Below are 144,179 nucleotides of genomic sequence, written 5' to 3' on the forward strand. Positions count from 1 at the left end.
TTTCTTTCATCTATGGCAAATCATCATACATCGATTTGTAGCTTTAAAAGATGTACTAAGGTAATATACCTTATTGGAAAAGAGGTGGCCCACGATACCACCACTCAGCTATAACCACAGTAATGCTTGTTTCTAAGGTGGGGTGAAGAGCTCTTAGTCCTTCCTTGTCCCTTTGTGGAACATACCACAAAAGTACAATAATGCTTGAAAAAAGAAGGGGAAACCCTGGGGAATACAAGGGAGAAAGAAATGGATTAAGCTTCCCCCATCGGCACCTACCCGGGACTTGGCACATAGTGAATGCTCAGTAAACACTCAGACCCTCTTGGAACCCTGTAATGGTAGGATAAGAAATAGGGAAGGGGAGAAGTAGAGAGCTAATGACAAGAGAAGGAAGAAACGTCTAAAGAATCCTTGCAACTTGCCTATAAATCTAAAATTATTCCAAACTGGGTTAAAATGTTTAGAGACGCTGGTGGTTATTTCAATAAATATTCCAATTGACCCATTATTTCACCATTCCTCTGGAATTCTCTGATTTCCACCTGTGTGACATTGTGCTGAAACTTCTTGGTTTTTTCCTTAGGCCTATTTCACTGACTCAGACTCCCGGATTCAACTTCAAATTTTATCACACTTCTAAAAACATCTGGTAACTTCATGACTTAGTCACTTATTCGCTGAACACAAGCATCCTAATTGCTTGTGTTATTCACTTGAAGAATGGCATTCATGGTAACAGAAAATCACCCAAATCTGGTCAAGATTTTGATAATTTACTGCTTATGTACGCATTTATAATTTTGAACTAGGGGCGCCTGGGTGGCTTGGTCGGTTAAGTGTCCGACTTCAGCTCAGGTCATGATCTCAAAGTTTGTGAGTTCAAGCCCTGCGTCGGGCTCTGTGCTGACAGCTCAGAGCCTGGAGCCTGCTTTGGATTCTGTGTCTCCCTCTCTCTCTGCCCCTCCCCTGCTTGCACTCTGTCTCTCTCTCAAAAATAAATAAACATTAAAAAAATTAAAAAAATATAATTTAGACTTGAACTGTGCAAACGGAGTTTAGGATAAGAACTTGTAATCAGGGAGGTCTTGCTTCTAACAGAGGGGGTTTCACTTTTTTGGACCTGGGTCAGGTTAGCTTGTAGTACTGGTAGCAAAACAGAAATGGGGCTTTGAACCTAAGGAGCCCGCCCTCTGCTGCCACGGAGGAGGGAGCATTCAGGACGGTGGCGACTGTGGAAAGCAGAGAATTTTGCTGTCATTCTTTTTCCAAATAGGTTTTAGTTTTTAGAGCACTTTTGGGCTTGCAGGCTTTTATTCTTTATCCCCCCAACTTCCTCTTTTCTTTCCCTCTCAACCGAGCATTAGGAAGGAATTTTTATTATGTCCTCTTTTCTGAACGCAGCTTCATGTTCCTGTTCTAGTTTTGACTTCTTCAAGTTACTATAAACCGTGGTTGTTGGTTACTGAGTGTTCTAACCCTGTAGCTTACTTTTAAGAGATGGACGTTGCAGTTGTAAGTTCTTTTTTGCTCCCACAAAACACGTGACTGATTCCACACACCCCCCCCTTCCCCATAACCTGCAGTTAGTGGCTTTCAAAATTTCAAGTTGTCTTTGGTTTTGTTTTGTTTTGTTGTTTTAACTTCTCAGACCATCAAACTAAGTCATTTAAAATTGCAAGCCAGTGCACCTATGTGTAGGTGAAATACAAGTTCCACAGCTCGGTGCTTCCCTTCACTGTTCATTCTTACAACGAGCATTCTTTTCTGGTTTCTATTTCACATGCTCCCAAATGGGTTTTGACTCGCAGTTGGAGTGGAGCCCCCCAGTGACCATTCATACACATTTGCACTGGAAGCTGCTGCAGGAAATAGGCTATTTTAGACCTCTTATTTTTTTGCCGAAAGCTAGTAATGTTACAAAGATCAATTGAAAGGGCAAAGGAAAAAAATGTGTCTGGAAAAACCAGAACTTTATAAATGACAAATTACAGTAAATGCCACCCTTCTGGTGGAATCTCAGGTACGTTCTTCATTGCTCGGCACCTTGAGGTCTGAACTGGTCTGTCTGGACTCTTAAGATTTTTGTAAAATATGGTGACTATGCCTGAATACATCAAATTAACCAACTGCGCTGTCATTTTTGATGTCTGGAACAAAAAATTCCTACGTTTATAGAATGTCTTACGGTTGAATACTTGTGATTATGAGTTTGCACATCTTGAGAACTCAACACGTTTTGGCAATGGAATTTTTCTCAGAAAGGCAAGATGATACAGGCTGGCTGTCTCCACAGGGTGCACAACCCAACGCCTGAGTCCGTGGGCATGGTGCCCTGAAACTGTTCAGCACAGGTCAGCTTGAGTCATGGGCGTGATGGGGACAGTGGCTGTAATACACTCTTGGGAGATGCTTGGAGGATAAAACCCGACCTCATCCTGCGGACAAAACCGAGGCCTAGATTGGAGCAGTTGGCCTGAGAAAATGAGCACAAACCTGGATGTTGGCTTGGGACTTGGGCCCAGGCCTTTTCCCTTCCTGTGTGATGTGGGCTGGCGCTCACCTCTCTGAACGCTGCGGCCACAGTGGACGCTGAAAACAGCCCCTGGGACCCACCATCTTGTGGCAAGTCCACTATTGTCCGTACATCTGAAGACAGGCCTTTCCAGAACGCTTTTGAAAGGGAAACCGGGAGACCTTTTGCCTTCTAGTCAGCACTTTGGGCAGACCTGTGAAATCAGAAATCAGAGGAAGGGACCTGCTAGCATTCTCAGTCCAAAGGAGGGGGTTGAGGCCTGACTCAATGCAGTTGACAAAAACCGGGACTAGGACCCATGGCTCCGTCTCCCGTGCCAAGCTCTTTCTGCAAAGCCAGGATGCCCGAGAGGTAGAACTGGAGTTCCATTTTCCCGTAACAGTGCCTTTCAATACAGTAACCAATTATTCATCTCTGACTAGGTTTCACGTTCTCACACTCCTGAATTGTGGGGACACTATGCAACAGCCTCTCTGACATCCGCTGAAATATTCCCACTTGAGATAAGGAAAGGACGAGAAAATTCATTTGGTGAATAAAAGGTCATCCTCTGCACTCTTGAAGGGTACGTTCCAAAGTGTCCCCCAACATGGAGTTGGCCTTGAGGATGGGATTTGAGATCAGAGACCTGGGTTCCCATGCCAACTCCACCTTCCAGTTAACTCCTTCGTGGCCAGTGTTCTTCAACCTCATTTTCCCCATCGGTTAAAAAAAAATTCCACCGGCATGGAATTGTTGATGTGACATGTTTGTAAAGGCACCTATCTGGTGCACAGAGGACTCAAATGTCACTTATCTTTTCCTTTAAATTAGCTAAAAAGTGAAATTGTTAACTGAATTCTATCTTTGGTCTGTTCTTGCATAATATATATTCCCACGAAGACCCACATATTCTGCTGAAGGAAAACTAGAGATCAGAGATCTATCATTTCACAGCTGGTACAGGTGTGTGTGGGGGGGGGCATGGGAGGGGGCTTGGAACAGTCTGTGGTACCAACAGCGGCTTCCATTCCCATTTCATTGCTCAATCACCCCAACTCTGGGATGTGATTTCGGCGAATCCTCCACACTTCTTCCTATTAACCTCAAATAAAAGAACAAAGTTAGGTAACTGAAGTTTCTGAAGCCTTGTTAGAGATGTCTCATAGCAAAATCATTTGGCTCTAAGGGGGGAGTCTCCATTGGAAATGTTCATCGACTCCAAGTGTTAGGTGATAATGATCACTATCCCTTAAGGACCCAAGGGCCAGGCACTATGTGTGCATTCCTACAGAGTCCTCACCTCCTCTTCGGGAGGTGGCAACCCATTATCCCTAGTTAGGAAAACTGAAGCTCAGGCAGGTGACATAAGGGAGAGGCTGGATCTAAAGCCAGTCTGAGCCAAGTGTTGGTCTACATGGCCTGGTGCTCCACACGATTTGTGTGTCCTTCCCGATACATTGTCTCTCCTCCCAGACTCCTTCAGCACTTGGTGCTTGCCACAGCATGTAAGAGTTCCATGCCCTCTTGTCCCGTTTTGGGGGGTTAGATTTATCTGTAAGCACCATTGTGTCCCCATCCTCGGGCACCTTAGATAAGATAACCTACAAGTCACAACCGGGCAAAGAAATGTAGATTAGGAATGGCTTTCTGCTGGGAAAGAAATTTTAATCGGCATTATCACTTATATTTCAGTGAACTTTCAGTCAAATGTGAAAACAACTTCTTTTGCCAACCAGCCGTGGAAACTTTGCACAGTTCACTTTGAACTCTGCAGAGGCAGGAAGTATTTATTTGGTAAATACTTATTTGGTAAATGCATGCAGAAAAGAGGCATTTTGTTTGGTCCTCATATACCTATAAACTTAGAAAATGCCTACATTATCCAAACATGAGAGGTCTTGTTTTTAAAGAGCTTGAAAAGGACGAAGTGACAATTTTGTTGCCCATTTTGAGTGCTGCACAATCTTGGCCACATTTCTCCCCAGGCCTGTTTCTATAAATGCAAAAGGACTTAAGTCAGTAGACTGTTTTTTCATACTTTGACCACCAGCCATAGCAAGAAATTAGTTTTTTGTCATGACCTAGTACACACACACTTCTGAAACAGATTTCATGAAACACTACTTACCCTGGTGCGATTCCTTACTTCCTGTCGTGGATTCTCTTACGAAAATATGGATTGTCACTCACTAAAATGATCCCATGATCCCCCTATTTGCAAAAGTGTGAAAACAACTTTTGGTCTGATGTTACCTAAGAATAAAATTCTGTAAGAGCAGAAAGGTAATTTTCATCTTATTCTTCCCAAGAATTCTTAGAAAATGAGATTTCTACTGTCACCAGCACTTAGCGAAAGCCAGTGCCGCCTCCTGCCGGTTCAGGAGCACACTAGTGGGAAACCTTCCTTTTAGGAAGGAACTTCATAGGCTGTGATGTGTTACATGCGGCCAACGGTAAGAAAGTGACAGTGTTCTGACCCTTTGCAGTGGTTCCCCACCAGGTTGTGAAGTGCAGCCATAAGCAGCCTTTTCATTGATCTTCTCCGGCAATCAAACTCATGAAATGTCCTGCCCAGTCCCCCTACCCCTGTAAGCAGAGAGCGGCCTGGCCAGTACTGAAAAAGTTTTTCCTGGTGTTAACCTAGAAGAAACCTAAAACGTCCACTATTTCCTGTGGGCTCTCCTGCAACGTTTGCGCAGTTCTGGCTTTGTCCTGTGTTCTCCGAGGAGTCAGAGAGCTGAGTTGACTTTGGTACACAGGACTTGAAAAATGCCAGGGCAGGCAGGCAGTCTCTAAGCAAAACCAAGCAGCACTCAATTAAAAACTCTGTTTGCACAGATGCGAAGGCATGGAAATTTATACGGCAAGGTCTGAATTCCAAAGTTTGTTTGTTTTAATTACACACCCCACCAAATGCATAAAATTTCACGAAATGAGTGTAGTGAAAATGTCATCTTGTCTATTTTTAGACTGAAATATGGAGCTCTTAAAAAAGCAAGGCTGTCAGAAATGTTCACGCTCGGGGAGAAAATGACTTATAACCAGGGGAAAAACATTCACACACCCAGCTCTAACAGTGGTAAACAGTTTTTATTCAGGCAATGAAACATGGAAAAAATATATTAGTAATCATTATAATCATTTCATTTGTGTGAGTATAACTTTTACAAATATTTACCTGACATATAAAAGGGGAAGTACTGTGCATATAAAATTTATGTAGATGATTATTCCACACGACACGATCCTGACAGCAGTAGTCAGTGCAGCGTTCACGCCTCCCGACGAGAGGTTCCTCACACACTTCCCAGCACCCGAGGGGGCATAGCGGAAGCAGATGGGCAGCTGACATGTACTTGTTGGCACGTGAGTACAAACGGGCATCTACTGGCAAACACACGCTTGCTAATGGCGACACCGACAAGCTTACTGCTACCTGGGAGGTTTATAAAGGAAGGCCTGGATCCTGTCCCCGGGCGTGAGAAGGGGCTGGGAAGAAGCTGCGGGGTGGGTGGGAACGCAGGATGCCCTGTATCTGGACAGGGGGTGGAGTCAGGAGTTCAAATGTTCGTATGTCCACGTGGAAGTTCTTCACAGAGCATCGGTTTAACAATGTGACTGGGGCAGACCTTGTGTATTTCAGATACCACTAAAAGGCAGAGGGGGACAAAGTGACACCTTCACGGCCCTAGAGTGAAGAGTGGATACCGGGAAGGTTCAAGCCACACCTCAGCTGTGCCTGGCCTCCTCCAGATGGGTTAAAGCATTATTCAGACTGCCACAGGCTGGCATCACGTGGGCCATCTCCATATTAGAACTATAACCAGGATCTATATACCTATATATCTATATGTAATAGCTGTAACCATATTATAGTTAATAAAGTCATTCCTTAGGAATCTTGTTTGTCCAAATCTAACTGCATGCTAAGAGGCACAGAAATGGGATCGCATTTGGACGAAGAACTACGGAAAGTGCAATCTTTAGTCTCCAGAATGCTAGCTCTGGGCACAAGGGAGTGGGTCTTCACTGGAAATGCTGCCGTTACAGTACCTTCCAGAGGAGACCCTCAGAGAGAAGTTGTCTAGTGTATCAGTTCTTTTTACCTTTACTGTGTGGGAGACCAAGGTTTCAGTGATACACTGCTCTTCATAAAACCACTGGAATCTGGAGGCCAGTCAAACCTTTTTGGACAGAAGTCTCCTCAAAATACTACGTTATTAAAATCTTTACAGAAGATGACTTCTTAGACCTTTGGCTTGGCATTCTGGGATTCCCAGACTATATTTACTCTTTAATAAGCAAAGAATAATCTGCTATCTTTTAAATTCTTCAGAATATATACATCTTTACTTTAAAATCCTTTGCCTGAAACATTTAATCTTTCAACACCCAGTTTCTCTCTTCCCAACAAGAGGCTAAAGTAAGAACCCCAAGTCCAAGAGCAAGCTCGCACGGTCACAGTAAGACTACAGGGGCAGCAGTCACGTGTAATTCAGGCCATGGCTGCCAGTCATAGTGAAGAACCAAAGGAAATTAAAGGGAGCGTTAGAGCTTTTACTCCACTAACAAAGGATGTGCTGAATCACCTCCAACCACAGCACACAAGACTTACTGATGCTTGCTCTTCAAAACTCCATTCTGAGCTCATAGAGCCACCAATGGGCCTCCTGTTACCTTTACTTAAAATGAGCGCTTTACTCTGGCTGCTCAATCAGCCCAGGAACATTTGGGGCACTTTATGCTCCCCATTTATAAACAGGGCTAATTCGGGGCTGTCTCATAAATAGCTAAGTATCTGTGTGAGGATCGTACAAAGTGTGGGACAGGTAGAAAGGTAACTGGCTGGAAATCAAATTCAAATTGAGCTAGGCTCCAGGACGAAACACGAATCTCCCCTTGGATTCCATATCACTCTGGAAGGCTGCCAGATCCTCAGAGGTTTTCACTATCATGTGCTTCTGCACTTCCTAATTTGGGCTGGGTCTGAAGAAACTAGAAACCATGTGAGAAAACTGGGCTTCTCAATATTTCCAGAACAAAAGGTGTGGGCAGGTCACTGGCTTCCAGGAGGTTCTCCAAATAAAGTAAATCTCAGGAGGTCTGACTGTAACTGACTAGCCAACCAAGTGACAAACTGGTCTGTCTTACACTAAATCTTCCCGTTAAAATGCTTCTAGATAAAGACTATCTATCCACATTTTGGCAAAGTCAAAAACAAGAAATGGCTCTGGGTCGAGTCTCAACAAGGTTGATCACCTAGTACTCCCAAAGCTATCTGGGACAGCAGCTTCCCTTCACCTCTGCTTCCCACTCTTGTGACAGGATTTACTACCTCCTACCCAACAAGTAATGGCCCTCACATGCTTTGAAGCAAAGCTCTAGGCTAAACTCTTACTCTCCAAAATTTTGAAAGGTTTTTTTTTTTTTTTTTTTTTTGCTTTTGCTTATTTTTAAAGAGAAACAAACATAACTTCTTTCAGCCCAGGATATTCTCTTGATTTGCCAGCTCCATTTTTATTCTTGTTGGAGAATATCCATCTATTAAATGAGAAGGAAGAACATTCCCTTGTACTGGCTGTGGCCGAGAGGCCAGTGGCAAAAGTTACTTGACCAGGGCCTTTCGTAATCCTTGTGCAGCAACTTCACCCACCGGGGTTTCTTTACGGGGTCTCTTCCACCAGCATGCTAGGGAAGGATTGTCGTCACCTTGGTTTTAACACACAGCTACTTTTTAAATATGCACATGAAGCCTAAATGGAGGACCATGGATTTAGAATGGAGACCACTATAAGCCTTTCGTGCTTAAAACAGATCAATACAAAACAAATAAACATGGCTGTCTCACCAAAACACAGCAGTAAAAAGGTTTAGCAACGTTCCTTTCTGCAAAATGCACAGTTAATTTCCCTAGGAGCAGAGGACTGGCAGCAGAAACCAGTTCCAGCAACTGGAGACACGAGCAGTCCATGGGCACTATGACCGTGTGCAGAGACCACATGGAACTGCTTTCAAAGCCCACGTGATTGTCAAGTCACTTCTCCAACCACAGATCATTTCTGCTGTTCTTGTTTTGTACAAAATATTAAGACAATAGGCTTTAGAATACAGCCTAAGCACCAATTACGATAAATGCATATCGGTAAGACGTGACTTCTAGCTTTAAAGGACACTACTGACCTCCCTGGGGCTGAAGATTGCACCCATGTGAACAGTACATGGCTAAAGAAAAAATGCATGTTCGAAGATCTATAGAGGTTCTCCACGAGGCACAATTTGTTGCGGAAGTTGGATCATGCAAGAGTTTTACAAGAAAGGTACGAAAACTTACTTGTACGGAATAGAGTGCATATCACCGTGAAGAGAGTGTAAGATTAAGACAACAAGAGTGCTTTAAAACACTGCATGGATTTGGTTTTGCCTACCACATGGAGGGGAGTTCACCGGCATCACGGGGAAAATTTCCATCTTGGGTTTAAAGGCCCCCACTCCGTGACCCAAGCGCAGGAAGAGCTTGAGGAGTTTGGTTTTGAGTGCAGCTCTGCTCCCGCACTCCTCTGCTCTGGGACTCAATGCTCTTTGTTCAACAATATCCCCAACGTGATTTTTGGAGTGGTTCACATGATTTTTATAGACTGTTTTGTTAAAAATTCTACCATCTAAGTTTGAAAGGATTTTTTTGCCTTAAAATTTTTTTTGAAGAACAACACAACACACTTGTGAAAAACTGCTTCTTCACCTTCTAACTGCTACCACGGCTACAGTTACCTTTTCACTAAAGAAGATCACCTAAGCCTTTTTTTTTTTTTTTTTTTACAAGTAGATTTTCTTTGTATATCTCAAATAGCAAGATGATAAATAAAGAGTAAATGTTGATTTTGAAGCAACAAACAGAAGCAGAGGAGACTGAACTGCTTTGGGACCAACTCGCCAAACCCCAGCTTTGAGGGATTCCTGCCTGCCAGGGCCACTTGCCGTGTGGTCTGAGGACTGACCCCAAAGGGGCCGCACCTGTCAAGGCCAAGGAGGGTCCCAACACCAGGACAATGAAACACTGGCAAAAAGTCTCCCCTAGATGTAAAACCTGAGTCTGGGGTCTTTATACCTACCATTCCCTAAATTCTGAGGTTGGCACTCTAGGCCACAATTCTATTTCAAGATAGGGTTATACATTTATGGAAATACGGTCTTCTGTGGAGAAGCTCTTATTTGACTATGCTTCAGAGAAAAAAGAGCAGCATATGTAAACGTGTGTGTGCGTGTGCATGTATAAACGGGTACTCAGAGTCCCTTCTTGCTTATAAACCAGAAATAACAATAGGCCAAATTATTTCCCCAAATAAAACCACTAATGTTGAACATTAAATTTCAAAGATGAAATAAATAGGTCACCAAAAAACTTAGACAGGTGGTGGACAGAGATGAGCCCAAGTAGTAGGCACAAAATCCCAAATTTAACGAGCTTGGAAAAGAAAAGACTTTTAAATGGACTAAAGATGATCGAGAAATCATGACCCTAAACTTAGCAGCCCATCTGACTGAACCTGTCAGCAGACCGTGGTCAGACGCCCCTCCTTCCGGGCCTGTGCGATACTCCAGGGATCCTTCCAGGGCTGTTGTGTCGGCAGCAAAGCGGGACAGGCAGCAGTAGGCATGTGCTTTTTTTTAAAGTTTTTTTTTTTTTTTTCTCTGCAAAGGGGCAATTTTTCCTGGATAAGGCAAGATAACTGTGGTTAAGAGAGAAGCAGCCAAATGCAGACCTGCTGAGCTAACGAGGGGGAGACTCAGTCAGTCTTTCCCAACTTCGCAATCAGCTCATCGCAGATTTTCGTTAGTTCTTCTATTTCTTGGTTCTGAAAGACAAATGACATGGTGATGTAGGCCACTTTGCATCCTGAGATCAAGGCAATTACACCCAAATAGTCCCAAGACTGGCCACACTTTGCCTAGACATCCTGACTCAGTGGTTGGTAACTTTCCTATGTCAGAGACCCTTTAAAGAAAGGGAACCTTGTCCCCTGAAAAATGTTCGTGTCGTGTTCATAAAGTCATGCTTCAGTTGAGTAGGGATGAGGGTGACCACCGGCCCTCTGCAGCTTGCCCATAATCGTCTCAGTTCCCCAATTCTCTTGTTATCATGGGAATTACCTGTGATACTTGGTAAAAACACAAGTATTCTGGAGTCTGAGTAATCCCAGGGAACACTGTCTAGGGGTTAGCAGACCTCAAGATCGAAACCCTCGCCCTAGCTGAAGGGATGCCATACACGTGAGCACATAACTGGAGACACAGGAAGAAAAACACTAGAGGCACACACAAAAAAAATGAAGTCTAAGAATCACAGAGTAGTGAGAAATAGGGACCTGATTTTTATTTACCTACAGCAGAATTTCTCAACTGCGGCACCACCGGCATTTTGGGCCGGGTCAGTCTTTGTTGTAGGGACTGTCCTGTGCACTGTTAGATGTTTAGTAGCACTTCTGGCCTCTACCCATGAGACGCCAGTAGCATCTCCCAGTCGTGACAACTAAATCCACCTCCAGATGTTGCCAATGTCCCCAGGAGGATAAAGCTGCAATCAAGGGGGAAGATGGCTTCATATATTACATAAAAAACAAAAAGAAAAAAGGTAACCTCGGAACCTAAGAAGTGTCTTGTCCCCTTTAGTTAATGCAACTTCCTCTCTGCATCCTGCCTGGGGATGGCTCCTACTCAGAGGCTTGGGAGTTCATGGTCTGCCTTGTTCGTGTCCACCTGAATCAGTTCCCAGAGCAGCTGGATCAAAGTTTGACTCTGGGCAAAAACACGAGGCTTCTGTTTCATCCAAATCCACCACAAGCCAGCCACGGCCACAGAGGAAAACCACGTGTCTCACAGGTCGTCACCCCACACCCCTCTGTGTACCTTCTGCTGAAGGGCTCTTTCCAGGGACTCCACCTTCATCTGCTCCTTCCGGAGTCCAGCGTGGAGAGCCGCGCTCTCGGCCTTCGCTTTTGTTCGAACCTGAGCAATCTCCTCATTGGCTCTGTTTGTGGTGTTTTGTTTGTGGAGTAAAGGGACAAAAAGCTCATGGTTAGTTACAAGTCACAGCTAAGGAGTCAAGATTGCTGACATCTGTGAGACACAGAGTAACAGGGCTTCATGATAAGAGAAAAACTGGTGACCCAAATCATTCCATTTAAATTTATAAAACTTCAGTGGATACACAACTGCTAAGGAAATTTCCAAGGTGCAAACCAGTGGTAGAATTAATCTCATAGGCCACAGTGACTTCAAAATTCACATGTCACTAGAAAATGGAATCATGTGACACTTTGTACAGCAATCTTAGATTTGTTTTTTAACCCAATAGCAGGCAGGGTCATCTGTGGGATTATCACAGCCAAAGAGTCAGGATGCTAACCACTGACATCTAGGACACTAGAACTAAAAGTGACTTTATTAATGAGATACAAAAGAAAATTCTAAAACTACAAATGTCAATTGATAAATGGCCAATTAATTGATGAAAGGATGCTAAAAACTCATTAGTAGAGGCATGCAAATTTAAATGATAAACTTTAAAAATTTATCAGATTGGCAAATATTAACTAGGATGATCTTATCCCATTATGGTCGAGATGCAAGAAACAGACTCAAACTGACGGGGGAAGTGAAAACTGGCACCGTCTTCTCGGAGAGTGAGATGGCTGTAACTATTAGGATTTAAAATGCATACACCTGGGGTGCCTGGGTGGCTCAGTCAGTTGAGCATCCAACTCCTAATTTTGGCTCAAGTCATGATCTCACAGTTTGTGAGTTTGAGATCCCACAATGGGGTCTGCACTGATAGTGTAGAGCCTGTTTGCAATTCTCTCTCCCTCTCTCTCAAAATGAATAAACATTTTAAAAATAAATAAATAAAATAAAATGCATACACCTTCTGACCCAGCAACTCCCTTACGTTACGTATCCACAGCAATACTTAAGTATCCACAGCAATACTTCCATGTTGCACAATGATTGTGGATAAGGACGTTCACTGCAGCAGTGTTTACGACTGAAAAACTGTGCAACTATCTAAATGCCCATCAGTAAGGAATGGAATAGTCCTACAACCTAACACAAATAATTAGACTGAGCTAGATGTTCTGACATGGAGAAGGGCCATATATACTATTAAGTGAAAAAGGAAATTTGTATCCTATGACTCCGATGTTATTTTTAAAAAAGTCCAAAGCCATGTTGGGTAGTATTTATAAAGGTGTCAAGAAAAAACTGGAAGGATACACAATAAAGCTTTTTCTTTTTTTTTGAGAGAGCATCCCCACATGCACCAGCCGGGGAGGGGGACAGAAGGAGAGAGAATCTTTTTTTAATTTATTTGAGAGAGACAGAAACAGCCAACAGGGAAAGGGGCAGAAAAAGGGAGACAGGGAATCCTAAGCAGGCTCAATGCTGCCAGCGCAGAGCCTGTCATGGGGCTTGAACCCAAGAACCGTGAGATAATGACCTGAGCCACAAACCGAGTCAGACACCTAACCACTGAGTCACCTAACGCCCCGAGGGAGTGAGAATCTTAAGCAGGCTCCACGCTTAGCATGGAGCCTGATGCGGGGCTCAATTCCACGACTGTGAGATCATGACCCAAGCCAAAATCAAGAGTCAGATGCTCAACCAACTGAGCCATCCAGGTGCTTCTGTTAATAAACCTTTAATAGTAGTATCTCTGGGGGTGGGAATGAGAGAGGGGAACTTAAAACGTTTTACAAATATGAAGATAGACAGCAAAATGTACAAGTATTACTTTTTAGTTAAAAAATAAAGTTGGATGCATTCTTCAGACTGTTCCTCAGGATAAATTCCAAACATGTTGGATTTAAGGATTAAAAAAATGAAGCCATAAAAGTACTAGAATGAAAACATGGGAGAATATTTTATATTCAGAGCAGAGAAGATCTTTGTTACCATGACAGAAAATCCTGAAGCCATAAAAGGACTGATAAATTTCACTACATAAAAACAAACAGATTTCTGCATATCAAAAAACACCAGAAGCCAAAAGACAAACTAGAAAAAATATTCAAGACTCATATCACAAAAGGCCGGCATCCCTATTTACAGATGAATAATATATAAACTGACAATAGAAAACCAGGCAAAGAATAGTCATTCACGGTACAGAAAGCATGCGTACAGATAGCTGCTCAAATAGGTTCAATTCCATGAGGTAAACAACAATCAAAACTACATTGAATAAATGCTCCATTTGCTTGTCAAAAAAAGAAATCCCCAACTAAACTGAAATACTATCTTGTATCTACTGGGTTTACAGAAAACCAAAAATTTGATCTGTGGGCAAAGCCATAAGGACAAGAGATGCTCGCACACCTAGCCTAGGGATAAATGGATGAAAATCAGGTGAGGGCAATTTGACACTTTTTATCATAATGATAAGCCTGTATATTCTTTGGCCCAGCAATCCTTTTTCTAGCATATAGATAACTCACATGCACGCCAAATGAGAACCATACCAGGTCACCTACTGCAGCACTGTTCACAGTGGATGGCAAGTACCCTGAGTGTCCAGAAGGAGGGGGCTGGTTAAGTAAATGACACATTGCAACACTGGAACACCATATGGAGGCTAAGAAAAATACAGAAGCTCTTCATGGATTGACATGGAAAGGTTTCCAAAATATAGCACTAAATGAACAATGCAAAGTATGCTGTTATCTGTATAAAAAAGGAGATTCTCATCACATAAAAAAAAAAAAGTGATCATGTGGTGTGATGGAGCTGTTAGCTAGGACAGGGGAGAAGAAGGGAAAAAGTTTATCTGAGGGGATGGAAGGAACCAAAAACTGATCACCTGGGTGAGGAAAGCGGGGGAGCCAGGGACAAGGGAAAGGGTGGGAGAGAGATCCTATAGATCTCTATTCTATTCTTTTTAATGTTTAATGTGAAGATACTATTCAAAAAATTAAATAATAAAACATACACACACACAGCAATGCAACCTAGGGTTGCAAAACAACATTGGGTGGTTTTTTTTGGCCTTTCTCAATCTCCCCACAACATCACAAAACATGAAACAGATCTCATTGCGAGCTCTCACTTGTCTAGTTTTTCCTCCGCGTGGATTTTCAGGGCCTGATACCGCTGTTCCTCTTGTTTAACTCTGGCTAAATAATCCTGAGCACACTTTTTCAAGGCTTCTTCATTCTGTTCCAAAGTGACAATTTAAAATAAAAAAAACTGGTCATTTCATCTTTCTTCAACTAGTGACATCCCATGTATCAGAGTTTTCATTTTTGTTTTTAAAATGAGAAAACCTCACTACTTCAAATGCCTTTAAATTCTACTCTGATAATTCACAACAGGCACATGTAATTCTTACTGAAGAAATTCTGGATACTTTCTTTGCGTATACATTTTGAAAACACAGTAAGGTTCAGTGACACCGATAAACCTAGTTTAGGGAGGCATTCTGAGTCTCATTGTAGGGAAACTAGGCAGTCTCATTTTTATTTTCCTACGGAAACAATAAAGAATGTTCACTGCTATAAATGTATCTTATTGATGATATGCAACTAAGTTGAATATGCCCACTTACAAGCTAAATCTGAAACATTATACTTATTTTCTTCTAGAATATGTAGCCTGAATTTTTCAGGGCTAAATTTTCCTTCTACTAATATTAAATTGGGGAATTATCAAAAACAATTTCTGGAAGTCTCCTAAGGTCTGAAGGTTCCACACTTCTTCTACTCCATGCCACACTCTGGCTGTGGCCTGACCCAGGAGAGGAAATGACCAAAACATGCCAGCCGGTGGGCCAGATGCCTGAACCACCACAGAAAGAAAAAAGGGAAAAGAAAATCTCCAGCTTCACTGGAACAGAAGGTACAAGACCAATGATACATGGGCCCCGAACCCCCGTTTAGAAGGCTACCCACACCTCTGGCATACATGTTTAAAGATCCATTACCAAGGAAATACACTACTACAGAGACAAAAGGAAAAGGACATGCTACCTTCTTGAACCCTTCCAGAACGCCTTTCAGGTTCTCGTATCTCCTGAAGAGATCAGAAAGGGACCTTTCCACAGAATTAAGGTCAGCCAGGGCCTGCTCCTTCTCCATGGTCAGTTGCTGGAAGCTCTTCTGAGAGGTCATATTTGTCCTCTGTTCATCTTCTGTGAACCACAATCAAAAGTAAAGGCATATTCATTCAACAGATTGTTAGCGGCTGCCCTCTGTCAGCTAAGCAGTATTTTTGGTGGGGGGGCCCCGGCAGCAGACATAGCGAAGTTCCTCTCAAGGACTTAGGTTAGTGGGGGAGACAGCTGCTGACAAGTGAGGGGGGAAAAACAAAGCAGAACAAGAAGGGTGGGGGTTCCGTTTTCATATAGAGTGACCTCTCTCAGAAGAAAGATTTGACAGGGACCCAAAATTGCTGAGGGAGGGCAGGAGCTGTGCAGCTACCCAGGAGAATATTCCAGCAGAGGAACAACAATGGCAAAGGTCCCATGCTGGGAAGGTATGAGGTGATATGGACTGTAAAAAGTATGATTTTAGTGCTTAAGAAGTGCTTTAAAGTAGAGAAAGACTTAGGCAGTCAGTCCTGCTGATATTGGCTACTGAGTTATTCCAACTTGAGAACCAACCACTGTTGTTTTGTAAAAGGTACCAGTGGGTCTAAATGAGGGAAATATGATTTGTGGCAGAGTTAAGGACACTGAGCCAAAACGAAGACCCCACTGGGGGGTGGGGGCGGCGCACTAATGATGTGGCTAGGCCATCAACACTCTAGGGGCCAGGTGGAGGGCTTTTCACACAATTCAAGCATTTGCTGGCCTCTGAAATGAACGTAACTACAGCTTATCTTCATTATTTGTAGACTGTGTATTTGTGAATTCATCCACTTGCTAAAATTTATTTGTAAACCCAAAATCAATACTTGTGGTGCATTCCCGGTCATGCGCAGAGTGGCAAAACATTTAAGTCACTTGACAGGCACATTCCAAGCCAAGGCTGATCAGGGTGACACTGCCTTCTTGTTTCCTACTGTAAACAAGTGTCCTTTTCAGTCTACTTAGTACACCATGATATTTTCTGCATTTCTGTGCTTTCTGTTGGTGATTTTTGCTGTTTAAAATGGCCCCCAAGTGGAGGGCCAAAGTGCTGTTTAGTGCTCCTAAGGTTGTAATGTGCCTTATGGAGAAAACACCTTCATCCGATAATCTTCATTCAGGCATGAATGATAGCACTGTGGGCCAAGAGTTCAATGGTAACGAGTCAACATTAAATGAGATGTCTTTAAACAGGTATACATAAGACAAGGTTATGTACTGACAAAAATGTTGTGACCAGAGGCCCGCAGCAACCTCACCCTGTACTTTCCCTAAAGCGATGGTTCAGTATTCAGCATTCGCTGTTTGTGGCAACTCTGTAGAACACAACCACTGCAAACAGTGAGAATCAACCGGATCTAGGTGATGTTCGAGCTTGTGTTCTGATTTGAAAACCATCCACGGAACCTATGGCTCACACCACACACACACAAAAAAAAAGTCCTTACCAATCATTTGAGCAATGGTCTTTTCATATTCAGCCACAATTTTCCTTAAAAAAAAAAAAAAAATTATCAGAAGAGATTTTTCAATAGACGTTCCTGAAATGCTGCCCCAAACAATTAAACACATTAACAAATGAACATTTCAACAAATAAGTACTTGAACGATGTTCAAATGAACAAATCTACCCTTTTGGGCAGCCTGCCCCATCTAATTCAGTCACAAGTTTTATTTTACGGTCTTAGTTCCAAAAGCATTTCAGTTATTCAAAGACTTTAAAGATCACCCTGTCGTGTTAACCTTTCTTTTCAGTGAAGTGCCATAAAGTTTCCCTGACCCTGCCGACCCTGTCCAGGGACTGGCGCTCTTCCCTGTGTGCCTCCCTACTGTCACTGGTGGTGCCCATCACTGTGACCCTGCATCCAAGTCCTTTATGATGGCTACCGTAAGCTCTCTAAGGGCAGGGGCTGTCCCTTCCTCTCCGCCACACCTGGCATGGGACCTCACACCCAGGAAATGCTCAAAACACAAGTAATACAAGAGCTACAAGTTAGAGCAGGCATATTTAAAATATGTCTTAATCATTCAAGTGCTGACTACACAAATGTAGAAATTATGCTTTTTTCTTCTTCTTTGATCCTATCTTCAGTTATTTCACAGCCTCTAACTCTCCATTCTAGGGAATGAGCAGCAAAAATAAAAAAGATTTCAATTTAAGGTCAATCAATTTTGTTTCTGGTTAACATGCTTTTTATAATCTATTTGATGGTGATGAAAGTTGAAGCCATCATGCATAATTAATTTGAGAAAAGTATTATAGATTATAATGCCTCCAGAATCGAGTATGTCGATAAATCTTATTCTTCAGTTCAAATGGGTATCTTTGCACAAATTGATGTCTTTTCAAAAGACAAGAATCATGTGGGTTCTGCTTACATGTAATGTTCTCAACATCCCACAAGAAGCTACCGTATGTGAATAATTGGTCAGCAATCCTCATAAAAAGATGCTGTCACAGTCACAAATTAAAGTGCAAATATCAATGCCCTCAAGTTCTCAACACCAGGTTCTGTGGAAAGCAAATGCTTTCATCACTTCATTTATATGAAATCTAATAATGCATAAAGGTATCCAATCCCTCCCCCAAACCTCCAGTCTAACCTCATCTCCAATACTTCTTGTCGGGTTTCTTCGTATTTTTTCTTCCATTCATTTGCTTCGATTTCCTTAGTGATTATCTAAATTATAACAGAGATAGAGCTTGGTTTTACTGAATCTATTACAGTTTGAATTTAAGATTGGAAACTGAAAACGACACGCAACCAGGTGCATCCCAAGACATTTGAGCTCCATGAGGAATGTAAAGCCTCAACGTCTGTGTATAATGCTCACAAGCATCTGGAAAAATGTTCTCTCTGCCACACAGGATGGCAGAAATGTAGCCACCAAGGTAGGGGTGAACAGAACATCCCCCAAGGAAGATTCCAAGTGATAATCACAATCTCTGTGAATTCTGCCAGGGTCCAGGGTCTGCTCTCAGCTCTGCAGGCCCAGAACCGTGACTGGGGCAGGACACCAAAAGAAGAGCTATCTGCCTGGCAGAGATGCGCCTTAACCAAAATACTGATTTTACTTAGGATAAGAAAAATCAGAGCATTAGCATGACCAGCACATTCTCTTCCTATAGAGATCTCTGCTTGATAAGAATGAAGTCACAACTAGGGGCTCAGAAGTTCAAATCCTTTAGCCAGATGCACCCATCTCACCATAGGCAGGATCTTGCTTGTCAGACCAGAACCCATATTCCTATTTGGGGTGCCCCTGCTAACTGGGAAGAAATACTCTAAACTCATTACCTCAAACTCTGTGTGCCTAGGCACAGCTTAGAAGGGCATCACTGCCCTCCTTTTATTCTACGTCTCTATGCTTCTCTCTTTCTATTTGGTACATTCTTTATTTTGTGCCTTTAGTCAGGGTCTCAAGAAGCTAGCAGCCAGCCCATCTGCCTGAGGTGACGAGGCACATGCCTGTTCTGCTCCATTAGGGCATCACCTCACAGTTTCGCTCTCAGGAGGAAGATAGGGTCATTTTTCTCATTGACAAGATTTTGGTAGGCCTCCTCACCACTGCTCCCGAGTTCTGACAACAGGGCCAGCTGACATCCCTCATTATCAACTTAATGCTATTTTTTGAAGCTTTAAAAGGCCTTGATATCAGAGGCTCTTAACTATTCCTATTATATTACAAAAATAAAATTGCTACAGCAAGGGAATTCCCTTCTTTAAAAAAAAAAAAAAAAAGGTGGAATCAACAAGAGATGCACAAACCAAACATACAAAATACAGCCTAGAAATATAATGGGAGAGAGTGGTAACTGGGCAACAGCGTCTTTTATATTTTTTCAGATCATCCAGGAAAGACCTAGCAGTAATCTATTTTCAACACAGAACTGAAGTTGTTTAGTTAAAGAATTGAACTGTTTAAAGAATGGATGAAAGTAAGAGACATCTTATATTATTGCAAATTTAAGAAATTTTTAAGCATGAACATATCATATCTGTCAAAGGAAGGCACTGATTTAGTTATATATGTGGGTAGAGTCGGCAGAATTTGATATTTAAAAAACTTCAAGGCTGAAAGATAAAGAAGTGTTGTCGGCTTTGTCCCCAGGACACCAGAATGTCAGGACTCTAGCACCAATGCAGAGTTTACAGGGAGCCCTTTATATGAGCTCAACAAGCTGCAGGAAATAGGAACTTCCAGAAGGGGATAACTCAAGCCGAACAGAGATGGAATCTACCTGCTGGCACATGGGCTTGACAAAGACATGGGAGTGATAAGTGGACAGAACATGAGGGCCTTTACCTCTTCTCTTATGAGGGTGAGCACAGCTGTCTTATCGGATTCGCTGAGGCAGATACCATCCAAGGGGCTCTCCCCTCCACAGGCCACAGACACGGGGGCCTTCTCCACAGATGACTCCAACAGTCCCTGAGGGGGGGAAGAAGTTACATTTAATATGTTCGGGCTTCAGCTTCTTAACCCCAAATAGCGTCCTTCAATAGCGTCCTCATTACTACATTGATTACAATCTTTAAAAACACGTTTGAAGAAAAAAAAAAAAAAAGACACAGCAGGGAAACAAAAAAAAAAAATCAAATCTAGTTAAAGTAGTTATTATTTTTTTTTTATTAAAAAAAAAATTTTTTTTTTGTTTATTTATTTTTGGGACAGAGAGAGACAGAGCATGAACAGGGGAGGGGCAGACAGAGAGGGAGACACAGAATCGGAAACAGGCTCCAGGCTCTGAGCCATCAGCCCAGAGCCTGACGCGGGGCTCGAACTCACGGACCGCGAGATCGTGACCTGGCTGAAGTCAGATGCTTAACCGACTGCGCCACCCAGGTGCCCCTAAAGTAGTTATTTAAAGGAAAAACTGGGGCGTTTGGGTGGCTCAGTTGGTTAAGTGTGCGACTTCAGCTCAGGTCATGATCTCACAGTTCATGGGTTCGAGCCCCATGTCAGGCTCTGTGCTGACAGCTCAGAGCCAGGAGCCTGCTTTGGATTCTGTGTTTCTCTCTCTCTCTCAAAAATAAATAAATGTTTTAAAAAATAAAAAAACAGAAAAAACTGAATATGGGGTGGGGAGGTTGGCTTCCATTTAACAGAGAGCCTAGTGAAGTTTTCTTCTTATCCAAAAAGGATAAATCTGATTATCACAGTGACCAGTCACCAAAGATCACATGCACCAAAGAGAAACCTGTCTATATAAAGTGGAAAATGTCTCTTTTTCAGGGGGTTTCTGGTTTCCAGGGAAAATGTGTTCCATGTAACTTTTCCCAAAAAAGGTGTCAACTTTTTAACACAGTGATACTTTGTGTACAACTTTAGCCACTTTGGGTGGAAATGTTTCCAAAATGGACTACTAACTTTCAAGCTTAAGGAAGCAGAAATGGCAAACACATGGCTGACTCCCCCCCCCCCCCCCCCCCCCCCCGCCCCAGAATGAGTCAGGGTCATCAGGAACTTCAGCTGCTCTGTTGTGGCATGTCCCTGCCCTGGCAGTGTGTCAGGTTACAGCACTAATGGGCCCTCCCTCTACAAAGTGGCCACGTGTAAAGTCAAGGTCTGTGCCTGTACTCTCATTTTTTTGCTTCCTTGTTGCTGCTAAGTTTTCAGTTCCCTTCTGATGTGACAGAACTTAAGCTTTTATCATAAACTCAGGTTCCAGAAAGCCACGGTGGTTAGTATTTTTTCACAAGAACATGGACTTCATCCTATTCTCCTTCCTAAAAGGCATTTTGGGGGCTATTTCCTCCCACGGTATGTAAGTAAACTTTTTTACGTAAATAGGGAAAAAGTCAGTCTAATAACATCCAAAATGCCAGCCCAAGTGATCTGGCAATAATCTTAACAATCTTAAGTATCTGTATAACCAATCCATCAGTTAGTGATCATAATCAATCAGTTCTCTGGTATCTTGTTTGAACCAAGACTGAACAGAAAAGTCCCAAGTCAGAGATCAGTGGTTTTTAAACTTTTCATGGTTATTACAACTCGCTCTTTCCCTAAAAAATGCCCCCCTTCCCCCCCCCCCCCAATTTTTGCATTTAGCTTCACATAGAAGGGCCCTGATACAGAAAGCCCTGGTTTAGGCCACAGAAAAGGGAAATGCAAAAGCCACAAGCTGGCAGTGCCCATTTCAAGCAGCATTTGGGGGAAGGTACCCACCATGCTGACAGGAGTCTGAGGTCCCCCCAGAAACACTATCTTGGGGTAGATCTATCACTAGAGCCAGAAGCCACTTGTGGTGAGCAGTCTCAAACATGGCCTGCAATGACCCCCACCCTGCTGGTACTAATCGTCTCGTGTAATCTCCTCCCCTCGGGAGCAGGCTGGTCCTGGTGACTTACTTCTAAAGAGACTATGGTAAAAGTCATGGGATGTCACTTTTGATACTAGTTTCCAAAAAGACTGGCTTCTGCATTGTGAGAAACTCTCTATGGAGAGGCCCATGTGGCAAGGAATCAACGTCTCTGCCAACAGCTAGTAAGGACCTGAGACGTGCCAACAGCCACGTGAATGAGCTTGGAAATGCATCTACCTCTGATTGAGCCTAGAGGTGACCACAGCTCTGGTTAATACCTTGATCGCAGCCTGTGAGAGGTCAGAGGCACCCAGCAAAGCCGCCCCATGATTCCAGAGCCAGAAATGATAAGTGCTTCTTGTGGATAATGAATAAACCTCTGGACATCTGAGTCATCACATTGACTTCCTGTGCCATACTTCTCAAGAAACTTTCTCATAATCTTGCTTCCCATGTAACTTGCCTACAGGGAGATAACACCCTAGGGTCAAGTTGACACATTTAGTTCACTTTGTTGTTAGATTTCTGATTCTAAATTAATGTACTTTAAAATCAGTCTTTTGTGTTTTTATTATTTGAAGCCAGAATCCCCAAGCTAATTCTAAAAAACAGCTCCCCTGTGCTTCCAATGACCCTCAAGTTAGCAAGAATTTGGGAAATAAGCCAAAAGAATTTTCCTAGTAAGGAAAATATCAATGTCTATTCTCGAGTTCAGCATCTCAATCATTTGTGAGGGGATGAATGAGTTGTCTGCCTACTTGCTCAACAACTTAATGTGTCTGGAAGAGGCAGCACTCTGTTGGAGGCGGGAGACAGAACTCAGATGGTGGCAGAAATATCCAGGTGACTGGGCTCTGCAGCCTGCAGCCCTGCCTCCCCTGGCCACTCCCCTCCGCCAGGCCACATGCCTCTCGCCTCACGGCTCAAACTGCAACAGCTCTTAGGAATTTATGGCCGTGGCCTATTTTAGCCGCCTTTTCAAGAACCCTAGGATTCAGTTTTTCACACTGTTCAGTCCTTTATATTGCTTATCAAACAGCACAGGAAGCCTACAGAATCTACCATCTCAAAAAACTGCGCCGGATCTCTTCCTAGCCTGGGCAATCTAACACGTTTAACAAAGATGCCAACCCAATTGATCAATCGTGGCCTTCGAAAAGGGTCCTTTTTTCATGTCCCCTAATCCTCTTCCCTGTCCCCAAAAAACATTTACAGTTGAGGGCCAAAAAACGCTTGTCTGTAGACAGTGGAGCCCAACACAGTCCTGGTTGCAGGATTTCCAGTGAGCAGGATGCCACAATGGAAACCTCTTTGCCCAGCTCCTTGCAGTGGGAGAATTAGCATCATTAATCTCTCACAGCATGCTGAGTTCATCCCATCTTTTGCCCTTGAACTCACTGGACTAGTACCACCCCAGGTACTTCGCTCTAACAGAGACATGCCTGAAAAACCAAATGAACTTAACTTTTAAGAAGTTTAAGATGTCCTAAAAAATAAAAATAAAAAAATCAATAAAATAAATTGACTCCTACTTGAAAAATGCTGCAGACCAATAGCTGATAAACAAGATGAGACTGGCTACCCATCACTGACTGTCCTCTGGCCTTAGGTATTTTACCCTGGCCGCCACCAACCACTGGCAATGAGACTGCAAAGGAATTCACTTCCAAGCAGCCCAGAGAGGTGTAAAACAGTGAATGCTAGGCTAACCAGACTCTTTCACTGAGCGTCCTGAATACGGTAATTGCTTCATGCAATACCTATCCCACATTCTAGGAAGTAGAAATTCACCAATTTCAGGAAGTTCAACTGGGGTTACTTTTTAAAAGATGGCAACATAGGATATGTTCAGCAGCTGGCTCCAAAGGCAAGCAGTCCCCATTTTTCTTTCTCGCTCACCTTCCCACCCTTTTCCTATCAGCACTGCCCCATCTCATAGAGGTCTAGCTCTTTGCAGCTTCCATCTTTTACGCTACCAATTCCCTCATCCTCTCAACTACTCAGACCAGTCAGACAGGTGCTCTTGTTCTATGGATGAAGAAGTTGGGAATCCGGAAGTGGAACCAGTCTGTAGTTGAACCAGTCTGTTTCAAAAACCGGGTAAGCCACAGAGATCTGCAGCTGTGCAGAGCAATGCTTGGTCCCCTTGACACAACCTTCTTCAATCATCTCCTTGTTATTATCACACACTGAAAGTACAAGGAAGCGCTCCCGCAGTACTTGGAAAACTTCAAAAGGAACTGGCTTCCCCAAGTGCACTCGCAGGCTGCTCTGCTGGAGCGTGTAGTTTCGCCCTCTTGTGGGTGGGGACGGCAGGCACCCCTCCCTCTCAGAGATGAGGAAAGACAGGCCGAAGCCCAAGAGTGGCTGTGCTGCAATCAGGTGGCCCGGCTCCCAAAACAGTGATTTTACCCAGAAACATATGTCACTAATGCGTGAAGCCCTTGTGAGAGGACAACGCTCCTGAGACCCTATGTGCACATCCTCCTTCTGCTCACGCTTCCACAGGCTCCTCCTCCACCCATGTCCCTTCACGTCTACTGCTCACTGTGTCCTGTTGGGAACACCGTGGGTCATGGCCTAATAGTGAGTCCTGAAAACAATTTACTGGGACACACAGTCTGCATTAAAAAATGAAATAGAATATCAGAGTAAATCACACAAAGAAAGGTAGATACTGGTTTGTCTGTTTGTTTTAATTTGAGAGAGAGCACGTACAAGCAGGGGAGAGGGGAAGAGGGAGACAGAATCCCAAGCAGGCTCCACGCTCAGCACGGAGCCCAATACCAGGGCTTGAGCCCACGACCCTGGGATCATGACCTGAGCTAAAATCAAGAGTCAGATGTGAACCAACTGAGCCACCCAGGTGCCCCTGACAGATACAATTTTGTGCAACTTTTTTTTTCTAAATTTCCTTTTTTATTTTTTTTTAAGGTTTACTTATTTTTGAGAGAGAGAGAGAGAGAGCGAGCACGAGAACACGAGCTGGAGAGGGACAGAAGTGGGGGTGGGGTGGGGAGGCAGAGGATCCAAAGCAGGCTCTGTGCTGACAGCAGACAGCCTGATGTGGGGCTCAAACTCACAAACTGTGAGATCAAGATCTGAGCCGAAGTCCGATGCTTAACCAACTGAGCCATCCAGGTGCCTTTTGTACAATTTTTTTTTATAAATATACAAATGCATATGTTGTGATGTGTTATCTCTATATATATATGTTAGTCAAGATGCAAAAAAAATTTTTTTTTCAATTATCCTGTGTCCCAAAGGCCTTCAAATCTATTAAATCCAACCCAGGCTTTTCTTGAACTCATGCTATGTACTTATTAGAACTGTCTCCTGGAAATAATGGACTTAGAAACTGGTCCTACAGATGTCTCAGAGCCACAGATCTAAAAATTAATTCCTACAATTCTGCTTTTCTTTCTGTATTCTTTTTTTTTTTAAAGACTTATTTTTTAAGTAATCTCTACACCCAACGTGGGACTTAAACTTACAACCCCAAGAACACAAGTCGCGTGCTCCACCAACTGAGCCAGGCAGATGCCAACTGTATTCTTAATTTACTGCTTCCTGTGTTCACAGTATTTATTGTGGTAGGTGCTAATGTAGCAGCAAACAGTCATCTACCTGCACCAAGCTTAAAGTGTTAGAAGGAAAGAAGGGAAATCAAGAAGTGACTCCAAGGAGTAGCTTCACAGAACTAAAAGAAATTCCATAAATTAAGGCAAGAGTCAGATGTGCGAGGGAGAGAGGAGACAGCAGATGCTGGAGACAAAGGCAGAGTCCCACTGCAGAAAGCCACACTGGCCATAGGAAGCGTCTGAACTTACTCTAAAGACAGGGGAAGCCAACCAGGAGGTTTAAGCAGAAAGTAACAAGATCAGTTTTGTGTTTAAAACATCACCTTGGCTTACGTAAAAGGATAAGAGAATAAGCCTGGGAACAGGGGGATTAGTTAGGAAACTACTCCTTCCTTCCTTCCCTCCCTCCCTTCATTTATATTTCATTATCTTTTTTTAACTTTTATTTTAGACAAAGAGAGCACGTGAGCAGGGGAGAGAGGCGGGGGTGGGTGGGGGGTGGGGAGAGAGAGAATCTTAAGCAGGCTCTATGTTCAGTATGTAACCCAACATGGTGCTCGATCTCGCAACCATGGGATCATGACCTGAGCCAAAAACAAGAGTCAGACACTCAGTTGACTAAACCACCCAGGTGCCCCTTACCACCATATTTAAAAAGACTGGTGGTGGCCATGTGAAGAAAAGTAGATGAATTTGCAATATATGGTTTCTGGACATAGAAACCACAGATCTTGCTTCTGGAAATAAGAGGGAAGGAGGAGTCCAAGGTTATCTTAGGTTTGTGGGGTGGGTTATCAGTAACACTGACCACTAGGATGTTAAAGGAAGAAACCCTGGGTGGCTTTTGCCAACCTTCCCTTGCCACCACCTCCACCCCAGCTGCAATGCACATCTCCCAAGTTGTCTCACCAAGCAGTCATGGTTCTACCTGATAAATCTCTCAGCCTCCAGCCCATCCTTTGAACTATTACTGATTATGATACTCCTTACTTAAAACCCCACAATAGTCCCCAACTGCTTCTACCATGAATTCTAAGACTCCTGGCACCATGTCTATGGCCCCTGATGATCTGGCCCTCACCTACCTATGTAGAGTACCCTGTGATCACGTGAGATTACTAACAGTTCCACTTGCTTATAAAGGCCATGCTTCTCACTTCCTGCCTTTGTGCAGGGCAACTCTGCTGCCCAGAAAGCCCTTCACTACCTTATCAGTCTTGCAAACCCTATTCTTTCTTTACAACTAAGTTTTCAAATGGAGGAACCTCAGACACCACCACCTTAACCATGTGATCAAAGTTAATTCCACCAATAATGGGACACACTGAGATCCACAACGTCACTTCTGATGGATTCATACCCAAAATGCATAAACTGCATTTAATCACAAAGAAACACTGGACAAACCCAAATTGAAAGATATCCTACAAAACTGACCTGTATTCTTCAAAAGTGTCAAGGTCAGGAAAGATAGAGAGACTAAAGAACTATCACAGATTTTACAAATGAAACAATGAAGGAGGGTTCAATGAGGAGGTGGGGGAAAACTGAGTTAATACCAATAAAAATGAAAAGTTATTAAAAAAAAAAAAAACCTATCACAGATGATAGGAGACTAAGAACCTGAGAACTAAATGCAACATGCAATCCTGAGTTGGACTCTGCACCAGAAAGAGGACATTACTGAGACAAATGACAAAATTTGAATATGGTTTATAGGTTAGAAAATAATACTGTACCAGTGTTAATTGATTTTGTTAACTGTACTGTGATTATATAAAATGTTAACATTCAGGGGCATCTGGGTGGCTCAGTTGGTTAATCTGACTCTTGATTTTGGCTTAGGTCATGCTGAGCCCCATGTATGCTTACAGTGCGGAGCCTGCTTGGGATATTCTCTCTCTCTCTCTGCTCTCAAAATATTTTTTTTTAAATAAAATATTAAAATTCAAAGAGTATGACTGAAAGAAAGATTTACAGGAATTCTTTGTACTGTTTTTGTAAGTCTATAAAGTTTTAAATAATTTTCTTTTAATGAGCTCAAATTCAGCCTCCCAGATACCTGCTACACAGGCAGTCAGCTCTGGCTCCCACAGGCCCTGGAACACATTCTATTACAACATTCATATAGCATTAGTTTCCATTTTGTATCTACTACCAGTACTGCTTAAAAACAAAACAAAACACAATGCAAGGCATACATAATTTAAAAATTTTCACTAGCCATTTAAAAAGTAAAAAGATAAGTGAAATTAATTTTAATAATATAGTTAACTATATTTAGATATATATCTAACAATACATCTATATCTAATACATATTGAGATGATCATATCTTAGATATATGATATATATCTAACTATAGATATATATCTAACTATATATCTATATCTATCTCTATATATAGTTAGATATCTAACTATATCTATAGATACAGATATAGTTATCTATCTATAGATATATAGATATCTATATATCTATATATATAGATATCTAACTATAGTTAGATATATATCATATATCTAAGATATGATCATCTCAATATGTAATCAATATAAAAGTTTGAAACATTTTTTTTTCTTTTCTTTTTTTTTTGTACTAAGTCTTCAAAGACTAGTTGTATTTTATACTTAACAAGACATCTCAATTCAGACTGGCTACAGGTCAGGCGCTCAGTGGCCACTGGATAGGAGATCTCAGGATAGGCTATGAGCTCAAGTGAAGAAACTTGTATTTACATTTCATCCCCAGCACCAAACAATGACTATGGTTTATTTAATGAATTAACGCGGGCTTTAAAATAAATACTAAGGCATGCCTGGGTAGCTCAGTTTAGCGTCTGACTTCAGTTCAGGTCATGATCTCACAGCTCATGAGTCCGAGCCTCTTGTCAGGCTCTGTGCTGACAGTTCAGAGCCTGGAGCCTGCTTCGGATTCTGTGTTTGCCTCCCTTTCTGCCCCTCCTCCCACTTGTGCTCTCTCTCAATAAATAAATAAATAAATAAATAAATAAATAAATAATAAATGAAAAATACTGAAGGAAAAAAAAAAAAAGATTAGCTGCACCTCCCCTACACCCCCTACCCCCCACAAATGTAGGAACTTACAGTCATGGTAGATCCATCTTTCTCCATCTTCTGGCACGTCTCTTTCTCTATGCCTAAAACACAGAGAGTCATTTTTATAGTTATCCCAAGAAGTCCGTTCCTTTCTTTCCTAGTGAAAGACTCTGAAAACCTCAGTGCAGGCCCAGACTGACGTCTATGAACACATGAACAGCATTTCAAGATTTTCAAGGGAGCACTGGCATTTGGTTGACGGCTGTGTTGTCTGTGTTAAATGTCTAAAATATTCAGAAGGGAAGTGTGGGGTTAGCCAGCCATACACAGGATCGCCATCTTCAGGTGGAAAGAATAGCAAGGCTGCCACCTTGTGTCCATGAAAAGTTCTGTAAGTTGTACCAACGAAGGGACTATTTCAGAAAGAGGAAGCGACAAGAATGCTATTTTCTTACCAAGTCTGAGTCAATTTAAATTCCAGCCCAGGAGGGTATCCTCAGACTAATTAATGTAGCAGACAAAACAATAAACTCTAAATTTCAATGCCTGAAAATATAAATTCATTCTCCTCCCCACACCCTTCAAACTTGTCTCCAGTCTACCTTCCACTCTACCACCACCAAAGGCAACATTAAAATAAAAAATACTATGCCTTTTCTAATGAAAGGAATGTGTACTCATTGAAGAAAAAATGTTAAATATGAAAGGGCACACAATTTTCAAGCTACCATCTTCCACGTAGCCACAACAAATTACTATCTAAGTGTACTGTCTATTAATAGTGGATTGTTGAACACACAAATGTGACCATCACTATTCTGCTTACAAACCTTCAATGGCTCCCCTATACCTGTAGGATCAGGTCCAGATTCCCCAGTACAACCTCGTTTTCCCACTTGTCCTAGAGTCACAGAGAACTACTGGGCACTCAACAACATGACAGGTTCCTTCCCATCCCTGGGAGAGATTCTTGTTCCCTGGCGCACATCTGTGTACGTCTCTATCAAGACCTAGCGCAAAGGTGACTCTCCCCAGGAAACAGACTCTGCCTGAGTCACCTGACAGCCCGTATTCCTTTCCCACCTCCACATATCTACCACCCCCCTGCATGACCACAGTCTCTGCCTGCTCCCAGGACATGGCTGATCAGTTACATACACGGTAGCACGAGCTATTCACTATCTCTGAGGATAGCACTATAGTTAACAGAACCCCTGCTCTAGAAATTTCTGTTGGAAGGAATTTCCTTCTAGTGAGGAAGAATATAATTCAAATATCTACATGCTCCTCTACTGAAGGAAGTTCAAAGAGAAATCACTCATAGTCCTTAACCTCAGCAAGTTCATCAAAGACAACTTTTATAATAAATATATGGGGAATAGAAACGGTAAGAAGAAATGTGGTGGGAACGTAAAGCATGGTGGAAGCCAAGAAACAGTTTGGAGAGAAACCAGAAAGAATGGGCAGAATGTTTATAGGAGATGGCAAAGAAAGGTATTTCAAATGTAAGAAATAAACATAGGTACAAGAGTACTCAAGGTTATCCTGCATAACTGGGGTAGAGGGGTACAGATGGGAAAGCGGCCTGGGAAGAAAGCTGCAATGTATACTTTGCAGATGGGAAGCTGCGACCTGGGCAGCAGGGAGAGGCCGAGGGAGTAACTCTCCCAAAGTCATCTACTTCCCTGGTTTGACTGTGATTTTTAAAGTTCTAAGTATAAAAGTCCCCACATCAAATTACATTGCTGAAAATCTGAGATGTTAATAATAATGTTTAAGGTAGTCAGGGACATGGCTCTTAACATTTCACAAGTCAGGTTGAAGGCCACAGATGTAACTTGGGGCCTGGAAAGGGACCTCAGCTCTAGAATGTTCTAATGAGTTCAACAGTAAGAAGCTTCAGCATAGGTTAGTCTAGTTAGTTCTTATCAGAACATTAAAGATTTTTTAGGATATTGGTCAATTTCAATCTACCACATCCCTGAACAGGAAAATGTGTAATATTCTAGTAATGAAAGCAATCTCTTCCCACATCAGCACTGTGGCCAAAAGACCATGAAACCAGATGGCCGAGGTTCGAATCCTACTTCTCGTAACAAACTATAGAAATGATCCCTGAAAGTATAGTCTTCGAATCCTACTTCTCTACCATTTGCTACTCAAGTGACCTTGGCTGACCTACTTAACTTCTATGTCTCACCTCCCTTCTCTGAAAAATGGGGTAAAAAAATAACACCTACCAAGGACTAATCAGCTAATACATGTAAAGCATGTAGAACTATTCCTGCACATGGTAAGCCATTATACGTGTTAAATATTATTATTTCTGTAAGTTGAACAATCACAACATGGTTACAGGCCACTGTATTTTGAGATGTGACCACATTAAAAGAAATTATTACAAAATTCAAGTTGTCTCATATGTCGGTGTTACCTGTGCCTTGTGCCACACTCATCCCTATGTCTCTGGTTCTTTGATAAGACTCCCTTCTGTGCCCCTCATCCAGGTAAAGAAGCAAAGCATAGACCAGCATCCTACATCTATCCTCCAAGTGACCCAATTCTCTAATCTCTTTAAAGCGCCTCCTGCATTGGCTTTCAGGCATTTCTAGGCTTAAGTACGTTATAAAGATGAACATATGCTTCCATACCTGCTTCTGAGGATGAAAACGCATGATTTATGGCAGACACGGGAACATTGGAACATTCAAAGTACTCCAGGTCTTCCTCTGGCTCACCTTTCACCTCGGCCCCAGTTGATTTCTGACCAGATGAAGTGGACGCCAGTTTCTCCTCGTCAGTAGCATGGCCATCCCTATTAGAAATGTCTGAAATCTGGGAGATCACTGCTCCTTCATCCTGGGAAATGCAACACACCAGATGCTACTGTTTAGGAAGACCAACAGTGGGGATGGCGATGTCTCAGGAATAGGGCAGGACAGCCACCATTCCACATGGATGTCTGACAAGACTCAACCACAGATTTGGTACCAATCAAAGAGGAAGCTGGGGTCTCTCAATCATGGAATGCTATGTTTCCTAGAAGCTACCTTCACATCTGAGGTTTGAAAAATTAACCTTTAGCCCACCCAGACTTACAAGCAAGAAGCTAAAGTGGTCCAAGGCAATGGTTTTCAAATATTTTACTCATATATACCTTGAATTGTTTTGGAAAACCTAGGTACCCCACTGTATTTTCAGATGACATCCAAAAACATCTCAGCATAAATATAAAAAACTGCAAAGGATACAATTATCTGGTACAATTTAAACACTGGCCTTGCCTAATTCAATCTAGTTACCAGAGTGATTTGATGATACTCTATCGTCTATTTAAAATCAAGCACGAACACGCTCCTCAATAGCTTTAATAGTCAGAATTTGCATCATACCCTTTCCCCTCTGAATTTGTACTTCCACTCTACTCCCTCCAAGAAATCATCCTTTAAAAAAGCATTTATATGCTTGAAAGTCTTTTAAAGTTCTCCCTACCATCTTTCTCAGTTAAAAAAGATAAAAATTAAAAAAAAAATTCTATGACTATAAGTCTTTAAGTATTAACATTTTTGCTTCTGAAGAGCTAATCATTATAATTAACTAATGCACAATTTATCCTAAAAATATCACAACTTTTGATAAGTACTATCAAATACAAAAGTTTCTACTTTTGTACGATTACATTTTGTTGAATCAATTATTTAAAACTTTTGCAGTGTGATACGTGCAATTTTTCTGAATCAAATCAAAGGTAAATTTCTCACGGTTCTTGTTGCCACTTTAGCAGCATTTGAAAGTGGATAATTACACACTTGTAATAGATGAAAAAATAAATCAGAGGACAAATCATTTTTTGTTTGTTTTTAATCTTAAGCCATGTACCCAAGTTTTTGGTCCAAACTGTGTAAAGTAAGTTAAACTTAAAATGCATTCTGTTAACCAGTGAATGCGTTTCTGTAATCACGGTTATGCTAAAATAGTTTAAAAAGGATCTTATCCCAATCAGATGGGTCTGCGTGCTTGATTTTCTGTGTTTCTCAATTCATATGGTCATGGACAAATATTTATTGCTAGAAGGAAATAAGGGTCTGCATGAATTTTATTCCTGTTTTTCATTTTTTAAATTATGAATCAGTAAAGAGTCTTATATATTTAAGCCTATTTATATAAATAAGTGAAACAGAAAAAAGTTTTGTAATAGAAATGTCTTTCAATTCTTTGAAACTCTTTCCAAGTTACATACCCAAACAAATCTATAATCAAAAATTATTTTTTAAATTGAGATATAAGTGACATATAACATTGTGTCAAAGGTAATTTTCAATAATCAGGTGACATCTCAGGTTCTCCTACCTCATTGGAAGCAATGAATTAGAAAACCATTTGACTTTTAAAAGAAGTTATTAAAGTCCTTCACTTTCTTAAAATATACACCAATATTTCAAATCTGCCCTTTGTTTGATGTCCCAGACATCAAATGCACCTTAGTAAGATTTAGAATGAAAGAAAACTTTACTCAAAAGAAGTGGGAAAAGGATAGTATGAAGGGTTCCTATGTTCTCAAGAGCCTTCTCAGGTCACTGTGGGAAGTTAAGGATCTGGAAATTGGTTTCCTCAAAACTAGATACTCAGACACCCACCGCAAACTCTTCATTAATCTACCCCTCGCTCCCCCAGGAGGATACAAACACCACTTTGGGGCCACTGATCTAAGAGCCATCCTGACGATAGGCATGGACTCACCTGAGAACACCCGTCCAAAGCAAGAGACTGTGTTTCATATTTCTTCACCTTGCAGCCACTCCTGGAAAGGAAAAACAAAAACAAAAAACAAAAACAGGCCATTTTGGAATCACATTGGCAATTTCCAAGCTATGAGATGGCGCAGAGACAGCAATGTGTGCAGAGAGAAGCGAAAGCATACAGCACCACACAAGTTCTACATCTACACATTTGAGAGGGGGACACCTTTTATGTCTCTGAATCTTCTCCCAAGAGACAAGGCAAGCAATGAAGTGTAGCTCAGCTCACTCTCTGAAAAGACCTCCTCATATGCTTCTGTGGGATGTTACACACCAGTACTCTGACCCCTACGGGTTCTGATTACATGCCACCAAGCCTTTCAGAGGTAGCCTTAGCACCTAGAGACATTCGGTTCATCTGATCCCAACTCACTTGGCTTTGACATTCATTAGAAAAATTACCACGCTGGACCAGATTCTTTAAAAAAGTTCTTTATTGCACTAGAAGCCACATAAGTCTGATAGGACAGTTCCAGACCTGTGTGCTGACAGAGAAGAACTGTGGTCAACAGAAAGTACAAAAATAAAACTATTTGCGTAAATTGTTACCATTCCTATGAAGCAGTAATATGGAAAGCAAATGTCAAGTATTTGTGCCAAGACTGGAACTGGGGAAAACTCAAACCACCTGTTATTTTTTAACTAGCACATAATTTATGATCCGAGGATTGGTTCAGATGCTGTTCTGTTTTAATGCACTTAAAATTTCCAGTAAAAACGCCACTCTGACAAAATAAATACATTTACAGCTTTTTCTTCTTCTGCAGGGGGGATGGGGCTGGGTGTGGGGGGCAAGATGAGCATATAAAGTTCCCAGAATGTGCACGACTACTGTCTAGTTTCTGGTTTTCTTTCCTAATACTCTTACTAAACGCCACCCCCTGCCACCAAACCACCAAATTTGAGTTGCTTCTGAAATGTATCCCCTGCTCCAAGCCAGCAACCTTATCCTATCAAAGAAGTCCGTTATTTCCAACAACCGCAGAGCAGTCAGTCCCTCCAATCACTGTCGGGATGATGTGGGGGCCAAGCCAGCACGCATTATCAAAGCGCCACGTGAGGCGTGCCGAGCTGGGGAGCGCAAGCTCTCGCACCTAAGGTGGAAGGTTGGTCTCCACTCCGTTAGGTACAGACGATTGCAAGGCTAAGCTGACTCATGAAGTGGCAGATGAAATGCAAAAAAAAAAAAAAAAAAAAAAAAATCATCAGAAGGTCAAACTCAGATACAGAAGCCAACATGCTATGGAGAGATGGTCTGGGGAGAGGACGTGCCAAAGGTCCCAGGGACGAACAGAAACGGCCGGGGTACTTACAACAGAAAACAGAGAAATTTCACTTGTTCAGTAGTCCTGATGCACCAACAAAATTAGAGACAGGAAAGAGACAGACAGATGGAGAAAAAAATCATGTAAAGCCTGGAATATTTATCTGTAGTCTGGTAGATGTAAAGGCTGCAAAATTCTTTCTATGAGGTGAGACACAAATAAAGATGTCATATTCATGAATGTTACCATTGGTGAGCGAATGATTATCAGGAACCTCTCTCTAATGCAGTAAGAGTGGTAGAAACACTCAGAAATGCCTCATATCCAAATTTATAGAGGAAGAGTAAACTTCCAAATATTTGTGAATATAAAAAACCAACATTATTTCACTACTGAGAACATTTAAATGTCTCCTCACCCAGATTAAAGGCAATGCATGAATACAACAATAGTGGACAACATATCTGCTCATAACTACTATAGGTGTGTATCACCAAGAAGCTTAAAATGGTTTTACATTAACTTATCTTATTTGATCCACAAAATACCAATCATGGAGAGTATGATGTCTCTACTTCACAGGCAGAGAATCTGAGAGGCCAATTACATGCATCTTTTAAAAAGTCATACAAGTGACCTGTTAACAGAACCTCTAACTCCCCACTCGCTTCTACTTCCACATGCATACTTCCAGTCTTTCTTACCAACGAAGGGATTTTCTAAACAAAGCCCAAGTTACATAAGAGGTCACACACCGTCTCTTATAGAAGGAACAAGGAGATAAGAGGTTTGATTATATAACACATACAAAAAAAATCTACAAGGTACATTAAACCAAGAAGTTCACTCACCAAGAACAGAACAGGAAGAAAATGCTACCGGGTGAGGGTGGAAGGACTGAGAGGGTACTTCCTGCTACTGAAAATTTGGTGTACGATAAACTTCCCTCCCTCTGGTCCAGATTTAGTCTCATCTAACATGAATGTACTGGCTATACAACTGAACTATGCAACTGAAAGGGAGGCTCCCGAGGACTCCTTACTAATTTTGCTAGCCAGAAGCACCGCACAGGAAGCACCAAGGCAATGATGTGGCCAACACATACCCCAAGCACTGTCTAGACAGGTAACTAACCTCAGCCACAGAAGGGCACCTGGCGGACCCCAGATCAATATTTTTCAGCAACCATTTAACTGCTCATATATGACCAAAGAACAAATCAAGAGCTACTAATGACATTTCAATCACCTTAGGCATTCTGGGGTTGCTAAAGAAAGGATTTCTCATGGTTCAAGCTTCTTGGTCCTGATGCTTTCTGCTCTTTAACTTTTCTCTCTAGTATACTTCATCACACCACACTAGCATACTCCTTTAGGTCACAATAATGCTGAACATTATTTCCCTGACTCATCTACAGTGACAGCTGGAAATAACAGTACTTTCTCTCATTCTCCCTTTTTACTTTTCATCCTTTGTGTCATTGGTCTGACTTTATTTTTAGTAAAATGTCACAGGGTCACAAAAGGATATATGGTCATCAACTCAAGTTCTGTGAAAAGGTAACCCTGTAACAAATTTAAATTGAAACTTTACGTGGAATAAATATGCCTTGATCACTCTGGGAACTTCAAGGACCCTGCAAAAGTGGTTATGGCGTTCCCAGAAAAGAGGGGAGGGGGAGGGAGACAACACACAACAAAAGACTAATTTAGTCAGATTTACAAGAATGTTTAAAATAAGAATACTGCAAATTGACCTCCGTACTGATGGAGCCATAAGCTAAACATGGAGACATAAGAATTCTTAGCAACTTTTCGTGGTAGATTTGTTTGTAACAAAAGTCACAGCTTTCTGTTTTAAGTGAAAGACTTCTATAAGACCTTTTGGGACCATTTTGCCCGTTACTGATATTAGACCGGTAATCAATCCGGAGAGATGGAATTTTCCTTTTATCCAGAGAATCTGAAGATGGTGGCCAGCACTGACACTTGAATTCTGTATATAAAGCAATTCCTGACAGCCTGGATAGGATTTCTGAAAACCATCAAATCTATGCCTGCTGTACACTCCTCTTTTTTTTTTTTAATAGGAAAAATGTACCCAAGGTGTGGAGGTGGGAGAAGTCAGCCGAATAAGCTGAGGATTCAGAAACAAAGCAGACACCCACCAAGGACAACTCTGGCACTTCTAACTGTACCCCAGAGTTAAGCAAAACAGTGAGGGCTATAGCATAAAGCTCTAAGCTGCATGTCTGCCCCGATGCACCTCAAAGATCACTTCGGTTCACCGAAACCAAAAGCAGCTGGCTGCCAAACTCAAGAAAGTACACAGAACACAACACCCACACCCGTCGCCACTCACGTTATTAAACGCGACTTTGCCTTCTTGGGTGATTCTAAGATTTCATTAATATGATTACCGGCGGGAGAACAAAAGTCACTGCTTGCTAAAGTTGTAGTTGGTTTAAAGGGATCCATGGATTCGTCAAGGTGGTAGGAGCCCTTAGAGGAGAGAGGGGGGGTGTTCTGCAGAGCGGAGAGGCCCCCAAAGGGACTGAAGTTGGGGTTATCCCACTGGCTGGGAGCCAGCTTAGCAGATGCCTGGGAGGGAGGAGCGCTGTCTGCAGCTGGGTCTGCAGGCTGGTCCCCACCTTTGGCGCCTACTGGCTTACTGATGCTATCTTTCTGTACCTTGGGAGGCAGTTTGCTACCCAGTTTCCTGCCAAGTTTCTTCTGAAGGCCTTTCCTGGACTCTACATTTTCTACATCTTCTGTGAAATCAAACTCGAGTTTCAGAGGTGAGTTCCTGGACTCCTCCAGCAGCTCAACTCCAGAGTCGTTGGTGTCACTGCCAGGGGCGCTCGAGGTCTCCTTAGTGTCAGGAGGAGGTTTCTGGATCCTGGCGCCGCCTAGCAAAGGATTTGCTTTCCCATCCATCTCATCAGCACAGAACTGATAGGATGCCTGGGGGAGAGGTGAGCCCTCTAGGGCAACATCAGCCTCTAAAAATTCACCAATCGTCTTCTTCCTCAGAGAGACGGGTTTGGGCTTTCTTAGCTTGCTTCTGCTGGGAACAGGCTCTGGACAGGAGCTGGCAGCCTTCAGGTCAGCTTCTGGGGAGGCCTCCAGCGTCACCCCCATGGTGCCTTCTGTCATTGCCTTGTCGGGGATGGCTTCTGGTGTGCTGGAGGGCAAAGCCTCGCCTGAGACCACAGTTAGACAGCCATAAGCTACCTTTGTTCCTAGAGCTGCCGGGGCGTCCGTGGAATTCTTGGTTTCTATCGAAAATGGCCTCACGACTGAAATTTTGCTACTATCATGTTCAGGTTCTTCTTTGAAATCCTTGACTGGGTAAGAAGCAATAGCCTGCTGTGACACCTCATTTTCTGAGGGTCTAGAACAAGTCTCAGATGAGCATTTTTCAACCACTTCTGCTACCAGCTGTTCATCAACTTCTTGTGATTCTAAAAACAAAACACAAAAGCCATCTATTAAAGACTTATCTTTTTGGCGTTGGTAAATACTCTCTACTAGCTGAATCCACCCAGACAAGCAGCAAATTCCTCCCTCTTTAAGAGCTTCTATTAAGCATCTCTAAGGTTCAGCAAGGTTGGCAGAGCAGCCTGGAAAGGAACAGTTGGTATTACACTCTAAAGTCAATCTTCCTATCCAAAATGTATACATGTTTTATCCAAGCTATACACGTAATAATTAGATCAAATAGAGCCCCTGAGGAAAAGACGAAATAGATTGTGAGACTATTGCAAGGCATATTAATATGATGTTATCACTCCACAGGTTAAAGTAACCAGTCTGGAAAAAGCTTGAGACACTGCCAGCTCAGATAGAGGGTTCAGATCTGGAACCGACACAGTTCCCAGGGCCTGCCTGACAGCTTCAGGGTCCAAATGCTACACGGTACACAGATTTTAATCTCTGGATTTTAAAAACAAGTATTCTCTCTTCCCTAGACTATAGTTTAAATAATCGAACTGTTTCAAAATTAAATGAAAAACCCACCATGGCCTGCTCAAAGTAACTTCTCTATAGACTTAAAAAACTGAAAGAAACCAAATAAAAAACCTAATTTGAAAAAGCAGATACGGGGCACCTGGGTGGCTCAGTTGGTTAAGTGTCTGACTTCAGCTCAGGTCATGATCTCTCGGTTTGTGAGTCTGAGCCCCACATTGGGCTCTGTGCTGACAGCTCAGAACCTGCTTCTGATCCTCTGTCTCCCTCTCTCTGTACCTCCCAGCTCATGCTCTCAATCTCTCTCTCAAAAAACAAAACCAAAAACATTAGAAAGAAAGAAAGAAGAAAGCAGATATGGAAATGGCTTTAAAACAAACAGCCTTGGGGTGATGGCTGGTTCAACTGGTAGGGAATGCGACTCCTGATCTCAGGTCATCTCGGGTCATGAGTTCAAGCCCTACGTTGGGCATAGAGCTTACTTAAGAAAGAAAAATCGACTGGATTTAATAAAACTTAAAAAGAGAATCAACGTTACTTAAAAGCAACCACCACCACCACTACCAACAGTTCTTATTTTACTAAGACATAAATCATACAATAATAAAGTTTTTTTTTTAGAAGTTCTGTCTCAAACTGGGCCAGGTATTCTCTCAAAACACTTGTGAAAAATAAGGATCCTTTCTAATCTGGGTCTTATTAGAAGGAATGCTGCAATTAGGAAGATGAAAGTGAGGGTAGTTCCTTAAAGCACAAACTAAGATAGTACTTTCCTGACTAGTTACCTGAAATAACGATCGAATAGCAGCAACAAAAACCAAATAAATTGGTATTATCATGGTATCTTGTGATTTTAAAGGAAACTCAGAGGGGCACCTGGGTGGCTCAGCTGGTTAAGCTAGGCTCAGTTCATGATCTCATGGGTTCATGAGTTCAAGCCCCACAGCGGGCTCCCTGTTGACAGTGTGGAACTTCCTTGGGATTCTCTTTCTCCCTCTCTCTCTGACCCTTCCCTGCTTGAGCCCTCTCTTCTCTCTCTCAAAACAAACAAACAAACAAACAAACAAACAAACAATTAAAGAAACTCAGAGATGACCCTCTAATCCTACTTTCTAGCCCTACTTCTAATCCAGGAACAAAAAAGTGAGAACCACAGGAAGAGTTTTTTAAACCACCCACACATATTTTCACAAAACTCCTTTAGGACTACAATTAGGTAGGCAGTGGCTTACAAACTGTATTCTGCACAGATGCTTCAGGTATTCTATCAATGTCCAATGTAAGTTTTGTTTTCAAATACACATTTAACTATTATCAATACTGTAATCTTAAGAAAGCTCTCAACACATGGTATCTGGGATTTGCTTTAACATACATCAAAAGAATTTCTTTCTAAAAATAGTAAATGTGGCAAAATCTTGATAACTGTTGAATCTGGGGATGGGTATACAGGAGTTTTCACTGTGCTACCTTCTCTGTTGCACAACTGCGAAAAGTTTCAAAATAAAAATATTTTCAACTCAACTGCATTACACACAAAATTTTAACAAGAATGTTTTAAAGTGTACCAAAAATTTAACATGTCTGTGGATATATACATAGGAAAATCTGCACACACACACATCTGAACTGTTATGAATTCTGTGCTGATGGGGAAGGGTAGACAAGCGACAATGAAAACACATCACCAGAAACCCAGCGCTGCAAAGATTTACATGTATCCAGATGCTGTAGGCTCAGGGAGAAGCCAGGCCAGGTCTAAGCACCCCTGCTCATAACCTAGCATCCAGTCAGTTACAGAAAATGGAATCTCGATTATATCGAAATATAGACAGTTACCACTTTACGTTTTGGTGCTTACCATGAGCTTTTTAGATTCAACATGTATGGTACAATAAAAATATACATTTGTTCTTTGTCCTGGGTTCCCAACACAGGTCTAAAACTCTTGGGACTCTCAGGAGTGATAAGTGTCTTTTGTATGCTCCTGAGGTGACTGGTGGCCCCTCTAGCTTCAGGATGGGGGCTGGTCACCAGAAACATCAAGCAGTAGACAAGGTTGGAACTTTCAGCTCCACCCCCCCCTCACCTTAGGGGAGGAGGGAAGCAGGAAGTGAAGTCTAATCACCAATAGCCAGTGATGTAATCAACGATGCCAAAGTATGGGTAAAAACCCCTAAACTATGGGGTTTGGGGACCTTACAGGTTGATGACCTTCTCAAAGTGCTGGAAATATGTATACCCATAATAACAACAACAAAATCTTGAAACTATGTGTGGTGACAGATATTAATTAACTGGATTTACTGTGGTGATCATTTTGCAAAATATACAAATACTGACTCTTTACAGTATACACCTGAAGCTAATGTATCAGTTATACCTCAATTAAAAGAAATTTGAATTTTAACCAACTTTGTAAATGAGATATTATTAATAATTACATCATAGTTATGTGTCCAAATATTTTAGGGATGCATATTGACACAGATGACCCGATACCTGGAATTTGCTTTATTTAACAAAACAAAAGGAAAAGGAAGAAAAAGCGAATGTTGGAAGCAAGTCTTGAGAAAATCTTGATAATTATTTAATCTCAGCAGTGGGAATATGGAGGTTCTACTTTCCTGTGTAATGTTGGGAGCTGATCACAATAAAAATTTGTTATGTAATTTCTCCAATGTCTTCTCCTTGCCACTGACTTACTAACATTCACCGTCACCGTCAGTCTCCCTCGTGGGATCCCTGAGCCCCACACCCCACTCCTCTGTCCTTTCCTACAAACCTGAGAGAATGTGAGGGGAGGGCGAGGCTACAGACAGGAGAGTACAGTGTGACTCCCACCCACCCACTTCTTGGAACCTCTTCTCGCTATTTCGCAGACGCCTTCACCATCAACCTGACGCCTTCCAAAGGCCAAGGGGAGACCTTTCACTGACCTCTCTCCTAGCTTTTGGTTTCTGCCCTAATCTTCTCTGTTAAAAACTCCTTTTAGGTCCTTCCTTCTTGTCCCCATCTCCATCAACTGCTTTTCCCAAGCTAAGAACTGGAGAGAGGGAGAGCACCTCACAGCGTGAAGGACAGGGCAGGCAGCCTGAAACCGGACCAAGAGGAACAAAGGAGCAGGATCTCAGCATTCACACAGAAGTTCTAACGCTGCCCAGCCCAGCCCCATAGCTCTAAGGATTAAGGAGTTTTATCGGCTGCATTCTGAAGTGAGACACCCACCGGTGGAATGGGGAAGGAAAACCATCGCCCCTCACTGACTTCAGCCTGAGCAGACAGCTGAAGGAGCCCCGCCTGGAAGACACCACCCCAGTGCAGGCAAATTAACATGCCCAGTCTGCACCTAGTCCCTGAGGACCCCACCTTGGTCCAGTATCTTCAGTCACCACTAGAAAGTACTGCGGGGTGGGACAGAGTGGGTGGGAGAGGACTGCTCACCAGTTTTGGGAGTTGTGAGAATGTAAAACAAGAAAACAAACCAGGAAACTCAAAAAGGTAGGTTTGGGTAAGATCTGATTTACATTTGCACTCTGAATCAGCCAAGTCTCCCAGGGCCCGCTGAGCCTGCATACCCAGTGCTGCCCTAAAAGAGAATGTACACCTCAGCTACCACAGAGCAAAAAGTTCGCCACCCTTCCCGGCAGGCTCCGCTTCTCAATCTTCTCCCAGTTAAGGGTTCTAGCCACAGCAGTCAGGGCTGGCTTTTCATCTGCAAACACTGTTATGTAACTGCCCTACCTCTATTCATCCTTCTATTTTTACAAAATTCCTGTATTCCTTAAAAATCTTCCTCCAGGGTGTGCTGAGATGCTCTCTTCCTGAAAGGAGTTTGATGAGTTTGGATGATTCTGACAAGCACCGCACACCCTGGCAGCTTCGTGAACACAGACACTGAAGAGATTAGATCAGTAGATGAGTTCAAAGCAAACACAGAGGAAATCCAAAAATAGAGCGACATTTCCACTTCTGCCACATTTGTTGCTGTTAACAAAACTCTTCCTTTCAATTATCAGCCTCTCTTAAATCTAGACAGAAGGTTGTGTGAATCGCCCAGGGGTGCTTTAAAACATAGATGCTTTTTATGCTTACTCAGGACATACGCTATTCTCATGTAAAAAGGTTTTCCCCCCATTTTATCCTATTTTCAAAAGAAAAGGCACAGAATATCAACATTCTGAAGACTGGGGTAGCAGCCTAACATTGTGTATGTGTAATATACCTTCAACATACTGGAGTTGAACATAACTGGAGTATGTTGAAGGTATATTAAGTTGGAAGACAGGCTTACAAAACAGTTTAAAAGCCTCAGACGGTGACATGCTATTAACAACAGTATTTTTGAGGATGAGAAACATACTCCGCTAACATACACGGAGAACCTATTGGCTAGCTGCTTTCGTATGTACAATCTCATTTAAGAGAAGACAAGACAGAACCACTTGGAAAACAACATGTATTAACACTTCAGATTTGGCATTACTCTCAAACATGCTTGTCTGTTCCCCCTCAGATTCTAATTTTTTGGTAAAACACTGTCTAGAAGCTCCTTTTAGATCTGTCCATCGGCCCCTGTCCTTTAGCTACAGAAGGTCCCTTTTATGAATTCCTGAATACCTGACATATAAAGTGAGAAAGCTGCCAAAATTTGAACAGGCCTCCTGTATCATACAGACATACACCTGGCCTCTTCCTAACCTCAAATCCAGTCTTTCGCATCCAAGTTGAAGACACAGGTCTGACTCTAAGGCCTTAAAACAGAATCTGAGAACCAATACATGAAAATGAGTGACTTTTATAGTAAGTAATTTAAGAAGTGTTCACAGATAAATTTTGAGAGGGTCCACAAAGCCCCCGAAACTCAAAGAAAATGTTTCCCCAACAGAGAAAATCCAACAGCCTTCTTTATTGGCTGGCATTTAGGAATCACTGTTCTTGAAGACTGTATTTCTGGACCACTTTTTAGGGTCCTCAAAAGGGCTCCTCTCACTACTTTATAGTTATAACCTCAATCCCCCTTTGATCACTACACTCACTGAAGTTTAAAAACTCTTCAGCTACGGCGGAAAAAAATCTTAACATCTAAGAATAAAGCTTGTCACCTTTGAGAATGCTCAAAAAAAATGTGTTGCAAGTGCAGTTTTAAGCACTTTTTAAAGTGTGGACTAAAGCTCTGAGAGGGAGCATTCATTAAAACATAAATTTAAGCAGGTTTCATTCAAACACAGTTCAGCCCCCTTACGTCATTCCTGTTGACATCAAGACTGGACTGAAGGGACGCTAAATACCCAGTGGGAGTGGGTGGGGGAACCGATCTCGCCAGCACCCGGGTGTGGCAGGACGGGACATTAGGCAGACCACCCTGGGGAGAGAATCAAACCCCAGGAACAAACTGGAGTAAATATTTTCCTTCTCTGGACAGTGGTTTCAGATTTTGTCGTGCAGAGCGCAGCAGAAGGTCAAGGGACAACCAAACTTTGGCGTAAGTCTGCAGATCTTTCTTCACAGGCTCCTTACATGGAGCTTTTCTCTAATAACTGCTGGATATTTAAAGAACATTGATTTGAAGGGGGATGCAAACTGCTGGCCTGAGTGGTGACCTTGGCCTTAGGCTGGCCCCATTCTGGGCCAGACAAGCAGCCACCCACAAGGCCTGGGGTAAAGTCAGAGAACAATGAGAGGGAAGAAAAGAGAGGAAGTAGCACTGACTACAGTGTCAGGCACGGTGACTGAGCATTTTACAAACAAAAACTCATACAATCAAAAGGAGGATTAAAGAGAACACACAGACAGAAACTCCATTTTAAGGAACCTATGAATTGGAGGCAGCAAGCAATTTTAGTGAGCAATCAGATGGTAAGTCCTCCTCCCCACCTCCCATTAAAACAAAACAAAACAAAACACAACAAAACATCCCTGGTGCTTTCCACCGAACAAATGAAATAAAGAATAAATTCTGTATGATAAACGGTACAAACAAACAAGAATTTTGTTGTTTTTTTTTTAATGGCCAGGGCTGCCTGGGTGGCTCAGTCGATTAAGCATCAACTCTTGATTGTGTCTCAGGTCATGATCTCACCCTTTGTGGGTTCAAGCCTGGTTGGGAGTCTCTCTCCCTCTCTCTCTCTGCCCCTCCCTCATTCACACGTGTATGCACTCACTCTCTCTCAAAATAAATAAACTTAAAAAAAAAAAAAGAATAGATTCTTTCACTCATCAATGCCACTGCTAGGAATTTATTTTAATTATGCTCACAAAGAGGACCATACACATATGTACGAGAATGAGGATGTTCACTGAAGTGCTGGTTCCTACACACTGATCTGTGGCAATTATAAGGTATCACAGGGCACTGAAAGATCACTGCATGCGCAACATCACAATGGAATACTATAGGGAGGTTAAACCATAACGTAGATCTGTATGTGCTAACAGGGTAGGATCTCCTAAGACATGTTACATGGAAAAAGCAAAGTTGTTCAATTGAAACATATAAAGACATAAAACATATTCTGAGGTCCAGAATCCTTCTTATTAAGTACAAAAATCTCTTCTTACCTAAACTTACTTTCCTTTTACCGATTTCTCTTTTTCTCCATTTCACTGCAAGATTCCTATTTCCATCCCCAACCCAGCTCGCCCTCTCCTCCTCCCAAGACAGAGGGGTGGGATTCATTGTCAAAGGGGATTTTTTAAGTGTCTCCTGAAAATTTTTTCCTCATTATAATATTATTGTTAAGTGCTTGACACTCTAGATACTTATTCAGTCCTCACAACAACCCTGTGAGGTATTTTTTAACTCCATCTCACAGATGAAGAAACCATGGCTCAGAATGGTTAACACACACACACACACACACACACACACACACACGGGGAAGAGGAGGGGGAGAGACAGGAAGACAGTTGGGAGTCTACGTTGGGGCACAGGCAGGCCATGGCTCAACCATGTTAGACCGTCCCCGAATTAACTCCAGAGTTATCTTCATTCATCTAATTTCTCTTCATTCATGGGAAAGTCCAAGTGTGAACACAAGCCAAGGAAGAAGGGGTCTGGAGTACGGGTTCAATGCTATGGTATGACACAAATATACTGATCTATGCTGTCATATCCACTGAGGGGGGTGGGGGGGGGGAGCATCTGAAAGACAGGAAGCAGAGGGACAGTCTCTAGGAACAAAGCTCCAGTGCCATACTTCTGAATGCTCAGAAGTAAGATGATGAACCCATGTGACCATGCTGGGCTACATATCTCAAACAGATGGAGTTATTCCTATCTACTTTATTCTATCCTCACTGGGAGAGATAATCCTACAGTTGTACAATCCTCATATTGTAATATATCTCATAATCAGGCAACTTCAATCTATGCAACTATAGAATAGGACCCCTAGTTACCAAGACACTGGCCTGCACCTCTGAACTCAAGCCCAAAATGTGGGTCTTTGTTATTCAGGGCCACATAAAAGATATGCAGACACAATAACACAAACTTGGAAGGCCCAGCAACCACAGTGAAGTTTTATTTAATTTTAATTTTATTTTATTTTCGAGAGAGAGAGAGCATGCACGTGCAAGGGGAGGAGAGGGGGAGAGAGAGAGAGAGATAGAGAAAGAGAGAGATCTCAAGCATGGAGCCCGACATGAGGCTCAATTCTATGATCTTGGGATCATGACCAGAGCTGAAATCCAGTTGGAAGCTCAACCGAGTCACCCAGGCGCCCTGACAGTGAAGTTTTATAAATGTATAACAGCAACTGACTACAAACCACAGTACTAAGATATTCTACATAAGGATCCAAATCAGATGTTCAATAGTCAACACTTCCTAATTAATTTAACCATCAGCTTCATCAGGACTTGAAGTCCTAAAATCAAATCACAAAATAATTTCTAAAATAATCATCTAACCAACCAGGCACAGGCTCTTATAACCTGCAGCATATACTGTACTAGGCATGAAGAGACCACAAAATAAGTGCATGGGGCTTATAATGCAGTTAAGGAAACAAGAGCCACACTCAAAATCCCTTCAGAGAACAACCAAATACAACAGTGAGGGGGAAAAAACTACCACCTTCTTATATGAGTGCCACCTCACATGTCTTTATAGAAACATGTTTACAGAAAACACCAGCACTTGCTGGACTTCTGATCTTAAGGAGTCAGTTTTTATGTCACCAACTTCTCTTCCCTTTCTAAAGGAGAGATTCCTTCTTTGAATTTGCCTTCATATTCAGCAAATGAAGAGAACTTTCTAGAGCATTATATGAAATAATTCTTTTTTTAATGTTTATTTATTTTGAGAGAAAGAGAGCACAAGCTAGGGAGGAGCAGAGACAGAGAAGGGGTGAGAGAATGCCAAGCAAGCTGAATTGTCAGCACAGAGCCCAACGTGAGGCCCGATCTCATGAGCCATGAGTTCATGACCTGAGCTGAAATCAAGAGTTGGGCACTTAACTAACTGAGCCACCCAGGTGCACCAGCTAAGCTGTATTTTAAGAGAACCTTTATTACTGACTTTGACGCAAGCTGGGCAGAAGTGGGATGAATGAATATCTAAGGTATGGATTACAGGAAAGCTTAGGGAATCAGTGACTGGATAAGCTCGGCATTTGTTCAGAGAGGAAAGGAAACAGGTTTTCTCAGTGCTAGCTGAGAGCAGAATGAATCAGAGCCCACAACTGATTTCCTTAATGGGGCACTGATGTCCTCTGACCCTGACATAGGATCCCCAGCATAGGATCTAGAAGTTCTGCTACTCTTCAGGAAATAGGCAGAAATAGGCCCCCAAATGACTTTAATTCCCCTTTGAACCCAATCTTAGTTCATATTCTTTTGGGAACAAGAGCAACAACCTCTCCCCTGAAATGTAATTAACAAAGGAGGAACACAGTAGAAATGGTAAACTGCATAAATTGCAGACAGTGGTAAAATATGGTTATGTTTTCCTACAACTAAGAATTCAGAACAAGTAAAACATTTCACTTATTTGATCCTCAAAGCATTACCTAACTTGATCCTCAAATCAACCCTGTGAAAAAGGCAGAGCAGGGCTTATTAATTCCATTTAAAAATGAGATATTGCATGTTAAGAAATTAGATAACTTAGATAAAGTAGAAAAATTCCTAGAAAGACACAAACTACTTAATCTGACTCAAGAGGAAATAGAAAATCTGAATAGATCTAAAACAAGGAGAGAAACTGAATTGGTAAATTAAAAACTCCTCCCGCCCCCCAAAAACATGGACCAGCCTGGTGAATTCTGCCAAATATTTAAAGAACTAATATCAATTGTTGACAAACTCTTACAAAAAATATAAGAGGAAAATAGTTCCCAACTCATTCTATCAGGCCAATATTACTCTGATAACAAATCCAAAGTTATCACAAGAAAGAAAAAAACTACAGACCAATATCTCCTATTGAAAATAGAAGCAGAGGCCCCTGGGTGGTTCAGTCAGTTGAACGTTCAACTTCAGCTCAGGTCATGATCTCACAGCTCATGGGTTCAAGCCCCACGTCGGGCTCTATGCTGATAGCTTGGAGCCTGGAGCCTGCTTCAGATTCTGTGTCTCCCTCTCTCTCTGCCCCTAACCCACTTGCATTCTGTCTCTGTCTCTTTCAAAAATAAATAAACATTAAAAAAAAATTAAAAAAAGAAAACAGAAGTAAAAATCCTCAACCAAATACTATCAAACCGAATCCACCAACACATAAAAAGCCAATTTATGCATCATGAACAGTGGGATTTATGCGAGGAATGCAAGGTTGGTTTAACACCTGAAAATCAATTAGTGTATGTCAACAGAATGGAATACAAAACCCACATAATTATTACTGTATATGCAGAAAAAGAATTTGACAAAATCCAACATCCTTTCACGACAAAAAACATCTAACAAACTAGGCACAGAAGGGAACCTCCTCAACTTGATGAAGGACAGCTATGAAAACCTTAATGCTAATGTCATACTTAATGCTAAAAGATTGATGCTTTTACCCTAAAATCAAGAACAACAATATCAGCTTTTGCTACATCTATTCAGAATTGTACTAGAAGTCTTAGCCAGGTCAATTAGGCTAGGAAAAATAAAATAAAAGATACCTAAATTGGAAAGGAAAAAGTAAAAACTATCTCTATTTACAGATGAAACGATCCTGTATATAGAAAGTCCTAGAATATAAAATCAATGTGCAAAAAATTGTATTTCTATACACATGCAATGAAAAATCCAAAAAAGAAATTAAAAAAAAATAATTTCATTTACCATTATATCAAAAAGAGTAAGATACTTGAAAATAAACTTCACAAAAGAAAGGCAAGATACTCTAAAACTGTTTAAAAAATTAAAAATCTAAATAAATGGAAAGACATCCTATATTCATGGATTGGAAGATTTAATATTGTTAACATGACCACACTCCCCAATTTATCTACAGATTGAACACAACATGTATCAAAATCCCAGCAGGCTTCTTTGCAAAAACTAATAAGCTGATCCTAAAATTCATAAGGACATGCAAAGAACCCAGAATAGCTAAACCAATCAAAAGAACAAAGTTGGAGGACTCCTATGTCCTGATTTCAAAACTCACTACAAAGTTACCATAATCAAGGCAGTGTAGGACCAACATAAGGAAAGGCATATGTATCAATAAAACAAAATTAAAAGTTTAGGGACACCTGGGTGGCTCAGTCGGCTAAATGTCCAGCTTCGGCTCAGGTCATGATCTCATGGTTTGTGAGTTCAACCCCTCATCAGGCTCTGTGCTGACAGTGTGGATGGAGCCTGCTTGGGATTCTCGCTCCCTCTGTGCCTCCCCATTCACGCTTTCTGTCTCTCTCAAAATAAATAAACTTAAAAAAAAAAAATTAAAAGTTCAGAAATGAACCCTTACATCTATGATTAATTGATTTTGACAAGGGTACAAAATTAATTCAATAGAGAAAAGGGCAATCTTTCAACAAATGGTGCTGAGACAACTGCACAGCTACATGCAAAAGACAGAAGTTGCACCACTTCCTCACAAACTATACAAAAATTAACTCAAAATGAATCACAGACCTAAATGTAAGAGCTCAAACTATAAAACTCTTAGAAGAAAACCTAGGAGTAAATCTTTGGAACTGTGGGTTGGGCAAAGCCTTCTTAGATACGACATAAGGGACAAAAGAAAAAGTAGAAAACTGAAGTTCATCAAAATTAAAAACTTTTACACATCAAATGATACCATCAAAAAAGTAAAAAGATAACTAACTGCCAGAATGGGAAGAACTATTTACAATCACATCTATAGTAAGGGACTCGTATGTAGAATACATACTCTTATAACTCAATATGAAAAGATAAATAACCCAGTTAAAAAGTAGACAAAGAATCTGAATAAACATTTTGCTAACGAAGATATACCAACGGCCAACAAGTACATGAAAAGATGCTCGATATCATTAGATCTAAGGGAAACGCAAATCAGAACCAGGAGATGCCACTTCACACCTACTAAGATGGCTACAAAGAGATGGATAGCAAGTGCTGGCAAGGAGGTGGAGAAACTGAAACCCTCACATGCTTGGTAAGAATGTAAAATGGTGTAGCCTCTTCGGAAAACACTTTGACAGTTCCTCAAAACGTCAGAGATAGAGTTACCTCATGACCCGGCAATTCTACTACTAGGCATCTACATAAAAACCTATGCACAGGAAGTGTTCATAGCAGCATTAACCATAATAATCCCAAAGTGGAAATAACCCATACGTCTATCAACTGAACAAAATACAGCATATCCATGTAGTGTAGTGCTAATCAACAATAAAACAGGACTGAAGTACGGATACATGCTACAACATGGATGTAAACAGAGGTAATCACAAAAGACTATAGACTGTATAGCTCCATTTATATAAAATGTTTACAATAAGCAAATCTACTGAGACACAATTTAGATTCTCAGTTGCCCAGGGGTGGAATGGGAAAGGAATAGGAGGTGACTCCTAATGGGTACGGATTCTTTTGGGGGTGATAAAATGTTCTAAAAATTGGATACAGGCAATAGTTGCACAACTCTGTTAATATACTAAAAATCACTGTATCGCAGGCCCTTAAAATAGGTGAACTGTATGGCATGTGAATTATATCTAATAAAACTTTTTAAAAATATTTTTAAATGTTTATTTATTTTCGGGGTGGGGGGCAGCAGAGAAAGAGGGAGAGAGAGAATTCCAAGCAGGCTCCCTGCTGTCAGCGCAGAGCCTGATGTGGGGTTTGAACTCACAAACTGCGAGACCATGACCTGAGCAGAAAGCAAAGCACTTAACCGACCGAGCTACTGAGGTGCCCCTCAATAAAACTGTTAACAAAGAAAAAAAGGACACAGCTTAAAGGCTGAGCAGGAGGAGTTTCCTGCAATTCTTAATAAAATGTTCTAGTACACCACAGAGTTACATTTCAGAAAATGCTGTAAATAGCTCTTATGTGTATCACCTGTAGGGACACTGCAGCGAGGTGGTAGGTCTCACTAGCACATCAATTTGGGATTTTAAATTTCTCTTGAGGAAGCCTACAGTGTGCTAGATAAATTCTATTTACAGAAAAAGGTGAAAAGATGACATCACTCCTCTCTCCTACAGCAGATATAGCCAAGCATAGGAACCATCCTAGAGACAGAACAATTGTTAAGCTCAAAATGCTTTTCGCTTTTTTTTTTTTGGGGGGGGGGGCGGGGAGGAAGGAGCTGTTTCTTTTCAATTCTGATTTTTAACATTTGACTTCTCCCAAGACCTCCCTCATACATTCCCTTGTAAGAACACTGGTAATAGAAGCCGGCAGGCTTCCTCCAGACTGAGTTCTGTGGGGGCCTTACACCTGGTCCCTTTTGTATCACCAAAACTGGAGCGAGCACCCAAACCAGAGGTGATCCTCAACCAGTGCCCACTGCTGGGCGAACGTCTGACACATAAAGGACTTCTTTTTCAAGAGATTATCATTTATAGACAGAAAAAGTACACTAAAGTAGTGGGGAAGCTATTCAGCTCTACACCAACAGCTGTAAAGGATTAACATTTGTTCTTCATTCGACCCGTTCCCTTTGAAGAGCTGTCCTCTCTTAAATGTACGGCTTGGTCTTGTCTCCCACCCCCTGCTCTACTGTGCTGGAATCAAGGGCTTCAGGAGGGAAGTGTGATTCCGGCACTTGTGCCACCCCTTCCTGCTAAAGTGGTCTGACCCGAGGAGACTGTTAATAAGGTACAGATTAGCATTTAGGCAAGTGTCCAAAATTCGAGGGTTTTGTTTTGTTTTTTTCAGTTTCATGTCTCTGAATTCCCAGTCCCTCTGATTACCCCAAAGTTGAAATATACTTTATATATGTACATTCTAGGCCATTTAGTCAAGGACACAGGCCTTAAAATGCAGTAGAAGTGGACACGATGTGGTACCCAGGGGCAGGATAACAGCACACACAGGTCTCTTCCAGGAATGCTGGGTAGAACCTCAGGGTATAGGCTGCAGAGCTCACCCTCACGACCAGTGGGGCCCCAAGGTCATCCAGAGCATGAGAGTAAGGAGAGGATTCCAAGTGGGTGAGTCAAGGCAGGAAAATGCAGAACATCCTCTTAGGTAGCCAGAATTTTAAGATATCACTACTTAAAGCAGAAAAACATCAACATCCAACACCACCCCTCACGTACCCACCCCTGACCAAACCTAGGCAACAACAAACAAACTGGCCAGACCTCCGCCTCTGGGCCCTACACAAGAAAAACAAAACAAAACAAAACAAAAACAAAAACAAAAAAACACCAAATAAAACACTATTCAGGAGCTGGTAGGGGCGGGGGCAAGTTTAATTGCTTTTTGTAAGAGACAGGACGCCAGATGCCGTGTTCTCCAGAGATAAGCTTCTAACTCCTGACAGAGGCTCATCCTAAAATATAAGACTCCACAGGTAAAGAGTAATCTGGAAAGCCACTGGACAGGCTTTAAAAGCTTGAACTAAGGGTGAAGAAAATATTTCAAATCTCCAAACCAGCATGTTATGCTATTTTATTTAAAAAGGAGACCCAAACCCTATCCTCTGAAGGCCAACATCACAATACAGTTAGATGGAGGGGCCCACTAATCAAGACTGTCTGCCCACCAGGCAGCCAAACCTTGTCCACAGAAACCCATCCAACAACAAGTCTTCTCACTGATGAGATGTCCTGGAGTTTCGGAACCATCTGGATTTGTTTGAGGATACATTTCAAATACATTAGAAATCCTCCACCATAGACAGAAACTGTAGAAGGCTCTCCCTGTAGGACTTTTCCTCCATCCCCAACAACTGCAGCAGGAGGAGCAGAGAGAAAGGGCACGTGCTAACAGATGGGACTCCTCTGCAGAGATGTGAAATTGTGTAACTTCACTCCGTTGCTGCCAAACAACCATAATGTGCATCTCTTCAGAAATAATTACTGGAGAATTCGAAATACCAACTGCCTCTCTCACAAAGTAGCAACCGCCCACACAGGAGCTGGGGGCTGATGCAGGATAAAGGAAAAGACAGAGGAGCCTCCAGCCAAAGCAACAGCAACCGATTCACCAGGCACATGAGACACTTCCACAATAGGAGAGGGACCCTGGTTGAAGACTTTATTTCTCCTGTCGCTTCTGCTCCTGTACTCTAAGAAAAGGAGCCAAAGGAAGGGGTGGATAAAGCAGTGAAGAGGCCCCAGAGGAAGAAAGTAATAAAAAAAAGGCTGAAGTCTTTGAAATTATACCCTTTGGTATAAGTTTTTTTTAAAAAGTAGAAAATGGTCTTGTGCTAGTCAGCCTCCAAGATGGCACCCAATGAGGGAGCCATTTATCAGGTGAGATGAATCCCACCTCCCAGCATTCATGTCCCTGGACTGACCCGTTTAACCGAAAAGATATTATGGAAATAACAACGTGACTTCTGAAGCTAAGTCACAAAACACATTACAATTCCCATCTTGTTCTTGGATCACTCACTCTGGTCACTCAGCTGCCATGCTGGAAGAACACTCAAGCCACCCAATAGAGAGAGAGGTCCATCCACATAGTAAAGAACTGAGGCCTCCCACAAACAGCCAGCACTTGCCAGGCACTAGTGAATTACTTGAGGAGAAGGTCCTCCAGCCCCAGTCAAGCTTTCAGGTGACTACAGTCCCAACCAACACTGTGACTGCATTCTCACAAGTAACCCTAAACCAGATCACCCCGCTAAAATGCTTCCAAATTCTAGGCCTATGAAAGCTATGTGAAATAATGTTTATTGTTCTAAGCTGCTAATAACTTTTGGAGAAATTTGTTACGCAGCAATAGATAACTAATACAGGCCTCTTAGAAACTCTTCTTTCTAACCCAAAATAGGTACAGAGTCCCAGGAGGCTGCATACATCTCCAGGTACCTACCTCTCCTCCCCCGCACGACTCACATGTGGAGAGAGAAAGCAAAAGTTACTACTCAATATGTCCCTTCCCTCTTTATTTCTCACTGATAAGCTGAAGCTAAGCATTAAGGAAGCAAAATGTTTTCAATAAAGTGGAATACCCAGTAATGCTTTTTTTCTTTCCTGCTTCTGGCTCTATATCTAAATTGTGCTGCAAACTTCTAATATTCAAAATTCCTGAACTACACTTTATACTTCATATATGTGCAAAGTTAATAAATATGGAATATATATCCCCTACTGAACTTTTTCTTAAAATCACTGTCACTTAACAGGATACCTTAAAGGATGCTTTCCCCCATCACACACTCTATCCTGGAAACATTTTAAGAACCTTCAGTTCCTCTGAAAAGTTTTCAATCAGTGAAGAGAATCACAGAAAATCACAGATTCCCTGGGGGAGAGAAGCTGTATAATATGTTCCAAGAAGCTCTGGATGTGCAATCTTAAAAGCTAAATTTAAGACCCCACTCTACCACTAGCAGTAAAGACTCTGGCCCCAATCTGTGGAATGGAGATTATATGTGTCCCATCTCACAGCATCACTGTTCTAAAATCAAGTAAGATGCTGAAAAGAAGGGGGGAAAAAAAGCCTACTTGCTCCCATCAAATTCAATAAACTCAGCTGAGGGGCACCAGAGTGGTTCAGTCGGGTAAGTGTCTGAATCTTGGTTTCAGATCAGGTCACGATTTCACGGTTCATGGGTTCAAGTTCCACGTTGGGCTCTGTGCTGGCAAAGCATAGCCTGCTTGGGATTCTCCCTCTCTCTGCCCCTCCCCCACTCTAACTCACTGTCTCTAATAAATAAATAAAATAAATAAATAAACAAACAAACAGACAAACTCAGCTGAAACAGAAAGACAATGGTCTGCTAGGTGGCAGTCTTCTAGTGGGAAAGCTGGAGATGAGTAATTTGTTGTTATATTTCCAGCAAGGACATGGGAAAGAGGGCACCTGGACTGGCTAGGAATATATCTGTATCTGTCAAACAGAACTGTCAAATTACACTTTTTCATTTGTGAAATAATGAAATATCCATTCAGCCATTATCAATCTAACTCCTGGAGATACAATCATGTTTGTGGAGACTCATGAAATCAGGTTCATGTACAAGCAAAGGAGAGAGTGAGATCTTGAACTTAGAAACAGCAATCCCTTTCTAGGCCCAATGCTAACAGTTTTCAGGCAATTCAGCAACCCTCATTTATCACAGCCCCACCAAGCTGTTTTGTTTTGGATAGATAAACAAGTAGCTTTTACATCACTAACCTGAGTTAGGAGATAGTGACAAAATGGCTTATGCTGCCAGGACTTCCTATGAACATTGCTACTGCTCACTTGAAAAAGACACTATGAGTACTCTTTAACATAAATGTTTAAACGGCTTTAGACCACATACATTTTTTTAAGTGGAGCATTAAATGGCAGCAACATAATTTTTGAAGGGTTGCCCCTCCCACACACACATGCACCACCAGAAACTATCACAGTAAGCTATATCACTTGATTTGCTGCTCAGGTAAGCCCCAAACTGGCAAGTACGAGTCTAAAGTGAGTTTAACCATTATAACATTTATTGCTTTACAGTTATTAAAATGTTTACTTCCTTTTTTTAATGTTTATTTATTTTGAGAGAGAGAGAAAGAATGAGCAGGGGAGGGGCAGACAGAGAGAGAGGGAGAGACAGAATCCCAATCAGGCTTTGTACCATCAGCGCAGAGCCCAATGTGGAGCTCGAACTCATCAACTGCGAGATCATGACTTGAGCCAAAATCAAGATCGGATGTTTAACCGACTGAGCCACCCAGATGCCCCTAAAATGTTTACTTTCAGCAGGGAGGCTTTACCCCTGCTCCTAAGTTTTTTATTCAAATATTGTGGTTCTGCACTTCCTGAGAAGTCTGCTGGAAAAACTATACTTTTTCCCTGAGAAGACTTTCTTTTTTGGGTGGAACACCACATAGAAGCTCTCTGTGTGGCTCATTTACACTGCTATAAATTAACCAACAAAGAAACATGGCTCTGATCCCATTTACTAACTAGTAGGAATCTCCCAAGTTGAGAGCTAAAAATGTTATCTGGGGGGAAAAAAAAAAAAAAAAAACACCACAGAATTGTATCATGCTGCTGAGGTTTCCAAGCCTTAAAGATCTTATAATAATAGAATATACAAATTTAAACTATGAAAGAACTAATTACATCAAAAATTAAAAAATAAAAGTAAAAGTACTGGTTTGGGATATTGTCAAAGGAGCCACATGGGTTAAGCTTTTGGGCTAGGTAACATTAAGGGTCCTTATTAGTCCCATCATTTCTAGGAAATTCTAATAAAGCAATCCTTGTGGTAGGGGCAGGGAGAGGATGTTAAACTAAATCCTTAGGAGAACCATACTCATGAATTTTACTGGAACACTTCAATAAATACCTAATGAAAAATGTCTGTATAGTATTTTTTTTTAATTTATTTATTTTGAGAGACAGTGTGCACACATGAGCAGGGGAAGGGCAGAGCAAGAATCCCAAGCAGGCTCTGCACAGCTAACACACAGCACAATATGGGGCTCAAACTCACGAACTGTTGAGATCATGACCTGAGCCCAAGTCAAGAGCTAGACACTTAACCCACTGAGCCACCCGGGTGCCCCTGCATATTTTCTTGTACATGTAACCCAAAGCCTTAGAATTGAAAACCTAAGTCTTACATTTTAACAAGATCTGCATTCTAGGTCTTATATATGCACAGTCTAAAACAATCCAATAAATATACCATTTTAACCATATAGCATATACCAACAATATACCATATCAACTGTCAAATAAATTCTAAAACACCCAATTAAAACTATTAAATTAAATTAAAACTATTAAAAAACAATGGGCAAAAGTCAAAAGTTATGTATTTGTATTTATATTATTAAATGATTCCCAAGTTCTCTTCATTCTTCTCTAATTTCCATTTTTCATAACTCCTTGGATCTCACAGTCAATTAAAAAGCAAGTACACTGACAGACTAATGACATTTGTGTTTTGTAAGGGAGACAAACAGCCAGCCCAAACCAGCCTTTCCCTAGAGTCTTACCTAAGCATACAGGCCTGCACTAATGGCACCAGGTGCCACAGTTCATGTTAATTAATCATGTATATAGCCTTGCTGCTTTCTTGAAAGTTAGCCCAAATTACTTAAGCTTCATATTTTTATCAAAATTGTCCTAGGTGTGGATCTAGGTCAGCAAACTTTTCTGTAAAGAGCCAAACAGTAAACATTTTAGGCTTTTGCCAGCTACACAGTCTCTGTTCCAAGTAATCAACCTTGTTGTTTTAGTGTGAAAGCAGCCACAGACAGCACCTAAGCGAACAAGTGTGGCTGCATTCCCACAAAACTTTACTTACGGGCCCTAAAATTTGAATTTCATATAATTTTTACACGTCACAATTTTTTTCAAGCACTTAAGAATGTAAAAACAATTCTTAGCTCCCAGACAAAACAATAATCGGTCAGAGCAAGAGACAGGGCCACATTTGGTCTGTGAGCCACAGTCTGCTGATTCCTGATCGAGACTACCAAAACTGTGTCAATAAACAACTCTGCATTCCCCACCAGGCCTCCAGCAGTAAACATCTGTGGACTGATCCTGTTTATCTCTCTCCTTCTATTCTGGAGGACTACAGTGAGTCTTTGAAAAGGCACCTAATTAACATATCAAACAGGGTAGATTTAACTAGCTGTTCCAAGGGCACACACAAGAGCTTCAGCATGAATTAAGATTTTCTTTCTCAAAGAAAGGTATATACATATATACATATATGTATATATATATACATATAAAGGTATACGTGTGGCAGGGAGACTTCTAGTAGCTTCTAGTAGCACAGGACATCCACTCACTGCAGCTTTTATAGTCTAAGACAATGGACAAAACCATAGTCCATAAGCACACACACACAAAAAAGTGGGGAGGGGATGAACTTGAGATTGTACCTCTTTCAGAAGTCCTCTGTACGTGCCATCTCCTCACTGATACATCCCCCAGCAAAAAGAAAGAACAGTTAACAGCAGCAGCTTAAACACTCTTTGTTGGGGGAGGCAGACAGATAGCAAACACAGAACTACCAGCCCCAGTATTACAGCCACCACTCTGGTATTTTCAAGGAACCTCTTTGGCTAAACTTTTATTTTACCAGTTAGTCCGAAGCCAGCTTCTGTCTGTGGCTTAAAAAAATTCCCACAACCTCATCCATTGTTTCATTCCTAGAATGGCATACAATTCTGTCTTAAGGAGTGTTAAGACAGAGTTCAGATACTGTAAGTCCCCAAAAACTTCCAATAAAAAGAAAATTAACTTCAAATAGGTGTAGATGTTTCCCTGCGTTCAAAGAATCATATGGAAGTTGGGGTGGGATACAGCCCATACATTGGGGGACCATAATATACCAGGAAGCCAGTATCTTTTATGTATGTTAACTCTAACCCCTGACAAACTCATAAATAATCCCCCAAAATGATACAGTCTTATATAATTTCTACCTGCTATCCCACTATGTCTTGGAACCAAAGATATATGAAAGACTAACTTTATCAGGAGCCAAATAATCAACAATTTGGGAGAAAGAGGACCATCCAAGCTCAGAAGTTAAGACTTCAACGAGAAATGTGTCTCCAGGAATTTTGGTCCACTGATATCTTCCCTGGTCAGACCTGTGTTTGGTTGTATTTTGATATTTACTCTGTATGTGTAACAAGGCCATCAACAAGACTCTGGGCTAACTCTACACGTTGGGCAGAAAGAGCTCTCAAAGGCAGAATACTACCAGGCTGATATACAATCATCCTATTAAAGGATCCAGGGGCACCTGGGTGGTTCAGTCAGTTAGGCATCCAACTTTGGCTTGGGTCATGATCTTACATTTTGTGTGTTCAAGCCCCACATCAGGTTCTCTGCTGTCAGCATGGAGTCTGCTTTAGATCTTCTGTCCCCCTCTCTCTCTGCCCCTCCCCCATTTGCCCTTTCTCTTTCTCTCTCTCTAAAATAAACATTAAAAATAAAACAAAACCCCAAATTGAAAGATTTTTTTTTAACGTTTTATTTATTTTTTTTTTGAGACAGAGACAGAGCATGAACGGGGGAGGGGTCAGAGAGAGAGGGAGACACAGAATCGGAAGAAGGCTCCAGGCTCCGAGCCATCAGGCCAGAGCCCGACGCGGGGCTCGAACTCACGGACCGTGAGATCGTGACCTGGGCTGAAGTCGGACACTTAACCGACTGAGCCACCCAGGCGCCCCCCAAATTGAAAGATTTCTTAATATGTGGTGGTAGTCTCCTAGATTGTACACCCTACCCCATTACCCCATCAAATACATGGTCTCCAATCATGACCTACTCCACACAGCTTTCCTGGTCCATGACTCTCTAAAAAGAAATCTTTCAGGGGCGCCTGGGTGGCGCAGTCGGTTAGGCGTCCGACTTCAGCCAGGTCACGATCTCGCGGTCCGTGAGTTCGAGCCCCGCGTCAGGCTCTGGGCTGATGGCTCGGAGCCTGGAGCCTGTTTCCGATTCTGTGTCTCCCTCTCTCTCTGCCCCTCCCCCGTTCATGCTCTGTCTCTCTCTGTCCCAAAAATAAATAAACGTTGAAAAGAAATCTTTCAAAAGAAGAGAGAAAAAGAGTGTGAGCTAGAAGTTACCAAAACATGTAAAAAAAGAGTCAGTGGCACAGGAAGGACCAAACAATAGGTTCTCTATGGCTCTGGGGGGTCTGAGCCATAGGAGCCTCTATGCAATTAGCAAAGAATATGTGAAGATGAATCAGACTAGGAGCTGACAGAATGGTGAGGAAGGGAGCTGCCCAAGCTGAGGGACATTCAAAGAGACTTTCAAATCGCTACTTATGGGTCTCGTGAGCGTTACTTAAATTTGATGGGAAAACTTCAAAATAGTTCTTTCCAGCTTTCAAATCTCTCTTCTGATCTGCCAATCTTGACAGAAGAAAAAGGAAGCTTTGAAGAACAAGTGCATCTTCCGTGTGCAAAGCTAAGCGCCACATGTGAGCTCTCCAATGTATAAACCTGCCTGTTCCCATGCGGTCTCTGCCTAAAACAATGGTGAAAAGCAACCCAGGGTGGAAAAAAAAGCAGGGAGAGAGGCTACCCAGGGTGTGTTGAGAGTATGGCTGAATTCTCAGCAGGGGAAACGCATTAGACAACTCCCAAATCAAAGCAAAATCAAACCACAAAAGTAATAATAATTATTATTATCAGTGAACCAATAATTCCAGCTCCATCATGAAGTCTTTCACAGAGAACCTGACTTCCCAAGCAACCTGTAAGGAAGTTATGAAGCAATAAAATACAGTAACCGTTAGGAGAAAAAAGTCATAATCAAGTCAAAAACTAGTTAACAGGATAACCTGGCTCTACTGAAGGATGACACTGGCAGACACTGGAAAAGAGAAAACATGGAAGAACATCATCTATGCTAGAGTCCCTTCTCCAGACAACAGTTAAGTAGCCTTTTTTTTTTTTAATGTTTATTTGTTTATTTTGAGATAGAGAGCACAAGTGGGGGGAGGGCAGACAGACAGAGAGCATCCAAACCAGGCTCCCAGTTCCGAACTTTCAGTGCAGAAGCCATCACGGGCTTCAATCTCACAAACTGTGAGATCATGACCTGAGCTGAAATCAACAGTCGGATGATTAACCAACTGAGCCACCTAGGCGCCTCATGTCTTTTTAAAAGGATGTCAAAACATGATCTCTCTGCTCAAAGCACTCTGTTATGGGTTAAATTGCATCCCTCAAAAAGATATGTTGGAGCCCTAACTCTCCATACCTGTGAATGTGACCTTATTTGGAAATAGTACCTTTGCAGATGTAATCAAGTTAAGATGTGGTCATACTGGATTAGGAGGGTCCCTATATCTAATCACCGGTGTCCTTAAAGGAATGTCATGTGAAGGCACAGAGATACACAGGAAGAAGATGGCCTTGTAATGAAGGAGACAGAGACTGGAGTTATCCTGCCACAAGCCAAGGAACACCGTGAAGTATCAGCCACCACCAGAAGCTAGAGGAGACAAGAAAGGATTTTTCCCTAGAACCTTAGGAAGGAACATGGCTCTGGGGCTCTGCTGATACCTCGATTTCGGACATCTAGCCTCCAAATCTGTGAGAGAATATATTTCTGTTGTTTTAACCCACCCAGTTTGTGGGTTTCTACTTTGTCAAGGCAGCCCTGGGGAGATAACACACCCTCCAATGGCTTCCTATCTTACTCAGAAAGAAAATCCAAGCTTCATTACAAAGTGTTCCAGACTTTCCTTTATCTAACTTCAGCTCCTACTGTTCCCTTCCTAGTCACCACTCCATCCACACTGGCTTCTTCATTGGTCCTCAAAACCCTCCCACCATGGGGCCTCACCCCATCTCAGGCTGGTCCTGTTTCAGGCCTTTGCAGATGCCATTCCCTTTGCTGGAAAGGTTCTCTCCCCAAGAATCTGCAAGGCTGTTCCCTCAATCTTCTTTCAGGGCTCTGCTCAAGTTCCCTTATTGGCAAGCCTCGGCCTAATTACCCTTTGGCATCTCTTATCCCTACCCCATGCACCCTATACCTCCTTCCCCTGCTTTATTTTTTTCCATAATACTTAAGACAAGCTGACATGTGTATCTTGCTTAACCTTTAAAAGATCCGTTTCCCTCCATAACGTTAGCTCAGTGAGAGCAAGACTTTTTCACTGCTGAATCACAGCGCACTCTATTGAACAGATAAACAGATTCTATCAGGACAGGTGAAATTTTACTCAAAACTGGCTGTGTGACAAAAAAGGTTTCTACTAATTAAATGGATCAGAAGCTTTTGTAGTTGAAGGGCAGGCTCAAGGTTGAGCTCTGAGGGCTGGCTAGGAGACCATCTCTGTGCCAGGTTTCCTTAGGTAGACTGAGAGGCTCACCATTCCTATATAGATGAAGGAGAAGTGAACAATTTTGAAACAGCTTAAGATTCCTTCTTATCTAAAAAGGTCCACTCTTACATATAATTTTTGTCTCCAGCCACACACACCCCTGAAGAAAGTGACTTAGCCTGAGAAATATCTGAAGCCAAATCTAAACATACCTTCACCTCTGCATTACTACACACATTTTTGGTTTTTAGGGGCTTAGGGGGAAGGGCCCAGCAGGAATGTTTGATAATGATAATCCCAAACTGCAAATGTACAAACCACTTGGGAAGAAAACCATATTCCTAAAACAAACAAAAATATTTCAAATAAGCCAGGAGCCTTAAAACAGCTCTTTCTTAGTAAGTACTCGATCAAAAGCTTTTTAAATGGTCCTAAGTTAACACTCTTCCTTCCCTCATTTACATTCTCAAAACTTTAAAACAAAAGAGGCAGAAAATGAAAATTTTCCTTTACCTTGGGTTTTGGCCCCCGGTGCTGCCAATCCTAATGATGAATCACAGGATTCCTTGAGAGGTGATCTGATTGGTGTTTCAGCTTCAGGGGTCTCAAAATTACCTTCTGAATCCGAGCTGCCAAGGGGGAAAAATGAGGAATTACCACTTTCAACGGTATTTCCGACACCCTTTACAACCTACATATCCGAAAAGGCTAAAGTCCAGCATTTTTGCCTAACCTTACAACCCACTAGTCCTCGGCAAGGACTGGCCTGTGGGAGCTGCTGCGGGTTTTCTCGCAGGGCCCTCCTCCGCCTTCTGTCTGGCATCCTGTCTCCCTGAATATCTCCTCCATCCTCCGGAGCTTTTCTCATCACCATTTATTTCTGAGGTCATCCTTTCTTCTGACATCCCCCCAAAAGCGCTTTCCAACAGACTCCTTTTCTAACAAGAATCCTTTCTCATAGGTTTAAAAATTAAGACTGCCCTCTCCCCCTAAAATTAAGCCAGCTCTCGCCATGATGCCTTTTCCTTTGGCAGGCCTCTACCTGTTTGGAACTCACTCGGCCTGAGGCTGAGAATGCTGTCACCTGCCTTCCTCAATCACTCGGTGGCAGCTCAGCAAAGACCACCATTTCTCACCAGCTGCCAGGGGCCTGTCATCACGCGACCTTCTTTACCAAGGCTGCATTTTCGGGCCACAAGGGGACACCAGGAGGGCCTGGGAGCGACTTCTTCTCCACAGGGAGGGCCCCAAGTTCTACCGGTGTGACCAATGACACTCTTGTGTGTAGGGGCGGGGGCTGGGGGATCGAAGCTTAGAGAAAGTGACTGAAGCAGACCGGGATGCGGGAAGACTGCAGATTCCGGGTTAGGTTCTGAAAGCTCATACGGAAACGGAGGAAAGGTAATACCGGACAAAACATCCTGAACTTTCGAATGCACAGCGGGGACCCGGTTACGGGCAGGGACGCAGCATTGCCATGATAATGGTTACGCGGGTGAGCGACCACACACAACGCACACAGAATGAGCCGCAGATGGATGGATGGCAGCACGTCTGCATCTCGGCAGGGATGCGTGTACTTGCCTGAAACTCAAGGATTTGGTCTCGGCTTGCGAGTCCTCCTCCTCGGGATCGCCCTCGGGCCCTCCGGCCTCGTCCTCTCCGGCGCCCCCGCCGCGCACCGCGGACCAGGTCCATTTCGCCCACTGCACTGGGGACAGGATCTGCCAAGGGCTGAACGCCATGAGCGCGGCTCCTCTGGCTCCAGCTCCTACGAGTAGGGGAAGGGGGAGAGCCTTTTTTCCCTTTCAAAATGGAGGGAACGGGTGACAGGCGCCTGTAAGCGTTTCCAGCGGAGGCGCGGATGTGGTTAAACGAGCGCCGTCGGGGGCCCGGGTGGAGCGCTTCCTCTCGGCCGGCAGTCAGCGCCGCTTCCTCCTCGTCCTCCTTCCCCAACGGTGCGGTCGCGGCCACCCCCGCGCCGGGCGACTCCCGCCGGGAAGATGCCTCTCCTGGGGCCTCCTCAGGGCCCCGGCCCGCGGCGCCGGGTGGCTCGGGTCTTGGGGTCTCGGGCTCCCGCCTCCCGGCCGGCGGGGCGCGCATCAGCTGCCGCGGGAGCCGCGCCCCAGGAGCCGCCCCCTTGGACCGTACTATTCGCGCGCGCGGGCGGGGGCGAAGGCGGCGCCGGGGCTTTGAAGTCCGCGGCGCTCCCGCCCGATCCCCCCGCCGCGGCGCCGTGCTGGTAGCGCCCGGACTGCGGGCAGGGGGCTGTCCCGCTGCGACTCGGGCGGGCAGGACACCCAGGCGCCCCCAACAGCTCAGCGAGCGGCGGGAGCTGGGAAGATCCATTTCCTGGGTCCGTGCACGCTGGGCTTTTCCTCTTTCCCTTATTTTTTCATCTTGCTACTGTGACTTAATGGCGTTGTGACATTAGATCGCATAGAAGTGAAGCCCCTTATTAAAAAAAAAAACAAAAAACTTTGAGGCCGCAGTTGCCTGTTCTTTTTACCCCTCCCTGACATTGACAACGTGGAAGATTTCGGCCTATTCACCTCCGACTCTACCACTCCCAGGATTTGGAAATTCCTCAGCAATGCTACAAGAGGAGCCAAGGACTGGAATTGTAGATGCTTTGTCCCTCCCCAAACCGCACTCCTGGACGCTCTGGGGCCAGGTCTTTGGTAAAGGGTGCTAAATTACCCCTGTGAAATTACAGCCTGATCGGCTTCCCATTCTCCTTTTTGAGGCTTTCTCTTCATAACTTCGTCTAAATTTCTGATTTCTGACTTCGTTTACTGCTTCAGAAGTATGCCAACAGGCCTGGTGAAGGCAGCCTTCAAAATAAAAACCCTCTTTATGTTTGAAAGCAGAAGGAAATAGAAGAGCTCTCCTCGGATTTTCTTCATTTTCCGTTTAGGGATTGCTCGCCTCAGAATCTCCAATGCACCAAGGAAGCTGGCAGACGCAAACCACAAACACCAGGTTTCATGATCTCCTTGCCTGGATAAGGCATTTCTTGTACTATTGTAATTTCCCAGAGTCGCCGTGAATCTGTGAGGTGGTTGCAGGTTCTCACAGAGAGAGCAGCTTCAGAATTTAGGAAGAAAGTCATGCTGAAACTGCAAGAGACAGTCTCCCCTAAAAGGGGAGTCATGCTGAGGAGTCATGACTGTCTTACACATTTGATAACAAAAACAAAAGCAAATATACTGTAAGATAAGGCAGGGTAGTTATCTTACCATAAGATAACTTAGTCTTACCATAACAGAAAGGCAGAGGTTTGCCTGAAGTCTAGATAAAAGGATTAGGGTGTCAGGATGCTTTAGAATTCATCCAGCTCCTTTCCAGAGAGAAACACAACTGTCAGGATTGTTCTGGAGACTACAAGGATGGGGAGTAAACAGGAGTCTTTTTTTTTTTTTTAAGTCATGAAATATACCCCAACATTATCCAGTTCTTTGTATTTTTAGGTTTATGGCTCATCATATAAACCTTCAGGTTATAAAGTCCCCCAGGTTCCTGGATTTGACCCGTGTTTTGTTGCCTGGAAATAATATTACCAACCCCCCCCCCCCACCCCATGTAAATTAGTAACTGGCACCTATGTCTTCTTATGTCCTGTTCATTCTTTTTCCTGGGTAGTTCTCAAATCTTCATTCCTCTGCATCCCCACTGTCACTGACATACTTCCCAAACTGTCCGTTTCTTACAGCTCCACTGCAAATGTCTTCCAACTAGTTCTACCTCAGGGTTTTTCCCACCTGAGGGCATCCCACCTGGTTGATAGGTGACTTGTGCTATAATCTTGCTGTTCCTGTTCCTCATTACTCCCAGCCCTTTGTATTCCTAAGCCATAATCACTAGAGAATTGGTTCTGAACTTTCACTATGTCCCAGAATCATCTGGGGTGCTTCTTTAAAAATACTAACTCAAATCACCACCAGGGCCTGGAAATCTGAATTTTTACCAAGTATCTTGCGGAATTTTTTTTCACAGGATAAATTTGGGAAACAATGATGAGCTTGGACTAATTGCTGCTGCTGGAACTATTTCTCTTTTTCCTGTAGAGTTCTGCACATTCCCACCCCCTTACCCCCACCTCGAGCTCCCAGACCTTGACTTCCCAAACTTCCTTCAATACCCAACTCAAGTGTTTAGTCTGAGAAAGCAGGCTGATTTCTCCTGTTTCTACCATCTCTATACCCCAACCTCTCAAAGAAACTTTTACTGTGGCCCTTAGATGGTTTCGAAAGGGGACACTATTAATAGGTACAACAGACAGCAAGCACAAACCAGGATGTCCCCAGGATGTAAGGTCACCCTACACTTAGCATATGATATATAATGTATTTGTTTACCTATCTGTCCCATTTCTAGACCATAAGCTTCTAAATGGCAGGGACCACATCATTTTTGTGATTTATTTTTGTTTCTCCAGAGATTAGGACAGGGCCATACACTCAATAGGTGTTCAGTAAATAAACAGAAAAGGGATATTGTAGTTTATAGATAGATCTTATGAGTTTGAGTAGGATGACATAAATTCCAAAAGCCTGACTCCTCCTGGGGAAATCAAGTTTTGGAACCAGCACAGAATGGAACTTGGAGCAAGTAATGACCCCAGTAAGATAAAGCCCAACCTATACAGCCATTTCTTGAAATTGGAGAAGCAAATGCTTAGTTTTCTGAACATCACTCTACTGCAAGCTCCTAGACTTGATGTGAACAGCGATAAAGGAAGTAATTACTCAATAACTTGAACTTATTTTATTGTCTAGAAGTTCAAGTAATGAGGCTAACTGACATATCAATTTTCCTGTAATTCTGGGAAAGAATGGGCAATGTTTGAAAACAGATATCCCAACCAAGGTAAGCCACTTTGCTGCTATCCTCAGCTTCAGAGAGCAGAATGTCTGCAAATACATGACCAAGTAACCTAATGCAACGGATTTGTCTTGGAAACAACCGAAACCACAGAAAGAAACCCATCTGTTCCTTCCTCTCTTCTTGCCCTTCACTGAAGCTTTAGATCAATAGGCCATGAAAATCTAAAATGTAACTTCCTTGAAACACTCCACAATTGTGGTGTGGCCAAGCCAGGCACATCCCTTGCCTGTAATGGATGCTCCAGAGGGATCTGCAAGATGGGTCTCTTCGTTTAAAAAAATAATAAAATGTACGGGTGAGCAAACTCAAACAGGCAAACAACTAATCATTTCATAGCATTTCACAGCAGAGCTATTCTGGGAAAGCCTGGCATGGGGCAGGAGGTGGGGGGCAGATGTAGTTGAGGCCTAAAGGAATTGGTATGGATCCTGTATACCTCATAAAGAGTTGATCTCAACTCAAGTACTCAAGTTGAACTTGATCCTGTAGCGGGCGACGGGGTGGGGAGGTGTCAAACACCAGAACCTCCCTAGGTAACATAAGGGAGTGACAAGGCCAGAGTGGCAGCTGTGTCATCTGGAGAACACTGCTGTGGCTAAGGGGCAGTGCTACCAAGTTCCTGGTGCCCAGCATTGCCATCTACCAGTCTTTCGAGAAAAACCCAAACCATGGGTTTTATAACCCATCTTCCTATCTTTAATGTTCTTACTAATTTAAATCATTTTGAACCTTGTGAAGGCCAACATGGTGCTGGACAAAAACAAAGCCATCTGTGTGTCCGGGTAGCCCCCGAGCCTGGATGGGCAGAGGGGAGTCATCAGGCTTTGAGCAAGTAAATAACATTTCCATTTAGATCATTTAGATCATTCTGGTAACAACCTGGGGGATGGAAGGGAAGTAGTGAAGACTGGGACCCAATTTCCCTGCCCCAAACTACCTAGAGAAAGTGGACAGCCTCTCCCCTAGAGGATAAAGAAGCAGAACTGAAATTCACGTCCTTAGCTGTCACTGCACTTGTTCAGGAAGCATCAGAGTTGTAAGCAGCTCAAGCATGATGTGAACACTTTGACAGTGGAAGGACCAGAAAACCACTGCTAAGGAAACCGAGTTTGTGCCAGCCAGTGAAATGAAAAAGCATCGGTTATGAAATGATGTGGAGGGAGTGGAGGAGGCAAGGCAGGAGGACCAGGATGGCACAAGGGAATTAGGGATGAAGTAGGCAGAGAGAAAACCAAAAGGTCAGGCAGGCAGACAAACCCGTCAACATATCTGTATTTTCTCACAATTTAGGAATCTGGTGAGCGAGAGACACATCCCATGCAACTAAGATTAGATGCCAGATTGATGATGTAACCAAAGTGGCTGGGCAGCTCTGAAGCACTTAGAAAAAGCACCAGCCTGGGTGAAACTGAAATGGCAAATAGCAGCTAGGCTGACATGCCTCAGTGGAACCTCCATAGACTGTCTCCCACTCCCCAGCCCTGCTTTTTGAGAGCTGTTTGCTGGATGAGGTTCCAAGACGTGGCAGGGAATTCCCCTGCATGTGGTTGCCCCACCAACCTGATCACTGAATCTTCTCACCTCACTCACCAAGGTAAACATCCTCAGGAGGTCTCTAAGATGTAATGGTTTAACAGTACCCTAGATCAATCTGATCCCTGTAATCCTTCTCTCCAGTAGCGGGGCAGGTTTTCTTATTCTCAGTTTGCAGATGACGTAACTGAAGCAGAAAAGGCAACCACCTGCCTGAAGTCATACAGCTAATTGGTGCCAGAAGTGAATCTAGAACACCAGTCTCCTGTCAGTACTCTTGGCGCTGTATCAGACTGGAAGAAAGCAGAATGTCTTCGCAGCCACGAGGTAGCTTGCCATTCCGTAATCTAGACACTCCTCTCGATATACTGCGGCTGCAGTCCCTGCTTCCTGCTTACCCGGCATGAAAGCCACAACTAAGAATACCTCACTCTGCCACAGAGAAGTGCCACTGCCAGCAGGAGGCCTGCTTTCCTGACCCACCTCGGTCTAACCAGGCAACAACATGCTGATGTCTGCACGAGGCAACATCACATGAAGCGGATAAGGGCATCTGACATATTCAAATACGTTAATGTTACAGTCTCAACACTGCAAGATGAGATGTTCTTACCTAGAGGCTATAATCACCTGTAGAATTACAATCTCCACTCCACTACCCAAATACTCCCAAATCAGAATTCATACTACATATTTACACTGCACATTATATCATAAAGACATCCTCCTTTCTTTTTTTTTTTTAATGTTTATTTAATTTTTTTTGAGAGAGAGAGAGAGAGAGAGACATAGCACCAGTGGGGCGGGGGCAGAGAGAGGGGGAGACACAGAATCTAAAGCAGGCTCCAGGCTCTGAGCCATCAGCACAGAGCCCAATGTGGGGCTTGAACTCACAAACCGTGAGATCATGACCTGAGCTGAAGTCAGATGCTTAACCGACTGAGCCACCCAGGTGCCCTAAGAGAACCTCCTAATTTTTTTTTTTAAAGAAAAGCCAGATTTATGTCTGGCTACTCTTAGTTAATACTCTTTCAGAGTTCTACAAAGATTAAAAGGGATCTAAACTGTATCCATTAAATACTTGGCCAAGCTCCCCACCTAGGGCCTGCTCAGAGACCCTTGTCCAGGCTTTCTGCTGGTGAACAACTCTTGTCAGGTCCACCATATCACAAAAGTAAAGTCTGACTTTCCCAGAAAGTATGCTTTTCAACCTGGGTCAGGATCAGACCGACGGCAGAATTGCCACATGGCAGTTAAATAGTGTGTCAGCCTTCAGTGGGAGGTGGGGGGAAGAAACAAATATATTTTATGGTGTTTACACTGAACTAGTATCATTTAAGAGCCAGTTCTATGAAGTTCTCTCTCATCCCTATCAGACAGCATGAATGTATGTTTATTGACTTTATGAGAAAGTTCACTTTAGCTCCGCCCTGGGATGTAAGAGGGTTAGAGAAACAGTTGTTGAGTATGAAAGACAGGAGCAGAATTAGGTCTGTTCATTCCAAGTGAGGAAAATAACCCCAATATTATCCCTAATTCTTCCCACCAACTACCACAAACCCAAAGTTGAAAAGAAGCCAAAAATGAACACAAAAGATCCAATTAAAGCAGTGAACTCTCTTTAAATTTAGAAATACCTTCCATTCTAGGAGATAAAAGTGGTTTTTCCTGCTAAACAGCATTATTGCAATTACAGAGTCGGTTAAACAGGTAGGCAATCTTGTAAAATTACTGTTATTGATTTAGCACTTTTAGTTTTCTTCTGTTGAATTTGTATTCCTTTCCGGCAGATTAGGCATGAAGAAAAGTGGACCCTCTGAGTCAGGCAGTGCTACATGTTAAGCCTCAGACAAGAAAACCATCTGAAACCCTTTCTAAGTTGTTTATGAATTTAAGTTTCTAATAATGAACATTACCCCAAATTTGAGAGATCTACTTTACTTCATTTACCTAGGTTAGGCAGAGGGTGGAATCTAAGGCTTGAGTTAAAGAGACTGAAGGAATTTAGGAAGTCGAAAGAGAATAATATTCCTACTCCTGCAGCCATTTTATTCCCTCCCCTCTCCTCTACCCAACCTCTAAAATAAATCTCCCAGATAATACACCTGGAACACTAGAAGAACACTGATCACATGACCCGGCTTTTCTGAGATCATCCTGATATCAAATATTCTACCTGCTCTCCTTGTAAATACATGTCCCCATTTTCAATTTATGAAACATTGTCACTAAGAAGTTGAAAGGTAATAGAGAGGGAGGACAACTGGAAAGGACAGCAGAGATTCATGGGGGTGGGGGCCAAGAAGGGAATATCCAAAATAACTGGGTACCCACTCCATGTAAATCCTCACTCTGGGATGTGGGGTGGGGGGTGGGGATTTCATGACAGTAACTCTTTGTGACTGATAATCTTCCTGTGTTTCTAAGGAAAGGAAGAAGCAAACTCCTTGACATGATATACCACCAACCTTCATCTTTTTTTTTTTTTTAGTTTATTTATTTATTTTGAGAGAGAGAGAAAGAGAGAGAGAGAGAGAGTGAGTGAGTGAGTGTGGAGGGGCAGAGAGAGAGGGAGACAGAGAATCCCAAGCAGGATCCATGCTGTCAGCACAGAGCCCGACGCGGAGCTCAAACCCATGAACCGAGAGAGAGATCATGACCTGAGCCGAAACCAAGAGTCAGATGCTTAACCAACTGAGCCACCCAGGTGTCCCTGACCTTTACCTTTTTAAAGCAAAAATGTAACTGCCATATTTGGGTTCTGAAACTGTATGTGTGTGAAAATTGAAGGAAAATATGTTCTTTTATATGTCCTGTTATACCACAAAGTGGGGAGAAGGGAAACCTGTCCTTTTTGTGTATGTTAAAATTTTTTAAAACTCCAAATGTTAACACATCACTCATTTTCTTCACTAATAAACAAAAGCTAACCAAGTAGCTGAATAAATGGAAAGATGTTACAAAGTCTCAAGTTGGTTAAATTAAATATTTAAAGATGGCAACATTACCCAATTAATGCATAGGTCTAATGCAATTGCAATAAAAATTCTTAGGGTTTTTTTTTTCCTTGGGATTTGTCAATGTTTTCCAAAAATTTACTTAGAAACAAGTGAGCATATTTTAGATTCTTAAAAAACAAAATAAACAAACAAACAAAAAAAACAGAGTCAAACAGGGGATTGGGTCTTCAAGGTATTAGGATACATTTATGCCGAAATAGGCATATCCTTGTTCTGTGAAACAGAATGGAAAGCCCAGAAAAAGAGACTACCAAATATGGGGATGTATTATGTGATAAAGAAGATATTATAATACAGTGGGGAAAGAAAGGATATTTAATTAGTGGTTGCAGAGTAAGTGGTTGGCAATGGGGAAAAAGATCAAGTTAAAACCTTACCCCAGAACATATACCAAGACGAATTCCAGATGGATTAGATGTCTAAATAATAAAAATCAAACCATGGGGAGAAAAAAAACCCAGAAGCAACAGAATCTGTCAAAGCTCTGTCGAAAGGATGACTGTCTAATCTTCCAAGTAATTAATGAAATCACACACAAAATAAAGATTGCAGATTTGGCCACATAAGAGTAAAGCTTCTAAATGTTTGCCTTCAAATTAAAAAGCAAATGACAGGCTGGGGAAAATAATAGCAACCCAAAGCTAGTATTGTTATTACCTAAGGCTCTCATGAAAATCATTAAGATCATCCAAACCTCAACAGAGAAACGAGCAATTATAACTGCTTGCTATGTGTCAGACACTATGCTAAGCACTCTTTACGTGAATTATCTCCTCTAATCCCTGCCCTCTGGCCCCATAGTATTGGAGGATATTATTATGAGGAAGGTATTAGTATGGCTTTTTTTAAAAACCAGGTCAAGTTGACTACATTTTCAACTTCTAGAGTAGGGACTCTGTATCTGAGCTTAGCAAGAAGGGTTTCAGAAGACTGTGATCTCCTTGAAATTACATGCAAAATTGTGTGTGCGTGTGTGTGTTTGTATTTACACCCATCTCCCCCTGCCTCGTCCCCGTATCCAGTCAAGCTCCACTCCAGGAACAATGCTTTAGGCTGATTAAAGATTAATTTCTGAATCTGAAAGTAGAACCAAAATTTTTTCTTCCTCCAAAAGGTACAGGGAAGTTCTAAACCAAAAGGGCCCTTACACAGAGAACCCAGACCTGCCAGGGATTAACACAAGAGGCAAGCTTGGGTGACACGCAGAAGGGTAGAGCCACGGGTACCAGTGGGCAGCCTGTGGGTCTAATCTAAGGGACACCCTCATTCCTGGGGAGCCAAGGCGCCACCAAAAAGGAGATTTTCCCAGGGACTTCCTACTGATACATATGAGTGTCCTCAAGGACACAAAAAATTGGGTCAGATATCAAAGGTGCACTTTATGTGGGAGATGCAAAAGAATCAGTTTTAACATCCCTGTCTTTGGGGTGCTCTCCTTTTAGGATACTTCCTTTGGAGTGGCATCTTCTGAGAAACCATGTTGCTGGGGTACACTGGACTCTGGGAGTCCCCCCTTATCTGCCATGTGTCTTTTTGTAATTTCAGTTACCCGCGATCAACCATAGCCTGGAAGGGGATGAGTCTCCTTCTTACACATGGTCAGAAGATCAATAGCAGCCTAATGCTAGCTCTCAATGCCTACATCATTCACCTCACTCTATCTCATCACATAGGCATTTTATCATCTCACATCGAAAAGAATGGTGACAGATGAACACAAGGGAAGGGAAGCAAAAATAATATAAAAACAGGGAGGGGGACAAAACATAAGAAACTCTTAAATGTGGAGAACAGAGGGTTACTGGAGGGGTTGTAGGAGGGGGGATGGGCTAACTGTGTAAGGGGCATTAAGGAATCTACTCCTGAAATCATTGTTGCACTATATGCTAACTGGATGTAAATTTTAAAAAAGACAGTAAAAAAAGAAAAGAACGGTGAGTGTAGTACAATGAGATATTTGAGAGAAAGACCACATTCACTTAACTTTATTACAGTATGATGTTATAATAGTTCTATTTTATGGTTATTGTTGTTAATCTCTTACTGTACCTAACTGATAAAACAAATCATAGGTATGTAGAGGAAAAAACATAGTGTATACACGGTTTGGTACTATCTGTAGTTTAGGTACCCAATGTATCCCCCGTGAGTAAAACGGGCCTACTGTACTAGGTAGCAGACTCTTCCCATCTAGGAAAAATTCGGAACTGTGGCGGGGCTCAGTGGGGTATGGAGGCATGGGGCAGAATTCCAAGGCCCAGTTACGTGGAACAGTACGTAACAGTACGTAAGCTTCCCAGTTACGTGGAAGCTTAAGAATATGGGGAGCTCTGAACACAATGATAGGGCCCCTCTGGAGACCTTGGAGGGGGCCTACCCAAGTGGGGGGTCCTGAAGTTTAAGCTTCATTAGCTTCGTGGTAAATTCAACCCCACCCAGAGGGCAAAAGTGATCCTTGTGGCTCTGGAGTATCCAGCAAAACTTCAACCTGGTAAGTGAAAACATTGATAGACTGAGGGAAGGGGTCTCACTGACCTCCTCTGTCTTCTGAAAGGCAATGAAAAATTTTAACTGTTGGAAGCCTGATAAAACCGTTAAAAGTTCTCTCCTATACGAAGTGTGATACATATACCTCATGGTTCTATTGCTTCTGTACAAATACACACACACCACACATATATAACTTTAATTAAGGTGAAAAAGCAGGGGCGCCTGGGTGGCTCAGTCGGTTAAGCGTCCAACTGCAGCTCAGCTCATGATCTCACAGCTTGTGGGTTCGAGCCCCACGCCAGGCTCTATGCTGACAGCTCAGAGCCTAAAGAGCCTTTGGATTCTGTGTCTCCCTCTCTCTCTCTGCCCCTAACCTGCTGATGCTCTCTCTCTCTCTCAAAAATGAATAAACATTAAAAAAAATTAAGATAAAGAAAACATGTAATCCTTCTTCAGCACTGTGTGCGTTATGCACTCTTACCCTTTGAACTTCCACAACCACTGTAGCAGAGTCTAACTTCCCCCCACAGCCATTATGTCCTTGTTTCTTCTGGTAAAAGAATCCCCTGAGTTTCCATGGGCCACATAGCCACCCAGTAGAGGCCACATTTCCCTGCCTTTTCTGTAGCCAGGCGTGGTCTTGTGACTTCGTTCTGGCCTGTGGGATGTGAACTAGGTGGCAGATACAACTTTGGGGCGATGTCTTTAAAAAGAAAAGTGCTTGCCCTTGCCCAATGTTGTGGTCTGGTGCTGAGCCAGCTTCTACTGTGTGGACCAGGACCACACTCGGGAGATGGTGGAACAAGATGGACAGAGCCACGCCAGGCTGACCTCTGGAGCACGGCGGCCTGCTGCCCTAGACTAACACACCTGAGGACTGTTACATAAGAGAGAAACAAAAGTCCATCTTTGTGCTACTGGACGGTTGAGTCTCTTGGTGCTATAGCAGCCTCTCCTCCCCCTTCACAATACAACCTCTTTTGGGGCATCTTAGCATCTTAAACTCCCTCAGCTGGCTATATGGAAGAACCTGCCTTAAATTTCATTCCAGATCATTGTGAGAAGGACTACATTTTGGTTCTTTCAAAAATTCATCTTGGGGCGTCTGGGTGGCTCAGTTGGTTAAGTGACCAACTTGGGCTCAGGTCATGATCTCACAGTTCATGGTTTGAGCCCCGCATCAGCTTCTGTGCTGACGGCTCAGAGCTTGGAGCCTGCTTCGGATTCTGTGTCTCCTTCTCTCTCTGCCCCTCCCTGCTTGTGCTCTGTGTCTCACTCTGTCTCTTAAAAATAAATGTAAAAAAAAAAAAAAAAAAAAAAAAAAAATTAAAAAAAATTCATCTTATATCACAGTTGTATCTCTCTCTTTTCTTTTTTTTCACAGAGCCCAACACAGGGTTTGAATCCACAACCCTGATTCAAGACCTGAGCTGACATCAAGAGTCAGATGCTTAACCAACAGAGCCACCAAGTGCCCCTTCAGTGGTGTCTTTTTCTTACGGCCAGAAAATTCCCCAACTGTGAGACTCAAGCCTGCCATGTAGATGAGGTGGTCTAACTACTCTGAAAACAGGACTGAGCCCACCTTTCTCCTTACTGTAATGACTTGAGTTGTAATACTTCCTTTCTGGAAAATTAGGCAGCAGTTTATTTTTTTTTAACGTTTATTCATTTTTTTGAGAGACAGAGAGCGAGTGAGCGGGGGGGGGGGGGGTGGAGGGGATAGAGAGAGGGGGAGAGAGAGAGAGAGACACACACACACACAGAATCCGAAGCGGGCTCCAGGCTCTGAGTGTCAGCACAGAGCCCGATGTGGGCCTCAAATTAGGAACCATGAGATCATGACCCAAGCAGAAGTTGAACATTTAACCAACTGAGCCACCCAGGCACCCCTGGCAGCAGTATCTTTAAAGATGACAGGTGTAGACGAAAAAGCTGAAGGGACGACAAAGTCAATGCTTAGTTTCCTGCAAAGGCCAGATCTTCCAGGCAGAATGGATTTGGATATTGTACAAAGGATATAATCTTCTTTGAGGAGGTTTTCTTGAAGATAGTATGATTTTACAAATCCAGAAATACTATATAATAACTGAGTATTTTGCCAATTCAAAGGCTAAAATCATAATTGACCCAGGACCTGGTTGAGTGTAAAGCGTCCAAGTCTTGATTTCGGCTCAGGTCATGATCTCGAAGTTCATGGGATCGAACCCCACATCAGGCTCTGTGCTGGCATTGTGGCTCCTGCTTGGGATTCTCTGTCTCCTCTCTCAGCCCCTTCCCTGCTTGCTCTCTCACTGTCTCTCAAATAAACACTTAAAAATTTTTTACAAAAATAATTGACCCACATTCTATAAATAATCATTGTTGTTCTTTGGCTTTAATACCAACTGGTGTTAATAATAATTGCTGGTACTCACCCATAAAATATTTTTTTAGAAACTATTTTCTTATGGACTCAGTTATCTTTCAGAACTACCATAAGCAAAGTTATCCTTAACTGCTCTTAGTACCTCATCATGTAAGATACAGTAATACTGAATGGATTTTCTATTTCCTTTCACCAAGGCATAGATAACCACTAAGTAAAATGTATTTGCTTTAAATTGTTTTCTGAACAAATCATAAGTCAGTGACTCCAAACCTAAGCATCCACCCTAGATCTCACAGAACCACAGGAATTTTTAGATGGAAAGGATCTTTCTTTGAGAAAGATCACTGAGCTGAATATCCTTGTTTTCAGATGATCAGATGAGTCCCTGAGACATTAAGGATTGCCCAAGGTACAGTCAGGCACCAAAGTTTGTATGACTAGGACTCATAACCTTTTGGGTGAGAAGTATGAATTCTAGGCTTTTTCCTCAATCCTAAAGCATATGCACACTTCATATGTATAACAGAGATACAACTCCCTGCCCCCCAACATTCATCTCATTTTAAAAGGCAACTTGAACTATTTTATAAAGCATTTTAAATACCTTTATTAAGGGGAATAATCCATACGTTCATTCTTTCATTCAATGATTCCACAGATTTCACACATGACAAAACAGATCTAGTTCCTGTCCACACGGAGCTTGCACATTAGTGAGTTTAGGAAGCAAAAAAATAAATATGTAACTTACAAACGGTTGTGCATGCTGTATCAGAAAAGTGCAGGGACTATGACAAAGGCCAGGGGCGGTGGGGGGATTAGTGGTGATAAATCAGGGAGGTGACATCCTGAGGCCTGAGGGATGAATGTGGTTAAGTGTGGGGGTAACAGCATCCTGGCAGAGGGCAGAGGAGCCTCTGCTTTGGAGCAAGTATGGCTAAAGCTAGGCCAGCCAGGGGCGGAATTGTCCAGGTTAGATGGGTGGAGTAGGAAGGGCATAGGTTGTCCAGGGGGCCCGCCAGATCGTGGTGCTTGAAAAGGTGCATTTTTGATGACACAAAAAAAGAACAAAGAAGGAAGGAAAACTCACCTACAGTTGTGCTTTTGATAAACAGCCACTGTTAAAATGCTGGTGAACAATATACCATTTTTATCTTTTTCAAAGCACTTTTTACATCTGCAATCAAACTATTTCTATTTTTCTACTTATTATCTGTCTTTCCCAACTAGACATGGCTCCATGAACACGAAGCACCTTGTCTGTCTTGTTCTGTCTGATATTTGATGACCAAATGAAAGACGAAAACTTCCAAATACTCCTGGTGAATATAAACAAGCATGTACTTAGGAGAATGGATAGGTAGGTAGGTAGACAGACAGACACTTGTTACACAAATGGGATTTAAATACCATGCTGTCCTCTGCTAGAGGTGAGGACTTCATCCCTGCTTCTCCTGTTTCATCAGGATCTCTGCTCCCTGGGGGAGGGGGGATGGGGGGTGGGAACCAGGATGTGCAACCAATGCCCTTCCTGATCCTGCAGAACCCAAGTGTTCTGCTCTCTCTTTGCTGCAGTGATAAGCTTCTCTGTGTCTACGACATTTATCTTGTTTCCCGTGGAGGGATATTTAGGGGTTCACTGTCCCTCATTATAAACGAAACTGTGATGAATAACCCTATGCACGCATCTTTTCACACACATACAATGACTTCTTAGAGTTAAAACTCTAGAAATGGGATTGTAGTATCACAACACATTTTAATATCTTGATGCACATAGCAAAATTTGTTGTACCAATTTACCTTTTTAAAAAAAAATTTTAACGTTTATTATTTTTGAGAGAGAGAAACACAGAGCGTGGGGGGGGGGGGTTGGGCAGTGAGGTGGGGAGAGAGAGAATCCAGAGCAGGCTCCAGATTCTGAGCTGTCAGCACAGAGCCTGACCTGGGGCTAGAACTTGTGAACCTCAAGATCATGATCTGAGCCAAAGTCAGACACTTACCTGACTGAGCCACCCAGGCACCCCTAATCTACCTTTTTAAATGACAGTGTATGAGACAGCCTTTTCTCTAAATCTTAATCAACACTGAGTTCAGTTAATCTACACTATGGCAAATAGGTGGAAATGACATGCCATTGTTGGTTTTATTTGAACACATTTGATTGCTAAATGAAGTCTGAATGTATTTACTTATTTGAATGTATTTATTGAACCACTTGCCGACTTCCTTTCTTCCCACCCTCCCTTCCTTTCCTTCTTTCTCTGGTAAACAGAGTGCTTAAGTCCTCTGCTTTAAACCAGTAGTTCTGGGGCACCTGGGTGGCTCAGTCTGTTGAGCGTCCAGCTTCGGCTCAGGTCATGGTCTCACAGCTCATGAGCTCAAGCCCTACGTCAGGCTCTATGCTGACAGCTCAGAGCCTGGAGGCTGCTTCGGATTTCTGTGTCTCCCTCTCTCTCTCTCTCTGCCCTCCCCTACTTGCACTCTGCCTCCGTCTCTCAAAAATGAATGTTAAAAAATTTAAAAATTAAAAATTAAATAAATAAACCAGTAGGCTGGTCTCTGCATCACCTCAGAATAAGAAATGAAATTCTCAAGCCCCACCCTGAACTTACAGAATTAGAAACTCCGGGGGTGGGTCCAGCATCTGTGTGCCCTCCAGTGAGAAGCAGCCACACAGGAGACCCTCCTTCTCTACACAGGAAATGTGTCTCTAACCTCCGAACTAGAGACAAAAAGCTTTTTTTTTTTTTTAAATATTTTTTAATGTTTATTTATTTTTGAAAGAGAGTAAGAGCAAGCAGAGGAGGGGCGGGTGGGGGGGCAGAGGATCCGAAGCAGGCTGATGTGGGGCTCAAACTCACCAACCATGAGATTATGACATGAGCCGAATCAGATGCTTAACTGGCTGAGCCATCCAGGCATCCCGAGACATAAAGCTTTTTGATCAAAAACAAGTTCAATATTTCCTCCTCAAAATGGCATTTGTGGACTGAATTTCATTTACTATTTTCTCATATTCAAAATATTCTTAATTACCTCAACAAGACTCATGAGTCCATTGTATCACCAGCACCTAACTCACAATGGCCCAAGACAGCTGTAAGAAGTATTTCCTATTCTTGTCTGCCTGGCATCACTACCCCTTCTCTGAGCAAAACTCCACATTTTCTTTGAGAAGCCATCCCCTCCCACCCTCAGGGCCTGTGGTTTGGGTATCTGGCTCCAGATGTAGGAGTGGGAGAGTGAGTCAGGCCTGACTAAATACCACATTCCACAACCAGCCCCCCACACCACCACCCCCACACCTGGTTCTGCAAAGGGCACATGACCCAAGCACAACCACCTTATGTCTCCTGACAACCTCTCCAAACCCTGTCACCATTACCTCTCCTATTTCCTGTATCAAACCTGTGCCCTCTGATAGGATTCCAAAGAAAATCCAGCATCCTAATGGAGGGAGACATGCTAAAAGCTGCCCACAGGAGCCACCTGTGGGAGAAATAGCCTCTATCATGGTAACTACAGTGTGTTCAGCAGGCATCCCAGGGCACAGGCTGGTATCAGCAGACAGTATATGCACAAATGTGACTCCACACCGGGATTAGCCAACATGATGGGCATTTTCATTAGTCACTGGCCTCTTGGTTCAATAATCCCTTTATTTAAGAAGCTCTGTAAGCCTCAAGTAATGACAGCTGGTAGACACATTTCCCAGGCTGGTGGGTGCCAGGAATGGATCTGTGGAGTTTGTGTGGTAACATTCTTCAGTCTCATTCCAGGGCTCCTGATACATCTGTTTGGTAAAAAGGGGCCTCAGATGTTCCCAGAATTCACTCTCCCTCGCCAACACCACCAACGGCCAAATTTAAAGAAATTCCCTAATTCTTAGATACTTATTGAAGTGTCCTTGTGCTAGAGTCTTTCTTTTCTCCCTTTGGTTTTTTATTTTCTCCCCCTCAAATAAGATATGCAGAATTGTTTTATCTCCAGCACCTACACTTCAATTAAATTCACTCATTCAAAAACTTCTATTGAGTGGCTCTCAGTACCCGCAAGGCAGGCCAAGGGAACTTGGCCTTTCTGAAATCGACACACAAAACAGGCACATTACAGACAGCATAATGCAAGGAACTGATTTGTTTCACACATCCCCAGCCTCTGCCTGATGAAAGTGGAGGAAAGCTCAAGTATGACCAAAAAAGGAAACAAAATGATTCAGCTTCCATAGAGGGTTTTCAAATGCGTGAAGGGAAAAAGTATGGGGGAGAGGAAGAAAAGAGGGAGGGAGGGAGGGAAACCCAAGAGCGGTGACGTTATCGACTGCAAAAGAGAAAAGTGAGCATGCTCCTCTCAAGATTATTCTCCTTCTGGAGAGCTATTTTCATGCTGATAAATAATGTAGCATCAAAAAAATCTCTCTGCTTTGTAAAGAACATGGGAAATCTAGGATTTGATACTGTCAGCTAGAGTATTCATACTCTATTCAAGACAGACAGCTCTGAATACAGCTCTTCAGCTCAGCAGGGGAAACCACAGTCATCTGACATCTCTATGTATGCAACTGTCACAGCTCTGTGAGAAAGGATGTGTGGGAAAATCAGGGCTGGCAACACAGTGCATGTTCATACACGTACACACCCCCCCCATACACACAGCTCACACACAGGCGTGCACAGCACACACAGTCACAGAGACCCACATACACCCCCCCATACCTCTACACAGTCACATGCACACCATACACACATATACAACAGAATCACACACACCTCACACACATGCGTGCACTACATGAGTCACACACATACACATAGCCCTACACAGACAGACACACACACACACACACACACACACAGTCATACACACCCCTCAAACACTTCAGTCCCAACACAAGCCCCAGCCCCACTGACCGTTCGTACAGCAGTATGGAATCGATCAAACAAGACAGACAATTATCAGGGGTATAAAAACAACTTCTACTTAAAAGAAAAAGACCATAAAACTGGGAAAGTTCTGCCAAATGAGAAACACAAGGAGAAATTAAAACGGGTAAGCCTAGGGAAACAAAGACTGAGAAAAAGAAACGTTGGAAGAACCAGTCAAGTTAGAGTTTTGGTCTCTGAAGAACATTCCTCAAAAACTGGGCTAACTCACTCTCATTAAGGAAGAACTGGCATCCTGTTGGGTTGGGGAAACACTGGTGTCCCCCTTTCTCTGTGTGAATAAAACCTACTGTGGGGCACCTGGGTGGCTCAGTCGGTTAAGCGTCCAACTTCGGCTCAGGTCATGATCTCGCGGTTCGTGAGTTCAAGCCCCGCGTCAGGCTCTGTGCTAATGGCTCAGAGCCTGGAGCCTGTTTCAGATTCTGTGTCTCCCTGTCTCTCTGACCCTCCCCCGTTCATGCTGTGTCTCTCTCTGTCTCAAAAATAAATAAACGTTAAAAAAAATTTTTTTAAACCTACTGTACAGATTTGCCAGCCATGTGCTACAGCAGCCACCAGAGGGCACCAGAAAGTTCTGTCACACATTCAATCAACAAATATTTTTTAAAGAGAATTTCTTCAAGATTCGTGTTTCTATAAATACAAAAAGTTACCACGAGCCCCTTCTGCATCCAACACAGGTGTTTATTCTGGAACTCAACCTTTGCACACCAATAAACAACACACGAAGGAGGGAGAAGTCTTCCAACTTCTCAGAAGCCACAAAAAGTATGCTCTGAATCATGTGATTTGAAGTGAAGAGAAACAACACACCCATGAAAAGCTCCTTCCTAGCCAGCGGGAGACAGAAATATCCAAAAATTCAATTTCATTCCCCGTTGTTCCCTATTTTCATTTTTCCTACATGTACTGAATATCTGATGACTCTCTCTTTTATCCCACCCAACAAAGGAGTCCACAGAAGACACTGTCTCATCTCAGACCAACCTTGGTCAAGAACTAAGGAGATGGTGACTGGCGCCCCCTGGTGGGAGGACTGGAGAACAGCGCCTCCTACCTGGCAAGAAGCAGGTAAAAGAGGCCCCACTCCACACCATCCTACCGCTATCTCTTTCCTCCCCACTATTGTCAGCTACTTTTGAAATTTGGGTACATCTCTTAGTTCTAATCTTATCCTCAAGGGAACCTTCCAACAAGCACTTCATGTATCAACTGTGAAGGTGGCCCATATTCTTCAGAATTTGACTTGTGTTCCCAAATGTCATTACTAGGACTCATACTAGGAACCATGGCTTCACACATGGGGACCCAGTGGAGGCACAGGTTCGCCAAGGCAAAGGAGGCAATGGGGGACGGGACTGTTCTCAAAGAAATGCTTAAAAGGTGATGTCTGGCAGGTAAAATGTCATTCATCTTCCCACCATTATTTCATGCCCAAGCCTTCCTAGTTTTGTTTTCTCAAACCCCTATTTAAGAACAATTTGGATGTAGCCATAGAAACATAACATTTTGCAGTTGTTAGGAAAGCAAGACTCACAGACAAAAATAATTCAGCAAAGAAACCCAGGAGAGGCATTCTATCTGCTCTGTGTAAATGTAATACAGTATATGGGTATTTATCTACAGAATGGGCTGGACAACGTTTCTCAAACATTTACTTTCCTGAAACCATGTTATCACTAGGGAAAAAGCCATAAAACTTATTTTCTAGCAGATAACAGAAGCCGCTGCTAGTTAATGAGTTGCCTACATGGCAGACCCACTCTGGAAATGACTGGTAATTTTGTTTCTTCTGCTTCAGCCAGGTTCATTAGGCTTGAATCCCAGTGCTACCATTTACTACTAGCTCTGTGGCCTTAGTTTCTTAACTTTTCCCAGGCCTCAGTTTATTTATCTGTACAATTCAGATAATAATATACCTCATGGGGTTTAGGAAAGGATTAAATGAGATAATTTTCAGTGGCTTCAGGATCTCTGATCCTTCTAACTTTAATGTATTGTATATATGTGTATTTTCATTTGGAAAAAGCCTACAAACATTTGATCATATAATCAAGGGATCTGTGATCCAAAGGAGTTTTAAGAGCTGCTGTTCTCAAGCAGAGCATCTTTATAAGATTCCTGGGGCTCCTGTCCTTATCAGTGACATATCATGCTGTCAGGCTTCTGTGGGGGCATGCAGTATGAGACAAGTGTATGGGTTATATTAGAAACAGAACTGGCCTGCTTTCAGAAAATAGCTAGGACTCTAAAGTTTCTATGTAATACTCCTAAATTTAAACAAGCCAAATATAATTTCTTTTGCCTACAACCGTTATTAATAGCATTTGTAGCAGACATACCATAAGATTGGTCAAGCCAAAACTGTACTATGTACAGGCAAAAAAAAAATTTATATCCACAGTATCCTTAACAGTGATAATATGAAAATGAAGAAGTGTCGACGTGAGGAATTCTCTTACTTTCCAAAGTTACCAAGTCTCTACAGGTAGAAGAGCAGGTGGATAAAGGACAAGTAGAGAATAGTGGTTAACCATTTGCAATTCCTTATAGAAATCTACAAGGGCTTTATATCATATCACCATGAAATGGAAAGTCTAGATGGTCCACAGAAAGTGTATGTGTTACAAAACATGCAGATGACCTGAGAGTATTTGAAGGCACCACTGTTTCCATACAGGAAGCTAAACTGTTTAAAATGAAACCTTCAAGTGGACCCTAGATTGACCTATGTCAGTGTAAAATCTGTGAGAAAAGCTCTAGTATGGATGTTCTTTTTCACATTTATTTATTTTTGAGACAGAGAGAGACAGAGCATGAACGGGAGAGGGTCAGAGAGACAGGGAGACACAGAATCTGAAACAGGCTCCAGGCTCTGAGCTGTCAGCACAGAGCCCGACGCGGGGCTCGAACTCACGGACCGTGAGATCATGACCTGAGCCGAAGTCGGACGCCCAACCGACTGAACCACCCAGGCGCCCCTGGATGTTCTTTTTTTCCCCAAGCTCTACACATTCCCCTCCATTCCCGAAATCATCTCCACCTGTTTGACTCTTCAGCAAATGTCCTGCCCTCGAATACTCAGATTTTAAACATTTAAAATAAGAATGGAAAGACCTTTTCACCATCTTTCCTTCTTCCCAGCTGCTGCAGCCATGAACATCAAGCTGTGGGGTTTCAGTGGGAGCAAGATGTACCCCAGACACGGGAGGCACCACAGCAAGACTGAGGGGAAGGTTTTCCAATTTGTTCATGCAAAATGTGAGTCGGCACTCATTTCCACAGCAGATAAACTGGACTCTCCTCTACAAGCACAAAAAGGGACACCTGGGAGACACTCAAAAGAAAAGAACTCACAGCTCAGTCAAATTTCAGAAGGCCATCACTGGTGCATCTCTTGCTGATATAATGGCCAGGAGGATCAGAAACCTGAAATTAGGAAGGCTCAATGAGAACAAACCATAGGGGCTGCCAAGGAAGCAAAAAAGGCTAATCAAGCACATAAAAAGGCAGCAATGGCTGCTGCTAAGCCTCCCACGAAGGCAGCACCTCAGTAAAAGACTGTGAAACCCATGAAGCTTTCTGCACCTTTAGTTGGTGGAAAATGCAAAGTTGGCAGATCAGATTTTTAAATAAACATCTATTAAAAAAATGAAAAGAGAAAAAGCATCAAGTGTTAAATAGAAGGAAAGAGAGATTATACTCTAATACTCAATATTTTATTTATTTATTTGGCTAGTGTGGAGCCCAATGCGGGGCTTGAACTCACAACCCTGAGATCAACACATGAGCTGAAGTCAAGAGTCAGACACCTAACTGCCTCAGCCACCCAGACACCCCTAATACTCAATTTTTAAAATGCTATTACAATCTGCAGGAAAAGAAAGGATTAATGCAGGTCTTCCTCAATTTACAATGCAGTTATATCTTGATAAAGCCATTATAAATTGAAAATATCATAAGTTGAATATGCATTTAGGGGCACCTGGGTGGCTCAGTTGGTTAAGTATCTGACTCCTGATTTCAGCTCAAGTCATGGTCTCACAGTTCGTAGGATCAAGCCCAAGTCAAGCGCAGAGCCTGCTTGGGATTCTCTCTATCCCTCTATCTCTGCCCCTCCTGCTCTCTCTCTCTCTCAAAATAAACATTAAAAAAATGAAGAAAATTCATTTTATATGTCTAACATACCAAACACCATAGCTTAACCTAGTCCACCTCAAACGTGCAAAGAACACTTACACTAGCCTACAGTTGGGCAAAATCCTCTAACACAAAGCCCATTTTATAATAAAGCATTGAATGTCTCAAATGGCTCAGCTGGTTAAGTGTCCAACTCTTGATCTCAGCTCAGGTCTTGATCTCAGGGTCATGAGTTCAAGCCCCACACTGGGCTCTGCACTATGGAGCTACTTAAAGAAGGAAGGAAGGAAGGAAGGAAGGAAGGAAGGAAGGAAGGAAGGAAGGAAGGAAAGAAGAAAGATTACTAAATGTAATGTGGTATTCTGGATGGAATTCTGTAACAGAAAAAGGATAGCAGATAAAAGCTAAGGAAATCTGAATAAAGTATGGACTTTAGTTAATATATCAGCAACAGTTTCATTAACTATAACAAATGTACCATACAAATATGAGATGGTGATAGAGGAGATTGTGTGTGGCATCTACAGGAATTCTCAGCAAGTCAGCTGAATTTTTCTGTAAGCCTAAAACTGTTCTAAAATAAAAAGTTAATTTAAAAAATACCTCTCGGACAAAACAAAACAAAAATGGTGGAAAAGGGTTGCTAGATTTGTGTGACACAATTTTGTCACTCATTAGCTATGAGACCTTGGGCATGTTGTTTAATCTCTCTGTACCCTTTTCCTCTGTATAAAATAGGAATTGAAAATTATACCTGCCTAATAGGGTTATTTTGAGAATCATTTAAATAAACGCATGTAAGACATTAACATTTTCCTAGCACATAGTAAGCACTCAATAGATGTTAGCTGGCTTCATCATATAAAGAATCCTCACAAATAAATATGAAAAATTAATATCTCATTACAAAATTGACAAATAGAAAGAAATTAAAAAAATTACAGCTGGTTAGTAACATATAAGGGAAAAGTTCACTCTCATTGATAAGGACAAAAGAAATAAATAAATCAAAATTATATATTTTTTCTTACCAAACTGGCAAAGATTCAAACTGACAGTGCCCAGAACTGGAAAGGATGCTATAAGCATCTAGAAAGGACACTATACTGCTGGGGGGGAGTGCAGTCAGTACTAGTTTTTTTTTTGTTTGTTTATTTCTTTATTTTTGAGGGAGGAGGGCATGAACAGGGGAGGGATGGAGAGAGACAGACAGACAGAATCCCAAGCAGGCTCTGTGCTGTCAGCACAGAACCTGGCACAAGGCTTGATCCCACAAACTGTGAAATCATGACTTGAGCTGAAATCAATAGTCTGACGCTTAACCAACTGAGCCACCCAGGCGCCCCTAATTGGTACTACTTTTGGGGGAATAATTTGACAATATGTGGTAATATATAACAAAACATTTAGAACGTTCACATTCTTTGATCCTGTGATTAAATTTCTAGAAATGTTTCCTAAGTTATTAACCAGAGATGTACAAAGAATTATATGGATATTTATTAACTGTGTTATTTACATGAGCAAGAACAGTTACCAACCTAAATGTTAACCATTTAGGAAAGAATTGAATAAACTATAATACATGTAGATACTATACCATGTCAGTATAATGACAGAGAAATGTTAATAACATTAAGTCAAAAAAATCAGAATGTAAAACACAGTATAACCCCACTTTTGAAAAATATATTTACTGGAGAAAAAGAGACAGTAATAAAATATACCAAGATATTAACAGTCATCTCTGGGTAATGAGATTATGAGTGATTTATTTTCTTTACAGTTTTCTGTGTTTTCTAAATTTTCAGATTTTTAAAAATATACTTTATGATTATAAAAGAATATATGCTTCTAATAGAAAATCAGGAAAAAGGAAACATTTATATATGCTACTGAATAGCTAATAAACAAAAATGAAGACAGGGTAAGGGGTTGAAAAAGGAAACTCTAGTCCCCTGGATGTGCTGATGGGGTGGGCGGTGAGGTGCTGGGGAGAATCATAGGAAGTTGTGGTTTCCTGGAACCCCCCACCATTTGGTTGAGCCCCTCTGCAAGAATCCTTCTCCCCAGTCTCATCCAGGGCTGCCATGGTGGTTTGGCCAACCCCTCAGCTGAAAACTTCCATCTATGGCTCCTGAAATTAAGTCCAAACTCCCACATAAGCCACAAAGACCCCACACCCAGACTTTATCCACTTCTCCAGATTCACCATTTCCCGATGCCACCAGCCCATTCCACATACACCTTACCCCCAAATCCTCACCACTCCCCAGACACGGCAGGCTCCCCACACCACCAGGCCATGCTGCACACAGGCTTTCCTTGCACCTGGACTGCCCTTCCCCGACCCCCTCACCTAGCAACTCATTCATCCTTCAAGACTCCTTCCAGGGTCAGTTTCTTCTCTGCAAACAGGTGGGTTCCCTGATTGTCATCTCTCAGGACGTCTGACCCAGTGATTCCACTTTCCTGCCTGTCTCTCAGGGGCTCCTGTCCACATCTAGGTCCTCTTTGGCTACACGGTGCCTGAGTGTCTGGCTTGGAGCAGGTTCTCAGCAGACATCATGGGGTGAAAAGTCTGGCTGGAGATGGGGAAGGCAGGGAAGGAGAATTTCTGGGACAGCATACTGCCACTGGAAGGCAGTCTAGCATTCTCTCAGGCAAGGCTGGCTGCCACAAGCCAAGAAGAAAAAGCCACAGAGAAAGAGAGAGATATTAAAACATACACACACACGTACACACACGTACACACACACATGTACACACACGCACACTACCTCAAGAAACCCCAAGCAGCTAAGACAATCTTGAAAAGGAAAAAAAGTTGAAGGACCATACTTCCTGTTTCAAACTTACTACAAAGTTACAATCATCTAAACGGTGTGTCACCAGAGTAAGAATAGCCATATGAAAGCCCAGAAATAAAACCTCACATACATGGTCAACTGATTTTCAACAAGGGTACCAAAACCATTCAACCAGGAAAGGATACTCTTTTCAACAAATGGTGCCAGAAAAACTGGACCCACATTCACTCAAAAGAAGGAAGGAGTCCTTACCTTACACTAGATGTAAAACTTACTCTCAAAATGGATACAAGACCTAAACTTAAGAGCTAAACTATAAAACTCTTAGAATAAGACATAGAACAAAATCCTCATGATGCTGGATTTGGTAATGATTTCTCGGATGCAACACCAAAAGCACATGCAATACAAGAAAGAGTAGTTAAGTTGGACTTCATTAAAATTAAGAACTTTTGTGCATCAAAGGATACTATCAACACAGTAAAAAGGCAACCCACATAATAGGAGAAAATGTTTGAAATGACATATATCCAAAGAACGCCTGTAACTCAAGAACAAGAAAACAAACAACTGGGGCGCTTGGGTGGCTCAGTCAGTTAAGCGTCTGACTTTGGCTCAGGTCATGATCTCACAGTTCACGAGTTCGAGCCCCACATCTGGCTCCGTGCTGATAGCTCAGAGCTTGGACCCTGCTTCAGATTCTGTGTCTCACTCTTTCTCTGGCCCTCCCTGGCTCATGCTCTGTTTCTCTGTCTCTCTCTCTCTCTCTCAAAAATAAAAATAAAACATTAAAAAAAAAAAAAAAGGGAAAACAAACCTAATCCAAAACTGGACAAAGGACTTGAATAGACATTTCTCCAAAGAAGAGATAAAAGTGGTCCATAAGCACATGAAAAGATGATCAATATCACTAATCACTAGGGAAATGCACAGCAAAACAAAATGAGATGCCACTTTACACTCATTAGGCTAGATATGAATTAAAAAAAAAAAAAGAAGCGGGGCGCCTGAGTGGCTCGGTCGGTTAAGCGTCCAACTTTGGCTCAGGTCATGATCTCATGGACCGTGAGTTCGAGCCCCACATCGGGCTCTGTGCTGACCGCTCAGAGCCTGGAGCCTGTTTCAGATTCTGTGTCTCCCTCTCTCTCTGCCCCTCCCCTGTTCATGCTCTGTCTCTCTCTGTCTCAAAAATAAATAAACGTTAAAAAAAATTAAAAAAAAAAAAAAAGAAGCAAAAAGAAAGTGTTGGGAGGATATGGAGAAACTGGAACCCTCATGCATTGCTGGTGGGAATGTAAATGGTGACATACTGGGGAAAACCATTTGATGGTTCCTCAAAAAGTTAAACATAGAGGTACCATGGGGCTGATCAATTCTGTTCCTGGCATATAGCCAAGAGAAATGAAAGGAGAGACTCAAACAGGTACCTGCACACTAACCTGCAGAGCAGAATTATTCACAACAGTCAAAAGGTGGAAGTGACCCAAGTGCCCATCAACAGACAAGTGCATAAATAGTATGTGGAGTATACATATCATGGAATATTATTCAGCCATAAAAAGGAATGAAATTCTGCCCCGCGATACAACAGGGATGAACCTTGAGGGCATTATGCTAAGTTAAGTAAGCCAGACACCAAAGGACAAAGGAGAAATATTGTACGTTGCCAGTTACAGAAGGGACCTAGACTAGGCAGACAGAGACAGAACGCAGAATAAAGGTTACCAGGGGCAGGGGAGGGGAGGTTGAGGAGTTACTGCTTAATGGGTGCAGAGTTTCTGTCTGGGATGATGAAAAAGTCCTGCAAGTAGATAGTTGTGGTGGTTATACAACATTGGGAAAGTACTTAATGCCACTGAGTTGTATGCTTATAAATGACTCAAATGGTGAATTTTATGTTATGTGTATTTTACCACAATTTAAAAAATGCAAACAAAACAACAACAAACCACCAAAAAACAAAACACACAGCCCACAATAGCCAGAGTGAGCTTTCTCAGAAGATGGGTCTCCATGTTCCATGGCCATTTGGGATGCAAGCAGTTCATTTCCTTGACCTTGGGTTAACAAATTCATGCACCCTGTGGCCCACTCTGCCTAGGAGCCAACTCAGACCTTAGAAAATCTGTTGCAAGCTCAGGACACCAGCAACTGAGCCTTCCCTGTTTTCCTTTTCTCTTCTTGATTTTTAATTTTTTTAATTTATTTTTTATTATTTTTTATTTTTTTAGAGAGCAAGAGAGAGCATGCACCAAGCAGGGGAGAGGGAGAGAGAGAATCCCAAGCAGGCTCCATGTTCAGTGTGAGCCCAACGCAGTGCTCAATCTTATGACAGTGAGATCAAGACCTGAGCTGAAATCAAGTCAGCTGCTCAGCTGACTGAGCCACCCAGGTGCCCCTCGTCTTGATTTTTAACACTGAAACATGTACTAGCTTGGAGAAGCCACACTGAATGCAAAAGAGGGAAGAAACTGCCGAACAAAACTACACCTGAACCCCCTCGGAGTTTCAGTCCTTAACAGACCAACTATCTCACCTTTTAATGACTTTCAGAGAGAGATTTTTCTTCCCTTATTAACTGTTTACTATTTGAACTGCCCCCATGGTCTAGAAGTTGTGATAGCTAAGCTCAACATACACATACAAATAATCCCCTTGTCATGCAATTCAAACCATTTCCTTTTGTGCTGGCTGCACTGGAGATGGAGCCATTCAAACATGGGCATTTAAAAATTTTCTCTAGCAATCGGGAACCTAAGTGTTTTTAAGGACAATATAAATCGCACCGGGTTTCAGAAACATAATTCTCAAAGTTCACTTATTTTGAGTTATATTTTCCTGTGTCTAAAACTTCAAAGCCAGTGCTTCCCTTTTCATGTCAGGGGCATCTGTCCCAAAGTGACTTGCCCGTCAAGGGGCACTTCAGTTTAATTGTTGCTGATTTCGCAGGTCACCAGAACCTTGTAGAAACCGCATCTGATTCACATGATCAGAAAGGTGCATGGGAAAAACACTCAAAACCTCAAACTCGTCCTGACTTTGCCAATGTCCTATTCCATTACGATATATTCCAAATGCAAACAAAGACTGGTCTAGAAATTTAATAAAAATTGACAGCAGGTTCATATCTTGCATTCCAGGCAGACAAGCTCAACGAGCAGTGAATGAATTAGTTACACACCATATTCCCTAATGAATAAGAGGCTTTGTTTATGTCATTGTTCAAATCTCTCCACAAATTACTTGTTCTTAGAAAACCCACCCTAGCCACATTTCAAAAAAAAATCACCTAAGGAATCACTGATTTCAAATACTTCTCCAAAGTACCATATTCCCAAACACACGTCCATCCTCTTGATAGTGCATCTTTCTGGAAAATGGAAATTAACTGAGGAAAAAATTAACTTGAAAAAGTTATTGCCTTGTTGAATTAGGACACAAGTCAATCTTCCCTTCAGAAAAGATGCTGCTTTTTTCAAAAATATACATCCCAAAGAAAATAGCATAGCATCTGGTTTATAGCTATATGTAAATGTACTCATAATAACTTAGGTATCGAGTCCTCAGTAAGTACCAGGCCCTGCACTAATAACAGACACCACTTCAAAAAGTAGTCATGAGGGGCGCCTCGGTGGCTCCATCAGTTAAGCGTTCGACTCTTGATTTCAGGTCAGGTCATGATCTCAATGTTGTAAGACGAAGCCTGGCACTGGGTTCCACACTGGGTGTCCAGCCTTCTTGATATTCTCTTTACCTCTCTCTCTCTCTGCCCCTCCCCCGTGCTCGCTCTCTCTCAGAAAAAAGGTAGTTATGATTACTGCCATTTTAAAGATGTAAAAATTTTACTCAGCTGAAGAAATTAACTGTTTTCCAAAGCTTCCTGAACTAAGTAAGCGATCTAGCTGGAATTCTAACCTGAGTCTGCCTCAGTCCACAGCTTCTGTTCCTAATCACCATAATGTGCAGCCTCCCTGAATAAATGAAGTGACATTTCCCCTACCATTTACCAAAGCAGCAGTTTTCTTTCTCTGGGTCTGGGGAAGGGAAACAGCTACAATTTTCAATAATAATCAGTATTGGGGAGGCTAGGTAGCTCAGCCAGTTTAGCGTCTGACTCTTGGTTTCCACTTAGGTCATGATCTCTTGGCTTCGTGGGTTGAGGCTTGAGATTCTCTCTCTCCCCCAGTCTGCTTCTCCCCCACTCACACTGTCTGTCTCTTTCAAAATAAATAAGCTTTAAACAAAATGTTCTTTAATGTTTTATTTATTTTTGAGAGAGTGCAAGCAGGGGAGGGGCAGAGAGAGAGAGAGAGAGACAGAGGATCTGAAGCAGGCTCTGTGCTGATAGCAGCAAGCCTGATGTGGAGCTTGAACTCCCGAACCAGGAGATCATGACCCGAGCCAAAGTCAGACACTCAACTGACTGAGCCACCCAAGTGCCCCCCCCCCAAATGTTCTTAATCATTAAAAATAATGAGTATTATCTTGGGGCTCCTGCATGGCTCAGTCAGTTAAGCGTCCGATTCTTAATTTCAGCTCAGATCATGATTTCACAGTTGTGGGATCAAGCCCTGAGTGGGGCTGCACACTGAGGACTGAGCCTGGTTGGGATTCTCTCTCTCCCTCTCTCTCTCTGCTCCTCCCCCACTCACACACTCTCTCAAAATAAATAAACATTAAAAATAATGACTATTATCTTAAAATCAGACATTTCTTTTCATGGACATCCATACTTCCTTATATTTCACAATACAGCTGTCACGAAAGATTTATCTGGCTAATTTTAGCACTAGGTTAAATTATTCCAAAATATAAATTGTGAACATCCTGAAACATAATTTCTTCCTCAAAAGGCAGATGCCAGCAGTAATGCTTTCCTTGTGAGCTTTTCAAGTATTTATTTACTTATTTAAAAAAGGAACAATAGATTTTGAAAATGCAACTGAAAAGGCTTGAGTAGGAGAACTTCCTTGAGGTCAGTGTTATCCACGACAGCCATATGTCCGGCAGGAAATCTGCAGCCGAGTGACATTAACAATGAATCCCCCATTTTCTCAGACCCTAGAGACACTTGTGGCTTGTACATCTAAATAAGGCAGGGCTTGGACAAAGCATACTTTTAGCTTTTCATATTACAGGCATGGAATCTCATATTTCTAATCTTTGACCTGGTGCATGCCAAGTCGTTTGTAGGCTGACTTCTTAAACAGAATTTGCACACTCTGATGAGACCAAATAATCCTATCACCAGCTACATGAGTTTCTGTGCTTCTTTTTTTTTAATTTTTAAAAAGTTTTTATTTATTTTTGAGAGAGAGAGAGAGAGAGAAAGACAGACCATGAGCAGGAAAGGGGCAGAGAGAGAGGGAGACACAGAATCCTAAGCAGGCTCTAGGCTCCAAGCTGTCAGCACAGAGCCCAACACAGGGCTCCAAACCATGAACCAAGAGATCATGACCTGAGCCAAAGTCAGACGCTTAACTGACTGAGCCACCCAGGTCCCTGTGTGCTTCTTGATGTATTAAATTGGGCTATATTCCCAGGTGAAGATCAAAGATGGGCTTCTATGTTGATTATATTTAGGCAAGCTTTGCTAAATATCTAAGGTACACGTAAGAACTTCATTGAAGAGAAAGATCCTCTATCTATCGCCAAGCCACTGGATAATCTAACAACTGAGAATCAAATTCCTCACCCTAACAACTGAACCTTACACAGAAAGTACTGAGTTCGGCATGCTACCAGTGAATGATCCCAATATTTACTTTCAAATTACACAGTAAACCCTGCCACATGTTCACAAAGATTAGTCAATTTTTATCCTTAGGTAAAACAATATATTGTTCAGAGATAAAACTATAACTTGGTTTTTGTACATACATGATTTTATAGCACCTTCAGAACAGCCTATCAAGTGGACATGGTTTTCATTCCCATTTTACAAATAAGGAAACAAACACAGAGAGGTTAAGGAACAGATAAAAGCTCTCCAGCTGTTAACGAGCAGAGCCTAGAATTAAACCCAGGATTATGTGCTTCCAAAACTCTTAACTTCATCTCAATGTTACACTGCGTCTCATGTTTGTTTTTGAAAAAGGTTAAATCAACTTTGGCAATTTCCTTTTAGTAGGTACTAAGCATTGCTAATTCAGATTTCTGCCTTATGCAGGAAGAATTAAAGGAAAAAAAAGTGGGATGCAGTCTGCCAGCTGAGACAAAAGTTTGCTTCCTAAGACAGCCCTAACTCTCCTGTGGGAGGCAGCTGCAGCAAGAGCTCTGGAGTCAGACAATGGGAGTCCACCACTTTCTAGCTGTGTGACCTTGAACAAGTCACTTAATCTCTCCGTCCTTCAGTTTTCTCATCAGTAAAACAAGGGCAGTAACAGAAACGAACTCAATGTTCTTGGGGGTCAAATAACTTAAAAGAATGTTTTTGCGCCTTGTACATGCTTGTATTTAGAGGGTTTTTGCACATTTTACACGCTGGATAATTCTCAGCTCCTCATACGATTAATAAACTGCCTGAACTAAGTTTAGTGTTCATACATAAACATCAGGAGGCACAACTAACATGCCTATTATTCAGATATTCAGAAAGCTACTTTGCCTTGAAAAGATGATCAAGGGGCGCCCGGGTGGCTCAGTGGGTTAAGCCTGACTTTGCTCGGGTCATGATCTCACTGCTTGTGGGCTCGAGCCTGGCTTCAGACTCGGTGCGGACAGCACCGAGCCTGGAGCCTACTTGGATTCTGTCTCCCTCTCTATGCCCCTCCCCTGCTCGCACTCTCTCTCTCAAAAATAAATAAACATTAAAAAGAAAGGAAAAAAAAAAGATGATCAAAAGCCCTCCCATGGCACAGACTGTTGTATGTCAAGGCCCAGGGTATCCTTCTCAAACGAAATAGCTTTGTCACTGGCTGACTGAAAATACAGTATGAGTTCCTCTACATTACCTCACCTCCAAGTTACACACACGCTCCAAAATTAATTTTAAATGAAAAGGTTAACTATTGTTTGGGTTCTGAAGTAGTTAGCAACGCATCCTCTCTGGCGAGAAGCATGGCCACCTTGCAAACCGTGCAACTAATTTGCTCTAAATCACGTTCTCTAAGTGTTCCTTCGCAGCTTGCATTTCAGTTACTTGGTGTCCCCAATTGTTGTTGTCCCAGAACAAAAGCCTAATTGCTGCTGCTACAATACAGCCCTTTTTCTGAGATCATCATGAAGCCCTCGGAGCAAACAAGAGAGGGAGTTCTCATGAGCAGCAAGCACTGCATCCAAATTCCTGCACTCCAAAGGCCAACACGAGCCAAATTATCGGAGACTCGAGCCCCTTTCTAATATCTACACTTCCCTGCAAATAGCTGTCTCGCGAATACTTCAGAGCCCTTTAGGACACATGTGTTTTCCTGCCCGGACGAGTTCGGAAAAACTCGGGGCCCCTTTCTCCCACCCGGGCAGCGTGAACAAGCGCCGGGCAGCAGCCCCGCCTGGGCGCGATTTTGTCGCGGTGGGGTCGTGGCCGGGCGCCCCCGGACCCCGCAGGGCGAGGCTCGGGACGGAACGTCCCACCAGGCCCAACCCGGAGCCCCCGGGCGCGGGCGGGAGCGCCACCTTCCCGGCCCCTGAGGGACCCGCGCCGTGTGCTCGCATCCCGGGCTGGCACGCAAACCCCCGAACGGCCGCCCCGCGGAGGGCTCAGGGACTCACGCGCTCTCTCGGGCTGTCGGGGGCCTCTCCCCGGCCGGCTCCCGGCCCCGCGGGCTCTGAGAGTGCGAGGCTCCCATGGCTCGGAGCTCTGCGCCCCGGCTGCGCCGGCCCGAGCTCCGCGGCGCGCCGGCTCGACCCGGACCCTGGGCGGGGAGGAGGCGGCGGGGCGGGGGAGGAAGGGTGGGGCGGAGGGGCGGGCGGGTGGTGTGGAGCCCTGCCTCAGGGTCCCGGCCGCCGGGAAAGCCGGCTAAAGGGCGTTGCTCGAGACGCCGCCAACTTCGCCGCCAATTGCAGGGCTCGGCCTGCGCCGCGGCTCGGGACGCACGCCCCGCGACGCCGCGGGGAGATGCTGAGCTGCCGGAGGGGCTCGGGTCGCGGGTTCCGCACTCCCAGCCGGGGAGCCGATCGGCGGCAGAGGAAAACAGGTGGGGTGGGTGGGGGCCTGGGCGCGCCCCCGGGTCCCCACGGACGGGGAGACGTCGCTGTTTCTGCCTGCCCGGCCCGAGGCGCTCGGCGGCGCCTGGCTAGCCCCTGCTCGAGGCTAACAGGGAAGAGGCTCTGCGGGGAAGCACCGATAGGGGGCGGTGTGTGTCGGGATCCCGAGACCGAGGCTGCCTTTCCGCACGGCACCGCTCCCCCGCAGCAACTTCTTCGGAGACTGAGGCGGGGGCTGAGCTGTGCAGAAAAACGGGTTCATCCTGGTTGTGCCTCCGTCTAGCTGGGACACATAACTGCACCCTATGCGAGTCATCTGTAAAATGAGGTTGTATGTTCACTTTTACCTCTAATGTCCCTTCTGGTTCTGACATTCAGTTTAGAATGAATTCTCTTCCTAATGCTGTCTTAGGGAAAAATGCACCCTATCCCTCCCACTGCGCCTGTGACCCACCTAATGACACACCTAGTAACTCCCTTTGCATAATATTTCATGCCCTTTCTCATCCATTCCCACCTCCTACATCCCTCCTCTCCAGCCATCTCTCCTCCATCCGAGAGTTTTGTTTTGTTTTAAAACAAAGATTGGAATGCCCTTTTGTTTTGTTTTTTTAAAGAATTTATTTTTTTTTGAATTTTTTTTAACGTTTATTTATTTTTGAGACAGAGAGAGACAGAGCATGAATGGGGGAGGGGCAGAGAGAGAGGGAGACACAGAATCGGAAGCAGGCTCCAGGCACTGAGCCATCAGCCCAGAGCCCGATGCGGGGCTCAAACTCACGGACCGCGAGTTTGTGACCTGAGCTGAAGTCGGACACTTAACTGACTGAGACACCCAGGCGCCCCAAGGAATGCCCTTTTGTGCTAACACCTATTTATCCTGCCAGACCAACTCATACCTTCCTTCTATAACTCTATCCTGCATCCCGATAGTACATCTTTTTTCGTTGTTTTGTTTTTTGGTTTTTGTTATTGCCGGTCTCTTTCACTAGAATGTAAACTCTGCGAAGACAGAGAATTTGTTTTTTCACTGTTGCCCCAGCACCGCCTGGTGCATAGTAGACATTAATAATTGTCGATAAATGCATTCATCCTATACTCATTTGATCGTTTTCCTCCCCAGTGTTCCTACACCATGTGTTAATTCCTCTAACATACCACTTACCAATCTTATTTTATAATTATTTGTCTTTCCACTAGAATATGAGTTCTGTAATGACAAGAACCCTTTCTTATCTCTGTATGCAAGCTTAGTGCCTGGCACAGTGCCTCTATCCTGGCATATATACGATAAGTATTTGCTGAATGAATGAATGAATGAATGAGTGAGCGAGCGAGCCAGTGGCAACGCACACAGAATGGTGTTCAATATCAACTTAATTCTTGACTCGAAGCTTTAGGCGATGAAGATGTATGTGCCTACATTTTAATGTTTCTAGAAAGGGTTAGAAAACTCATACTAGAGACTTAATATTTACAATAGATCTCTCTCTCTTTTTTATGTCTAATTTTTATTTCCTGTTTATACATTATCTACACTCTACTATAGCCAGAGAGTTCCTAGAGTTCAGGATGCTGCCACACTGTAGGCATATACAAACAGAGTCTTTGGTGGTGGGAAAATAAACATTAATTAGTAAAAGTGTAGTGAGACTAGGAATTGAGACGGGGAGGGGAGGAGGATTTCAAATAGCTGTAGAAAAGTTGACTTTTGGCAGATGATTAAAAAAAAAAGCTCACATTCTTCACACATCCTGTCTGTAATACCTTGGCACTGAGATTGAAGTGCCACTGATAACACAAACATAACCCTGTCAGAGCTGTGGTCCCTTTCAGAGGAACACTCAGCCTCTCCTGGTAAGAAAGGTCTTTATTCCCAGTGGGTCATTCTAAGGGAAAAATGGGGGGGGGGGGGGAAGCAACAGGCGGGGCAGGGAAGGAGGGGAAAGCTTTCTTTCTACTGGGTAGACAAGATGGGCTGTTGGGAAAAGTTTTATTATTATCAGTGGAGAAAGGCACAGGGTAGCATCACTAAAATGGTTTAAAAGAAAAGGAAATATGTGACATCCACACCCTATTGTGATGCAGAGAAACCGAGACAATGAGGAGAAACAGTGTCTGCAAAATAATGTGAAAGTTTGTGTCTACTGGCGGGGCCCAGAGACATGGCCAATACAGAGACATGGGCAGCTGGGGCTCTAGACCCAGGGGAGTGAAGACAGTGAAGGCGAAGTCTTATCTTTGGAAAATAAACTTATGAAGGCTTTTCAGGGGAAATGCCCAGGATAGGCCTGAGAGATCCAAACATTCCTCTTCCCTGCAACATTTAATGATTGGCTCTTCTCACAGAAGCAAAGCCAAGGTCTATTTCCTCATCTCAGAGACTGGCTGCAGATCTCCAACAAAGGAATAGGCTATAGGATATGTAAAGATCCTCTGCTTCACGTCTCTTTGTTTAAAATCCTTCTTGCTTTTTATCTTTCAATTAGAACACAAAATTTAAAAGCTCAGCATCCCTGAGCGCCTGGGTGGCTCAGTCAGTTAAGCGTCTGACTTCTGCTCAGGTCACAATCTCACAGTCCGTGGGTTCCAGCCCCGCGTGGGGCTCTGTGCTGACAGCTCAGAGCCTGGAGGGTGCTTCAGATTCTGTGTCTTCCTCTCTCTCTCAAATATAAATAAACATCAAAAGCTCAGCATCCCTAATGAAGACATAGAATTGTTACCATGCAATCAAGAGTTCTTCTCCGAGGAAAATTAGTAAAGAAGTGCAACCACCTCCTCTCCCTCAGTGTGGTTCTGAAGTTGTGAGCTCAAAAGCCACTCATAAGTGGTGGACAACCTTGCTGTCATCTGACCTATTGACTGAGCAAGTAATGCCAGTTCTGGGGCTCCCAACTATTCATACAGCTGAGGAGTTGTTCTTCAAGAGGAGGGCAGGAAGATAACAGCTGGACACCACTTGCTGTTGCATTTGATAGGGAATAAAGGAAGAATAGAACCTTCTGACTGTTTTATGGTGTCTGTAGTTTCTGCCTAAAGTGACCAAAGAAGAAGAAAGGGATGAGGAGAGGAGGGAGGCAGCCTGCATTTTGTAGTCCCTGGGTCAGCAGACTGCTGAACATGATGGCCAGCTGGGATCAAAGGAGATATGCAGCCTGTGATGGAGTCTTGGAGGGGTAATATTTGATATCCAGTGTTATAGTTTCCATTTTGCATTATAATTCTGTCAGTAGGCATTTTTTAAACATTGGAAAACAAGTAAAGAAAGAAAATTTAAGAAACTGAAATTTATGATTGCCACCTAGATTGCAAAATACACTCTTCAGTGTCAAACCCTACCGCCAGAATGCTGCTTATGCTCAGAAGGATGCGAGCTAACATTTATTGGATACCTGGGACGTTGCTTGGTGGTTGATGAAAGTAAGCACATTTAGTCCTCGTAACACAGAGAAATGGTAACAATAGTAGGTAATAGTTTTTTAAGTACTTTTTATGTACTAGACTGTTCTAAGTGCTTTAGGTTTACTAATTCATTTAATGTTCATTACATTACAACGTTTATAGGCACTTTTAGTATCCTCAATTTACAAATGAGTAAAGTGATGCATGGACACTTTAACTTGCAACACAGCTACAAAATGGCAGAGCTAGGAATAGAACCCAGGTAGGTTAACTCCAGAGTTATAACATAGAGCTTAGCCTCTATGCTGTATTTCCTTAATTTTTATGCTGTGCACCCCATTTTATTTTATTTTATTTTATTTTATTTTATTTTATTTTATTTTTTTTTAAAGTTTATTTATTTATTTTGAGAGAGAGAAACAGAGCATGAGAGCAGCGGAGGGGGAGAGGGAGAGAGAAAGAATCCCAAGCAGGCTCCATCCTCACTGTCAGCACAGAGCCTGATCCGGGTCTTGATCTCCTGAACAGTGAGTTCATGACCTGAGCCAAAATCAAGAGTCAGACACTCAATGGACTGAGCTACCCAGGTGCCCCTGTGTACCTCATTTTAAGATGAAGAAACTGAGGCTTTGAGAAGTAAGTACCATAACCAGTATTTAAACCCAGTTCTGTCTTGATCACAAAGCTTATGTTCAACATGGATTTGTCTCCCCAGCAATCATGCCAAACGAGTATTACCCTTCACAGTAGCCCTCTTCGGAAGTTACGTGCTTATCTCAGAGCTGCCCTACCTTTCCATTTTTGGAAGTTATTGAAATGTTAATTTATAAGCCAAAGGATAAAGTTAGGTTTACTACATATTGTTTGTTAGTAAGAGCCACATATTGTTCTTGAAATCAGGTAATGTAAGTGCTCCATCACTGTTCTCCTTTATCAAATTTAGCTATTCTAAGTTCTTTGTTTTCCATATAAAAATTTTTTTCTTTTTCTTTTTCTTTTCTTCTTCTTTTTTTTTTATTTGAGGGGGTGGGGCTGAGAAAGAGATGGAGAGAGAGACAATCCCAATCAGACTCCATACTCAGCATGGATCGTGCTGATCCTGGGATCATGACCTGAGCCATAATCAAGAATCAGACTCTCAACTAACTGAGCCACCCAGGCTCCCCTTCCCATATAAAATTTAAAATAAACTTGTAAACTTTTTAAACAACCTTGTCTGGATTTCCACAAGGATTACACTGAATCTATTGACTAATTTAAGGAAGATCGGTAGTTTAACAACATTGAGACTTCTAATCTATGAACATGGTGTAGCTCTATTTATGTAGCCCTTCTTGAATTTCCCAGAATGTTTTGTAGTTTTCAGTCTATAGGTCCTGCACATCTTTTGCTAAATTTATTCCGAAATGTTTTATGCTATTTTAGATGGAGAAATAAAACTGATTATTGTATATTGTATGCTGCTATCTAGCTAAATTCATTATTACTACTTTTTTAAGATTAAAAAAAATTTTTTTTAATGTTTATTTATTTTTGAGAGAGAGAGAGAGAGAGACAGAAACAGAGACAGAGCATGAGTGGGGAAGGGGAAGAGAGAGAGGGAGATACAGAATCTGAAGCAGGCTCCAGGCTCTAAGCTGTCAGCACAGAGCCTGATGTGGGGATTGAACTCATGAACCACGAAATCATGACCTGAGCTGAAGTTGGACACTTAACCGACTGAGCCATGCAGGTGCCCCTCTTCTTTAAATGTTTGATAGAATTCACCAGTGGGGAGACATCTGAGGCAGAAGGTTTGTCAGAATGTTTTTAAATTCCAAATTTCCTTTCTTTAATTGTCATAGGGCTCTTCAAATATTCTGTTTCTTCTTGGCTCAGCTTTGTAATTTATGTCTTTCCCAGAATGTGTCCATCTCACCTAAATGGTCACATTTAATGGCATAAAGATACTCATACTAATAATAATGGAGTGTTCTTCTTTTAATGTCTGAAGGATCTGTAATGGAGTCCTCTCTTTCATTACTGATAAGGCAATTTCTTTTTTTTTTTCTTGGTCAGTCAGGATTGAGATTTATCAATTTTATCAATTTTTCCAGTGACTAGCTTTTGGTTTTATTAATTTTCCCTTTTTTTCCTGTTCTCTATTTCATTTATTTTTGTTTTATCTTTATTATTTCCTTCCTTCTGATTGCTTTAGGTTTAATTTGCTTCTTTTTCTAGTATTTTTAATTAAAAAAATTTTTTTAATGTTTCTTTATTTAGAGGGAGAGAGAGAGACAGAGTGTGAGAGGGGGAGAGGCAGAGAGAGGGAGACACAGAATCTGAAGCAGGCTCCAGGCTCTGAGCTGTCAGCACAGAGCCCAATGCAAGGCTCCAACTCATGAACTGCAATATCATGTCCTGAGCCAAAGTCAGATGCTTAACTGACTGAGCCACCCAGGCACCCCTTCTTTTTCTAGTTGGAAAAAGGTGGAAACATAGACGGAAAGGTGGGAAATTGATTTAAGAGCTTTCTTCTTTTATCTTAGAGGCATTCAAAGCTATAATTTATTTCCCTCTAGGTGCTACTTAGCACATCCCACAAAGTTTGATATGTTGTATTTTCATTATCATTCAGTACCAAATATTTTCTAACCTCTTATAATTTCTTCTTCAACCCATTGAATACTTATAGTATGAGTATTTATAGTATTAATATTAACATAGTATTAATATAGTATATAATATAGTATTAATATTTATAGTATATAGTATTTATAGTATTGTTTAGTTTCCAAATATTTATTATTTTCCTAGTTATCTTAGTTTCTAATTTAATTTAATTGTGGTCAGAGAACAAACTTTTAAAATTTACTGAAACTTGTTTATGGCCCAGAATATGATCTATCCTGGTAAACATATCACATGTACTTGAAAAGAATGTGCATTTTGCTGTTGTTGGCTGAAGTGTTCTATAAATATCAATTAGGTCAAGGTGATTGATAGTGTTGTTAACAGTTTCTTCTTTGATGATTTTTCTTTGTTTATCAATTTCTGAGAAACAATATAATCTCCAGTTATGATTACATATTTCTTCTTTTAATTCTGTCAACTTTTGCTTCATATATTTTGAAGCTGTTATTGAACACAGGCAAATTTGCAATTTTTCTTTTCTTTTCTTTTCTTTTCTTTTCTTTTCTTTTCTTTTCTTTTCTTTTCTTTTCTTTTCTTTTCTTTTTTTTTTGAGAGAGGGAGAGAGCCGAGTGCACACACACACACTGGGGAGAGATGGAGAGAGAGGGAGAGAGAGAATCTTAAGCAGGATCCATCCCAAGCGTGGAGCGCGACATGGGCTCCATCTCATGATTCTTGAGACGATGACCTGAGGCAAAATTAAGAGTCAGACACTTAACCGACTGAGTCACCCAGGCACCCGAGTGATTTTTATGCCACCTTGACTAACTAAAACTTTTATTGCTCTGAAGAGCTCTTTATCTCTGGCCATACATTTTGCTTAGAAATCTATTTTGTTTGATACTAATATAGCCACTCCAGCCTTCTCCTGCTTACTGTTTATGTGACATATCATCTTCTATCCATTTTTGATCTATCTGTCTTTGTATTTAAAGTATGTCTATTCTTTTTAATACACTTTATTTTTTAGAGCAGTTTTAGGTCCACAGTTAAATTGAGCAGAAAGTATAGAGAGTTCCCATGTACCTCCTGCCCCCAGACACACACCCCCTCCCCAATACCAACATCCCATACCAGAGTGGTACACATATTACAACCAACACTGACATCATTGTCCCCCAAAGTCCACAGTTTATATTGGGATTCAGTACATTCTTTGAGTTTTAACAAACATATAATAACAAAAAATCCACTATTCTAGTATCATACAGAATAGCCTCACTCCTCTAAAAACCTGCTATGCTCTGCATATTCATCCTTCCCCCCACCCCATTCCCTGGCCACTAGATATTTTTACTGTTTTTATAGTTTTGCCTTTTCCAGAATGTCATAATGGAATCATACTGTATGTAGCCTTTTCAGCCTGGCTTGTATCACTTAGTAAAATGCATTTAAGCTTCCTGTGTGTCTTTTTGTGGCTTGATAACTCATTTCCTTTCAGCCCTGAATAATATTCCTTCTCTGGATATCTCCATTCACCTATTAAAGGACATTTTGGTTACTTTGGGAATTTTTGGCAATTAAGAATAAAGCTGCTATCAACATCGTGTGAAGATTTTTGTACGAAAGTTTTCAGCTGATTTGGGTAAATGTCAAGGAATGTAATCGCTGGCTTATATGGTGAGAGTATGTTTAGTTTTGTAAGAACCCACCAAGGTATCTTCCAAAGTGGCTGTACTACTTTGCCCTCCCACCAGCGGTGAGTGAGAGTTTCTGTGGCTCCACATCCTCACCAGCATCTGGTGTCACCAGTGGTGGGAATTTTTGCCATTCTAACAGGTGTGCAATCAATGGTACCTCCTTGTTTTAATTTGTAGTCTCCTAATGACATACGATGTAGCATATCTTTCATATGTGTATTCGCCATCGATACAACCTTTTCAGTGAGATGCTGCATTTGGCTTTTTAATTCATTGAAAAACAATCGTCAATTTTAATTTTCTGAGTGGAGTGTTTAGGTTATCAACATTTAATGTAATTATGGATATGATTGGGTGAGGCCTATCATTTTATATTTTTGCTTTCTATTTTTCTCTTTTGACATTTGCTTATCCATTTCCCATTTCCTGCCTTTTTTATTTCTTTAATATTTTATAAATTATTCCATTTTAGTTTTATTGATGGCTTTTTAGCTAGTGTTCGCATTCTTATTTTAGTGGCTGACCTATAAATTACAAAATCCATCCTTAACTTTTCATAGCCCATTTAAAATTAACAATGTAGGGGCGCCTGGGTGGCGCAGTCGGTTAAGCGTCCGACTTCAGCCAGGTCAAGATCTCACGGTCCGTGAGTTCGAGCCCCGCGTCAGGCTCCGGGCTGATGGCTCGGAGCCTGGAGCCTGTTTCCGATTCTGTGTCTCCCTCTCTCTCTGCCCCTCCCCCGTTCATGCTCTGTCTCTCTCTGTCCCAAAAATAAATAAACATTGAAAAAAAAAATTTAAAAAAAAAAATAAAAAATAAATAAAATTAACAATGTACTGGGACACCTGGGTGGCTCAGTTGGTTAAGCATTTGACTTCAGCTCGGGTCATGATCTTGCAGTTCATGGGTTTGAGCTCCTCGTCGGGTTCTGTGCTGACAGCTTAGAGCCTGGAGCCTGCTTTGGATTTTGTGTCTTCCTCTCTCTCTGCCTGCACCCCCCACCCCCACATCCCCACTTTCCCTCTGTCTCTGTCTCTCTCTCTCTCAAAAATAAATAAATAAACTTATTTAAAAACTCTTAAAAAAATAAAGTTAACAGTTACTTCTTCATGTACATTCTAGAGATGAAAAATGCAATTTCTGGAAAAAAAATTGAGCAGATGGATTCAACATTCAAATAGATACATTAAATGAAAGAATAAGTAAACTTTAAGATGGACCAACCAAAATTACTCAAGATGAGTAACAGGCAAAGACCAAAAATAAAATGAATAAAATCTTAGGGACTTGTTAGATGATAGAAACAGTAAACATACATGGATTCCCAGAAGGAGAGAAGAGAATGGACTGGAGGAAATATTTGAAGAAATGATCACCAAACTCCTCCCAACGGTAATAAAAGTCAGAAATTTGCAGACACAAGATGCTGGAAAAACACCAAGTAAAATAAACATAAGGTAAAAGTAACATAAAAGTCTACTCTAATCACATCCTGGTCAAAATGTTATAAACCTCAAAAGCAGAAAGAGAGCAACACATAAAAAGGGATTTCCATTTGGTTCTTTTTTATTGCTTTAATTTCTCTGCTGAAACTTTCCATTTATCTCCTGAGATTTTGATTCACTGAAAACAAGCATTTTTCCTTAATTTTCTTTGCTTCATGGAAGATGGCGATAAAGTCTTTTAAAACTACAAAACACTTACACATCCTTGCCTTCGAAATTCCAACATCTTACTCATCTCCAGGTTAGATGTGATTGACTTCTAAGAGGTGTTTTGTGTTCCCGGCTCTTCATCTGTCAGGTAACTCTGGACTGCATCTTGGACATCATAAATGCTAAGTTGCAGGGATTTCAGATTCCATTCTTTTTCTCTGATGAGAGTTGTTTTTCCTTTGTTTCAGCAAATGATTTTCTCGCTGGGCTTACACTGCAAACTGTTTCTCAGGTAACAGCTCCAGTCCGGGTGTAGATCTTTTTGTCTGGCTGAGCTGCTTTGAGTGTGTTCTGTGCATGTCTGGTTCAGGGGTTAATCAGAAATTTAATTTGGGGATCCTCTTTCTGACGGTTTCCTTTCTGGGTTCCCCCACCTTTTCAGCATTCATGATTTTCAGACTTGACTTTTCTTACTCCCTAAAACAGCAAGACTGTAGAGTTTTTCAGTCTTCAGTCTTGTGTTACACAAGCCACTATGTGAACTACACTGAGCCCCAGGCTAAAAGCCATGGTAGCAGAGGACTTTCTCCTGTGACTCCTCATCTCCTCTCCTTCAAGCTGACATGCAACACCACAACCTATTTATTTCTGTTTTCTCTTCAGTACCTCCAGGTAGTCACTTTATATATCATGTCCAGGTTGTAGAGTTATTTTCTGCAAGAATGATCTTTATACCCAGAATAGTCCATAATATCCAGAGATAAGAACCCATATATTGTTCTTATGAAACGGTAATACTCAGCTTTATCACCCACTTTACTCATCACAGTTGTCCTGAGTGACCCCAGTTTCAAAAGTCAAATCTACCTCCACAGGATGAAGATTCATTTAGAATACTGAAAATAGGGGCGCCTGGGTGGCTCAGTCAGCTGACTGTCCAACTTCGGCTCAAGTCATGATCTCACAGTTCATGGGTTCGAGTCCCACAATAGGCTCACTGCTGTCAGCAGTGTAGAGTTCGCTTCGGATCCTCTGTTCCCCTCTCTCTGCCCCTCCCCCACTATGCGAGCACATGCATGCTCTCTCTCTCTCTCTCAAAAATAAATAAAACATTAAAAAAAAAAGAATACTGAAGATAATTTGCTATGTGCCCTGAAGACAATTTTAAAGGATAGGACCAAAGGAGTTGAGCAATGGAAGCATCATTGCATAATTGCAGTACGTCTGTAATATCTTAAGGTGACAGAGGCTAATATTTCCTAATATCTGTTCTTCTCTTTTAGTAAAACAAACAAAGGGAAAACCACCTGGTTTTTGGCTATTACGAATGAAAGCTACATTTCCCTATTACACGTCTCTATTACATGTAGATATGGCCATGTAACTAAGTTTTGGTCAATGGGATAAAAATAGAAGTGTCAAGTTCAGCTTCCATGAAGCATCATTAATGGGGAGTGTGGAGGTACTACGGTCTGAATGCTTGTGTCCCCCTCAAATTCATGTGTCAAATAGTCCCCAAGAGTGACGGTATTAGGAGATGGAAGCTTTGGGTGCTACTTAAATCATGAGGGTGGAGCCCTCATGAACGACATCGGTGCCCTTACAATGACATTGACTCCAGAGAGATCCCTTGCCCCTTCCACACTTTGAGGACAATAGCCAGAAAGCACCGGCTATGAACCAGGAAGAGAGCCCTCACCAGAGTGCAACTATGCCAGCGTCCTGATCTTGGACTTCCAGCCTCCAAAACTATGAGAAATAAATGTATAAGCTACAGTGTCTGGGGTATTTTGTGACAGCAGCCCAAATAGACTCTTTACCTTGCTGGCTGGGATATTGAGGGGCTAGCTGAATTCATGCGGCCACACTTCATCTTGAGGTTGAAGGAGACTGGATCCATCCCTTCATGGAGCCTCTAAGCCTGCTGTACAGATTTTTTTTTTTTATGTGAGAAAAAAAACTTATATTGCTTAGCTACTATTATTTTGGATTTCTGTAAACCTCAGCCAAAGGAAATCCTAATTAATATTCTGGTCCTTAAATTGCAGAGAAAAACAGTCCTATTATCTTGTACTCAAACTGGAAGAACTGTATTACTTAGTGGCCCTGTCAGCAATTATTCCACCTACTCTTTAATTTTTTTTAATGTTTATTTATTTTTTAGAGACAGAGAGACAGAGCGTGAGCAGGGGAGGGGCAGAGAGAGAGGGAGACACAGAATCCGAAGCAGGCTCCAGGCTCTGAGCTGTCAGCACAGAGCCAGATGTGGGGCTCAAACTCACGGACTGTGAGATCATGACCTGGGCCAAAGTCGGGCACCCAACCAACTGAGCCACCCAGGCACCCCTATTTCACCTATTCTTTAGATAAAGAGTGTGGACAGAGGTGCCTGGGTAGCTCAGTCAGTTGAGTGTCCAACTCTTGATTTCGGCTCAGGTCATAATCCCAGAATCGTGGGATCCATGCTCAGCATGGAACCTACTTAAGATTCTCTCTCTTTCTCTCTCTCTCTTTCTCTCTCTCTCCTTCTGCCCCTCTCCCCTGTTCTCACTCTCTCTCTCTCTAAAAAAATAAATAAATAAATAAATAAAAGTGTATATAAATTAGCCCCTAACCCTAATACTTCTCAGGCCTGAAGTTCAGCTCCTGCTGAATGTATCCATAAAACCTACCCCCCAGTCATCATTGCCCCCCATGTGAATCTATGCCCTATCCCAAATAAACTTCCTCCAACTGAAGGTTTCCATTCTCTTCTCCCTCAGTCTTGCCCTGAGTGATTCATTCATTCATGCATTCATTCATTCATTCATTCACCAAATACATACAAACACCTACCTTGATGTCTATCTCAATTTGAATTCATCTTCACAAAAATGTTGCACAAGGTGACAGCTGCCCGAGGCCTGCCACCAGCCTCCAATGACCACATTGACCCTAATTCCACCCCACATCATTGTTATGGCACTGCCTAAACATAACAAAAAAGTCAAAACCAAGAGACTGATTCCTGGAACAGAGCTGGAAAGGACCCTGGGCGTCATCTTGCTTTTCCTTCTTATATTAATACATGTGAGCCAAGGCCCTGACCCACTTGAGATTTGCCCAAGGTCACAGAGACCGTGCCAGAGATGCAGTCAGGACTCAGAGTTCCCCACCCCATCCAGGCCTTTGGTTTTTCCTCCCTTCTCATTTCCTTCATGCGTACTTAATCCAAATATGAAGATTACATTTCTGTTACTTTGATTAGAAAATATAAAAATGTTACCTTAAAAACCATCCTTATACTCACTGTCAAGGAAAGAAATTACCTTTGGTGATTTGTCTTTGAATTTATTCTCAGCTTACTCTGAAGAGTGAACATGCCAGCAACCCAGACCAAGACCTTTGCCCGGGCTGGAGCCATTAGCACTGAAGAAAATTAAGTCAGGTGAAAGTCACATGCTTCCTTACAAGGTAGGTTTTCAGTTCGTTTCCAGCCAAATGCCTTTTGCCTAAGGCTAATTCTCAGAAATTCTTCCACAATTCCACCACTGTGTGTATGACTGTTCTCTTACACTTTGTGCTAGCAAAGCTGAATTCTGGCACACACACACACACACACACACACACACACAGAGTCTTTGTTTCCCTGCTTCAAGGTGATACAACTGTCATCTATAATAAGTGGGCAGTTCCCAGAAGAAAGCTTGTGCTTCAGACCTGTGACACTGCCCTCCTTCTGTGGAAACAGCTGCCAACTTCACAATTTCAATCTGTATTCCCCGGGACAACAAGGAAAACACTTAAAAAAAAAAACACACACACACACACAAAAAAAAAACCCACAAAAAAAACCTACTTGTCAATTCTATGCCTACACAATGGTTCAGGGACTATATACCTACATAATAGTTCAGTGTGCTTTCTATTGATTTTGTTTGGGAAGCAGGATATTTTTTGTGCCCTGGCATTGTCTTCAGAGACAGAACCTGCCTGGCTTATAATTCAAACGTCCTGGACTCAGTAACCTCAAGTGTCTTCTTGGAACATTAACCCTTGGTACTTTTTTGGATCTTATCTAATTCTGGGGTAGTGACCTGGAGCAAACTGTGGATATTTATTTACTTTTTTTCTTTTAACATTTATTTATTTATTTTGAGAGAGCTAGAGACAACACAAGCAGGGGAGGGGCAGAGAGAGAGGGAGAGAGAGAGAATCCCAAACAGGCTCCGCACTGCCAGCACAGAACCCAATGCGGGGCTCGAACCCACGAAACTGTGAGATCATGACCTGAGCCGAAACCAAGAGCCACATGCTTAACCAACTAAGCCACCCAGGCACCCCTGGGTATTTATTTTTAAGCGATCTCTACACCCAACGCAGTGCTCAAACTCACAACCCAAGATCAACAATCTCATGTTCTACTGACTGAGCCAACCAGCCAACCTTTGGGTATTTAAAGATGGACTCCAACCCTACTGTCTCGTCCTGAGGGTTGAAGAGTAGGGAGACCATACTGTATTTCTCCTCTCTGACCCAGCAGGTTCCAGCTTTAGTCACTGTACCAAGATATGAAAAAGTGGGTAGAAAAAACCAGAAGGTTGGCAAGAGTACTGAGTGCCTGGGTTCAAGGAAGTGCTTTAATTTGTGAGCATTAAATTTGGAATTAAAAATCAGTATGATAGTTTGTTGTACAAGAATAGCAGCATGAATATTAAAAAAAAAATGCGACTGTTTTCTAGCTGAGCAAACCAACAGGATGTATGGAGCCCAAAAATGCTGCAAAGCAGAAGCAAACATTCAAAGGAAGTCTCTAAAGAGAGACAAAGTAAATATAAAATGTTCTTTGGCTTAGAAGTTAAGACTGTCCTTAGAGGTCATGTCAGGACCTTGATTATTTATCTTTGGATATTTGTGAGCCAGACAGAGCTGCCAAGTTACAAGAATAAAACAGGCTTTTACCCATAAGCAGGCTAAATGAAAGGAAGATTGAGTGCACATATACCAAAACATCAGGGCCACTCTTTCCTCAAGAAGTCTGAAAGTGTTCCACCTTGCTACAGAGAAAGACCAGAACTGCCCCAGCATGATTCTGAACCTGCAGGTGAAAAATCCAGGGGTGCCCATGGGAATTGGGATGGAAGAAAATAAAAAGATCGCATCTAGCCAGATGTAGTATATGCACTGATCAGTGGGGAGGGCTGTTGTTTACTTTTTACCATGTTCCAGGGAAGCATGGGTGGTAATCAGATCAGGATTTGGTTTGGGTGGTCTTAGCTTTGAAGTTTTCAACTTTCTTGCCTGTGCTCACAAGTTTTTTGTCTCCATGCAACTCAGTGATCCACATTGCTATTGATACTATAACCATTTTCTTCAGCATCTGGGATTGGGCAGCACAAGTGGAAGCTCTAGACTCCATCATTTGGCTCCTCAGCCCCTCCATGAAGAGTTCCCGGGAGGAAGGGACTGATTGTACCTCTAGGACAGAGCAGGGCATAAGATGATCAGTGCAAGAAGGGAAACAGAGGTGTGAGCAAGGTGGAATGAACATGAGAAACATAATACCTGGCTTGCCTGGATCAAAGCATGCTGAAGAACAATCCTAGGGCCCAACAGATGAAAGGTGCCAACGGGATCATCGGATTCCAAATTCCACCTGACTCAGGAATCCTCTGCTTGAGAATCCTGACCAGTGGTCAGCCAGCTTCTGTTTGGAATTTTCAAAGATATTTCTGGTAGGCACAGAATTGTAGCACTCCGATCCCTTTCCAAGAAAGGACTTAGCAACCCAGCTTCAAGGAATGTGGTTAGCTGATAACCTCCAGCTGTTAGTGCCTTCAGGGTCTGCCTCAGCTTTGGAGCTGAGATCAGTTTTCCCCTGGAGTCCCCAGCCAATGCCTGAGCAAGGTGGTAGTATAAAGGCCTGACCATTTCTGCCCAACATGGCACTCCTCTAGTGGACAACGTTTGCTCTGGAACCCCTCAGCGGCCTGGCAGAGACTTAGTCAAAACTGTACGACAGTCTGAAGGCTTTCCTGCCCGATCTTGCTTTCTCTCTTTTTCCTTTCCAAGTGTTACTCTTCAATAAAGCACAGGAGATTTTTTTTTTTTTTAGGGCATAAGTTATTATTATTATTTTTTTATTTTTTGTTAACTCTACCCCCAACATGGGACTCTAACTCATGACCCTGAGATTAAGAGTCATATGCTCTAGGGGCACCTGGGTGGCTCAGTCGGTTAAGTCTCCAACTTCGGCTCTGGTCATGATCTCGCGGTTCATGAGTTCGAGCCCTGTGTCAGGCTCTGTGCTGACAGCTCGGAGCCTGGAGCCTGCTTCAGATTCTGTGTCTCCCCCTCTCTCTCTTCCCCTCCCCCACTTGTGCTTCCTCTCTCTCTCTCTCAAAAATAAACAAACATTAAAAAAAAAAGTCATATGCTCTACAGACTGAGCCAGCCAGGTGTCCCAGGCATAAGCTATTCTTTATGATCCCATAATGGTGGAAACATGACACTACACATTTGTCAAAACCCACAGGATTTTACACCACAAAAAGTGAACCCTAATGTATATACATTAAAGAAAAATCACCCAGGAGGTCAGGGGATCCCAAGATAGAATTTGTAGAACAATCTAAATGTATTACAAATGTATGAAACATCTTTACTTAAAGAGGTTGAGGGGAAAAAGGGGCTGACCTAAGTAACTTTGGAAACGAGTGGAGTAAGACTAACAGCCAAATAAACTATACATAAGCACTGTATTCTGACTGATAAAGTTGTTTCCCACAGGAGCCCATGTTAACAATTCTAATACCACTCTACATGTATATCACAACTGAACAGTGAGGTAAATGGATGGCAGATGGTGGAAGCCAGTTTTTCTGTTGAAGTAGGAAGTTACAGGTAAGCAAAGGGAGGTCTACAAAGAGCCATGTGGTAATAGATTAGAACTGGAGACATCAGTATGAATCCATGTTTGGTTCCATATAGATTACGTATAGAAATATTAATAAATAGGGGCACCTGGGTGGCTCAGTCGGTTGAGCGTCCAACTTCGGCTCAGGTCATCATCTCTCGGTTTGTGAGTTCGAGCCCCACACCAGACTCTGTGCTGACGGCGCAGAGCCTGGAGCCTGCTTCGGATTCTGTGTGTGTCTCCCTCTCTCTCTACCCACCCCCCCACTCACACTCTGTCTCTCTCTCCTTCAAAAATAAATAAACATTAAAAAAAATTTAATAAAAAAAGAAATATTAATAAATATGTTTACATACACAGGTTAGTATACACACATATATCTTCCTGCCCTATGAGCTGAGAGGGCATAAAAGCAACATCACCTCTGTATAACAAGCATGCACAGCACCCAGATCTTGGTTTTCAATTCCATTCTCTAATTAAAGGAACCAGGGCTACTTCTTGGAGAAATGGTTGATTCTAGGACTGAGGGAAGAAATATACAAGATGATCCTGGAACACCTTTTAGTGCCAGAAAGTAAAGAAGTGCTCAAAAAACAAACAAACACGACACCAAAACCCACGCTGATAGAGCTATAACAAAGGGACACAGAAGCCAACTGAAAGACTTCCCAATGGTCAAAGCTGGAACAAGTTGAGAAATGAAATTAAGAAATTAGTGTTGAGGGGCGCCTGGGTGGCTCACTTGGTTAAGCGTCCGACTTCAGCTCAGGTCACGGTCTCCTGGTTTGTGAGTTGGAGCCCCTCATCGGGCTCTGTGCTGACAGCTTGGAGCCTGGAGTCTGCTTCGGATTCTGTGTCTCCTCCTCTCTCTGCCCCTCCCCCCCCTCTCAAAAATAAACAAACACTTAAAAAATTAAAAAAAAGAAATTAGTGTTGGATTATAACCTGAAGTATGAAATAATTATGTATAAGTTTCTACAATATAAATAAATGATTTAACAAATAAGTAAAAGGACAAATGTTCCATGAAGAAAAATTCCAAATAACTTATGTAGATACTCCAGTCTCAATAAAGTAATGCTTAACTCTTCACTCCTTAAGCATGGACTGTGCATAGTGACTTCCTCCCAAAGAATACAAAACAGAAAGAGGAAAAAAAGAGTAACTGCACAGTGCAGAAATCTGACAAACACTGCTTCAGCCATGTGATCAAAGTTAACATCAACAGTGATAAGTCATGTTGACAGTATGTACCCCTGTCTTGATGAAAGGAAATGGTACTTCACTTCTGTGGTCTTCCTTCTAAGAACCCATAACCACAGTATAATCATGAGAACAACATAAGACAAATTCCAATTGAGATATTCTACAAAATACTGGATCATTGGTCCTCAAAGCTCTCTGGGTTGTCAAAACCAAGGAAAGTCTGAGAAACTGTCAAACCAAAAGTAACCAGAGGAGTTATAACTACTAAATGCAATGTGACACCCTGGATGAGATCTTGGAACAGAAATTGGACATTGAGCAAGAACTAAAGAAATCTAAATAAAACACGAACTTTAGTTAATAATTATGTATCAATACTGGTTCCTTAATTGTGACATGGGTTCCACACAAATGTTAAATGTTAATGACAAGGGATTCTGGATGTGAATTATACTGGAACACTCTATACTATCTTCACAAGTTTTTGTAAATCTAAAACTGTTGTCAAATGAAAAGGTTACTTTCAAAAACACTCCCTTATATTGTTAAAATTAACTTTCTTATATTTAGCTGACATGATCCTCCTGGTTTTCTCCATCTTCCTCGCCTCTCCTACTGTGCTTGTATACTTCTTCTTAGTTTATAAGTTCTGCCAGTATCCTTCTCTTCGTCTATTGCTTCTCTTATCTTCTATACCACAGATACCTCCTCCTATCTAATCATAATCTTTCCATCAGTATTCGCCTTCTCCTCATTCTCTTCTCCTATTCCCTCCTTCTACTTGATGATCCTCCTGGTTTTCTCCTTCTCCTCCTCCTCTTCCTCTTTCTTCTTCTTCTTCTTCTTCTTCTTCTTCTTCTTCTTCTTCTTCTTCTTTTCTCTTAATTTTTAACGTTTATTTTTGAGAGGGAGAGAGTATGTGTGTGTGTGAGTGGGGAAGGGCAGAGACAGAAGGAGACATAGAGCCTGAGGCAGTCTCCAGGCTCTTGAGCTGTCAGCACAGAGCCCAACACTGGGCTCGAACTCAGGAATCACGAGATTGTGACCCGAGCCGAAGTCAGATGCTTAACTGACTGAGCCACCAAGGTGCTCTGACTTGGTTTTCTTCTGAAGTTATTTTTATTTTACATATTGTCTCATAACCACCTTCACCCATGAGGCCCAAGACCTCATTATTTTTGCCCACAGCAACCTTAGCAAATACCTAGAAAAAAGTCTGGGAATACAGTGAGCATTCAAAAAGATTTATTAGTTGAATGAACAAATACAACTAATACAACTAATACAACTGGTCTATTTTCTTCTACATGATGGTTCTTCAAAAATATGGATTTGCATCCCTCCAAGTTTTCTTTACTTTAAGCCGGAAACCTCTAGATTCTTCACTTGTTTTTCACTTGACATAGGCACCTGGTACTGGCACTGGATGATGATACAGTAGTAATAAATTTATTTATTTATTTATTTATTTATTTATTTATTTAGTGCTTTATCATATGCTGTGCACTGTGGTAAGTAAGCACTTTTAAAACAACTTCTCTTTTAGCCACACAAATTTATGCTTTACAAGTCAGGCATTGTTAGATGATTTCTGGAATGTCATTATTCCTCATAAAGAATGGCCCTCGATCTGGACTCTACTGACTAGGTGCATTCTGGACAGAGGAACTATCACCCTCTCCAATGTCTTTGTCTATCAACATGACCTATGTGGGGGATAGGTTTGCTGAAGCAGCAGTGAAGCCATGCTTTTATTGTTGTCCTCTAGCCAGTGATCATCATGCTGGTCTGTGATGAGTGAAGGAGCTTGTAGCAGACTGTAAACCAAGCATATCACTCAAGTACACTGTTTAGTTAGCTGGCTTGTTTTCACAGCAAGACCTTCTCAATGAAGGAAGCTGTGTGTTGATTTATATTCTGATATCAGCCCTTCATCTTGTTGTGGACTGGCACTCTGAGTAGCACTGATCTAAGCCACAATTCTCAGCATTGTTTTCCTGTTCTGTGTTGTAACAGACTCAATATCTAGTGCATTCCTGCTGCCTATCAACTTCTAGCAAATGGAACTATTCAGGGTAGACATCCCACAAAGAATACTTAAAGATTGTCCAGAAGGAGGGCAGTTGGTGAGAAGGTGTGAGAAGGGTGAGAAGAATGTGAGAGGGTGGAATAGTAGAGAAGTCCTTAGACTGAGTCTATTTTAGTCCGGGATCTGTCATTCGCCAGCTGTTGGTAGGGAAATTCCCCTCTCCAGGTCTCATTTTCCTCATCTGTAAAAGAAGGTAATGGAGCCAGGTAATTGCTTTCAGTTTTTGTGCTCTAGGTTTTAACTCCTTGAGTCAAATGATTTCCACACACAAAATGTCCCTAGGCTATGCTTTTCCACAACTTTTGCGTCGCCATCACATCTGCCACCATTTTGTTTCCCACAATGTTTGCCTGGTGACTGAACAACTGGCCTCAGAAAGGGAATGTCACAGTAATATCTATCAGCCAGGCCCAAAGATAAGGGATTAAGAGTCTAGGGGCTGAAAGGCATCTTCTGCAATATGTGTCTCCCAATGACTGAGCAATGCTTCTGTCAAACAGAGGTGTCAATAAATGTGGGCCATTAAAATAGTTCTGGAGTTTTCTGGTACTGCATGAGGGCTTGGAAGTTACCACTCTGTCCTAACAGCAAGTAAAAAGCTGAACAGACTGAAAAATCAACAACTCTTCTTTGATCCATAAGAAAGGGAAGGACACAGGACAAACCACTGCACCCAAGATTGGAGAGACAGACAGGTGAGTACAGAAAGTCATTGCTTACCAGAGCAGAGATGCATAAGCAGAGACACCATGGAAGCCACTTGGATATCGACAAATTGATTCTAATATCTATATGGAGAGGCAAAAGACCCAGAATAGCCAACAGGATTTTGAGGGAGAGGAACAAAGTTGTAGAAGTGACACTACTCAACTTCAAGACTTACTATAAAGCTACAGCACTCAAGACAGTGTACTGTCTTTCACTATTGGTGAAAGAACAGACAAATAAATCAATGGAACAGAACAGGGAGCATGGAAATAGGCCCACACACATATAGTCAAAGGAGCAAAGGCAAGACAATGAGCAAAGATAGTCTTTCCAACAAATGGTGCAGGGACAACCGGAACGTCCTTCATAAAACTGACTCAAAATGGATCACAGACCTAAATGTAAAATGCAAAACTATAAAACTTCTCAAAAATAATACAGGAGAAAATATGGATGGCTTTGAGTGTGGAGATGACTTTTTGATACAATACCAAAGACACAATGAATGAAAGAAATTATTAAAAACTTGGACTCATTAAAATTAAAAATTTTCTGCTCTGTTTGAAAGACACTGTCAAGAGAATGAGAAGATAAGCCACAGACTGAGAGAAAATATATGCAAAGGACAGATCTGATAAAGTTCATTACCTAAAGTTTACAAAAAACTCTTAAAACTGAACAATAAAGAAACAAGCGGAGCGCCTGGGTGGCTCAGTCGGTTAAGTGTCTGACATCGGCTCGGGTCATGATCTCACGGTTTGTGAGTTCGAGCCCCATGTCAGGCTCTGTGGTGACAGCTTGGGGCCTGGAGCCTGCTTCAGATTCTGTGTCTCCCTCTCTCTCTGCCCCTCCCCTGCACATGCTCTGTCTCTCTCTGTCTCAAAAATAAATAATAAACATTAAAAAAAAAAAAAGAAACAAGCTGATTAAAAAATGGGCCAAAGACTATAACAGGCATTTCAATAAAGAAGCTATGCAGATGGCAAATAAGCATTTGAAAAGATGCTCCACAGACAAATATGATATGATTTCACTCATATGTGGAATTTAAGAAACAAACATGATGAGCATGTTCATTTAAGGCAAACATAGGGGAAGGGAAGCAAAAATAAGATAAAAACAGAGAGGAAAACAAACCATAAGAGACTCTTAAATACAGAGAACAAACTGAGGGCTGCTGGAGGGGTGTTGGGTGGTGGGATGGACTAAATGGGTGATGGGCATTAAGGAGGGCACTTGTTGGGAGGAGCACTGGGTGTTATATGTAAGTGATGAATCACTAAATTCTATTCCTGAAATCATCATTACTATAGGTTAACTAACTTGGATTTAAATTAAAAAGATAGAATAGAGAAACAAGATACTCCGCATCATACATCATCAGAGAAATGCAAATTGAAACAGTGAGATACCACTGCACACCAATTAGAACGGTCAAAATCTGGAACACTGACAACACCAAATGCTGGTGAAGATGTGGAGGAACAGGAACTCTCATACATTGCTGGAAGGAATGCAAAATAGGACAACTGCTTTGGAAGACGGTTTGGCAATTTCTCATAAAACTAAACATACTTTTACCATTCACTCTAGCAATTTCACTCCTTGGGATTAATGCAATGGAGTTGAAAACTTATGTCCATAAAAAATGCACACAGATGTTTATAGCATCTTTATTCATAATTGGCAAAGCCTAGAAGCAACCAAGATGTCATTCAGTAGGTGAATGAATAAATAAATTGTGGTAATCCAGATAATGGAATATTATTCAGGGCTAAAAATAAATGAGCTGTGAAGCCATGAAAAGACACGGAGGAACCTTAAATGCATATTATTCAGTGAAAGGAGCCAAGGATAAGGCTACATACTGTATAATTCTAACTATGGGACATTCTGGAAAAGGCAAAACTCTGGAGACAGTAAAAAGATCAGTGGTTGCCAGTGTAGGGGGATGTGGAGAAGACAAATAGGCATAGTACAGAGGATTTTAGGGCAGTGAAAACACTCAGTCTGAGATTATAATGATGGGTATAGATCATTATACATTTGTCCAAACCCATAGAATGTACAACACCAAGAATGAACCATAAGGTAAACTATGGACTTCGTGTGATTATGATGTGTCAATGTAGGTTCATCTTTGGTAAAAATGGACCATTCTGGTGAATATTGTTGATAATGGGGGAGGCTATGCATGTGTAGGGGCAGGAGGCATATAGGAAATCTCTCTGCCTTCCCCTCAATGTTTTTTGTAACCTTAAATTGCTCTAAAATAAAATCTTTAAAAAATTGTTCTGAAGGAATTCACCGGTGCCTCTATCACTCTCTGTAGTAAGCTGAATAATGACCCCAAAGATATCAGGTCCCACTCCCTGGAACCTGTAAATGTGACCTTATTTAGAAAAAATGTTATTTTATTTGCAAATGTAACGAAAGATTTTGAAATGGATAGACAATCTTGGATTATCTGGGTGGGCCCTAAATGCAATTACAAGAGTCCTTCTAAAAAAGGGAAGCAGAGGAAGATTTCACACACAGAAGAGGAACAGGCAATATGACCACGGAGGCAGATACTGAAGTGATGTGGCCACAAGCTAAGGAGAGCGGCAGCCACCAGAAGCTATTGAAGAAGCGTGGCCCTTGTGATATCTCAATTTCTGCCCAGTGATACTGATTTTGGACTTCTGGCCTCCAGAACGGTGAAAGAATAAATTTCTGTTGTTTCAAGCCACCAAGTGTGTGGCCATCTGTTAGAGCAGCCACAGGAAACTTACATAGCCTCTTCCTAAATTTCACCTTCCTTTCATATAGATTTTTCTTTCTGTAATAAACAAAGCCACCCACATGTATCAGTCAGGATCCTGGCAGGTAACACTGCCCAGTTTGAGAGTTTGATAAAGGGACTGTAGGAGCGCCTGGGTGGTTCAGACAATTAAGTCTCCGACTCTTGATTTCGGTTCAGGTCATGATCTCACAGCATGTGAGTTCAAGCCCCACGTCGGGCTCTGCGCTGACAGTGCTGGGCCTGCTTGGGATTCTCCTTCTCTCTCTCTCTCTCTCTCTCTCTGCCCCTCCCCAGCTTATGCACACGCACGCTCTCTCTCTCAAAATAAATAAGCTTAAAAAAAACAAAAGGACTGTAATCAAAGGTCTGAGTAGAGTGTGAGAGATCTCCAGAGAGTGTAGTTTCACATAGCTGAACAATGAAGGAGACTCCAGCACCACTCCAGGCCTAAAGGGTGAGGGAGATAGAGCTGGATGGAGAGAGAGGGCTGACAGGAGCTGTGGCCTTCAGTCAGGGGACACAGTCGGCCCCCAGCAATGCCGCAGCAAACGGGCAGAGGAATAAGCACCTCATATCACTCTCTTCCCTTCCTCTGATTTCCTGCCAGTGGTCTCTGTTGCCTGCACCTAACTGGAAGGGAGCCATTCACATCAGCCTCCTGCACACAGAGAAAAGTGGAGAAGAGTGGAGAGTGGATTTATAAGGGCACGTGGAAATATATGGCAACCGCATAACTTTAATCTCTTCCCAAAACCATCCACTTAACAGACCGGTCTTAGCTCTGTGGCCTTGGGCAAGTCACTACTACCCTAAGCTTCCTTCTCTTCATCCGCAAAAGGAAGGATGTAGACTAGGAGGTCTTTACGATCCCTTTCAGCCCTGATGCTCTGGATTCTAGAAGCAGACTAAACCCTTAGCAGGCTAACGCTGACACATGCCTAGAGTCCTGACAGCTGTTTGCTTATTCAGATATCAGCAGGCCCCTCTTTTCCATGACGCACCTCCGCATTTATGCAAGCACGTGCGGGGCATGCCGGTTACTGAGCCGCTCGGAGGAAAGGAGCAGGCTGTGCTCACTCACCATGTGCACATGTCACAGGAGTGCTAGAACAGGGCAGCCAACGGCGTGCGGCGAGGAGGCAGGGGAGACAGGCAAGCCACTTACCTGATGGCCAGGACGTGGTCAGTGGGCATGTCTGCTTGTCCCTCCAGAAAGCTCCAGGGGGCCCGGGCAGCTGATGCAGCCCTCAGGCCAGCCTGGCAACATCCCTGGCAGCCCCAGTACGGGGCGGCTGCCAGCAGCCACACACATGGTAATAATTAGCCAGAGAGTCAAACTACAGAAACTTCCAAGGGTCCAGGATGGCCCCACGTTGAACAAGGAACATATACCAAGCCTTCCCCTGCTGCCTTGAGACGTTTTGTTCTGTATTAGGTCTGCTTTTACAACTACTCCTGTCTGCTTCAGTCTCTTTGAAAACTCCTTTTGGAAAGGGAGGATGAGGCCAAGGAAGAGAACATCTTCATTAGCCCTCCAGGCCTGCAAGTGTAGGAGGTGCAAACTACCCACCCTCCCCCATCCCCATACACCTTGGGTGGCCTGGGACAAACGACAGATTTCCTCCCTTCTCTTAACCCCACCCATAGTCATTAACTAGGACCCTCCATAACTCCTGATGGGCCCCACAGGAGCACTGGTTTATAGTGTGTGATTTGGGGGTGGGGGGGCCTAACAAGGACCTATACCCCAAATCCTTTTTTTTAAAATGTTTATTTATTTTTGAGAGAGAGAGAGAGAGAGAGAGAGCATGAGCAGGGGAGGGGCAGACACAGAGGGAGGCACAGAATCCGAAGCAGGCTCCAGGCTCTGTCAGCACGGAGCCCGACATGGGGCTCGAACCCACGAACGGTGAGATCATGCCCTGAGTCTAAGTTGGACACTTAACTGACTGAGCCACCCAGACCCTCCTATATCCCCAAATCCTTAAAAACCCTCCCCAAACTGCTAATTCCTAAATTCCATTGTCATCTTGTTTCCAGCAAAACAATTTGATTCTTGTTGCACACACACCCGCACTTGAGGAATATGTGTTTCAATGTTGTCCAGTGAGTTAAGGGCCTGAGGAGCTTGCTGGAGGTGAGGAAGGAAGAGTCTGAGTGTGAGGGATATAAGTGGAAGTGGGGCCTCCAGGAAAGACAAAAGGACACACAGAGGGGGGACCTGGGCACTGGGGAACGGCATCACCTATGTCACACTGCTGTCTAGAGCTGCCCCGGCTGAGCCGGTGCTAAAGATGTTTTGTGAGAATTCAGATAAGCAGCTTCTCTATCAAGAACACCTGAGAAGCTTGAGCTGCGGACCTCAGACCCTCAGAAAGGGGCTGCCTTTCCAGGGTTGGAGCAGATAGCCACCATGGAATGTGGTTAGGGGGTGCCTGGGGGTCTCCCTCCTCCAAAATGCTTCCCCTCCTCACTGCCAGGGTGAGATCTAAGTCTCCCATTAGAGCCGAACCTGCATATCAATTCATTTATTAATCACTTTCCAGTGGTTGGCTGAAAGTCAAGCACTGGTCGGGGCGCCTGGGTGGCTTGGTCGGTTAAGCGTCCGACTTCGGCTCAAGTCATGATCTCACGGTCCGTGAGTTCGAGCCCCGCGTCGGGCTCTGTGCTGACAGCTCAGAGCCTGGAGCCTGTTTCAGATTCTGTGTCTCCCTCTCTCTCTGCTCCTCCCCTGTTCATGCTCTGTCTCAAAAATAAATAAACGTTAAAAAAAAATTAAAAAAAAAAGAAAGTCAAGCATTGGTCAAAGGGAGTTCTGATGGACCACAAAAAGGATTCATTTTAGATACAGGACACTGAGGGTATGAGGTGCAAAGCAAGGCTCAGTAGGAGGCTGCAGCTGGGACCTTCTCTGTCTTGCAGAAAGTGACGGAGATCCTTGCATAGAAGGAGGGAGGAGGGGCGCCTGGGTGGCTCAGTCAGTTAAGTGTCCAACTCTTGATTTCTGCTCAGGTCATGATCTCGTGGGTTTGTGGGTTCAAACCCCGCCTCAGGGTCTGCACAGTGCAAAGCCTGCTCGGGATTCTCCCTCTACCTCTCTCTGCCCCTCCCCTGCTCACTTGCCTTCTCTCTCTCAAAATAAATTAATTAACTTAAAAAAATAAAAAATAAACTAAAATAAGGAAAAGGAGGGAGGAATCCCTGGACACAGGGACTCTGGAGAGAATGGAAACAAGTTCAGATAGCAACCTGCTTGCCGGGCCCTGCCTGAGAGTGTGCTTACTTAGATGCAATTACTGTGCGTCCAGCACCCTGCCCCCCGCCTGCCTTTGCATCTTCCGACTCCTGTTCTACAAAACGCCTAAGTGCTTCACTAGACCTCATGCTGTGGGTGTTCCTGCTCCCTCCATCTTCTTCCCAACAGCACTCTTCAAACAGACAGAAATGGCCTAAATCAGGGAGGATTAGAGCCACTAGAACCAAACTGTGAGATTTAAGCACCATGCGCAAACCAGACGGTCCTGAGTTAGTGCCAACCCTAGCACTTACCAGCTGTGCGTGTGTTTACACATATTGTTTTCTTCTCTAAACTTTGCATTCTGCATTTGTAAACTGGGGATAAGTACAAGTAGTACCTTGATATGCAGTTCTGAGGATTAAGCAAATGAGAAAATGCGTATGAAGCACTTGGCACAGTGCCTGGTTCATAGTAAGTGCTCAATAAATATCAATTATTAATTCATATCTTGCCTACTTTTCCTTCCAGTAAAGGTTGGCAAACTGATGCACATAGCTTTCAAAATCCTTGCAAATTTAATCTAGGCTTAGGCTCTGCACAGATTTGTTCTTTGAAAAAGCCACAAAATTCTTTTGTAATTCATGATCTCTTTACTGGCTTTTTATCTGCTATATTTAGCTCTTAAATTTTATATCTCAGCTTGAAACCCTGAAGCCATTCTTCTAAAAATACAAGTGGTTCAGCCATTGGCATTTGCTCACTGAAAGCACAAGCAATTTTTTTTTCAAAATAACAATAGGTCAGAGGTGGGACTAATTACCATAACTTCAAAGATAAATAAATTATACTTCATTTAATCAAAGGATCCAATTTGGCAAGGCCAACCCTAAAGATAGCTGCTTTAGTTCTACCTCTTTAATCTCTAAGAGAACATCTTAATTCTTTCTCGTAAGTCCTAAGCTGGGACCCGGGTCCTTTTTGGCTGGGGTCCAGGAACAACCCTCTCCCACCCAGCTCACAGTTGAAATTGTTAGTGTCCATTTTATAGTCTCAAACACCAGGTACTTATTTCCAGATGGCCACCCAGCTACCTAAAGTTAACCCAACAACCTCTTTTACACATAATAACATATTTACTGAGTGCATACTCTGTGCCAGACACAGTTCTAAATGCTTTATGTGGACTAAACCACTTAATCATAATAATATCTCTATGAAATTGATACTGTCATTATCATCCCTCTATATGGGATGTCGTTATTTTGATAATTTGTCTAAGATGACCTAACTAATACGCGGCGGTACTAGGATTTGAACCCGAGAAGTCTGGCTACAGAGCTGTTCTTTCCCACTAAACCACACCACCTCTGAGGGAAGAAGTAAAGCTTACCAGGGATATAGCTTAAAAATCCTGATTCCACTTTTTCACAGAAGCACCCTTTCTTCCGTGGAACATTCTGTCCTGGCCTTGGTCACTCTGTTCCTCCCAGCCTATTCTCTGGGGCATCCTTTGCCCAAAACATGAACAAAACACACAACAATATCCCTCTTACCTCTGTCAAACAGGGCTGCAAAAATATTCAAGGCAGTATGGCTCAGACTCAGAGGATGGGGTTCCAAATCCACCATCAGCCCTAACCAGCTGGGTGCCCATGAGCAAGTCACTTTATGTCTCTACCTTTAGATGCCCCGTCAGCAGAGTGAGGGACCTGCCCAACTGCCTAATTGGGGGGCTTTTGTGGGGACTACATGAGCTAATTGGTGTAATGTGCTTAGCACAGTGCCTGGCTCACTAGGTAAGCTGTTATCATTAAAAGAGAGCAGTAACACTATTATGATTATTGATCATGCAGTCCATAACTGGGAACCGAGTTGAGAAGGGCACATTCAGAAAAGACTCAGAGGGAGGCCACGTTGTAATATAAGCTTGCCTGTCCCTGCACATGAGGATGGGCTGCCTGAGATGGAAGAGTTCACCTCCAGACCTGGCAGGCACACACCTCCACTGGGTGCCCCAGGGCAGGAGATGATCACCAAGTCAGAGGCAGTGGGGAGGGCCAAGTGAGAGCTTGGACAGGGAAGCTAGAAATCCTCCCGGAAATCAACTCCATCCCACAAGCAGTCATTTTCAGCCCAGACGCATGACTTCTTCCAGGTTAACGGTTCTCAAAATTGTTCTCAAAACTTTCCTTCAGCTGGGCACCCCAATATATAAATCCATAAAGGTGGAGGTGCTTGGTTGGAAGTAGGAAGAGGAGGCTTCTGGCTGAACTCCTCCCCTAAGGGACCCCGTGTCCCTTCTGAAAGACAATGATAACCTCAGACCACAGTTTGAGAAGCATTAAAAATTTTTTTTTTAATGTTTTATTTTTATTTTTGAGGGACAGAGACAGAGTGTGAGCAGACAAAGGGCAGAGAGAGAGGGAGGCACAGAATCCGAAGCAGGCTCCAGGCTCTGAGCTGTCAGCACAGAGCCTGACATGGGGCTCGAACTTACGAACCGTGAGACCGTAACCTGAGCCAAAGTCAGACGCTTAACCAACTGGGCCACCCAGGCGCCCCGAGAAGCATTTTTTAAGAGAAATAAAAAGACATACTATATGAGCCCTGCCCTTAGGGAGCTTGGAGTCCAGTGAGCTGGCGGCTACAGTCCTGTACTGACTGGCAAGTAAAGTCCAATGTCCCTCATGGAAAGTACAGATCCTCACAAGGCACCCTTGCTGTCACCCACAGAACCCTGAGGCTTTTCATTTGCAAGAGATCTGTCCACATTCATACCACACACTATAGGGACTGGGAAGGGCTCGCTTGCATTGTTCACTGGCTTCAATAAAATCATCTTTTAAATCTATTTTACCGCTCGCAGCTCTTCTCTAAGGTGGAGATTATCACTATGCCATTTTACAGATGAGGGACCTGAGGCTGAGGGCATTGAACTTGTCCAAAGTCACCCAACGAGGCAATGCAGGAACCAAGATTCAAATCCCCACCTTCCTGGTTTCAGAGCTTGGCAGCAAAGACCGGGGCCCCAGGCTACCTCAGTGCAGATCCCACCTCTGCCATGTGCTGGTTGTCTCTGCACCTTCAGTGTCCTCATGGGTAAGTAAAGAGGATGACAGTGACACCCACCACCCTTAGAATGGTGCCTGGCACCAGCAACCGTTGCTGTCTTGGGATCACCAGCTAATAGGTTATGACTAGTCTGTTCAATTCACACTCTCATTTTTGCAGCCTGTAAGAGAGCAGTACAAGTGTGCGGCTCAGCAAGATACAGAGAAGTAAAAGCCACACGAGTTCAAAGAGAGGGCATTTGAGATGCTTCATTTATGACTGCTTCATAAATTTTTGAGTTACTCCTTAGGCAGAAGCCAAGCTGCGCTCTCCGTGTCGGCCCCATGTCAGCACATGTGGTGCCAAGGCTGGCTTTCGGCGACGCACGGCCAGGAGCACGTCCCTGACAGAGCCAAGGGCCCCACGCAGCCTCCCGGGTGGACGGGTGACCTCTGCCACGCTCATCTGCGTCTCGAACGCCACCTGGGCGGACCCATAAACGCGCAGCGCTGGTGCTCAAGGTTCCCTGGGGGCCTGCGCCACATTTCCACGCCTGGAGAAGCCACTCCGGAGTGTGCCCGTGGTGGGGGTGGGGCAAGGGAAGGAGACAGCACTGCCGGCCGGCCGGCAGAGCACGTGGTCAAGGTCCTGGGTGCCGGCTGCGCCCCAGCTCACCACTGCGAAAATGCCACTCGATCTATTCAGAGCTGAAGGTATTTACAAATGTGACATTCCAGGGACAAGAAGAAGAAGAAGAAGAAGAAGGGACAAACCCCCAAAGCCAGAGAAATCAGGGAACTCTCAGAATTCTGCCACAGCGCTTTCCATACCAGAAATCAAACAAAACGTGTGCTTCCAGGAACCCAGGAATTAAAGTTCAACTTGGAAAGAGGGGGAAAGAAACGTCTGACTTTATGGCTGTGCGTCCACCCCCCCCCCCCACACACACCCCCACCGGCAAAAGAACGCCGTCAGCCCAAGGCTTAAAGGACAAGTGCCTCTTTGGCTCAATACATGTCAAAGGATCGCAAGAACGTCCGGTGCCCCCGTTCCTACCTCTTCGGCTGGGGTCCCCACGGTCCTTTCTGTCTCCCTCTTCCACCACCTGCTACCGCGGATCCATCAACCCTGCTTGGGAAGCCGGCGCTGCTGCTCAGGGAGGGGTTCCGCGGAAGGAAGGGGAGGGCAGGCACTGAGATCACGGACGTGGGGAGGGGACGGTCTCCGAACCAAGCACTTGGTCAGAGGGAAAAGGATGTTTTGTAATTTTTGGCTTGAATTTCCAGAGGCAGAACAGGAAATGTCCACTGGGGCTGGGAGGTCCAGGGAGAAATGGGCTGAGTCTCCCTTCGGAGGGGGTTTTTCCGTGGGCTCTCAACTGTGCCCTCTCTGGAATTTAAAGCTCCGTCTGAATTCTGGTGCCTTTTTCCCCTTACTCTTTCCTCTAGCACATTTTTTTTTTCTTAATGGTACGTCAGCTTCGTTCCTGACATGCTGGAAAAATTTTCCTCTGCCTAAACTTGGCTCAGGAACACTCTCTCCTTGTGAGAGAATTTCTCCTATTACAAAGTTCAGTTTAAAAAAAGAGGGCTATTTGTTTTGCCAATTTTTGTATTAGGGACATTTTTCATGGATTTTTTTTTCTCTGAACGTCTGGATTTCAAGAAATATGCACACCCATATTCCTCTTGACTGTTTCCCACTCCCTTCTACTGGAAAAACAACAACAATAACTATTAAAGATTGCAGCAAAAATGTCCTTAAACTGTGGGTCTAGGTCAACCTTTTCCCTGCTCCCATCTCCACCCACAGTCAGGGTGCCTGGAGTGTGGTAAGGAGGAGTAATGCTGGTCTTCAAGACCATCTCTTAGTTCTAGGTCTTTCTATGACGGTAACGTAGGAATTGGCTACCTTTCCCAAATGGGGTCCAGTTCCAAGTAACAAACTTGCCTCAGAGATGGGTCGGCAAGATCACGGGTTGTGATTCTTGGAGGTGGTGGGTGGGGGTGATTTAGCTGTTGGTAATCGCCTGGAGGGTGGCACGTCTGTGAATTGTCAGATGCCACCACAAATTGGGAACCTTTACGGTACTTATTGACCCTTGCAATAAAACTCAGTAGTTCTCACAGTGCTAATTGGGGATTTGTTCACAAACAGGAAATGAGAACATCCCCTCTGTTCTAGTTATTAAAAGGAGGTGAGTAATAAACAAATTAATCGTGTAAGCAAGATAAGAACAATTTTTTTTTTTTTTTTGCCAATTCGTGAGTTTAGAAAATGTCAGATGCTTTAGAAGTCTCCTTCATTTACAAAAATGATACCACATACATAAGAGGCTGAGGCTGGCGGTCTTTAGATTTTTGAGTTGATGTATTGATAACGTATTTGTACCCAGTCAGGAAAGCAAGACTGACATAAATGATACATATATTTTTTTGTTTCTAGCTTGAGTTTTGTACCTAAACTTGAAAGTAATTGAAATGCATTCATATTCTGAAGTTTACAGATTCTATCATTTCAGTCTTGGTTTAGTGTGGAAATAATCCTAATCAACAAAATTTAGCCCATCATTAAAAGTATTTAACTAGATGCCCATTTTACTTTTTAACATATTTTAACATAATAGTATACGTAATAAACAGAACTCCCTCACTTGGTCTTTGTCCCCAAATGCTCTCAAGAATCACACTCTGTAAAGAGCCTGACAAATTGAGTCTATGTGATATCTAAGCAATAGATAAGCTATGTTCTAAAAAGATTGACCAAGCCCCCAAATGAGGGCAAGAGTCTAATTCCCCACATGTGAAGAGTGTGTAGCTTGCTGGGCCCAGCTCACCACAGGGGAGATGTTGCCAGGCAGAATTGGTGGGGTGGCATTTCTAGCTCTCATCCTGAGAGCATGAGTCACTAGATTAGTCCTCTCTTTCCACTTGCTAAACTAACTGCTTTGATATCATGAATATAGGCAGAGGCATAATAATCTCATAGGCAGCAAAAGACAGAGCTTGAAGCTGAGATGAAAATCCAGTCTTTTCCAGGTTAGAGCTAGACAGTATTTCACAAAATGCCCAAGTTTGGATTGGTTTGTGGGTGAGGGACCACACTGAATTTAACCAGCTACAGAGCACTGGTGGAGTGCTTAGTGTGTGTGCCAGCTCTATTTGAGGCCTCCTCAGATGGAGAACAATTTTAACGCAACACCTCTATAAGGTATTGTTGATCTCATTTTACAGAAGGGATGCTGGGGTTCTGAGAAGTGTATTTTGCAATTTTACTTGTCAGTGTCAAGATTGTTCATGATTTGAGGTTTTTTGTTTTTGTTGGTTTTGAAAGAGCGAGAGCAAGGAAGAGGGGGGGAGAGAGAGAGAGAGAGAGAGGATCCTAAGCAAGCTCCATGCTCAGCACTGAGCCCAATGAGGGGCTCAATCCTACGACTCTGGGATCATGGCTTGAGCCGAAATCAAGAGTCGGACGCTTAACTGACTGAACCACCCAGGCGCCCCATGATTTTAGTTTTTTGAAAAGATTCATTTTATTCATGCTGCCTATCTAGCCTCCAACTCCCTATCACGTTCCTTGTTAGAATTGCAAATATCATCCATTTATTCATTCCAGGCACTAAACATGTAATGAACATCAATGTACATAGTACTGGGTCAGGAGACAAATAGCTCAAACTCTGCCCTGGGGATGTTTTTAATCTAGTAGGGGGAGTTAATAAATATATGTGTATCACTGGATGCAGCAATTCTACTCCTAGGTATATACTCAAGAGAACTGAAAACGTATGTCCACACAAAAACCTGTACACGAATATTTGCAGAAACATTATGCATTATAGCTGCTGATGAGAACAACCCAAATGTTCATTAACTGGTGAGTGGATAAACAAAAGTGATAGAGCCATACAATAGAATATTACTCAGTCATGAAAAGAAGTAAGTACTAACACGTGCTTCAACATGGATGAACCTTGAATGCACTACCCTAAGTGAAAGAAATCAGACACAAAACATCCCATACTATATGACTTTATTTATATGAAATATCCCAAACGAGCAATTCTGTAGAGACAGAAAGTAAATTGTGGTTTACACAATTAATAAGTAAGTAATAGCGGTTGCTAAAGTGGTGGTGGAGCGGGGATCCTGGGGGTTGACAGTTAAAGGTACGGGGTTTCTTGGAGGGATGATGAAAATGTTCTAAAATTGATGATGGCAACTGTTGCACAGCTTTGTGAATATACTAAAAACCACTGAATTGTACATTCTAATAAGGTGGATTATTTGTTTTGTAACCTACCCCAGTCTGCCAAGTGCCATATTCCACGTCCAGTTTCTTGTTTCTTTGGCTAATTCATTTTGAGGTTTTATTTTGAGAAGTTCAAGACGCTAAGAAAAGATGATGTGGGAGATTCAAGGAAAGAATCATTTCTTGTAGGAGCAAATTATTCTGCATATTGTGATTCTTTGGCAATCTTCTTTCTTTGGGGAAACCAATATCCCCAAGCTGGTCCCATTCCGTCCTCTACCAAAATTCATATTCAAGAAAGTATTTTAAAATTGTAATTACCCTGAGATTTAGGAACCAATTACTGTATGATTACTGTGTGTGCATTTAATTAATAAGCAACTGTTTGATTATCTTAAGCTTGTTGAGATAAATTCATTCTACTTTTTCGTCTCTCAAAAATGATCAAACTCCTACTAATTCTGGGTACTCTGAAAGGCGCAGAAACCAAGAGTCTGGCAGAGAAAGCAAGCAAGTAAGAATGTTATAGGCAGTTCGGGTTCTATAATGGGAAATACAGGTACAATAAGGGCCCCATGGGGCAAGGAGCGTATGTGTGGGGAATGGGCTGGAGTGGCAGGTGTCATAAGAAGGAGTCCTGTGGAATCACTTCTGAAATTGATGGGAGCCACCGAAAAGTTTGAAGCAAGAGAGTGTCATGTTTTAGGAAAGGTGTTCTGGAGGTCCTGAGAATGGACACTGGTAGTTTCACTCTAGAATTCCCGGCAATTGGGTGAATGAGGTTTCATTATTGTTGTTGTTTTATTTTAAAGGATGGATTATGTAAGGGTAAGGTAGTAGCATCTTTCTAACCCCCTGAATATGTGCAAATATGATTTGCACTGATACAGAAGGGAAAGACAATTCAGCTGCCCTTCTTTAGAATCCATGACCCGCATCATGAACTTCGTTTCTCCTTGTGGGTCAGATGTCATTCTTTCATCTGCCCAGTAGATGGAGGCATTGCTGTTCCAGAAAGAAAACTTTCCAAACTTGGTCTTCAGTGTCCACAGCAGCTAAGTACCAGGAGTGGCTGCCATTTACTGCTTTCCATTGGGCAGCAGATAGGACAAGTAGCCCAGAATTATGCAGTACAAAGAGTAGCCGTATTCTAGTCTCGACAGTGACCTTGGGCACGTTACTTCATCTCTCTGAACCTCATATGCCTCATCCAAAAAGTGAGGGTTTCCCAGGTCCAGAGTCTCCTGTCCACATTTCCAAACTACTACACTCAGAAAACTAAAAGCATTTCATAACTCACCTGGCAGCAAGACTTGACTTGAAGTCATGTATTTTCTTACTTAGTGTGGATATTCTTACATTTTGCTCCAAAAGGGTTTATATGTTTAATTACAAGGTGCTCCCCCTGCTCATTGGGGGTTTGGATATAATAAAAGGTAGAATATGCAGAATTAGCTTCTTAAAATCTGCAAACAGTTGGAATCCTGAAGCACACCTGGATTTTGGGTAAGAGCTTGTAGACCTGAAGTAGTGACCGCAAGGGTGCTTTGGGGATGCAAGCAGGTATCTAAAGCACTAAAGCACAACATTGCAAAGAGCCCTCCCGGGCTCTTCTCCCTCATAGCCAACCCAATCAGATTTGGGGGATGGCAAATAAGAGAAGACCCACAGGGAAAAACAAGGCAAATAATCCTGGTTGATGCATTCATATCACTCGTTCATACAACAAAGATACGTGAAGCACTTCTTACATGCTGGTTCTACAAACAGGACATAGATGTGAATGTGCACCCGAGTATGTACAGAGACAAGGATCGCAGATAAGGATGCCAGCCAGGTGGGCGGTGGCCAACTGACTGCCATGCAAACATTTCAACCACTACAGATTGATTCCTCTTCAGTCTTTAAAGAGTCTTCCTTTAAAATTCAAATACTACTGGGTCCCACTTTGTGCCACCTTAAAATCATAGAATTTCGAAGCCAGAAAGGAATTTAGTTGTAACAGCTCAGCTATCCTGTCAAAACCTTGCGGGGACGGTTGATGGGCAACAGGAGTGGGACAGCGCTGATGGCATAAGCCTCAGTGGGACCTACCTGTAAGCTGTTGACAGGGTATAAGAAGGTACACTAGTAAATTTCTCCTAGTTGATTAGTTTCTCCTCTCTCCATTTTCAGTAGTGTAAGCACTTGTACAAAAGCAGAACTTATGTTCCAAATTCTGTTCTATTCTCCACCTCCCACTGCCCTCTCTAGGCATCCCACCACCATACATCCGTTGCTCAAACCAAAGACCTGAAAATCATTCTTTCCCTCCCCCATCTCTAACACTCGATCCATTTGTAAATCCTGTCTTCTCTTCCTTCACATATATCCTTGGTCTGACCCGCTTCTCACTGTGAGAACTCGGGTCAAAGTCACTGTCATCTTGCTGGAACTAAAGCTGCAGCTTTCTAATTGGGTGCCTGCCTCTATTCTTGTGCCCTTGGACATCATTCTTTTTAAGAACAGCCAGAACCATCTTCTCCAGTGCAAAACCCTTCAATGGCTTCCCACTCTGCTAGAGAGGATCCAAACTCCTCACCACATCGCAGGGCCCCTGCCCACCTCTCCAACCTCATCTTCCAGGCTGTGGCCACACTGGCTTTTCTGTCCCTCCAACATGTCAAACATTCTGCTGGTTGTTTCAGTGTTATTGCCTCTTCCCCCAGATCTTCATACACAGGCGCAGCCCTGGCATTAGTGGGGCCCAGGGCAAGGGTAGAAATGGGGCCCACATACCACTAAGAACTGTTACATAAGATATGTTCTCTCATAACAACAAAATTGAAAAATTGTGTAAACGTATGGTTTTTATGACTGTAAATTAGCAAACTATAAAAGACAATTGAATTTAATTATTATTCTCATATTGAGTGTTCTGTTGGCTGGTTGGCAATATTTAAATGAGTAACAGAATAGAGAAATACATTATTCATAATTATATATTTATTCCAGAAAAACTCACTTTTTGTTTTCACTTAAGTGAAATCACTGATGTAGTCATTTTCAAATAATTTTGTTCGAGATGAAAGATAGAAAATATTTTTTAAATTTTATTCTCAAAATATAGAAAACTTGAGTATATTATCATTAAAAACACATCTGAAGATAAACATAAAAAATGAAAAATTTTTTCAAACATTCAAAATTATTTAAAAGTAAACAAATGCATAATATAATTAGAGGGTATGAAAGTTGAAAATTAGACTTATTTAAATAAGGTTGAAGAACTTTTTTGGAAAATTTAGCCAAATTATATGAAATATCCTTATTAAAAACATGATTCTCATCATTAGTGTTCAATGTCCATGTGGTTGTCAGGGTGGAGAATTGGTATGCTTCCAGCATCTTGCATCTAGACTAACATACATATGAATTTAAGAGAAATACGAATTATTTAACATTGCAAAATGTTCCTCCCAAACCACGTGCAAATGTTGCAAATACCGCTCCAATCCCTCAGCATCTCCCAAACACAAAGATGAGCAAACAAATAAACAAACGAGAACAACAGACATTCAGAACCCAGGGAAACAATTCTTTATGCAACGATCTCCTGCACTGATGCTATCTGATAAGAAGTTTTTAACAAATTAGTTAATTTGTCCTTTCTCTTGCCTAAGCATTTCTGCCATGCTCGCCCTGTCTCTACTTGTTTGCGTGTGGGAGCAGAGGTGGAAGAGTGTGTCCCTGGGGTCCAGGGTTGAAAAATGACAGTGCAAAGAGTGCTCAGGCAGGGGACCCAGAGCAGGGGCCCCTGCTGCCTCGCTCCAAGACTAGTCCTTGGAGGACTAGGTCACTTCTCTCTGTGTTTCAGACATAGAAAAACCTTCCCTGGCTTTTCTTCCTGACTCACTGCAGGGATGCCCAGCTCCCCACCCCAGTCATTCTTTACAGTTGTCTTGGATGCTTTCCTTCATAGCAATTAATAGTCTCTGAGATTACATTGTACCTAATTTGCTGATTGTTTATTCTCTTTCTCCCCCAATCATGGAGTCTGTCATATGTCTACTATTATAGATTCAGCAGTTACAGGACGGTGTGGCAAATGATAGGCCCACCATAACTATTTGTTAATTGAACATCTCCGACTTTATAATTCTAGAGGTACAATAGCAGTGTACTTTTATTTATGTGATGCTTTAACGCTTACTTACCCTTTTGTCCGTGCCCAAAACCTGGAAGTCCGAAGGGCGTGACTGGGACTGAGAGGTCAGTGTGAGAACTGGGGCTTGAAACCATAACTCCTATCCATAAAATGAAGGTTCTCTCCTGTATACCACTAGAGCAAAGAAGTGTGATCTTGAGGGCTTATCACACACTGCCTTCAAACATAAACCCAGGGGCACTTGGGTGGCTCAGTTGGTTAAGCATTGGACTCTTGGTTTTGGCTCAGGTCATGATCTCTCGGTTTGTGAGATCGAGCTCTGCGTCAGGCTCCACGCTGACAGCATAGACCCTGCTTGGGATTCATTCTCTCTCTCTCTCTCTCTCTCTTTCTCCCTCTTTCTCTGCCCTTCCCCTACGTTCTCTCTCTCTCTCTCTCTCTCTCAAAATAAACTTTAAAACAAAAAACAAAAACATAAACCCACAGTAAGCAGCCCCGCACATTTCTTCCCCTAGGGGGCAGTGGCTGCACGCACAGGGACATCAGACTCATTTTGGTCAACTAGAAGGTAGTAAGTAGTGAGAGCCCACGTCTTCATCTTCACCCATATTTTAGAAGCTCCGCAAGACATTCTTTTGATCATTCCGAGTCTGCAGTACCAGTCCCATAGATATTAGCTCTGTGTGTGTTTCCAGAAAGAATGGATTCCCTGCCTTTACCCCATCTTTTTCCAAGTAAAAACTTAGAAGTTAAAGCCAATACATCTCTGTTCCTTTTTGCTTTTCAGATACCTTATTGCCAATGTTTCTCAATCTCCAAAATCCTGACCTGTTGAACTGGAGGATGTTTTGTTGTGGAGGGGCCATTCTGGGCACTGTGAGATGTTGAACAGCACCCCAGGCCTCTGCACACGAGTTGCCAGTAGCACTCACAACCCTCTTCTGGCCACCACACATACCCACAGTTGTGACGACAGTGTCTGCAGACCCCACCAAATGTCCCCAGGAAGGGAGGGGTGACATCACCCTATCACCCTGGTTTGAGAATCCCTGCCTCATTGTAAAACACAAAACCCAAACCGCCCCGGGGAAGAGATGCCACGGAGTCTAGTTATGAGTTGTGCTTCGGGAGGGTGCTGAGGAGGAACTCACAAATGTTCTCTGCGTAGGATCTCGAGATTTCCGTGTAAACTTTTCTTCCGGCGACATTTAATTTTTTTTTTATCGCCTCCCAATGGCAATCATTTGCAGATTAAGTGGTGTTTATCCTCCTGGCTATGAACTCTAAAAGGAGTGCAGGGGACTTGGGTTATTGATGTTGTTTTTGTTGTTGTTTTGACTGCACTGTTCTTGGTCCCTGGGAGTCATTTCTTTCCCTTTTATTGCAGTCGTTCCTCCCCCTCCACCAGACAGGCTTAATAACTGGCAATCATCACATCGCGGGGCAAAGCGGTCGGCAGCCACCCCCGCAACCGGGGAATCAGACGTTCCGCAGATTCGGAGCTCTCTGGAACCATCGCTTCTTTTGTTTTCGCAGGCAGACTGCAGTTTTGCCTCTTGGCTCTCCCTGAATGAAGAGAATCTTAAAACATCGTGTGGCTGCAAATGGCTTCGTATAAGCTGGAAGGAGCGGTAAACAGGAAGTCAATAGCAAAGGAGGAATAAAAGTGATCAGTCAATTAGGCTGTTGGAACGACTGAAATCCCCCCAAGGCATCTTTGGGGAAAGCTGGGCCGCCTTAATCACGCTTGGGTATACAGGCCCCCGGAGCAGAGCTACAGGGAGGCCTATGGGGGAGCCAGCGAGGGCTGTTGAGTGCCAAACCACTCTGAGAGCCAAAGATCTGCCAGGAGAGCCAGAACAATGTGGCCCACATGCATGCGTGGAAATCGTCACAGCCAAGTTGCAGAACTTACATGACAATTTTTTATCCTTTCCTGGACTCGGATGAAAGGCTGCTCTGTGAGTGGAGAATTCAATGGCCCTGGCATTCTGTCTCACATCTGGCCGCTCTTGTTGTATTCCAGACTCTCACATTCAGAGAGAGACGACCCACAGTGTTCGTGAGACACGAGGGCACTGAGGCTCCAACTGTGCCTTGGATTCTGCTCCTTGGGACCCTGGCTGCCCTTCTCAGCTGCCACCCAGCACCTTTGGCTTCCGTGCCTGGTGTCCTGACCCAGCGGGGCCCCTCCAGAACCTGCCACACTGGGTTAGACACTGATCTGCCCTCCCTCAGACTCTTTTGTGAGAGCAACATCACAGAGAATTGGGGGATGATATAGTGATGTTTGACGTCAGTCTTAAAGGGAAGTGCCTCCCATAACTGAGAGAGAAAAAGAGAGATGGAGAGCTATTACAGTTTTGGTGTCTTATTTCACGAGGAGGATCAGATTGTGCAGATAGGGAGTTTAAGGGGAAAAAAAGATATAGGAGGTGACAAACTAGTTTGAAGCCAAAGATTAAGAAACATATTTCTTTTTTTTTTTTTTAAGGTTATTTATTTTGAGAGAGAGAGAGAGGGCGTGAGCAGGTTGGGGAGAGGCTGAAAGAGAAGGAGAGAGAGAATCCCAAGCAGGCTCCATGCTGTCAGCACAGAACCCGATGCAGGGCTCGAACTCACAGACTGTGAGATCACAACCTGAGCTGACACTTAACCGACTGAGCCACCCAGGTGCCCAAGAAACATATTTCTAAGGCTACCTGGGGGAAGCAGGGTATGCACCAAATAGACCACTATGATTAAAAAGTAACCCTCTCTCCAATCCCTATTCCCCGGGTCCACTTATCCTGTCACAGGCTAGGCTGCAAATGCAAGCATGGAAGTGGCCTGGGTTGTCTCCCTACCAGAGGTTCCACCGTGGCAAGTGGGGACGTTTTCAAGGAGGCCCCCGAGAAGACTCATGTTATGCATGATGATGACGGAGCTCTGCCCTCAATGTTTCTGAACTAGAGCCATAAGCATGATGTTTTCCAACAGTTGACACCCTTGTGACTAGACCAGAGAATAGAGATCCTGACCAGGTGTGGGAGGTGGTTGGTCTCCAGCTTCTGGTTCAGCAAAGGCCCCGCTTCCTGGAAGCACTCTTGCTGTCCATCTCTGGGCTGCTGTTTCTGAACAGGACAGGACACAAGGAGGAGCTCACGAAACCTCCCACCAGGGCTCAGGCTTCTCAGTTGTATCACCAGTTGCATGACTGTCCATCTTCTCCTTAAGCAGACCCAACAGGAATCAAGCCATCACAAATACATAACTTTGCAACAACTTGCACACGTATGTAGTAAGCAGGACACACACTCTGCTGGGGTGGGGAGGGCCTCTCAGTAAAACTTCCATTTCCCAGGTAAACTTAGTGCCATGACCTGACCTAGCAGTCATCATGGACAACAGATGAATCAATGGACAAGAGCCTCTGCCGTGTGCCTGGGCTGTGTTCTGTCCTGTGGGTCATATTAAAGATGCCAAAATGGTCCTGGCTTCTGTGAGCCTGCATTCTAGTTCAACACACGAGCCTGACAGACATGTGAGGCTGAGACCGTAATAGAAGGCCACGTGATCATTCTGGCCCTTAGTGAGCTCAAGCCTGAACATTTATGTAGAGGTGGCTCCTTCGTTAAATAATATCTCACATTGTTATTTAATTTGTCCTGTATCACCCTGTGACATATAAACCCCTCAGTAGGAATCACAACTTACCCTTCTCAGGGTCTCATCACATATACGCGCATAAGTGTGCGCACGCACACGCACACACACACACACACACACAGCTTCTAAAATAGTGCTGTACACAGTTAGGTGCTCATTATGCTATTACTGAATGCCCCAGTCAGTATGATTGTGTGGAACAGAATATGATTGCAGCAGGGGTTTGTGTAAGGGAGCAATCTGGGTGGAGGTGCCTGAGAGGCTCAGTGGGTTAAGCATCCGACTTGGGCTCAGGTCATGATCTCATCGTTCGTGAATTTGAGCCCCTCATTAGGCTCCAGAGAGTCCGCTTCGGATCCTCGGTCCCCATCTCTGCCCCTGGCCACTCATGCATGGACTCTTTCTCTCTCTCTCTCTCTCTCTCTCTCAAAAATAAACAAACATTTGTAAAAAAAAAAAGGGGGGGGGAGCAATCTGGGTGGGCAAGACAAGATGGAATTGACAGTAAATATGCTGCGGTTCTTTTTTTTCTTTTGAAAGTAGTGATTAAAGACAAAATTTTAAAAATTATAAAAGTGTACATATTCATTATGGAAAATTCGTAAAATAAAGAAAAACACAAAGAAGAAAATTTAAATCACAGATAGTTTGACTCCCAGACATTTGTAAACACACAGAATTCGTAATTATGAACTTGTAACCAACACTAGGAAAGAACAGATGCATAAGAGAATAATAATGGAAGACCTGATCTCAAAGAGAGGAGCCTCTCTGCGGATGTGACATTTATACTGAGGCTGAAGGATGGGCAGAGGTTGGACAGATGAAGGTACGAGAGAGAGTATAAGAGGCAGGTATGTGTTTGAGAATGCAGTTTTTAAAAAGGTAAATCATACAAATATAAAATGAACCTGTGCCAAAGATTTTTTAACACATTAATTATTGAAGGAACCATTAAGATGTTATAACTGTTTCATTTTTTTTTTTTTTTTTAGTTTATTTATTTTGAAGGGAGAGAGTGCGTGCACATGCACGTGGGTTGGAGGGAAGGGCAGAGAGAGAGAGAGAGAGAGGGAGAGAGAGAATCCAAAGCACAGCATGGAGCCCAAAGTGGGGCTCCATCCCACAAACTGTGAGATCATGACCTAAGCTAAAACCAAGAATCAGACGCTTAACTGGCTGAGTCACCCAGGCACCCCGGTTATAACTGTTTCAAAGGAGAATTCAAAGGACCATCTTATCAATCAGGAATGCTGAAATGATTTTATTATATTATATTATATTATATTATATTATATTTTTATTTTATAGAGAGAGTGCTTGAGTCAGAGAGAGGGCCAGAGAGAGAGGGAGAGACAATCTTAAGCAGGCTCCACACTCAACATGGAGCCCGATATGGGGCTTGATCCCACAACCCTGGGATCATGGCCTCAGCTGAAATCAAGAGTTGGACATTCAGCTGACCGAGCACCCAGGTACCCCTGAAATGAAACATAAATAGATGCCAACGTGGGTAGAGGAAAAATCTAGCCCTCCCCTGGACAGAATTTATTAGCACATGGAAATAATCATTTGCACAACTTCCCAAGTTGTAAACTAGCTCACAGAAAATGAAAGATGGAGATAACCAGGATGGGTAAGCTAGTCACGACATCCATGAATTTTTATCTCTCCTTTCGAAGTCCTTTATGATTTTTCCTGACATATGCAAATGCCCTGGGGAAGGAAAGAGCTTAGTAGAACTGAAAGAAGAGGAACGTTGCTGGGACATAATGAGCAAGAAGGGGAGTGGGTTGAGATGGGGTCATGGTGTACGTTCCAGTCGGTGGCCTGCTTTTTTCATTTCACCATAGAGGATGAACATTTCCCTGTAGCATCCAATATCCTTTTGAAACATGATTCTTTTTTTTAAATAAGTTTATTTATTTATGTAAGTAACCTTTACACCCCATGTGGGGCTCCAATTCACGACCCTGAGGTCAAGAGCAGCATGCTCTTCTGAGCTGCCAGGTGCCCATGAACCATGCTTCTTTTTTGTTGTTGTTTATTTTTGAGAGAGAGAGAGAGAAGAAGGGAGAGAACAAGTGGGGGAGGGGCAGAGAAAGAAGGGGACAGAGGATCCAAAGCGGGCTCTGCACTGACAGTAGCAAGTCCAAGTGTGGGGCTGGAACTCACGAACTGTGAGGTCATGACCTGAGCTGAAGTCCGACGCTCAACCGACTGAGCCACCCACGTGCCCCATGAGACGGCAGCACCATGTTCCCTGGAAGAAGACTCATTACAATTTACCAGCCATCCCCCCCACCTTGTCCATTTAAGTTGTTCTCACTTAACATGCTTGTGTGTGAGTCTTTGTTCTCACATATCTCTGATTACTTCCTTAGAATAGATTTCTATAAGTAGAATCTCTAGACCAAAAATAATTTTAAGGTGTTGATGAACAAAAACTGCTTTTTAAAAAAGTAGTCTCTACACCCAACGTGGGGAGATCAAGGGTTGCATGCTCTACTGACGGAGCCAGGCGCAGCAACAAAAATCACATTGCAATGAAATGTTTTGGGGAAATAATGGGGTGAGGAGAGGTGGAAGCCCTGAGATTAGCTAGAAGGCCAGTGTAACAAGGGGCAAGAGGGGGGCGGGTCTGAACTAGGGTGAGAGGAGCGAGGGGGAGGGAGGCTCAGAGAAAGAGGCGTTTAGAAGCAGTAGCAGTATGGGGGTCTGGGTGTGCAGAGGAGAAATGGGGCAGGAGTAGGCTTTGGGCTTTCCTTTGCTGCGGACACACTGTGGAAATGGGCATGTTTGGGAGAGGAAACAATTTGAGGAACATAGAGCTAGAAGCATGGAGGCAGGGTCTGGGCTAGGAAGGTAAATTTGGGAGGCACACAGAGACCTGCTAGTTGGAACCAGGAGCAAGGGGATGCCTACATGAAAGGAGCTCTCACAGACTCCCCACAATCAGGGTGTGCTTGGGGAACCCAGCAAGAAAGAAGAAGGTAGGGAAGCCAGTCCAGGAGGTAGATGTTTAACAATGTTAAATATTGCTGTGGGGTCAGAAAGGAAGAGAACCATTGTGTTTAGCCAGAAGAAAGTCGTCGTGACCTTGACAAGAGAAGCTTCAATTGAATTGTGGGGGTGGAAGTCAGTGGTTACGGGAATAGGAGGTAAAGGCATTGAGTGTCGGCCACAATGTGGAGGATTTTGGCAGCAAAAGGAATAAGAAAATCTGGAAATTAGCTAGAAAGGAGGGGAGTCCAGCATTATTGTGTGTGAGTGTGTGTCTTGTTCATATTCCAACCCAGCAACTTCCGTCTGCCTTTCCACATCCCCTACCACGGTTTCCTCTGCTTATTTTCCAATCCTAAGTATTTTTTCAACCTCAGAGGATGTTATGTGGCTTCATAAGACAAGCACGTAAACAGAGCCGGCACATAGTAAGTGCTCAATGAGCGTTAGCTATTTGTATTAATCAAGAGTCCTTAGGAACAAAATATGTGAACAGAAAGGAAGACTGATGTGCCACAGAGGGATAAAGTGGAGCCGAGGTTAGGGAGGAGGTACCGTCCTTAGCAGGGAGCCGTTAGAAACATAATAGGCCCTTTTTCTTTTCTTGGCCTTAAATTTAGATCTATTGTTGGCTTAATTCTAGATACACTGCTCCTATATGAGATGTCCTGAAGGAGCCTGCCTTTTGTCAGTTTGCACATGCACGTAGCTTTGAGACTCTTCTCAAGGATTTCTTTCTGTCTCCACGTTCATTGCTTTGGGGTCAGTCTGAGTCGTGGGCCTGGCCCTGCCCCTCTGGAACAGTGGAAGAGAACAAAGAACTCCCCAAGGGACGAGATTTGGGAAGAGAATGTGCAGAGGGGAAACCAGCAAACACCAAATGTGTGGTCACAGCAAATAAACGAGGGATAGAAGGAGCCCACGTCTGCAGCAGCGGTCGGAGTGAAATCCCAGCCAGTCATCAACAGGGAGGATCTGGGCCAGAGCAAAAGCCCAGAGGATTCTGTTTCCAGGTGAAGGTGCAGGTACAGTGCGGGCTGAGGAGCAGAGAGGGGCCCCGTCCTGCTTTTCTTGTCGTAGGATGACAGAATCAATCCACATTGCAGCAGGGCTGTGGGGAGAAGGTACAATTAGTTTATTTTGTCTGTGACTTTGCTGGCCTTCCTCCTCAGTCCTCCTCACCCACTGGTTAGAAGGCAGAAAAAGTAACTAACTGTCCAACTTAGTTTATAGCTTGAATAATGTATACAGTCCCTTTGAGTAGAGAGGTCAGTCTTTCATGGATAAAAATACTCCTGTTTCTCCATCTCACCCTAAGATAGTGTCTGGGTCACAGAGGAAGAGGCCTGTGTGACTTACTAGAAGGAGGGCTTCAGATGTGTCCTCAGCATCCTGGGAGGTCCAGCGAACTTTCCTATGTCTTCTGGCTTGCTCCTTGCTCCAGTTGGCCTCTCTGGTGACGTAGGGGGCTGTTGAATACTCCATGTGCCCTCTCTTTGCTTGACCAGAGCTCAAAGCACTCCCAAGTGAGTTGACTTGGCTCTCCCATTGCTGCATGCCCCTCAGAGGACAGTCTGTGACTGTCATTAGGTCCCAGTGCCAAGGTTTTACTCTGCTGCCCTGGCCAGAGACACCCATCGCGACGATAATTCTTGTCTTTTCTCTCAGCAACATCTCCGCTGGCATTTCTTTTCAGAAGCAGAAGCCCTACTGTTACAAAAGCTGACCGTCTCATTGCTTGATTTTATAACTAGGCTAAATGTCAGCCTGGGGACAGGGTGGGGGGATATGTTATTAAGGCTACCCACGTAATGAGACAGGAGACCCCTCAATTCCTCTGCACTGAATGATGCTTCGGACCAAATTGTTTGAACTGGTTGGTTCCATTGGCATCTGGCGGACACGGCTGGTTTTGGCCGGGCCTGAAAACCTGAGAGTCTTTTATTTCAAACCCTCTAAACTCTGTGCTCAATGAGTATGGAAAGTGTTGCATGTGGAAATTGCTTGGGCGACTGGGGGAAACGTTGCCAAAAGAGAAACTTTCCAGTTCTTAGCTTTCAAAGTGTGCACTGTGCCATATGTCATGAAGTAATGCAGATTCTCTGAATGGGGGCGCCACAGCCAATGAAAGCAGTGACTGGACAGTCAGCAAATAGAGTTCTAGTCACTAATCAGAGGCAAAAGAATTGCTCAGAAAGAGCAAAAGAACAGGCTACTAAGAATCCAAGCAGCACAAAATGGAGGGAAACTGCCCTTGGGCCCAGAACTTCATTTTGTTTAGGAAGAGAAAAATAAGCTCGAAAGTGTTCCCGAAGCAGCAGCGTTAACGTTAACAGATACCATCTGGAAATCAACAAAACGCAGATTTTGTTTTTACAGATTTGTACTGAAAACCAGTTCCAGCCAGGGAAACTCAAATCTCAGAAGTCTCCAACAGGGTACTGAGATATAAACAATCATTTAGCAAAATCCGCAGTCAAAATGACAGATGAAGCCTGCTGTCTTGTCCTCTTTATTTAAATCAAGACATGAGGTCAGACGTGACCAAGTGGGTGGAGATGTGATCGTCTGTGGTGATACATTTTAAATACTTTTTAATACTCAGAGCTGAGCCTCAGAGACAGGCAAAATTGACCTTCAAGACTTCATCTCCCTCAAATACCTCGTGTCCTCCTTCTGGCCCCCACAGATTACTGTTCTTGGAAGATAATGATTTAATGGATTTGTTAGTCTTTTTCCTCACCTGCCTTACTGTCTCCCTATATTTACATTTAAGAGGGCTTTTTGGAGATACAGGTATCCCCTGGTTTTAGAAAGTTTGCCTTCGGGGCACCTGGGTGGCTCAGTTGTTTAAGCATCTGACTCTTGATTTCCACTCAGGCCTTGATCTCATGGTTTGTGGGATCGAGCCCACGTTGGGTTTGTGCTAACAGTGTGGAGCCTGCTTGGGATACTTTGTCTCTCCTCTCTTTCTTGCCCATGTCCTGCTCTCTCTTTTTCTCAAAATAAATAAATAAACCTTTTTTTTTAATCTGCCTTAAGCCACTTTGCTTTTATGAAAGACCTGTTTTTGCTAACTGAAAGAAATTCAAAGAGTATTTTAGCTTTTATGAATAAAAATGGAAAGTGAAATAAAAAATAGCGTTCAGCGTTTATTTTGCAGCAAGCCATTAGAGAGGCCGCACGGGGCCCTGAGCGGCAAGAGCGGCCCCGCCAAACTCCTTCCCTGGGAACTACACTCAGCGTCTCAGTACCAACCCACCATAGCTTGAACTATGAGCATCTGTGCTTATCTTCATGTATTTTGTGCATTCATTAGCTAAATGCGTCCTAAGGTATCAGAACAGCCTGAGACAGGTCATTTTTGGGGTCTGGGAATGTTCAAAATTACTAATGGTAATTGTTTTTTGCTTTACAACTTTTGCTTCAGCTTACAAAAGTTTTCATAGGAACACTCCACTTCGGATATTAGGGAA

General features: G+C 42.8%; 1 protein-coding gene and 1 pseudogene across 11 annotated transcripts; one reads left to right on the top strand and one right to left on the bottom strand.

The window, feature by feature from the left end:
- Positions 1–5,589: 5,589 nt before the first annotated feature.
- Positions 5,590–96,010, bottom strand: TACC1 (transforming acidic coiled-coil containing protein 1). 11 transcript variants are annotated; one of them, XM_030312595.1, is made up of 14 exons: positions 95,875–96,010; positions 63,552–63,738; positions 62,481–62,596; positions 37,008–38,109; positions 33,323–33,383; positions 31,321–31,441; positions 28,631–28,683; positions 19,941–20,066; positions 18,237–18,313; positions 17,081–17,124; positions 15,535–15,695; positions 14,616–14,722; positions 11,423–11,543; positions 5,590–10,371 (listed from the first exon to the last, which is right to left on the bottom strand). In XM_030312595.1, exons 2-14 carry the CDS (start codon positions 63,710–63,712, stop codon positions 10,303–10,305), a joined length of 2,319 nt encoding a protein of 772 aa, XP_030168455.1. In that variant the 5' UTR covers positions 63,713–63,738; positions 95,875–96,010; the 3' UTR covers positions 5,590–10,302. The 11 variants fall into 11 exon arrangements, with proteins under 11 accessions (XP_030168455.1, XP_030168454.1, XP_030168450.1 ...); XM_030312594.1 differs by having other exon boundaries at positions 31,234–31,441; XM_030312590.1 differs by lacking the exon at positions 95,875–96,010 and having other exon boundaries at positions 5,590–6,167; positions 10,279–10,371; positions 31,234–31,441; positions 63,552–63,815.
- Positions 84,332–84,874, top strand: LOC115511998 (annotated as a pseudogene).
- Positions 96,011–144,179: the final 48,169 nt, after the last annotated feature.

This window comes from Lynx canadensis, chromosome B1 (assembly GCF_007474595.2).
Source record: "Lynx canadensis isolate LIC74 chromosome B1, mLynCan4.pri.v2, whole genome shotgun sequence".
Lineage (NCBI taxonomy): Eukaryota > Metazoa > Chordata > Mammalia > Carnivora > Felidae > Lynx > Lynx canadensis.

Bases quoted from the DNA above. Each gene is read 5' to 3' on its own strand.
- TACC1 (XM_030312594.1), bottom strand. From the start codon at position 63,712: ATGGCGTTCAGCCCTTGGCAGATCCTGTCCCCAGTGCAGTGGGCGAAA. The intron at 28,684-31,233 runs GTATGGAAGCAT...TCTGTGTTTTAG, and splicing joins GTTTTCATCCTCAGAAGCAG to GCATAGAGAAAGAGACGTGC. The intron at 17,125-18,236 runs GTTAGACTGGAG...TTTTTTTTTAAG, and splicing joins CAAGAAGTATTGGAGATGAG to GAAAATTGTGGCTGAATATG.